At 39.2% G+C, this 111822-nt stretch overlaps 2 protein-coding genes across 5 annotated transcripts; one reads left to right on the top strand and one right to left on the bottom strand.

Moving 5' to 3' along the window:
• Positions 1-6354: 6354 nt before the first annotated feature.
• Positions 6355-85296, bottom strand: abcc1.L (ATP binding cassette subfamily C member 1 L homeolog). Of its 3 annotated transcripts, XM_018236333.2 has the most exons (32): positions 84883-85296; positions 56326-56502; positions 54136-54261; positions 52473-52610; positions 50870-50995; positions 47859-47920; positions 46292-46423; positions 45627-45851; positions 41979-42156; positions 41733-41894; positions 41190-41282; positions 40082-40285; positions 36864-37010; positions 35814-35901; positions 35420-35489; positions 33441-33567; positions 31933-32109; positions 31588-31755; positions 28214-28391; positions 25691-25720; positions 24544-24619; positions 24310-24412; positions 23162-23369; positions 22406-22716; positions 19832-20031; positions 18089-18215; positions 15830-15931; positions 14436-14582; positions 13758-13916; positions 12823-12989; positions 12534-12728; positions 6355-9404 (listed from the first exon to the last, which is right to left on the bottom strand). In XM_018236333.2, the coding sequence occupies exons 1-32, from the start codon at positions 84922-84924 to the stop codon at positions 9296-9298; spliced, it is 4554 nt and encodes a 1517-aa protein (XP_018091822.1). In that variant the 5' UTR covers positions 84925-85296; the 3' UTR covers positions 6355-9295. The 3 variants fall into 3 exon arrangements, with proteins under 3 accessions (XP_018091822.1, XP_018091823.1, XP_018091824.1); XM_018236334.2 differs by lacking the exon at positions 25691-25720 and having other exon boundaries at positions 28205-28391; XM_018236335.2 differs by lacking the exon at positions 25691-25720.
• Positions 85297-92832: 7536 nt separating this feature from the next.
• On the top strand, positions 92833-102792 carry cep20.L (centrosomal protein 20 L homeolog). Of its 2 annotated transcripts, XM_018234622.2 has the most exons (6): positions 92833-93008; positions 96049-96246; positions 97871-97955; positions 98342-98469; positions 101381-101421; positions 102502-102792. In XM_018234622.2, exons 1-6 carry the CDS (start codon positions 92981-92983, stop codon positions 102526-102528), a joined length of 507 nt encoding a protein of 168 aa, XP_018090111.1. In that variant the 5' UTR covers positions 92833-92980; the 3' UTR covers positions 102529-102792.
• The last annotated feature ends 9030 nt before the right edge of the window (positions 102793-111822 follow it).

Raw genomic sequence — 111822 nt, 5'->3', positions numbered from 1 at the left:
GAATCCGTTATCCAGAAACCTTCACATTACGGAAAGGCCATCACTCATAGGGGGATATTAATCAGTTAGAGGTCGCCACAGTCCTCTGGAGTTAAATTCTGCCACTCTCCATTCATTTCTACGGGATTTTGATAGGCGTATTTATCAAAGGATGAACTTTCACCCATTGATAATTACTCTTTTAAAAATCCCATAGAAATGAATAGAGTGGCGGAATTTCACTCTAGAGGACTGTCTCGACCTCTAACTTCACCCCATACCCCATAGACTCAATTATATCCAATTATTTTTCCTTTTCTCTGTAATAATAAAACAATACCTTGTTCTTGATCCACTATAAATGCCAAAGGTTCATTTTCAAGGAGAGTTGTCCTCTTAAGAGCACTTACTCTTTTGTCCATGTAAATTCTCTGCACCCCTTTGTGACGTTATTCATGCACGGTAATTCTTATAATTGCATTACATGTATGGGATCTGTTATCCGGAAACCCATTATCCAAAAAGCACAGAATGACAGGAAGGCTGTCTTCCATAGAATTGATTTTATCCAAATTATTCTACTTTTAAAAATGTATTTCCATTTTCTCTGTAATAATAAAACATAACTTTGTAATTGATCAAAACTAAGATACAATTTATCGTTATTGGAAGCAAAACCAGCCTAATGGTTTTATTTAATGTTTTCTAATAAGACTTAAGGTATGAAGTTATCCTGAAGCATTCTGGATAACATTTCTATACCTGTAATTGAAAAAACTATAAAAAAAAAAAGAAAAAATGAAGGCCAATTAAAGTTCTATAAAACATAATACAAAGTTAAGTTAAGGGTGAACCAACCCTTTAAATAGCCGAGAGTGCTCTACAATACCTTGACTGAGACGACTAAAACTAGCTTTACCGGAATGACTCCATTGATAGATTGTTTAAAGGCTGAGTGAAAGTCATATGGCATGTGAATATTTAACCATTTCATAGCAACTTCAGATAATGAGACTAATGTTAGGGACTCCTGTAGATCATTAGAAACAACCATTTGTTAGTGTCCAAGCTAAAGAAATCTCTGCCACAGCAATGCCTTGTAAGATACATTTTTTATAAGAGAAAATAAATGGCAGAAGAGTAATATCCTCCACACCCCACAGGTAGCACATCGGCTGTTTGGATGAGAGTAAATTAAAAAAAAAACAAACATGGCTTTATACACATGAAAACAAAAGCTTCATAGGGTAGTAAAGGGGGATCCACCATTAAATGATCTTTTAGCATGACCTAGTAAACTAGAGGCAATTGATTTTCATTCTTTTTGGTCTTTGAATCATTTAGCTTTTTGTTCAGCAACTTTCCAGTTTAAAATTGCAGCAGATATCTAGTAGCGAGGGTCCAGTTTGTCCTAGCAACCAGACAGTGGTTTGAATGAGACTGGAAGAGAGAGCGAACTTGAATAGAAAGTAAAATAATAAAAAAGTAATAATAAAATTATAGCCTTTACGGAGCACCAGTGCTTTGGCCGCTGGAGTCAGTGGGGCTCATTTATAAACACTGGGCAAATTTGCACCTAGGCAGTAACCCATAGCAATCTGTGATTAGCTTTTTTTAGTCAGCTGCAGGTTAAATGAGAAACAAACCGCTACCCACATAGACCGCCCTCCCATCTCACCCCAGCCTAGCTGCTACCCCGGGCAAATGCCCCTAACTTTTTACTTACCCCTCGGTGCAGATTCAGGGATCGGAGTTCATGGCAGCCATCTTCCGGGTCTCCGTGTCTTCTTCTGGCACTTTTGCAATTTCCGTCCATTTTGGCTCATGCGCAGTTGTTACAAACAGTTGCTCCAACTGTGCATGCGCCGATCCGCCGGTCTCAGATTACCAAAGACCCGGAAGATGGCTGCTGTGAACTCCGATCCCTGAATCTGCACCGAGGTGTAAGTAAAAAGTTAGGGGCATTTGCCCGGGGTAGCAGCTAGGCTGGGGGAGGAGGGAGGGGGGTCTATGTGGGGTGGGGGGTAGAGTTTTTTTTAATAAGGGGTTTGTTTCTCCTTTAGGGTCTGGCCACACAGGCAGATTCGGGGAGATTAGTCGCCAGGCGACAAATCTCCTCCTCGCGGCGACTAATCTCCCTGATCTGCCTTCCCCTGGCTAAAATGTAAATCGTCTGGGGGCAGGCACACGAAGCGATTCATTTTCCAAATTCGCTTCCAAAGACTATTTTCATTTTTCCCGGTGGAAGGCAGATCGGGGAGATTAGTCGCCTCGAAAAAGAGGAGATTTGTCGCCTGGTGCCCGTGTGGCACTGAAAGCAATCATCCGATTGGTTGCCATGGATTACAGCCCTGGAGCAGTGACTACTATTTGACATCTGGAAAAAAGCAGAAGGAAAAGACAATTAAAAAAACACGACAGATTTAAAATGAATAGCAAATAAAAAGTTGCTAAGTATAACATACTAAAAGTTAACTTAAAGGTGAACAACCCCTTTCAGTGAGACCTTGAAAAGGTTGTCTGTAAATTTACAGCCACCCAGATTTTTTACAAGAAGTTTTACATTGAACGCTCCGTTCAATAACCTCTTCGCTCTTCCATTCAATGTGGAAATTCAATGCGGAGCGGCACTGAGCACTACCATTACGTAGAGCAGAAATGCGGCTATCAGCACTAAGGTTATACATTAAACACTACACTGTTTGAAAGTTGAAGTGTCAAACTGTAAATGTGTCTGTTCTCTAATAGTTGCTGTATAACCACACTGTTCCAGCAAGTGAAGAGCATGAGTCAAATGCCATACAAAATACAAGAAACTCAATTTTCTGACACATTTTTACATACCTTACAACTGTCCCGTTTTTAGGACAGTCCCTCTTTTGACAGCTCAACCCGCAGTCCCTCATTTGTACAGGAAAGTCCAGTTTTTCTCTGCACTGAACAGCCAGAAAAAGAAACGCAGTTTCTAACTTAATTGGCTTTTAGCAGAACAGCCAAGCTTCAGATAAGATACTTTTGTAACAATTTCGAGATAAGCAAATAAGTTATTGTAACAATGTAAGATAACAGGTTCCTTCGGAGAAGTTAGACTCACATCTTTAAGGGCAATTCACCTTCATGAGCAAAACTGTAATAACTGAAAAAAAAAACACAGAGTTATGTTCAAACTTTCATAACCTGCCAAATTTTGTAAAATGAACATGGTAATTAGGGGTGTGGCCAAAAAAATTGTCGCACTATGCGCTGCAACTTTTTTGTCCCTCTTTTAATTTTCAATGTTGGGAGGTATGTTTTTATTGTGGGCATAATAGTGGGATGTAGTGCACCTATCCAGATGCTTGCTAATATTTGAGAGTCTTAATTCCTTTTATAAATAAGGATATTTTTTATATAAGGATATGCTCGTGACCTAATGGATCTTTCTGTGATTTGGATCTTCATCATTTAAGTCTACTAGAAAATCACGTAAACATTAAATAAACCCAATAGGCTGGTTTTGTCTATTAATTATATCTTGGTTTGGATCAAGAACAAGGTACTGTTTTATTATTACAGAGAAAAATGAAATCAGTTTTGAAAATTTGGATTAATTGGAATAAACAGAGTCTATGGGAGACAGCCTTTCCATAATTCTGAGCTTTCTGGATAATAGGTTTCCGAATAGTGGACCCCGTACATACAGTAATAGATATGCTAAGCAGACAGGCTTTATAGCTATAACAGATGATACACTGGAAAGCTCAGGGGCTAGGCTTTAAAGGAACAGTAACACCAAAAAATTTAATTGTTTTAAAGTAATGAAAATATCATGTACTGTTGCCCTGCACTGGTAAACTGATCTGTTTGCTTCAGAAACACTACTATTGTTTATATAAACAAGCTGCTGTGGAGCAATGGTGGAAATTGAAAAACGCCTATGTGGCACAGGTTAACGAATGGATAACCGATAACACCATTAGACAGACAGAGCTTATCTGCTATCTGCTGTGAAACTTGATCTTTTTCTCCTTTGAATGGCTGCCGCCATTGCTACACAGCAGCTTATTTATATAAACAATAGTAGTGTTTCTGAAGCAAACACAGCAGTTTTACCAGTGCAGGGCAACACTGCATTATATTTTCATTACTTTAAAACATTTTTATTTTTTTACGTTACTGTTCCCTTTAAGGACAGACTTTATGCACTCCTTGTTATATAACCAGTGAAGATAGGAAACCATTGGCGTGCATATGTCACAAATGCTAGCCGCTACTGCATAAAACACGTAGGGATTATGGACAGGTCATTTGTTTTACTGTAGCTTTGAATAAAGATTTTTTTTTTTACTTATTCACGACCCTTGTGGAAATCTTAAGAGTCCCGAACAATCGTACTTTTTTCTGATTTCGGTTTGCTGCACCCTATGCAGAGGGTCTGGGGCTGATGCACCTGAATCCCTATTTCAGTTGGGTGAGTTTTTCTACACTTAGGTCTGTTTGTGCTCTTTTTTCCTTTCCTTTAATTTTTTCCTGTTACAGTGAGTAGATGGTGAGGCAGAACTGCAATGTTAATCTTAGTTTGTTTGTTAGAAATGAAGACTGAGATGATATGACTGCAGTGTGCTGGCACCACCTTCTGGGGATATAAGTATATAGGAGTTTGAATGGAAAGTATATTGTGAGCCCACTATCAGAACAGAAAGGTACTAAAGAAGTTTGGGGCTGCACTTTGGTTACGTGTGATGGGGAAAAACATATCAGCTATCTTTGATGAGGGGTAGAATTGTTATTGTATAAAGGGATACCAGTAATTATTGCACAAGTATAAAAAAATTTGAAAAAAAAAAAACAACATGGAAATCCATGTGCTCAAGCCCCAGACCTCTCAGGTAGGGAGGTATAAAATGCATCCGTTTTGCAACACAGGAGGCGGACACCCCCAAAATGAGCAAAGTACAGATTAAACATTACAGAAAAAATAGCCCTCTAGCGGAACCCTGCACGTTTTGTTCCTAAGGGGCACATAGTCATAGGCTCCAATACAGGTATGTGGTCCGTTATCCGGAAATCCATTATCCAGAAAGCTCCGAATTATGGAATGCCCATCTCCCATAGACTCGATATTATCCACATAATACAAATTTTCCAAAAATTATTTCATTTTTCTCTGTAATAATAAAACAGTTCCTTGTACTTGATCCAAACTAAGATATAATTCATCCTAATTGTGAGCAAAACCAGCCTATTGAGTTTATGTAATGTTTACATGATTTTCTAGTAGACTTAAGGTATGAAGATCCAAATTACAGAAAGGTCTGTTCAGGAATTAAATTTTATATTGTAGAGTGAATTATTTGTAGTGTAAACAGTGTCATTTAGAAATAAAAACTACATAATAGAAAGCAGCCTTCATTTCTATCTAAAGAAAACACAAAACAAAAAAATTTATGATTTTATCTTAACTTTTATTTTTAAAGTTCTTTACAAATACCATTATTATATTCAATATAGTTACATAAAAAAAACAAATTACCAAAGAAAATAGCATTCTGTAAGAGATTAAAGAATAATATAACTTACCAAAAAAATAAATAGTTTCAACCTAAGAATAAATCTGTCTAACCGAGGTAAAACATCACCATATTCTCATAACCAGCAACGCAATGGCATGTTTGATTCATTCTGCCGCATGTGACCTTCTTGAGAAAAGACAAAGAAAAAATATGAATCTGTTTAGAAGAGACCTGAAGAAATAAGCCTTGTTTCATATAAATAGTTATCTGTTAAAGATGTACAAAAGTTATCTAGCACCTTAAGACCAAACTTCTAGTTTAAAGCATGAACCTGTTTTGCAGGCAGCAGGAGACTCTGCAACATTAAATTCAAAATGTCGTTTTTTTGGCCTTCACCATTTTGAGAAGAAATTGGCCAGATGAGAAATGTATCTCCTTCCATGCCCCTCTCACTGAAAAGGATAACGGCTGTGGTGTTCTGAGGCAAAAGTGAATAAAGCGGAAGCCAAGCAGACTTTAGCACCTTCTGTGCGCCTTTTTTACAGCAAAATATAGGCAGCCTGATGTAGCACCACCGCATTCCTGAAACCTGGAGAACACCTGGTTCCTGAGATTGTTATATTTTGATGGAGCCTTCATTGAAAGTCAAAGCCTTTACTGGAGAAATCTGGGGGTGTTGTACTTGTTGCATGCTCTGGGTGAAGGCACAATCCAATGGCCTACTAATAACTGCAAATTTTTTAACTCACGGTTCAACAAGTCAAGAATAAATCGATCAAATATAATTTGGGGGAGTTTTAAGTTTGTTTTAAAGGGGTAGTTCACGCTTGAACTTTATATGATAAAGATGGCAGTATCATAAGGCAATTTGCAATTAGTCTGCATTTTAATTTTTAAATTATTTAGTTTCTTTTTTTTATTTTGAAGCCTGGGTTTGGTCTGTCAACAAGTGAGGTTTTAGGGTCAGGACACACAGGCAGTTTCAGGGAGATTAGTTGCCCGGCGACAAATATCCTCTTCTTCGGGGTGACTAATCTCCCCAAACTGCCTCCCCTGCCAGCTAAAATGTAAATCTCCGGCGGGATGGCACTCGGCGCGATTCGTTTTACAAAGTCGCCCGTAGCTGCCTCACGAGGTAAATTCGGATGACTTCGGAAAACAAATTGCGCTGAGTACCAGAGGAGACAGTTCGGGGAGATTAGTCGCCCCGAAGAAGAGGATATTTGTCGCTGGTCGACTAATCTCCCTGAATCTGCCCTAAACCCTTACAGATGCAGAAACAGAAATAGATTCTGGAGACCAATTGAAAAGTTGTTTTATAACATACTAAAGTTAATGAAAGGCGAACTTCCCCATAGTTTGTCGGGCCAGATTTGGATTTTCTTTTCTCAGTTTTGAGTAAGAACTGGTTTAGAACTGCACACGGTTTACGTCTCAGTGGCTAAACGATGTTTCTAAATGTGCCTTAGTGTCTGAGGAAACCGCATACAGATGTTAAGCTCCACACACAGAAACACAAGCTTGCTGCATATCTCTAGATAACTTTTGTTGCATAGAGTAGATTAAAGCTGCAACGGCAAGTTGCAATATTTTCCCTTTTTGCAGGTTACCATAAAAAATATTGTATAACGCTTTGATCCGTGCTCTACAGTAAAAGTATGCTGGTGTTATGAAGGATTTTGGAAAATATATTTCTATATATATTTTGCAGTACAAAAAGTGTAATGCTACTTGGTAGCCAAGGCTCGGAGGAGAAATTGACCTATGCTGTTAACTATGCAGTGGGGGAAAACCCACACTATTGCCGAGAGGATAGCAAATTCAGACTCTAAACATATTCATTCCGCATAAATATACTAGCATAAATATATAACCTAGCATGGCACATTAGCACTAGAATTAACATATTGTACATGGAAGAAATCAGACCTTAAAAGAAATAAATCGGTTTCCAGGGAAGCGATTCTAAGTTGGGGGATTCTGGCAAAAATGTAAATTCTATGTCCTTTAACTGGGGAAATACATAGCAGCCCATGGAAGCGCTGGCCTCTGCCCAAAGTGTAAAACCAGCTCAGTTTTAAATACAGAGTACAGTGGTGCTGTTGAGTAGGGAGCAATAATCGGCAGGCATGGGATATTAATGGGGTAGTGCACCATTATTAAAAATATGGTTTCCATACAGTAGCACAAATCAAAACTTTTACAATTTAAAAAAATGTACTTTTTATGCCCATTTTATTGTTGTCGTAGCAGCTCTGTAAGCCAAGTTGCATCAAACTAATAACATATATTAGTGGCTGGTATTTCCCCGCTGTAGCCGCTACTGAGCACGCTCACTAAAATGATTGTAACTGAGCAACTGTTTTCCAGTAGTTGCTGGCATTTCTCAGTAGCGCTAAGAAATGCCAGCAACTAATGTATGGAAAGTTTACCAAGTTCAGAGAGTTGGTGCATCCTCTACCCCTTTAACATATGACAGTAATAAATGACTATTGTCATCCTATGGTAAAAAAAATCATAGATTGGACATTTTAAAGATGTTAGGGAAGCCCTCCAATGAAAAAATAATTATATATTTTTCTCTTAAATTAGTTAAATAAATGGAACGCAACTAGAGTAGTAGTGGCCCTTTACTATACACGAATAACAGCTATCTAGTAAAATAGCATTTGTGTGGAAAAATATAGCGTTTTTGAACTCCATACCAAGAATGGTGTTTTTATTTTCCTGAGGCTTTACGAGAAGAACTTTGCATATGTTATTCCACAGCAAAAATAAATGAACTACTCTTTAAGGGCCACATATAATACCTATTCCTTGACCAGGTCTGCCATTATACTACAAAACATCCGTGAGAATAATAATAATAATAATAGTGTTCTGACTCAATCTATGTGATACATTTAAGAGCAGTGAAGAAGACCTGCAGAATGATCTTCCTGCCTTTGGCTTGGTTCTCTTATCTTAATGGCTTTTGCCAACTGCGACCAAATATGAAAACAGGTTAGGATCCTCATGACTTGGTATCCAGGCCTCTTCAGTGTGTGACCAGGCTCTGAACACAAACGTTACTATCAGATTTCTATAATGACCACCTTCATCCTCAGGGGTCTTTTATAAAGCCAAAAGAAAAAAAAGCTTATTGTGGCACCAAGCATAACATTTTGTATTGCTTGGGAAAGGGAAAGGAAAGATTCATAATTGCATTGCCCATTAGAGTAAGAAACATTAATCATAATTTAAGTCAACAATAATAGAACATGCCCGTGTATATGTAAGGGCATGGAAACTGTCCAGACATGCGCCGCTCAACTACTACTCAAGTGATCTTCAAACACCATAACAGCTATAGCTTAGCAATGTGGCTTTAGCACAAAACTGTACACTTACGTTTGTCATTCCAACCTTTCCATATCTACATCAAGAAACAGCAGGAGAAATGAAAAAGGAACAAATTGTAGCATCTGATGGCTCACCAACCCAAACCAGAAACCGATGCTCAGTTTTACATTCAGTGGGCAGGTGATACCAACTTAACAGAATCTATACAGAAACAGAAATTGGGACTTGGCATGACTGTGTGATTTGCAGAGGGTTCTATGGTGGCTCAAGGAATTTAGGACATCTGGAACATCAAGTTGTCGCTCGGCAAAAAGATCAAAACACAGTAAAGTAAATGCACGTGGGTGCTTACAATCATCTCTGTACAAATCCGGTGGAAAGTCTTGTTTCAGGACAAAAGTTCAGCAACACTTGGTCAGCGAGTCCTCTTTTTGTCAGAAAGTGCATTTCATCCCAGAAATGAGAGAACAATACCTTAGAAATTACACTAAGCCAGCATCTTTGGCCATATTATAGAAAATGCCTTGTTGTTGAAGAAGGTTACTTGGGGAATCAAACTCCACCATTTGACCCTTGTCCAATACGATAACCCTAAAAGACAAAAGAAAATTAAACATCAAATTCACTGTACTTCATTTCCCATGAAACAATTTAGAAAAATAGGAAAAGACTAATAAGTCCAGGGTGAATGGAAATAAAAACTTTAAAATAATGATGGTTCCAGTTAAGATTTATGCAAGTCTAACTAGAATGAAAGCGAGAAGGGATTTTTTTTCTTTTTAAATGTAGACCAAAAATAAGTATTTTTAACGGCCGGCAAAGATTTTTCCACAGTCAAAAAAAAAAACACAACTTCAATGGAGCAGGCAATTGTAGTTTGCCTTGTATTTAAACATGGCTTCTATTTACTGCAATGTTTATATACTTCCCGTGTCTGGAAACAATATATTACACCTTAGATAAGGGCACATTAATATTTACCACTATAATTTATAAAAATGATGGTACCAATTTACCACTTTTAGCAGCAAGATAGTAGGAGGAGAATCCCAGACCTACAGTTCTAGGTCTATTGTTTAAAACATAAGTAAATGCTAAACCCAAACCAAAATCTAAATAATGACTTGAGAGTGATCAAGTTTGAGTTTCCTGTATGAAACCAGTAGGCAATTTAGCAAAAGCACTTTTCAACCAATGAATTATATGAAAATGCTTTTTTTAGTTACTGAAAGGATACTGTAAATTCATACGCAAGCTAAGCAATTAACTGTGGCATTCCTATCTAAACCATACTGCACTGTGCTCAATATTTACCATAATTGATATAATTAGGTACCAATTTACCACTGCTAGCAGCATGACAGTAAAAGGAGAATCCCTGACCTTTAGCTGCATATCTGTTGTTTAAAACATAAGGATATGCTGAACTCACACCAAAATCTAAACGATGACTTGAGGGTTATCAAGTTTTACTTTCCTGTATGAAAACAGTAGGCATTTTAGCAACTTTTCAACCAGTGCTGTCCACCAATGCAATATTATGAATTATAGTAAAATATTTTAGTTATTAAAAGGCTAAGCAAGCTAAGCAATTAGCCGTGGCATCTAAACCATACTTGATAACCCTGCTAGACTGCACTGTGCTCAATAACAATTTTAGGAAACTACTGTCTGTTGAGCACAATTTACTTCCAGAACACAAAAATCAGTCGCATACAGTGGTGTGAAAAACTATTTGCCCCCTTCCTGATTTCTTATTCTTTTGCATGTTTGTCACACAAAATGTTTCTGATCATCAAACACATTTAACTATTAGTCAAAGATAACACAAGTAAACACAAAATGCAGTTATTAAATGAGGGTTTTTATTATTTAGGGAGAAAAGAAATCCAAACCTGTGTGAAAAAGTAATTGCCCCCTGAACTTATAACTGGTTGGGCCACCCTTAGCAGCAATAACTGCAATCAAGCGTTTGCGATAACTTGCAACGAGTCTTTTACAGCGCTCTGGAGGAATTTTGGCCCACTCATCTTTGCAGAATTGTTGTAATTCAGCTTTATTTGAGGGTTTTCTAGCATGAACCGCCTTTTTAAGGTCATGCCACACCATCTCAATAGGATTCAGGTCAGGACTTTGACTAGGCCACTCCAAAGTCTTCATTTTGTTTTTCTTCAGCCATTCAGAGGTGGATTTGCTGGTGTGTTTTGGGTCATTGTCCTGCTGCAGCACCCAAGATCGCTTCAGCTTGAGTTGACGAACAGATGGCCGGACATTCTCCTTCAGGATTTTTTGGTAGACAGTAGAATTCATGGTTCCATCTATCACAGCAAGTCTTCCAGGTCCTGAAGCAGCAAAACAACCCCAGACCATCACACTACCACCACCATATTTTACTGTTGGTATGATGTTCTTTTTCTGAAATGCTGTGTTACTTTTACGCCAGATGTAACGGGACGCGCACCTTCCAAAAAGTTCAACTTTTGTCTCGTCGGTCCACAAGGTATTTTCCCAAAAGTCTTGGCAATCATTGAGATGTTTTTTAGCAAAATTGAGACGAGCCTTAATGTTCTTTTTGCTTAAAAGTGGTTTGCGCCTTGGAAATCTGCCATGCAGGCCGTTTTTGCCCAGTCTCTTTCTTATGGTGGAGTCGCGAACACTGACCTTAATTGAGGCAAGTGAGGCCTGCAGTTCTTTAGATGTTGTCCTGGGGTCTTTTGTGGCCTCTCGGATGAGTTGTCTCTGCGCTCTTGGGGTAATTTTGGTCGGCCGGCCACTCCTGGGAAGGTTCACCGCTGTTCCATGTTTTTGCCATTTGTGGATAATGGCTCTCACTGTGGTTCGCTGGAGTCCCAAAGCTTTAGAAATGGCTTTATAACCTTTGAAATTGAACTCAGGTGTGATAAACCACAGTTAAGTTATTTTTTAACAAGGGGGGCAATCACTTTTTCACACAGGCCCATGTAGATTTGGAGTTTTTTTTCTCCCTTAATAACGTAAACCTTCATTTAAAAACTGCATTTTATGTTCAATTATGTTATCTTTGACTAATAGTTAACGGTTTTTGATGAGCAGAAACATTTAAGTGTGACATGCAAAAGAATAAGAAATCAGGAAGGGGGCAAATAGTTTTTCACACCACTGTATATAATCAAAGTTTGCCCAGGTACAGTAACCCATAGCAACCAATAAGAGGTTTCCTTTTTAACAGATGACCAGTAAATTATACCTGTTGATTAGTTGATATAGGTGATTAGACCTGTAGAAAACTTGGCACCTTTTATTAGCTAACCTTATTAGATAACTATGCCACATGAAAGTGTAGTAGCTACTTATAAGGGTTACCCATGTGTTGTTTGTACTGCATGTGTTCTAGTCCAGCCAATTGACTAAATTTCTTAGAGGCATATGTTACATAACATAAAAATAATAACCAGTCTACAGCAACTGAGTATTCTGGAAAATGTTTCACTGCTCATCTAAGTGGATTCTTCAGTTTAGCCGAGTGGTATTTAAACCCTTAGACCCAATCTAAATGGTTCCATTGAATTCCCTACCGCTAAGCTGAACGGAAGAAACTGCTTGGATGAGCGGTGAAACATTTTCAAAAACGCTCAGAGAAAGTCCAGTTGCTTTAGTCTAATGTCTACTAGATATTGTACTGTATATCATGACCTGGATGAGTGAACATCTTCATACGCATATAACATAAAAACAAATTACTTTGTATAATCCATGATGGTGTTGAGTCGATGTGCAATGGTTATAACTGTGGAATCTTTAAACTCTTTTCTTATAGTAGACTGGATTAGGCCATCCGTTTCCAAGTCCACTGCCGCAGTGGCTTCATCCAGCACCAAGATTTTGGTCTTTCGGAGAAGAGCTCGCGACAAGCACACCAGCTGCCGTTGGCCAACGCTGAAAAATAGCGAGTCACAATACATTTTTTTTTAAAAGTTCAAAATGTATGAAGATTCATTTTAATGAAATGTGTAAAGAAAAGAAATCTAACCTGAGATTTTCCCCTCCTTCTGCACAGTCATGATTGAGTTGGAGAGGGAGATTAGAGACAAATTTCTTCAGGTGCGCAAGCTCCAGAGATGTCCAGATGTCATCATCTGTGTACTTGTCAAATGGATCCAGGTTCATCCTCAGGGACCCAGAAAACAAGACCGGATCCTATAGAAAGACACATGCACTATACCATTTAATTTCCAATTTAAAGTTATTGATATGCCCAAAGTGCACAGAATTTGCAGTGTGCAATGTGGCATTTTAGATGCATTTCATTACCCAAAATGCAGTGATCTTCCCAAGATTCCAGTGAAATTGCAGCCTCAAGGGTAATAATTGAAGCTGATGCAACAAAGTTCACACTAAGTAAGGATGTTGCGGTTTCCAACTCTCTATGTTAACATGACCCTGGAGGTGGTGGAAGCTCCGGGATCCACCTGCTTCAATAGATGCACTTGCACAAAATGTGGGACAAACCCAGTTTGAATAACGTAGTGAACATGTTTTTGCATCTGCAGAGGTATGTGGTCATACTGTATATAAGTTGCCACACATCTGAAAATGCTAGCTCAGTGAGAGAAGGAATGTCTTGTGAACAGAGTTAAATATTGTACACATATTTATGCTCTAATGAAAAGAAATATAAGATAACACTTGCTAATAAACAAAGTATATAGGCTGATTACTATTGGGTGTTTTTTAAATGCCTTGATGTGCAGTCTGGCTCCATAAAGCTTTGGAAGGAAAGAGATGCTCCAAATTATACATCTCTGTCCATTTATGCAATGCACGTCAAGTTCCCATAAACTGGACTACCAATCAAATTATGCGCCCTTTCACTGTAAACCCAGATTTCATTAGATTCTGTAGCAAATCAAAAAGTGTCCATGCTGCCACATACATGCTTTTTATATAAACATTAAGCATTTCTACCTGTGGGATAATAGTGATTCGGAAACGGAGGTCATGAAGGCCAATTTTGGCTAGGTTGCATCCATCTACGACTATCTCCCCAGCAGCAGCCTCATTAATGCGAAACAGACCCAGTGTCAGAGAGGATTTTCCAGCTCCTGTTCTGCCAACTATTCCAACCTGCACAAAATACACACAAACCATATTTAATGTTTTAGAGCTGCAGAGACTCCTAAGTGGGATTCCTAAGCTTGGATACAATAGTGCCATACATATTACTCTTGGCCTCATGCACATTTTTTTTGCCTTTATTTACAGTCACTGCTGTCTGGTTGCAGCTTGCAGTGGCACTGCCTCAATTTGTTTTGTAGGCTCCAATAAATTCTATTTTAAAGGCTCTACACTTCTGATTACATTGAAAACAAAAGTAAATATAATAGGTAAAAAATGTTCCATCTATTTTCCATTTTCAATTACAGGGTACTGTGGTGGATTCACAAAAATGTTTACAAAATGTTGTAAAGTTATTTTGCCAGGCACTAAAGCAATTTTAAGTGAGTGGCCCAGGTATAAAGCCTTACTCCTTGTAATATAGCCTTATAGAAGTGCATGTTTTTTGCCTAGTTAGAGGTGGTGTATATTTTTGGTGTAACTTAAATGTCCATACATTTTTAATTGCCATTTAAACCTGAAATGTACCTTTTCTCCTCCCTGTATAGTAACATTTATATTTCTAAGAGCCAGGTCCAAATCATCACGGTAGCGCAAGCCATAGCCACGAAACTCAATTTTCCCTTCCTGTGGCCAGGTGGGCTCTGGTGCAGTCTCTTCAATAGTCCATGCAGCCTGTGTAAGTAAACAAATATACAGCAATAAATCGTTGGCCTACATTTGATAGATTAACCAATATAGTTTAATCACAATATAACTAATCATAAAGACTTGGTCTCTTTACCAGGTTCAAATGAGCACATCCTACATCTAACAAGCCATGATTCACTTCATTCCCCCTTGCCTCCTGTCTGCCAGTCCCTTAACAGGCCATGATCGTAACCATTTACAAACCTGCTAAGTATTTGTAAAGTTGACTATCTTATCTCTAGTGTCAGCTTTGCTAGATCATGGTGTTGCCCCAAAATTGAGGGACATTGATCAGTTTTTAAGTTAGTAAGTGTTGATGGACAGGGGAAAAACTATGTGGGCGTTAAGCTGGCCATAGACGCAAAGAACCGATCTTACGAACCTCCGATTCGTATGATTTTCGGACCGTGTGTGGAGAGTTCTGCCATTTTTCGTCCCATGGAGATTGGTCGTTTGGTCGATCGGACAGGTTAAAAGATTTCTGTCGGCTGCAGATAATATCTCTGCATGTATTGCCGATTTTCAGTGGGAGACTGTCACCAGCTTTTGTCGGATATAAACTTTCGTACAATTGCTGCCTGGGGAAGAACAACGGCTGTTCTTTTGTACTTTATTTGATCTGAAAGTTTAATGGCAGGTTGGGAGATTGGGACGTCAATCGTTCGTCCCTTATAGCAGGTAAATCTTCACGTCTATGGCCAGCTTAAGTTTTGAAGAATATGGTCTTTGCCCCTTATATGCACAAATAAAAATACTAATTATAGACTTTTACTGAAAATATGTTATTTTATAGGGATGCACCAAATCCAGGATTCAGTTCGGGACTCGGCCAAGATTCAGCCTCTCAGCAGGATTCGGATTTGGCCGAATCCAAGTGCCTGGCAGAATTTAATCCAAAAAATCATGTGACTTTTCATGTCACAAACATGGTAATCAAAATTCTTTTAACCCTGTGCATGCTTCTCTTTCCCGCTCTTCTCCCTAATTTACATATGCAAATTAGGGGTTGGATTCGGTTCAGTATTCGGCCGAATCCTAAAATAGTGGATTCGGTGCATCCCTACTATTTTATCATCGATAAACAAGCCAATCGCCCAGTCACCCATTACTTCTCAGGCTGTGAACAAAATAAAGAACCGACACATAACACTGAACGATAACTGTCACTTTGTTAAGTCCTTTAGGTTAGTTACATATAGGTTCTGTATTCCAGGGTGTAAACAGTCATTTACCTCCTGCTTAAGGTCAGCATATTCTTTCACTCTCTCCACCGCAACTATATTTGTTTCCACTTCAGAAGACATTCGTACCAGCCAGTTCAGATAAGTAGTGACCTGAAAGAGTCAAAGAATAAACCAGCACTGACATTTATCCTTCACAATATATACATACATAACATAATATACACATGATGGCCGTTTCATAATAATAATAATAGTAGCACCAAACTGGGCCTTCATAGCTTATTCTTTCAGAAAGAGTTGTATTTTAGGTTCTCATATCCTTTGAGTGATATTGCTAGGCAGGTTTGCAAGGAAGACATTGATAGGAAGCTTGCAGAGCAGTAAAGTTGGTTACCTGACTACAAGTGTAGCATGTGTACAAGAGCACAAACTACATGGTAAGTGCTCCTTGTCCAAGTCAGAGGACATGCCCACATTTGCTTGGTACAAAAAAAGAGGTAATTGCTAATATTGAAAATAATGTGCTTTACCTAGGAGTCCCACAAATATTATGTAGAAATATTATGTTGAATGCAGCTGGTAATCTATTCATTGTGTATGGGATTCACTCTAATAAGAGAAGTGGCCACAGACTCAGGCATTCCTGTTTTCTTCTTAAGGATAAGCAAACCTTTTAAAATAAGTGAATGTAAAATTGATGAGAGTGCTATTCTAAGCACTTTTAAAATGTACTTTATTTTCTTTTTATTCCAAGATATTAAGGGATACATGTGCTGTTAATATGAAAGAATTATTTTCCAACATCGACACCTGCTGGTCCGTCTGACCTCCAAGTAGTCAAGGAAGTTGTCAGGAGAAAGAGGCTGTTCTGCTGTTCTTCTGCTTAGAAAAAAATTAGAAACCTTTTTAAAATCTTTCCTAAGAATATCAGAGCAGTCTCTTTCTTTCTCCTGACAACTTCCTTGACTACTTGGAGGTCAGACGGACCAGCAGGTGTCGCTGTTGGAACAAAATTCACTCATGTTAACAGCATATGTATCCCTTAATATCTTGGAATAAGAAGAAAATAAATAATGAATGTAAATTACAAAAGTGCTTAGAATAGCACTTTTTAAATTTTAAATTCACTTATTTTAAAGGTTTACTTATCCTTTAAGGATGCATAGTTATTTGGAACTCAAAAGGGAACTAGACTCACTTTAGCCCTATCAAGACTGGCCCCCCCCCCTTTGTAGACAGGTTTAGCAAGAAACAGAGTAAAGCTGGCCATAGACGCAAAGATCCGATTGTATGAATCATCATATAGTCGGACTTCCCCATCTCCTGACCTGCCACTAACCATTCCAATCAAATAAAGTACAAATGAACAGATCAGGCGATATTCTGCCCCTGACAGCAATTGTACGAAAGTTATGTCCGACAAAAGCTAAATGACAGTCTCCCACTGATCGGCAATACATGCAGAGATATGATCAGCAGCTGGCAGAAATCTTTTAACCTGGCTGATCGACCAAACGACCAATCTCCGCCGGACAAAAATGTCACCCACGGTCCAAAAATCGTACGAATCAAGGAATCAGATCTTTGCGTCTATGGCCAGCTTAAGGCGAGTAAAACATTGCCTACTACTGCAACTGGCTCCTTTTACCTACTAAGGTTCTCCAGAGGAATTATTGAACATAAATTAATAACCAAACTCAATGTTAGCATTCCCGGTAAAACAACAAACTGAGAAAATTCATAAACGTTATTTCTCTGCAAATGTCCTTTCTTCCAGACTGTTTGGACGATTTATTTTAACCATGCAAAGCATGACTTTATAAGGAACTTTGCAAGCAATATTCAAAGAGCTAAATGGAGAGAGAGACAGAGAGGATTATGACTTTATAAAGCAGATGCTGCCAAGGCAGCCACTGAGTCAATACTTTGCTGCAGCTAAAAATGTCACAGTGTATGTATATATATATATATATATATATATATATATATATATATATATATATATATATATATATATATATATATATATATATATATATATATATATATATATATATATATACATATATATACATATATACAGTATACACACACACAATGGATTATATCAGGGTTGGAGGAAGGCTCAATTTACATGACAAGCCTGCAGTATTTCACAAACACAAGGACTAATGTGTATATTAGTAGTAATTACATAAGGTTTCTGGTATATACTTTTTTTATGTTGCTGGGTCAATAATTAGGCCTGCTTATTTTATGGATATATTTCTAGAATTAAACCTGAGCACAGATGTTCACATCAGTTACCTGTAAAGCATAAGAGACAGAAAGTCCAACAAGTCCAGGGCTAAGGGTTGATCTAGAAATCACAGCAAAGAGAGAGGCAAAGAGGACGATGCAGTTGCCAACAAACTCCAGCCTGATTGCCAACCACCTACAGAAAGAAACACATCCAGATCAAGGTCAGTATTTAGCAGTGATGGAGTGATGGGCGGGGGGGGGGATTCCATATTATTTCTTGAATAGCTTTTATGCAAATCAGCAATAAGGTTTTCTAATATATTGAACATACAAGGGGAAGAAAATGTAATGAACATTCCTGCTCTGGTGTTTTCATTAAGGAAGTCCATTTGGCTTTAATTGTTCTAGGAATAACGTTTATATATAATGTATTGTTAATATATTGTTGCCCTGCACTGGTAAAACGTGTGTATTTGCTTCAGAAACACTACTATAGTTTATATAAACAAACTGCCGTGTAGCCATGGGGGCAGCCATTCAAACACAGGATGCACAGTAGATAACAGATACCTACTGAAGAATCCCATTGTATACTACAGAAGTTATCTGTCATCTGCTGTGTGTCCTGTGCCTTTTCTCCATTCTCAGCTTTGAATGGCTGCCCCAATGGCTACACAGGAGCTTGTTTATATAACTATAGTAGAGTTTATGAAACAAGCACACCAGATGTACCAGTGGAGTGCAATCTGTACATTATATTTTCATTACTGTAATTTACTTTCTTTACTAGTAATACTAGTAATTTACTATTCCTTTAAGCTGAGCATACTTGGGCAGATTTAAGATGCCAATTCGGCCTCTTCAGACCAAGTTATATCTTATCTGCCTGTCTAGGGGTCCTCTCCAATGTTACCCCCGCCAGATGAACAGATCTTAATGTGCATGTCCTGGTGTCTTCAGGGGAAAAATACTCTTTATGAAAAGAAGTAACTCCTGTATATTACTTTAAAAAAATTTAATAATTTGACCTGTCATTTAATTTATAAGAATTATTACTACAGTATCTATATTCTCTTTCTTTTGGCGGTGGTGCTTCTCCTGCCTCTTGAAACAATATGAATATATAAATGACAAGCCCTGATGTTACACAAGGGCTTTCAAATCCCCACACACTATGGAGACATTAAATTAGAGCAGGGGTCCCCAACCTTTTTTACTCGGGAGCCACATTTAAATGTAAAAAAAGAGTTAGGGAGCAACACAAACATGAAAAAGTCCATGGGGATGTCAAATAAGGTCTGTAACTGGCTGTTTGGTAGACACTATATGAACTGGTAGCCTACAGGAGACTCTGTTTGGCAGTACACATGGTTTTTATGAAACCAAAACTTGCCTGGAATTTAAAAATAAGCACCTGCTTTGAGGCCACTGGGAGTAAGATGCAAGGGGTTGGTGAGTAACATGTTGCTCGCGAGCTACTGGTTGGGGATCACTGGATTAGATGCTGAGCTGCTCCAAAAAAACAGATACCTGCTTCACATCATTATCTCTCAATTTCTAAAACCTAAAAAAAATGTGTTTCCATGCCTCTATGCAGTTACCATATTATGGTATAAAATCAAGGGCTGTGTATTTATTCTAACCAGCAGTAAGATCTATCCAAGGAAGAGCTAACTTTAAGAATAACAGTTCTGTGGGTTGCACAGAAACATTTTCTATCCTTACAATATACTGCATTCTAGCACAGTGCTTTTTATTATGCATTTTTTCAAACATATGAAGTTCAGCAAATGGAAGAGGAGAGGATACCTGTTAGAGACAATGCTTGGGTAGTAAGCCCTTTGATTTTCATCAACTTTAAAGTCACTGATCTGTATAAAGCGCTTCTGTTCCCCAAATGCTCGGATGACACTTGATCCTAAAAGAGTCTCATTGAAATGTGAATATACAGGAGATCGGCTGACGGACTCCAGTCTTTTCAACTGCCGTGAGGTGGCGACATAAAACCTCTGGAAAAAGTTTAAAAAAATGGTTAAAAGCTAGAGAACACCAAAGACTTCAGTACATGTAGCGTCAACGCTGGTACATCATGGGGCTTCAAATGACACTGTTGGGATTATTTAATAAAAGGCACTAAGTGTGCCCAGGAGTAGTAATCCATAGCAACCAATCAGCAGGTAGCATTTACTTGGTCGCTGTTTAAAAGCAAACATCTAATTGGTTCCTAGGGGTTACTGCTCCTGGGCAAACATAGTGCCTTTTATTACATATAGGGGTGTGTGTCTTCTTCAGCACAAACACTTTCAATAAAGTGTGAACAAAAGTAAAGTCTTCTGATACATTTCAACTTGTTTTCTGCAATATTTAAAAAATTGTTGGTCTTTGCAAAGTTATTATGAATCCTACTACCTACCTAGTATCTTCTATGTATTCCTTGTAACCAACTAACAGTCTATCATATTTTATGTTTAGACATGATGCTTTGAACTCAGAAGTATTCTTTGTTGTCTATGCACGCGCCGCTTGTTTGGGATCACCCCATAATATTCAGGTTTGGGGAGCAAAGGCTTTTTCCTAAACCTCATGTTCTTTTCCTGGAAATCCATGATGGCTAAAAAATGCTGCAGACTGATGACAGGGGCCCTTCCCTCTAAGCTCCAACTATATAATATTTCCAGTGTCACACATCACCGTTTTTATACGATCCATGGTTTCCATATTGCTGTACACGATTCACAGTATATTTTATGTAATGTTATACTACATTATGTGGAAAATATGCAAAAGAATATTACACCCTTTAAAGTAGTTTATGCAATTAATGTAAACTTACCCTTTTATTGCCGTGTCAGTTGAAAAATACATGCATTTATAAAAATGTCATCAAAATAAACATAGAGCCTCACAGGTAAATCATTTTGATATTCACTGCACTAAGAGCCTATTCAAAAGAATAGGAAATGTTCTGCTTAAGAAACAGTGCTGGCTATATAGTGCGCCAATTCCAGCATTTCTGGCTGGTCTCCAAATCAGAAACATCTGCCATGGGCTGGGAGTGTGAGTCAGAAGAACCTCTGAGGCAAATTGGAAAGGCTTTAGATGGGGTTTTTTTGCCTTCCTTTGGATCAACTAGCAGTTAGGCAGGTTTTATATAGACATACAACAGTTTATATAAACAAGCTGCTGTGTAGTCATGGGGGTAGGCATTCCAAGCTGAAAAAGGAGAAAAGGCACAGGATATACTGCAGATAGCCGATAGGCTCTGAATATACAATAGGATTCTACAGAGCTTATTTGTTATCTACAGTGTATCCTGTGTTTGAATAGCTGTCCCCATGGCTGCACAGCAGCTTGTTTATATACACAATAGCAGCGTTTCTGAAGCACACACCAGTTTTTCCAGTGCAGGGCAACAGTACAATATATTGTCATTCCTTTAAAAGCCTTTCATTTTTAGAAGTCATTGTTGCTTAAACTTACTATGTTACTATGTTTTGACCACACTGCAGTTCTCAAAGAGCACTGTGACGATGAAGTAAATTGTATATCTACATTGTCACACAGGCCTAAAACACACCAAGCTACTTAAATGTGCAGTATAAAAACATTACTACAAATGAGCACAATAAACAGAACCGGAGTTGAAAATGCATTCAGCCTGTTCTTTTTGACTCCCCCATACCCCTTTTACAAAGAGGTGATCCCATAAAAGGTATATAAAGAAAGGAGATTAATCAAACCCAGTCTTCACTAGGCCAAGGACATACAATGCAGATGTGCACAGCTGGAGAAAAGCCCATCTGCTCCTTTGTGTAGCTCCACTGACATATTATTGGTATGTGCAGGTAGACTGAGCAGATTTTGGGACAAAAATTGAAGTTTAAACTTTGGCCTGAAATCTGATCAGTAAAGTTGCACACAGGCCAACAATGTGCCTGTCAGTGGAGCTACACAAAGGACTCTGGTCAGTAAGTACTAACGGGTAGAGACACATACACTCTATTATATATGGATTAGTAATTATCTTTACCAAATTCTCCTCTGCTCAGCAGAACAGGACGTGACAGGAAGAGTTAAAGTAAAAGTAGCTGCATTTTCTTGTTTAGTTAATAAACAACAACAAACACAAAAATGATGCTCCACACAAGCTATATTCACTGAACTGAATATCTTCGGGGGGGGGGATAGGTCCCTTTTAAAATGAACTAATAAATATGTTAACACTCAATTTCTTGCCAAGTTTTCTGACTTGATGTTAAGACAAATGAAGACAGGATGCTTAATCCATATTATGAATTATTGTTATTATTTTCTTATGTAGCATGCGGAGCTCTGCTCTGTGCAATGTTCTATGCAAGGAACTAGTTTTATATGTATATTTACCTGTACAAAGAAGTAAATCAGGCCAAGCGGTGGAATGATAACAGCAACTATGGGCGTTGCAAGTAGAATGATAACACATGCACCAATGACATTAAACAGGGACCCCATGAACATCTTAATGATCTGGGGGATGGTATTGTCAATAGTGTCGATTTCCTTTGAAAAACGGTTAACAAGATTCCCGCTCGGGGTCCGTTCAAAGAAGCTCATTGGAAACCGCAGGACATTGTGCAGCAAATTTGTGTGAAGAAACCGGGATGCAAGCACCCCTCCTAGAGAGACAGCTGTAGAATAGCCAAACACTGCAATGCCTAGAATGGGAAGAAAGTAACACACATCAACTTTTGCACCATTAGCCTCAAAATGATCAAGATTGTATATATACCTGGTTAAAACCTGGCTATTATTCTTTATTTTGCCTTTACCAGACATATTGACATGGAAAAGCTTGTTCTGTATTTGTGTCAGTTCAACAGCAATAAATTAATACTGTTCTTAATTGTCCTATGGAAGTGCCCAGAAACGACATCTATTTTGCAGCAACCAGACAAAAAAAAAAAATCTGTGGAGGCTGTTTTCACTCAAAAGAGCTAGAGAGATGCCATGAAACTAAAATGTTCATCCCCAGGGAACACCCATAGTACACTGCACTGTGACCAAGAGCTCTGCTTCTTATCTCCATGAATATATTTGTATTTAATTATAAAAGAACACAATATAAATCCATAGTACTGATCAGGAGTGACTTCAGCATACCTTGTGATAATCCCAAAGCTCCATAAACACTCAGCCTCATTGTAGTATTTTGCTGTGTTCCATTAACAACTTTGTCATCTGTCCAAAGACTAAGCCAATAGTTAGAGGCCAAAGATGAAACATGGTTGCACATAAAAAGGAATATGCTGAGAAAGCAAAGGAGCAGTCCGATGGCTTTCATATACTCCCAGAACACTGCCAGCTTCACCTACAAAAAAGAAAGGACAACATTTACTTGGGGACATACCGATATTTAATGACTTTACACCTATCCAAAAAAAGGCATCTTTAATAAAGTCCACATCTGTTACATGAAAGGGAAACGTCTTCAAATATACTAAAAATCAAGCTAAAGCCAGGCCTTCGTTTCTAGAGGATTTTCTTTTATTTTGTGGCCCTTTAAAACTTTAAACATCTTGTCCCTTTTAATTTCCTTGGACATGACGATAGGTTACACCTCTAGCAGCTGTGAATTTAACCCTAGGGTAGAGAAATTCTATTGCACCCACCTTTCATCGCATGACAATAGAGCTGCAGTTAATACTTTGGAGAGATGAAAATGACACATTGAACAATGCACCTTGAGCATGGGGGCCAATAAGGAAACATCTTCATATTTCAATGCGGTACCCTCCTATAAACAAAACTGTTCATTTGCTAGAAGGAAGGTGACCAAGCAATTTTTTAAGTGGTTGAGCTGCATAATCGCCAAGTTGCAATGGCAAACGGATAACATGAACCATGCTCAGCGCATCCAGAACTGCCTAAGATTGTCCACATCAACAGCTTTGGGTTCTGTTGTGGCATTACACTTTTTCTTGCCTTCTAGGGTGATGCTAAGAAAGATAATGTGCAGTGTATACCTGTGGCTACAACGTTCTGGAGTCTGGAGTTCTAGCAATACTTTTTGTATGTTATCCCCATGCTCCTGTGGACTTCTTCCATGTACTCCAGTTTCCAAAAATACACAGGTAGATTAATCGTTTCCTGATAAAATTGACCATAACGTTTCTATGACCTTAGATTGCAAGCTCCACTGATGTGAAATCTCTGTTAAGTGCAGCAAACAGGTTTACTCTATGTATTAAGGTTTATAATAATAAAGGTTTATCATTAAAAAATCTAAAGGTTAAGGATCAGTGATTTACCCTTCCTGTTTTGGCTTTGTCTGCTTCAGTCAGTTTCCAATCTTCTTTTTCGTCTGTCTTGTTCTGATTCAAAGACTTGGTTTCAGAGGATGCACTTAATTGTCTGCAATTAGAGAGAGAGAATTAAAATGAACATGCTACAGAGCTAACATTTTGTCTCTGTTGTCAGCTATGTTGCAGCACTGATAACATGCTAACATATCCCACTGTTATCCCATGATATCCGATACAAACCTTTGTAAATTCTTTTCACTTCTCAAAATTCCATTCTCCAAATGTTTCTCATCAGAATGGACTGGGCTTGGTGCTTCTATAGGAGTGGAGAAGAATGCTGGCATTTTAGAGAAACGTCTTCATTATATGATATGTTTTTTAAAAATGTCATTTTATATTTGGCACACACCAACAGCACACTCTGTTTTACTAGCACTTTACCAACAACAAAGAAGCAGAAGACAAATAGATGGAATAGTAACATTGCTGGTGTCCTTATGAATGAAATGTTACCCAGAATTATCCATTAAAGACATTTTTTAAGTCACAGTGCCCCCTAAAAACCACCAGATGATGGGAGAGGATTTTTTATACATTACTTTGACCAGTCAGGCTAGTTAGATGGAAAATCATGCCACAAAAGGCAAACATTCACCCCTCTGAAAGGGGCTGTCCATTGTAGCTAATATAGTTCAATTGTTTCATTGCCTTTGTGGGTCATGCAGATATCCTTTTGGACAGTGCATTCAGGAAAATGTTTTGCTTTGGAACCTAGATACAGTAGTAGTAGTAAGTATAAACTATATTCTAGACCAGGGATGTTCAACTGGAAGCCTGCAGGTCAGATGTTATCCTTCTAAATATTTTTATGGCTCCAAGTCTATTTAAGGGCTCCGTAGACTTCATTGTATGACATTTTGATTCAATGTGGACCTCAAACATGCTATCTGAGAGATAATGTACTACATGTAATAAGTTGGACCACACTGTTCTAGTGAGACAATAGGTGGCAATACATTGCTTATCGGTCATTGGCTGTGCAACCAAATATCACTTGTGTTTGACGGCCAGCACAGCCACTGACTGCCAAGAGACATTAGTACAGTACTGGACGAGTATCGGAGAGTCTTTATTTGTAATTTACTTCTAAGGTTCATGTCTATTTTGCTCAAAACCAGAGACATTCCACCCTTCTACTCTCAAAGTAAAATAATAATTGCTATTTCCTTCTCAGTTGTAAGATGTACCTACAACCTCCATTCAATCTGTGAGCATCTGAAAAAAACAACAAAAAAAATCCTGATTTCTACCGACACATATTCGAGGAGTAGGACCACGTCAGTACACATGCATTCACACATCAAACACAGCATGCTGTAAGACAAACCTTCCTCCTCTTCCACCTCTGTTGTGTTTGCTGGAATCATTGCAGCACAGAAAGGAAGACAATGTAAAGGTTAGGTTTGTAGGGCAACAAGGAACTATCCAGTAAAGCAAAGATGCCCATACACCATGGTAACCAAACCTACCATGTGCCAGACTTTTACGTTAAGAATGAAAGGCTAACCTTGCTGCTGTTTCTACCCAATAGGATGTCATAGACACTGCTCATAGAAGTTAGAAAGGTTCCATAAAGTGAATCACCGTACCAGAGGCCTCCCCTTTAGACTAGAAGAAAAGAACTTTCATTTGAAACAACGTAGGGGGTTCTTCACAGTCAGGACAGTGAGGTTGTGGAATGCACTGCCGGGTGATGTTGTGATGGCTGATTCAGTTAATGCCTTTAAGAATGGCTTGGATGATTTTTTGGACAGACATAATATCAAAGGCTATTGTGATACTAAGCTCTATAGTTAGTATAGGTATGGGTATATAGAATTTAATTTAAAGTAGGGAGGGGTGTGTGTATGGATGCTGGGTTTTCATTTGGAGGGGTTGGACTTGATGGACTTTAACTATGTAACTATGTAAGTTTTGTATTCTCCTCTGAATGCTAGAGTGGAGCCATGCAAAATTTGTTGGCGCTATATAAATACATGTTAATAATGTTCCATGCACTGTTTGTTCCCAATAAATCAAAGTCTATACCATGGACTCTCTACTTTACAATTTTCCCTTTACAATAGCCTCTTTGAAAAATCAACCAAAGAGATAGTAAATCAACATTGATTTCTAATGATGTTACAGGATAGCTCTGTTTGCAGATTCTTGTGCAGCTAAAACGATCTAAACTATGGATGTGACCTAGCTGTTGAGCAGTAGTAAAAATGAATGACAAATACAGGTACAGGATCTGTTATCCGGAAATCCGTTATCCAGAAAGCTCTGAATTACAGAAACACCATCTCCCATAGACTCCTTTTTATCCAAATAATCAAACATTTTTAAAAATGCTTTCTCTGTAATAATAAAACAGTAGCTTGTACTTGATCCCAACTAATATATAATTAATCATTATTGGAGGCAAAACCATATCTGGTTTATTTAATGTTTAAATGATTTTCTAGTAGACTTAAGTAATGAAGATCCAAATTATGGAAAGATCTGTTATCCAGAAAACCCCAGGTCCTGAGCATTCTGGATAACAGGTCCTATACCTGTACTTCTAATTTTGTCATAAGGTTTATGATTGATAGTATTATTTGTCAATCAAATGAATCAAACCCTCTGACCCTGAAAATCATCTACTAAAACATATCACATATCAGCCATTTTTAAGATTTTAAGGTGGCCATACACGGGCCAATAAAAGCTGTCGACAGACCGAAAGTCGGCCATATCTCGATCGGATGGGACTAAAAATCCGTCGGATCGCGGCCGCATCTGTTCGTTGATGTGGTCCCGTGATCCGACCACCCGTTACCATTTGTTAGGAACCGATCGTTGGGCCCTAGGGCCCACGTCGGATCAGCCCGATATTGCCCACCTCAAGGTGGGCATTTCGGGGAGAGATCCGCTCGTTTGCCGACATTGCCAAACTAGCGGATCTCTCCCCGACATGCCCACCTTTAATCTCTGGTAACAAAATTTGCCAATTTACAGCACAATGCTTCACATCAATCAATTGGAATAGTCTAGGAGTATGGTAAACAAGCAAGAACAATGTCTCAGCTCATTAGAAATTTGGGTCAGTCCCCAAGGGTTTTTTGTCTTTTTCAGTGGCTTGAGAGAAACCTGTTGCTCACCAATCCCGATGTTGCCCCCAGTGGCCTCAAAGCAGTTGCTTATTTTTGAATTCCTGGCTTGGAGACACGTTTTGGTTGCATAAAAACCAGATGTACTGCCAAACAGAGCCTCCTGTAGGCTGACAGTCCACATAGGTGCTACCAAATGGCCAATCGCAGCACTTATTTTGCACCACCCAGGAACATTTTAAATGCTTTTGTTGCTCCCCAACTCTTTCTACTGAATGTTGGTCACGGGGAAAAAAGGTTGGAGAACCCTGCTCTAACATGGTATATCCCAGCACTATTCTTCAAAGACTGTCCAAATCTCTAACTTGGGGCCCCACATATAGATTGATGATCATTAAATATAGATAGAATTGGCCGATTTGTTAGATCCGGTTGCTGCTTCGCCAAATGTGGTATATAGAATCACATGTGTACTATACTTCTGTATCTTTTATTCAAAGTTTACATTTAACAGTTATTATTTCTACTTTACAACCAATGTATTAAGTCATTGGTGACCTTAAACACATTATCCCTGTATATTGCATAAACTGGAATCCCTTGCATCACTTTGCATTATGTTATTCACTGGCCTACTGAATGTTATTGGTACGTACCCCTAGGCTTTTTACCTTGACCCAGTGTTGTAAGCTTGAGGGAGATAAACATAATAAACAGTGACACACAGCAAAATACAGAACGTTCAGATATAGTCTCATTTTGGTTACTTGGCTTACTGTATTGTTGTTTATTTTGTTCAGCATTGGCGTAGGTACGAAGGAATTCAGCAAATGCTCCATCTTGCTTCAAGAGGTCCTGGTAAGATCCAACTTCTGTGATTTTCCCGTCAACCATTACTATGATGGAGTCCATTTGAGGCAGGTAACTTACACCATGAGTAACAAGAATACGAGTCTATTCACAAGGGACAGAAATTGGCACGGAGAAGTTACAATGGTCAAGTCAATATTAACAGCAGTCATTGACAACATTGGTTACCTATGGAGATTTAAAGGAATAATAACCCCTAAAAAGTGTCAGTTTTAATATATTTGATTTAATGTATTTGATTATCCAGCCCCTTCAAACAATTTATTTCTTAGCAACAGATGTTCGATTTTATGCTGTGCATCAAGCTATCTTTCTGTGTAAAAACAAAGGCTACTCAAAGAGACAGCTAAGAGTGCAACCCAAATGATACAGAGCCCCTTATTCACCCACAGGGGCACCGATAAGGAGATTTATTACAGAATATATTGTCTTCAATAAATCTTTTTTGCGCATAATCCTACTGATGGTGCTTTGGTATGTATTAAATGAGTTATAATGACTTTAGCTAACACAGTTTCTTCAGAGTCTTGACGCATTTAACACAAAAATCCAAGTGGCTTCATCCGTATGTAAAACGGATGCGGAAGGGTCGGCAGACTATGGTACAATCTTTAATAATAGTGGCATAGCAAGTAACATTGCTGTTGGTTTTGGAAGTTTAGGGTACACAGCTGGCAAACACAAGGATTAGCTGGAGCTGACACATGGGGGTAATACAGTGTAGAAGCTTGGGAATATATTGTAGATGACCGGTATATATCCCAATTCTTTAGGTTTTGAAATTACCTCTTTAAGAGACACCATGGGGTTAACCAGCCAGAGGTAGGCTGGACATCCAAGGAGTGTTTAATGGAGGTGAGCAGCAGGTGAGAGGTGTGGAAGTTTTTCACAAGTGGTAACTCACTGCTGAGTTAAACAGAAAATGCTGTCTCGCTAAAAGACTGGAGAGTTCATTCCCTAAAGACTGCATGTTATATGGTTGGTAGTAAGTAAGCTATTCTTATGTTTGGACTTATATACTGCTGAAGTGAAGCTGTTTTGTTTTCTGTTTGCTGCTGAAAGCCTAAACCTGAATTGAGAAAAAATAAACAGACTGTTTTACCTTCAATCTGGAGTGGCCTGCATGTCTGGTGGAAAACCCCGCTGTGATCCCCCAAACTTCACAACCTTACATACGATTCCCCCCATAATAAGAATCTGGAGTCAGGTTGTTTTTTGAGCCATACATGTGCAGATCTACTCGCTTGGAGAGGTCGCCAAACGAGCGATCTTGCCCCTATATGCCCATCTTAAGTGGGCCATATCAGGCTGATCCAATCATGGGCCTATCACAACATGGGATGCAGGTGGTCGGTAATTGGGATTTAAGGCCGTTGTCTACTATGTCCTAATAAACATTTTTGTACTTTTAACTGCCTTTGACTGATTTTTGAAGGGACTGAACTATTTTTTTTTTTTCATGGATATGCACCTGTGGACTGGGATGAACTGTATGTATATCCTCCTCCTCATGCAAATTTTTGCTTTATTGCAACTCCATTTACTGTGGAAATGCCCACATTGGCACCTGCTCTTTTTGCTTTTGGGATTTAAACCTGCCCGATCGTCCAGATAATGGTCGGAGAAGCCTGTGGAGAGCCCCATACACTGGCCAATAAGCTGCCAACATAATCTGCTGGTAGCTTTTATCAGCCTGTGTATGGCCACATTAAAAGTAGGACATTTGGATCAATGCAGAGCATATTCCTGGTAAATAAATAATGCAGCTGATGCAGCTTTGTCAAAAGTCCAATTCAATAGGTTTTAGGAGGCCACCAACAAATGGACTAAGTCGTGGGTTGCCCATCATACCTGTGGAATCTTGTACTGCCCGAGTGTGTTCATCGCCAGATAAACCACGGCAGACATACTGGAGTAACTAGAGGGAATGGCTGGCCTTTGGAGACATTAACTTACAAGAACAAAACATTAATGACAGGGATGGCATTGTTCTGTTTGTACTGGAGCAGATTCAAGCTCAGCAGAAATACAAAAGAAGCTGGCAGGGATTTTGCTCTGCTGAAAGTTATTAAACCAGGAAAATGTAAAAAAAAAAAAATTTAGTTAAATCAGCTAGCACTAGGAAGCCCATCACTGTGATACTAGAACACTAGTTTTACTATTACCTAATGTTTTTTTTTTTTAAAAATTACAAACAAGATTTGTTTCCTTAATTATTTACAATTTATTTATCATTTACTTTTTCACAGTTGTGTGTATTGGAGAAGCTTTGTCCAGGACCAAAAGGTCATCGAGAGGGTTTAAGTTCAGTGATGTGTCACTTGTTAATGGCAGGCTCCTCTTGGGTCTTAGGAGGTCCAAGATGGGAAGGGTACGACCATATGGCTAGTCAGTATCCCCAGTATATGGCCTATGAGGTCTTTCTTTCTTACACTATCATTTGTTGGGCAGTTAATAGACCATTTTTTGTAGATGGTACCTACCTCACTAAATGCCAGTTCTCCCAAGTCCCGAAGACATGTCTTATCCTTATCAATGGCTTATCCCTAGCCAATTACAAAATGAATTCCCTTCCTATGGGGAAGACTAGGCAAGCCTAATTATTAGAATTTGGGGACAAAGAAACTAGGGATTGGGAACAGGCACAGTGTAGTTATGTAAGCCATGCAGTATGGTGGGCAGTGGGAGAGATGTTAACCTTTCTTACCAATACAGTGGTTATCAAGCTGTAATGTGTGGGCAATTTAATAGCAGTTATTCTATAAAAGAGGGGCACTCATGGCGATATACTTATCAATGTCAATATAGTGGGATACATCTTTTAGTAACTTGATCACAAAGACTCTGACTCTTTCCAGTCACTGACCCCATCTAAAAACAAATGCTACAAATGTATTGTTATTGCTACATTTTATTACTTCTCTTTCTATTCAGACCCTCTTCTATTCATATTCCAGTCTCTTATTCATATCATTTCATGGTTGCTAGGGTAATTTGGACCCTAGCAACCAGATTGCCGAGATTGCAAACTGGAGAGCTGCTAAATAAAAAGCTAATTAACTCAAAAAACTACAAATAATAAAAATTTAAAACCATTTGCAAATTGACTCTGAATATCCCTCTCTACATCATACTAAAAGTTAACTCAAAGCTGAACAACCCCTTTAAGGAACAGACCATGCTAGTAATGGGATGGGGGAAAAGAACATTTGTGGCAAGATCCATACAGCAAAGTAGAAATTTAACACAGTATACACCAGGCAACAAATAACATACTCACTTTATTTTTAAGCATTCCTTTAGGCCCAATGACTTTATCAAATATGTGCTTCCCCACGTGAGCATCCACTGCAGATAAAGGGTCATCAAGTAAATAGATATCCGTGTTACAATAAACTGCACGGGCAAGGCTTACTCTCTGTTTTTGCCCTCCAGATAAATTCACCCCCTTGGCATAAGAAAAATAAAAGAAGGGGAAATATAAAAAAAAGAAAGCGTTAATATTAGCAGTTCTCTTTGGGAACTTGTACATGCACAAAGGCTCATGGAAGATATCAGAGCATCTGTGATTATATCCAAATGACAATAAAGGCAAACTAAGCATTAATCATAGGGTAAGTCTAACCTTTTCTCCAATTTCTGTCCTGTCCCCAGTAGGTAGGATCTCCAAGTCAGGTATCAGGGCACAAGCTTCTACCACTTTTTTGTACATAGATTCATTGCATTCTCTTCCGAACAGGATGTTGTCTTTAAGAGATGCATTCTGTATCCAGGCTTGTTGAGGAACATAAGCCAAAGATCCCTGAAGGGAACATCATAAACAGCAGTAAATTAAATGGTTTGGGTTCTCAGATCCTATCCTATCACAGGTATGGGACCTGTTATCCAGAATGCTCCAGATAATGGATCTTACTGTAATTTAGATCTTCATACCTTAAGTCTACTAGAAAATCATGTAAAAAAACCCAATAGGCTGATTTTGCTTCCAATAAGGATTAATTATATCTTAGCTGGGATCAAGTACAAGATACTGTTTTATTACTACAGGGGAAAAGGAAATCATTTATAAAAATTTGGATTCTTTGGATAAAATGGGAGAGTGCCTTTCCGTGATTCGGAGCTTTCTGGATAACCGGTTTCTGGATAACGTATCCCATACCTGTACAACGTATTGATGCCCAGGACCTCAATTATTTTTTAAGGTATTATATGAACAAAATGTTCCCTTTTCTTACATATTTTTAGTAAAATATATTACCCTAGATTGGTAGTGCGGTAGATTATTCTGCACACGTAGGGGCAGATTTACTAAGCTCGAGTCAATTTTCGAAGTTAAAAAAGTTTGAATTTCGAAGTAATTTTTTGGGTACTTCGACCATCGAATAGGCTACTACGACCTTCGACTCGAACGATTCGAAGTAAAAATCGTTTGACTACTGACTCTTTAAAAAAACTTCGACTTCATACTTCGCCAAATTAAAGCTACAGAAGTGCACTTTTCTAAGTTTTTTTTGGTTGAATAGAAATCCTTCGATCGATCGCTAAAAATCGTTCGAAACAAATGATTTAATCGTTGGAACTATTTCTATTCGATTTTTCGAATACGCTAAAAATATTGAATATCGAAGTCGAAGGATTTCAATTCGAGGGTCGAATTTCGACATGTTGGAGAGACGGGATGTCTAACATAAAATAAAAGAACACAACTTCCTGCTTTTCAGCTCTCTAACTCTGAGTCAGTCAGAGACTTGAAGGGGGGCCACATGAGACATAACTGTTCAGTGAGTTTGCAATTGTTCCTCAGCATTCAGCTCAGATTCAAAAGCAACAGTTATGACCCATGTGGCCCCCCTCAAGTCACTGATTGGTTACTGCCTGGTAACCAATCAGTGGAAATCATGAGAGCTGAAAAGCAGGAAGTAGTGTTCTGGCTATTATGTTAGACATCAAGTCACTCCAGCCTTTATACATTACATCTTTTTGCACATTTTATCTATTTACCCAGTTTTTATTTTTATACTGAACAATTCCTTTAAGAGTATACCTTATTTATACACATGGCTCTTCTCATTTGATAGGATGAATGTTTTTGGTTTTTTTTAAAAAGAAAAAACAGGAAGCTGCTTGACCTACCTTCATAGCCACATAGCCATCTTGCTTTTCCATCTCCCCCAACAGCGCAGACAGCAAGGAAGATTTTCCACACCCCACTTGCCCAACAACAGCAACCAAGGAGCCCTCTGGGATAGAAAGATCAATGCTGAAAAATAAATAGATATGTTTGATAATACCACCGCTGGCCATAATTAACATACAAAAAATAAAAAACAATGCTAGAGCATTTAGAGCATAGAGTTCATGCTGTGTAATGGCATCCACTCTTCTACTAAAAATCCTTCTTTTTGGGTAAATAAATGGTCTATTGGTGTTTCTCAGCATTACATTTTTTATACTGTAAAGAGTCAGTTGTGACTCAAGTCAGTTAGAGCAGGAGAAACCTAGCAGAAACTTAGTATTTGCGTCATCTAAAGGTTAAAAACATTAGGTTGAGGCACTGGCAAAACAGATTTACTACAGTGATTTTTTTCTATGTACTCCCATAGACACCTTTTTATCTGAATAATCCAAATTATTCCCTTTTTTTGTAATAAAACAACAGTACATTTTATCCTTATTGGTGGCAAAACCAGCCTACTGGGTTTATTCTTAATGTTTAAATTATGTTCCAATAGACTTGGTATGAAGACGACTATCCCATTTATTTACACAAACTGGACCAACAAAAAAAGTGGTGCAATTAATAAAACATTTATTTAAAGAAAAAGCATCGCACAAAAAAAAAAAAAACAGCCTTATGCGTTTCATGCCAAAATGGGCACTTAATCATAGGCTAAAGGGTTTCTTTTGGCACGCATCGCCAAATAAACTGATCAAGGAATCAGCTGTCAATTCAACAGAAACTCTAACTATCCTGTAAATTAAATGGTACTAAACGGTACTTAGTGATATCATCTGTTATAATCGGAGCTTAGTGATGTCATTTCCGTCACATGACTCGCTGAAACTTGTGTATTATAATAAATAAAGTACCCCCTGTTGCGACATATGAGGATCTTAGAAGTCACCTCGATGTTCCATGACCTGATTCGGTCTTCAGCCTCATGCTTTTTATATGGTCATGGAATTCTTCATTAACTTATAATATCCTTTTATTTTACAAGCGGGGGTAATTTTTCACAATAGAATTTTACAGAAAGACCAAAATAACGAGTTTATGATTACCAGAACAGTTATGGAATCTCCATTATACATCCCTGAAATTTGATTCTCTGGATGAGGGAGAAGTAGAGGCAACTTGCACTTGCCCTTAGAGCTTACCAGCCTCTGCTATCATCTAAACAGGCAGGGAAGCCCTTGGTTATTGTTCTGCATGCATATAATTCTCCACACTCTGTTTTAGAGAAATCATGCTTAATTATAAATACAAGCAGAATGAACAGTGCCATGACAGAAAGCTTCTGCATATCATAATCTAAAATGTTGTTATGCCTAAATTCTAATACACTAAGGGGCCCATTCACTAAGTTCGAGTGAAGGAATAGAGGAAAAATAGCACGATTTTCGAATGTTTTTTTTGGCTACTTTGACCATCAAATTGGCTACTTCGACCACGACCTTTGAATCAAATGATTCGAACTAAAAATCGTTCGACTATTCGACCATTCGATAGTCTCGAAAGTCTTTTTAAGAAAAAACTTTGACCCCCTAGTTCGCCACCTAAAAGCTACCGAAGTCAATGTTAGCCTATGGGGAAGGTCCCCATAGGCTTTCCAAGTTTTTTCTGATCGAAGGATAATCCTTCGATCAATGGATTAAAATCCTTCGATTCGAAGGATTTAATTGTTCGATCGAACGAATTGTGCAAACTACTTCGACTTCGATATTTGAAGGATTTTAATTCGCCAGTCAAATATCGAGGGTTAATAAACCCTCGATATTCGACCCTTAATACATTTGCCCCGAAATATACATCAGCCATGCATCCTCCAATAAATAAAAGATATACAGTAGAATAAAGTCCAATTTGGGTAACTAATAAAAAAAAATCTTACTCTTCAAGTGAGGGAGGATCATTCCTAGACCAGGAAAACGTAGCATCCTTCATGTTAATACAGCCATCAGCTAAGGAAAAAAGAGGAAAAGGCTATACTTACATTGTCTTTATTAATGTATATGTATAACTAAAAAAATTAAGATTTCACTGTATGCAAGAACAAATGCATTTTGCATCCAGCATCAGTCTGATGTTGAATATGTGGTTTGCCTATTGTTTCAGCTGCCCAGAAAAGAATACTACATTTTTTAGCCCTGCTCTTCAATGTTTTAGCTTTATGGGTGGTAAGAAAGAGATCCACCCGCAACCCGAAGATTTTGTGCAGAAGCCACACATCACTAATCCAAACTATAAATATTCCCAAATGCAAAAAATGTAAAAATGGAATTTACAGCTCTTTTGTGGCTCTCGGATGATGCTCTCTGGTTCCAGTTCTTCGTGTGACAGGAATACCCTTAGGCGCTTCAGTGAGACGCTCGCCTAGATTAAAATACATTCAGGCATTTAGGCTGGTTTAAAGGACAAGGAAAGTTAAAATAAAGAAGTAGCTAGAAATGTTGTACATTATGTTCTGGGCTTCTGTACCAGCCCAAGGCAACCAAAGTCCTTTAGCAGTAAAGATCTGTGTCTCCAAAGATGCCCCAGTAGCTCCCCATCTTCTTTTCTGCTGATTCACTGCACATGCTCTGTGCTGCTGTCACTTACTGAGCTTAGGGATCCACTCACAATATACAGTACACATAGAATATAAATGTCACAATATAAGGCTGATTAGTAATTAAAACTAGGGATGCACTGAATCCACTTTTTTGGATTCGGCCGAACCCCCGAATACTTCGTGAAAGATTCGGCCGAATACCGAACCGAATCCGAACCCTAATTTGCATATGCAAATTAGGGGCGGGAAGGGGAAAACATTTTTTACTTCCTTTACTCTCTAACAAAAAGTCACGCAATTTCCCTCCCCGCTCCTAATTTGCATATGCAAATTAGGATTCGGATTCGGTTCGGCCGGGTAGAAGGATTCGGCCGAATCCGAATCCTGCTGAAAAAGGCCGAATCCTGGCCGAATACCGAACCGAATCCTGGATTCGGTGCATCCCTAATTAATACAGATAATTACTACATGGCAGCACATAAACCAGTGCAATTAGCATCAGAATTTAATAATCAGCCCTGTAGCATCAGCTTATATTACAGGACATTCTCAATTTCTGCCGGATAATTTACAACAAACCCTAAGCTTAGCTTTTCATCAGCTGCTCAGAGCCCACTGAGCATGTTAATGTCACAGACACTATCCAAGATGGTGACCCCCTGTGATAAGTTTGAAGCTGAAACTTTAGGCTGGTGCAATAAGTTCAGTATCAAAAATATGGCATTTTTAGCCACATTCTTTTTTAATTGATATGTAGAAAAGAGTAAAGGTTCTGGAATCTTACCTGCACCATGCTGCTGATAACCATGGGCAACATGTTCAAGGGGAACCTGAGAATATTAAATAAGGCCAAAGAAACAAAGGCCTTCTCTGCATCCAGGACATTTTGTTCATCGCTCAGAACATAAACTGCAAACGTAGACAAAGCTACCTGGAAAGAGGAGGGAACAAGAGATTGTAAGAGACAGAAAGAAAATAATAAACGGATACAGGCCTATTGCACACAACATGCTTTAATCACTTCAAAACCCAAACTATGACATTCTCCAACACTACAGATAACAGTAAAGAGCTGAATGCACATTTTGACTGCCGCAACACTCCATGATTGGACAACAACAAGCCAAACACCTTGGGGCATACTTATAAAGGAATGAAAAGGCAGCTGTCCAAGAATATACACCAAATGCCTATACAAGTTTATAGGTGCAAGGTGTATTTTCAGAGAAAACAATGTGGCACAAAATGATAGCATATTCTTAAAGGGATGGTTCACTACAAGTTAACTTTTAGAGTGTTATAGAGTTGCCAAATCTAAGCAATTTTTCAATTGGTCTTCATTATTTATTTCATATCGTTTTTTTAATTATTTGTCTTTTTCGTGAGACTCTTTCCAGCTTTCAAATGCTCACTGACCCCATCTAAAAACAAATGCTCTGTAAGGCTCACATGTATTGTTATTGCTACTTTGTATTACTCATCTGTCTATTCAGACCCTCTCCAATTCCTATTCCTGTATCTTATTCAAATCGTTGCATGGTTGCTAATGTATTTGGACACTAGCAACCAGATAGCTTTTTATTCAAATCTGCAATTTTAGCAAACTAACGCAATATAATAAAAAATGAAGACCAATTGCAAATTGTCTCAGAATATCACTCTCTGCATCATACTAAAAATGAACTCAAAGGTGAATGACCCGGTCTGGCCAGAGTTACACTTAAGGTGGACATACTCGGGCCGATAAAAGCTGCTGACAGACCGAGTCGGCAGCTTATTGGCCCGTGTATGGGGCCCTACGACGGGCTTCCTCGATCAATATCTTGATGTCGATCGGATAGGACTAAAAATCCTGTCGGATCGTGGCCGCATCTTTTCGTTGATGCAGTCCCACGATCTGACCGCCCGTTAGCCATTGTTAGGATCCGATCGTTGGACCCTAGGGCCCACGATCGGATCAGCCCGATATTGCCCATCTCAAGGTGGGCATATCAGGGAGAGATCGGCTCGTTTGGCGACATTGCCAAACAAGCGGATCTCTCCGTGTATGGCCACCTTTACTTTCATCTCATTTATTAAGAATTCTACTAGTCCTTTTAAGTATTTTTAAAGGGACTAATTTTACACACACACAAACGTCTGTATTGTACTTCAAATTTTCAGCAAAAAAAAAAAAAAAAGTAAAGCAGCCTTCCCTACACCATGTACAGTGTATATGGCCCAGAGCAGCAAGTTCTACTTTACTTTATCTTCTGTCTTCTCTCATCCTTATACTAATGTAAGCATGAACCTAGACCAGAGCATTTTCCATGTACAATATTCTCCTTATAAACAATACATAGTTTATCCTAATGTGGGTGTAATATATTTTCCCTGGCACATCATGAAATAAAAGACAGCGTTCAGTGCAATATTGGAACACATACACAGCTAGAGTCCATGTTCCAGTTGTTATATTGAGAAAACCCTGAAACAGAATCTTTATTTTGATCCTAGACTATGTCTAGAACTAAGCACAAAAGGGAACAGAAAAAGAGGACTTGCATGTGATGTGGATACCGTAACATGTTACTCAGCAAAGTGAAAATACATCTGCTTCACTCTCAGCAAAACAAGATGCAATGGTTATCCCTTGACACCTCCAAAAACACAGGACAAGTGAGTAACCCACTACTGAAAAGGGAACTGTCACTCAAAGTAATAATTTCTAATTCTTTTCTAATCATGTTAGTTGCACCAAATAAACTTTATTTACACTATATTTTTTGCATTTTGTTTCCTTCAGTCTTGGAATTACACAATAACAGCAAGCAGGCATGAGCCTTAGTTATTAAGACAAATTGCGTATCACCCCAAAATCTTGTGTATGCACCGGAATGGGGGACCTAATACCCATGTGCAATGGATTACACAATTCTAGATAGGGTTGCCTGGTTTTGACCTGGACAGCCGGTAATTTTGAAGGTCTGCCCGGGTCAAAACTATGATTGACACGCCTATCAGCCAATCAATGTGTCATAGTGCAGCCCCCAACATCACGATCCACCCTCCTCCGCGGCCCGCCCCGCCCCCTCTGCATCACAGCCCCGCCCCTGCCCGGTCTCCACTGCGATAAAAGGTGGCAATGTTAATTATAGAGCCTGATTCAGATCAAATAAAGTAGTAAAAGAACAGATCAGCCGATGTTCAGCCCTTGACAGCAATCGTATGAAAGTTATGTCCAACAAAAGCTAGCGACACTCTCCCACTAATATCGTAAGAACAGCAAAACATGCAGAGATATTATCAGTAGCTGACAGAAATGTTCTAACCTGTCCGAACGACCGATCGCCATGGCACGAAAAATGTTGGGACACTCCACACGCGGCCCAAAAACCATACGAATCTGAGATTCGTACGATTAAATCTTTGCGCCTATAGCCAGCTTTAGGCATAGAAGCGGGCCAGATAATATTTGATTGACAGCTCAGATATTTAAACACCTTTATAACATGGATGGATGTTTTAATGAATATAATGATTTGTGTTGCATGTTTAAATTTGCAAAGGACTTTCATTATGCAGCTTTTATGTGGAGGTGACAGGTCCGCTTGAAGGGCAGATATTCCACTGCCCAAATTAGAGGTTCACTCCATTCTGTGATATGCTACACTCTGCAGATATTCCCAGGTTTTCAATGTTATTTAGTACACAGACCATCATTTTTTGGGTCGAAATGACATGACTGAGCATAATTTTGATGGAAAAGATGCACAGATACAGTTTATTTGGTGGGTGCCCTAAACAGCTCTGACAGTAATACTTAGGTAAATGGTGTCTTTGTTATTTCCTGCCATGATGAAAATAGCAATAGAGGTGCAGGCAGAACTGTAATTTACTCTATGATTGTGTGTCTACATTCAATCAGAAACTATAAACGTCTATTTTTTTAGCGCTAATACAGACTTAAATGTACCATATTCGAGGTTTACCGATTCCATCGCTTCGTTCACAGTTACTTACCAGGAAAGGTGCACAGACCCAGGTGAAGGTTCCCACGGCAGACAGGTATGCAGATTTCTTCAGAACATTCAATTCGTCCTTTCGGATCCCAAGGACTTTTTCCTTAAAGGCTAATTCCCAGGCATAAAGCTTAAGCACTTTGATGCCATTTAGAATTTCGTTCATGAGTTTTATTCTGTTGTCTTTGCACTTCATCTGGACAACCTAAAAGTAATGAAGAAAACAAAAACAAAATAACATTTAACAAGGAAGTCCTTCATTCTTTCAATCTGCCATGCCAGTCACAAAAGTCCAAACTTGAGACATCTGTCATGAAATTCAAAATCACCGATATCAGGAAGGCAGAAAATATTTTCTCTAATGTGACAACTGTATAGAACACAAAATACGCAATTGGCTTTATCCCTTTATTAGGCACCCCCAAGTGATTGTATTGACTTACCTGAAACCCCGGGCCGGTGCTCCTATCAGCAGAAAACTGCACTGGCCCCTGGTTATACCAGTGAGCACCATGGAGCAACCCTCTTCAGTCTTCCTCTTTCTTTGCGCGGCTGTGAATGTGAAGTAGAACGAAATGCCGAACTTTAACTAAAAATTTGGCTATTTCGTTCAGCTGCGCATGCGTTTTCCCCGGGAAATTTGAAGCAAGAAGAAGCCGGAAGAGGAGCCTCTTCTTCGGGGCGGCAATCTCCCTGAACTGCCTTCCGCCTGCTATAATGAGAGAACACCAGCGCAATGGCACTCGCGGTGCTTCAACTTCCGAAGTTAACCGAAGTTGCCTCACAAGGATACTTCGGAAATCGAAGCACCGAGAGTGCATTGCCGCAGGCGACTTATCATTTAACAAGCGGAAGACAGTTCGGGAGATTGCCGCCCCGAAGAAGAGGCGATAAGTCGCCAGGCGACTAAATCTGCTTGAATCTGCCTGCGTGCCCCTGCCCTTAGATGCTGATGACTACGCTAGGCTAATCCTGTAGTTGACTGCTTTTATGTAATATATCTGTAGTGATGTATCTGTAGTGCACATTGGAACCACAGCCTGACCTCCACGTTCTGAGTTGCCATAAGCAGGACTCGGGTCACATCTCCTCATTGAACCATTACCTACCTGATACTTTTTGGTTTTCATTGCAATCACTGCGTTCACAGGAACCAACAGGACCATGACTGCTATACCTGCTAGCACAGATGGGCCCAGGTTCTAAAATGAGAAAAATAATATGTATTTATAAAAATATCAATAATAATAACAACAAGTCGCTTGGGTACCCACTAATTTATTCTTTATTATGATAAAAAGGTTATTTTATACTGGCTCTTTGGACCTGCTAAATAACCAGTTTATAATACTCAAGAGCCATGAATATCTAATAAAATATATCCTTGTAACCAACATCATTGCTTATAATCAATGCTTTATGATATCATTTGTGTCACACGACTCCCTGAACTGTATACAAATACTTCTCTATTATGCAAATAAATGGAGGAAGGTGCAATGAGAAAAGATGTTTTAAAGCTAATATTCAAGTGCTATACAAGCACTAAGGGCAGATGATGAAGGATGTAATTCAGCTTCAAATGAAAGGCCACAGGTAGCCCATCTATGAAATAATTGATAGTGAAAAGGTATGGAAGAATCCAGACTCACCTGCCACAACAAGTAAAATGCCAATATAACCTGAAGAGGAGCAGACCAAATCATGTTTATGTAAGTTGCCAAATCCATAAACCTCTGCGCGTCCACAGACATTAGGTTTACAATTTCGCCAATTGTGGAAGTACGACGGGCAGAGTTGTTGATGACCAGAGCCTGAGGAATAAGAAGATGCATGTAAGTAAACAGCCATGAAGACGACTGAAGGGGACTGATTCACTAACAATGCATCTTTTGTACCTTACGGTAGACAAGTCCGACAACAGCAGTTTTCAGTCTCATGCCGGTGACGAAGCAGATATGAAAGTATTTGTGAAGGATGAGGGTCTGAAGACAGGCGCAGAAGAACAACAGAAATGTGTATAGGTACCCGTGCCAATCTGGGGCATCCTTATCACCAACAAACCTTATGAGCAACCTGAAAGAAATCAAAATAAGGACAGTTACCTTACTAGTAGGGCCCTAATTTGACACATTTATGCCAGAATATATATATATATATATATATATATATATATATATATATATATATATATATATATATATATATATATATATATATATATATATATATATATATATATATATATATATATATATATAGCAGGGAATGAAGATCGCACTCACAGGTCTTAGAAGTGATAAATTTCTCTTTATTCAGTGGACAATCGCTGATTTTTCGGCTGACACGACAGCCTTTCTCAAAGTGCAAAAATGGTTCAAATAAACAAAATAAATACCAAGTGTGGCGGGAAACACAAAGGAGCAACCGAAGGCAGGGGAAGTGACGTGTAAAAGACCTCATCAGTGACTGGTCTTTTACACGTCACTTCCCCTGCCTTCGGTTGCTCCTTTGTGTTTCCCGCCACACTTGGTATTTATTTCGTTTATTTGAACCATTTTTGCACTTTGAGAAAGGCTGTCGTGTCAGCCGAAACGTCAGCGATTGTCCACTGAATAAAGAGAAATTTATCACTTCTAAGACCTGTGAGTGCGATCTTCATTCCCTGCTCTACATTTGATCCTCTAACAAGGACTGCACCCAGGCACGGTTGATGTCATTTTCGTGAGTGCCGGTTTTCTTCCTTCACTATATATCTATATCTATATATATATATATATATATATATATATATATATATATATATATATATCCCCCCAGGCAAATTAAAATGTCACTAGCCCTTACTGACAATTGCAGAAATAGAAGTATAGACATTAGAGAACTGATATTTAGCTCACACATCATCAGGTTTTTTGAGTTGAGAGGTTTAGATACCATTCTAGAAATTTTTGTCATGTGCATTAACTGGGTGACATAAGTAAATATATGACTAAAAAGCACGAGTCAGTGACTGCAACTCGATTTCCCCTTTTCTACAGGCGGTCTTTCAATCTGCATATAAAGCAGTATGTGTAGTAAAAGCTTCATGGAAGTGATTAAAATGCTGGTGGCAAAAGTGACAAGTGTGCTCATTGCCAATTTCTCCATTTATACTTATTGAGGTATCTAGTTCTGTAGCCTCTACAGATAATGTACAATTATAAGATACCGTTATCACTTGGCTATTTTAATACAAAAGGCAATTATATTATTTAGAACATTCTGATGGCAACAGTCTTTATTTTTTTACATACATGTCCATGAGTATAGTACAACTGTCCCTTACAAATGGATTGCAAGTGTGGGAGGCAAGGCCGCCATCAGGGGGGGACAGGGGGGACAAGCGTACCGGGCCCGGGCATGAAGGGGGGCCCGGCAGCGCTGCATTTTTTTGAAGATCCGGGCCCCCCTTACGAGCACCCGAGCCGTACGTCTTGCCTCTTCAGTGCCGAATGCGGAAGTGCCGAAAAGCCGAAGCCGATGCGACGAAAAGACCCGAAGTCACGGAAAAAGCCGAAGTCCCGAAGCGCCGAAAAGACCCGAAGTCACGAAAACAGCCGAAGCCGAAGTCCTGAAGCAGCGCAAAGACCCGAAGTCACGAAAACAGCCGAAGCCGAAGTCCTGAAGCGGTGAAAAGACCCGAAGTCACGAAAGGAGGCGAAGTTGAAGTACTGAAGCCATGAGTTCAATTCTACTGAACACCAGTTTGTGTTTTTTTTTTTTTTAATCCCCTGGCCACCAATGTATTATTTTAATATTCTATAGGCCCCTGCCACCAATCTTTTTTTTTAAAACTTTTGTTTTTGGGGCCCCAATTTTTTTTTTAACTCGTAAGGGGCCCCTTGCCACCATTGTTTTTTTTTGGGTTTTTTTTTTAAAAAAAAAATTAATTTTCTTTTTGGTGGCCCCAAATTTTTTTAACTTGTAAGGGGGCCCCTGCCACCAGTTTTTTTTTTTTTCAAAAAAAAATTATTTTTTTAAATTTTTTTTGGGGCCCCAATTTGTTTTTAACTTGTAAGGGGGCCGGCCCCTGTCACCATTTTTTTTTTTTTCAAAAAAAAATTTTTTTCTCCAAATTTTTTTTTTGGGGCCCCAATTTGTTTTTAACTTATAAGGGGGCCCCTGCCGCCAATGTTTTTTTTTTTTTTTCAAAAAAAAATTAATTTTTTCTCCAAATTTTTTTTTTGGGGCCCCAATTTGTTTTTAACTTATAAGGGGGCCCCTGCCGCCAATGTTTTTTTTTTTTTTTCAAAAAAAAATTAATTTTTTTTCAAATTTTTTTTTGGGGCCCCAATTTGTTTTTAACTTATAAGGGGGCCCCTGCCGCCAATGTTTTTTTTTTTTTTTCAAAAAAAAATTAATTTTTTTTCAAATTTTTTTTTGGGGCCCCAATTTGTTTTTAACTTAGAAGGGGGCCCCTGCCACCAATGTTTGTTTATTTTTTAGTTTTTTTTACATTTTTTTTTGTTGGGGCCCCAAGTTTTTTTTAACAGGGGGCCCCTGCCACCAATGTTTTTTAAAAAAAAAATTTTAATTTTTTTTTTTTGGGGCCCCAATTTTTTTTATAAGGGGGCCCTGACCATCAATAGCTTTTTACAACTTGTGTGGGGGGGGGGGGTTACTTTTTTAGCGCTGATGTCTGTGTGGTCTTTTAACTGCGATGTGGGCGGGATATGGGGCGGAGCTTGGTCGTCAGTGTGGGCGGGGCCCAGGGGGCCCCAAAAATTTTGTTGTACGGGGCCCCGTGATTTCTAATGGCGGCCCTGGTGGGAGGTTATCAGCTGACCAAAGTGACAGAAGTTGCATTTCTGTTAAAGGAACAGTAACATAAAAACTGTTTTCAAGTAATAAAACAAGTAAATGCAGTGGTGTCCTCCATTGGTAAAAACAAAAAAGCTGTGTTTGCTTCAGAAACTCTACTACTGCTTATATAAATAAGCTGCTGTGTAGCAATGGGGGCAGCCATACAAAGGACAAAAGGCTCAGGTTACACAGCAGATAGCAAATAAGCTCTGCAGAACATAATGGTGTTAACTGATTTAACCTGTGTCATATAGCCTTTTTTCAATTTCCACTATTGCTACACAACGGCTTGTTTATATGAACTATAGTAGTGTTGCTGGTCAGTTTTACCAGTGCAGGGCAACAGTACATGACATTTTCATTACTTTAAAACACTTTCATTTTTTGGTGTTACTGCTCTTTTAAGGAACGTCTGTCAGTCTGGTGTGGCTCATGAGATCAGGATCCACAAATACTCGTCCACCAGTCTGGCTAGGAAACCATGTAAAAAAACCCGGACTTCCTTCCATTTCCTCTCTATTATTGCCCAGTATCTGTATATTAATCTCTAAAAGTTATCTCTAAAGGTTCCTTGAACAAAGAGAACCCAGAGTGCTTTGTCATCTATTTGTGCTTGATTTCAATAAATTGCATTTTTTTTTTTTTAATGTTTTTAGTATTTTCAGATGAAGCAGAGTTACTGTTATGCACAGTGGACTTACTGTAAGATCTGTGGTCCAGAAAACATCAAAACATCATGAAAGATTTTAAAGAAACAGCTAATGAAAAAGTAAGGGCCAAAGGTTTTGTAAAGTGATTTAAGCAAGGATGGCTCCACTTCCTTAGGGGCTGGTTTCACAATGAGAGCCTCTGCTTCCTCTCTGACGTCTTCCTTTGAGTTTACACTGGCTTGCTTTTTGGGAGAGTACACCATTTTCAAAGGGACCCTGTAAAAAAAAAAAAAATGTAAAAATCACATAGTATATGTCAACAGATTTTCTGCAGAGACATATGCCGTGTAGGGAATCAAGAGGGGATCAGTTTAAAGGGTTTTTTTTTTGTACAACAATAAATAGTCAGAAATCACAACTTGGTTTTGGTGGCAAAAGAGAAATATAGAGGGTGCACCCTAACTTTCAAATGATAAAGTCAGGAGGTGGAAATGAGGTGGAATTTTCTAAATGAAACAGAATGAGAAAATTGTAGCTCATTAACAGCATCAAACGACCCATGCACTATTAGCTTGGCTGCATCTTGATATCTTTTGAAAAGCAGAACAGCATAAGCATCAATTGCATTTAATTCAGCTGTTTATAGATCTAGCAAAAGGACTTCATCTCCAAAAATGTTTGGTTTTTTATTTTTTTGAAAAGCACCAAAATCTTACTTTTTGGCTTTGTTGTATTCCTTTTCCCAGTTCTTGGATAGGACAGGTACAACTTCCATTGATGTGTCTTCTTTATTTAAGGACCATAAATCTTTAGCTTCCAATGGTCTTTTATATCCCTGAACCATCATCCTACAGAAGAAAGGCAGCAACAGTATTAAGGACAAACACATTGACAAAATATCCATGTTACGCTGCCAACAGCTTATTTGCCCCTGTGTGGGGCCCTCAGACAGGCTTCCCCGATCGATATCTGGTTGAAAGTAGTCCAGATCTCGATCGGGCAGGTTAAAGAAACCCGTTGATGCGGTCCTGCAATCCGACCACCCGTATAGCCTCCATTCTGATCCGATCGTTGGCCGGCAATCAGATCAGCCCGATATCGCACACCTCAATGTGGGCATATATGGGGCGAGAGATCCGCTCGTTTGGCAACATCGCCAAACGAGCAGATCTCCCTGTATATGGCCACCTTAAAGGAGAAGGAAACCCCCAGGGCGCTAAACCCCTCCCCCTCCCCTGTGCTGCCCCCCCTCCCTCCTCCCCCCTGGCCTACCTGTCCCCCTGGGCAAATGCCCCTAACTTTTTACTCACCCCTCTGCGCAGGTCCTGTCCACGGAGTTTGCAGTCGCCATCTTCTCCCACGCGCGTCTTCTTCCTGCTCTGATCGGCGTTTTCTGGCGCATGCGCAGTAGGAACAGGTACCGGTACGGCTCTACTGCGCATGCGCCGAATGTCACGAAGTTTTCCGATTTCACTTCGTGACATTCGGCGCATGCGCAGTAGAGCCGTACCGGTACCTGTTCCTACTGTGCATGCGCCAGAAAACGCCGATCAGAGCAGGAAGAAGACACGCGTGGGAGAAGATGGCGACTGCGAACTCCGTGGACAGGACCTGCGCAGAGGGGTGAGTAAAAAGTTAGGGGCATTTGCCCAGGGGGACAGGTAGGCCAGGGGGGAGGAGGGAGGGGGGCAGCACAGGGGAGGGGGGAGGGGTTTAGCGCCCTGGGGGTTTCCTTCTCCTTTAAGACTCACGCCATAGTAGAGTTGCCAGAAACATACATAGCGAGAAGTTGAATAAATAAAGCCTTATGGCTTCTTTGGCATTCTGCTCTCATGCTTTTGTCTGCTGCAGAGAAAAGGATGAATAATGATTCATCTGATACGTGACTATTTCCCAATTCTCAGAAAATCAAAAGAAAATGTTTATCTCTGTTGTACTTGAGAAGATGTATTGATGATGGTACTTGTTCACAATACGTCAGCAGACTGAGATTTGAAGTGCAACCATTGTGTGCAAATCCCATTTATTTTATCAAGGCTTTCAAATCAATAGGAAAATACCTGGCCTTGGACAAGACCAACTATATTGTTGTGTTTATAAATACTTATATTTCGTGTTTATAAAGATTTTGTTTATAAACAAGAGAGATATGGGATCTATTATCCAAAAACCCAGGGATTCTAAATGCTCATACATATGTTATTATCAAGGCTGAATGCTAAAGGGTGGAATGTTGGCTGAATGAGTATATATCCAAGTGTATGTTTAATAAATGTAGCTTACCCACTTATCCACCAGAAAGAGATCTGGGAAAGGAAGGATGCACTTGACTCTGGACAAGGATTCTAAGGGGAAAAATGATATGGGTTGGAAAGCAAATAAATAGTGAAGCTTGGACAAGGGTTCATCTTTCAGCAGAATGAGGATCACAAAGTCAAAGTAATATTCATTTTGAGATAATTATAGCATTAAAGGGGGGTTCACCTTTAAGTTAACTTTAGTTAAAGGAACAGTAACATCAGAAAATAAAAGTGTTTTAAAGTAATACAAATATAATGCAGTGTTGCTCTGCACTGGTAAAACTGCTGTGTTTGCTTCAGAAACACTACTATTGTTTATATAAATAAGCTGCTGTGTAGCAATGGGGGCAGACATTCAACAGAGAAAAGGCTCAGGTTACACAGCAGATAAGCTCTGTAGAACATAATGGCGTTATCTGGTATCCACTATTTAACCTGTGCCATATAGCCTTTTTTCAATTTCCGCCATTGTAACACAGCAGCTTATTTATATGAACTATAGTAGTGTTTCTGAAGCAAACACATCAGTTTTACCAGTGCAGGGTAACACTACATGATATTTTCATTTCTTTAAAACACTTGGATTTTTTTTCAGGCCATCTCCTATTCATATTCCAATCTCTTGTTCAAATCAATGCATGGTTGCTAGGGTAATTTGGACCCTAGCAACCAGATTGCTGAAAGTGCAAACTGGAGAGCTGCTGAATAAAAAGTTAACTCAATACTATCAATACAATTGAAAAAAAATTGCAAATAGTCTCAGAATATGATTCTCTAAATCACACTAGGGGCCTATTTATTATGCTTCACTGTGTAAAAAATGGCATAAAAAACAGTGTATATATACACTGAAGCAATGTAAAATAAGGGTGGCAAATCTAGTGTTTGAATGGTGTAAAATTACCCACAGCTTTTTGCACCATTTTTTTCATTGAATTTCGTTTTACACAGCATAATAAATAGGCCCCAAAAATTAACTCAAAGGTGAACATCCCCTTTAACAAAAATGAATTGCGTTATACTGTGTTACAATAACATTGTGGAAAACAAAGTTTCAGTTCAGATGGTCAAAAATTGGTCAAAGATCTAAAGGCACTGTATATGGGCTGAAAACCTTTACTTTGCCCTACATTATTATAAAAAACAGGTCTTCCATTTAAAGGGATACTGTTAAGGGCAAACTTTTTTTTTTTTTTAAATACATCACTTAATAGTGCTGCTCCAGCAGACTTCTGTACTGAAATCTGTTTTTCAAAAGAGCAAACTGAGTTTTTTATATTTAACTTTGAAATCTGACATGGGGCTAGACATATTGTCATATTTCCAGGAGCCCCAGTCATGTGACTTGTGCTCTGATAAACTTCAGTCACTCTTTATTGATGTACCGTACTGCAAGTTTGAGTGATATCACCCCCCCAGCAGCCTAACAATAGAACAATGGTAAGGTAAACAGATAGCAGCTCCCTAACACAAGATAACAGCTGCCTGGTAGATATAAGAACAACACTCAATAGTAAAAAATCCAAGTCCCACTGCGACACATTCAGTTACATTGAGTAGGAGAAACAACAGCCTGTCAGAAAGCAGTTCCATCCTAAAGTGCTGGCTCTTTCTGAAAGCACATGACCAGGCAAAATGACCTGAGATGGCGCCTACACACCAATATTACAACTAAACAAATATACTTATTGGTTAAGGAATGACATTTTACATGGTAGAGTGAATTATTTGCAATTTAAACAGTGGAATTTTAAGATAAAAATGACACCAAAAAAATCATGACAGAATCCCTTTAAACCATAAAGTTCTCTTAAACATGCACAATAATTAAAATAGTCAAACATGGGCATTGCTAGAAAGGCACCTCACTATGATTATATGAGACAAATCCAAATGATTGCCTAATAATCACATTTTTCTCAGATTTCACTAATCCCCCAAAAGCCTTGAGGACTATCCCTCCCACACACATTCCACTTGTGCAACTCCTCATTTTCCAGGTTTCTAACAAAGCAGCAATAGAAGAAAAATCCATCAGTAAAGCAATGTGGTGAATGCTCACTAACCTATATACGTCACCAATTATAAAAATGTAAGGAAATGTCATAAGAAGCTAAATGTAACACTGTCAAAGAACAACTCAGGGATTATACATGTAACACAAATTCTAAAATGTGAATGACAACGACTAAGTGGCAAATTCATCAAGGGTCGAATTTCGAGGGGTTAAATCCCTCGAAATTCGACTGGGGAATAGATTCGAATAGAATCGAATAGGCAATTCGGGCGAATTTACGCGCTGGTGAATATTCGCCAGGCGAATAGGCGCTCGATCGAATATTCGCTCGAAGGATTTTCATTCGATCTAATGCCTTTTTATTCTATCAAAAACTTGGAAAACAAGCCTATGGGACTTTCCCATAGGCTTTTAAAGCAATTCGGTAGGTTTTAGGTGGCGAAGTAGGCAGTCAAAGTATTTTTAAGAGAGACAGTACTTCGACTATCGAATGGGCGAATAGTCGCAGCGTTTTTGCGCTCGATCCAGTACTTCGACTATCGAATGGCGAATAGTCGCAGCGTTTTTGCGCTCGATCTATTCGAATCATTCTACTCAGGCGAATTTACTCCAATTCGATAGTCAAGGAGCACAAAAATTCGAAGTTTTTTTTACTTCGAATCCTTCACTCGAAGTTAGTGAATCGGCCCCTTAATGTGCTTACAAACAACCAAAGCAAACTTTGCCATCTCTTTTAACATTATTCAGGTTTTGAAGCTCATGGGGTAATAACAAGAACAAACCATCTTCAGATCTAGTAACCAGCCACATAGTGAAAATCCTTTTTGCTGATTGGTTGCTATTACTAAGCAAAGAGCGAACTTCACTGTTTAATTAAATGATCCCATATCTAGCTGGGGATCAAACTGTATCTAGCGTATGGTTTGCACAACTGGCCACAGAAAATTGGGTTACATTAGGGAAACACTGTCACTTACAGGGACGTTGACTCTTTCAGAAAACAGAGGCGGTTGGTCTGGGAAGGCAGAAAGTATAAGCTCCACCAACACCAGCAAAAAGTATATAAAGAACGTGGTATCCCGAAACACATCTATCCGAGCATCCTGCGAAAAGAAGATGGGAAAAAAATCCATACATTAAGGAGGTTTTTACATTTCTTGTCATTCAAGTAAATTTCTAGTAGGTACACGAAGGCTAATAAGAACGAGTATTCCATTCTCTGCAGCAGCAAAAAGAGTTTCCTCTTAAAAAGGTATGTACTTCCAACATTTGAACCCTACGGCTTATGGTAAACAAGATGTAATCTTCATTGGTGTCAATCGGAGGCCAAAGGTGACCGCGCAGCCTTTCTTGATTTAAACCACTCTTTTACAGGCATAACATTTTTTCCCATAGATGAAAATAAAACTTGAGCTTCAGCTTCCTTTCTCCACAACAGTCTACTGGAAGACATTTTTTACCCTCCGCTGTGCTTTCTGGCTACTGAACCAGGCAAATTTGGTCCAGATGAAACACTTCACAGATCCCATCCTTTGGTTTCTATTCATTTGAATTGTATTTTTATTATTTGTGGCTTTTGAGTTATTCAGCTTTATATTTTGCAACTCTTCAATTTGCAATTTCAGTAATCTAGTTGCTAGGGTCCAAATAATCCTAGCACTGATTTCAATAAGGGACTGGAATATGAACAGAAGAGAGCCTGAATAGAAAGCGGAGTAATAAAAGGTAGCAATAACAATAAATGTGTAGCTTTACAGAGCATTTGTTTTTTTAGATGGGGTCGGTGAACGTCAGAAATAATTAAAAAACTATTAAAAAAAAGACCAACTGAAAAGTTGCTTAGAATTAGTCATTCTATAACATACTAAGGAGCATATTTATTATGCTGTGTAAAATGAAATTCGTAGAAAAAAAGAAAAAAAAGGTGTAAAATATTGCATGGTGTGTTTAATTTTACGCCATGCGGACGCCAGATTTGCCGCCAATATTTTACATTGCTTCCGGCGGAAGTTACAAAAGAAATGGTAAATATTTTGCTTTTTTTTTATGCCGTTTTTTACAAAGCGAAGCCTGACGATGGCGTTGCATGGTGTATTATCCCAACGTTATATTTACACAGCATAATAAATATGCCCCTGAAAGTTAACTTAAAGGTGAACCACCCCTTTAAATCTCTTATATTCAAATATTCACTCCTGTGTGCACTCATACTGAACTATAAGAACAAAATTATTTGTACAATTCCATACACCAACTGAACACATGGTCTACATGTTAAATTCATATTTAGCAGATGCTGAAATCGCATGGCCTTTTCCGAAACCGTGAACACATTTATAGGCAGCAGTGATTTGTAAAACCTCCTTGTGGCTAAATTCTCATATAGTTGCCAGTTATGGAGCTGCAACATGTACCTTGATAAAAAATGAATTATAGTCACTAGATATCACTGGTGTTGGGTGTCTCATTTACTCTGCTTTCCATTTAAATTAGCAGGCAGAGCTTCAGACCATACAGACCGTGACCTGAATACAGTTGAAATCTACACAATACTCTTTTGTAGGCAATAAGCTCACTTACCGGTTTTAAGGCATGTAGAACTTTGGACCTGAAGATTATTATGGCACACAACAACGTAATGATCCAGAAATTCAACATTACGCCTGAAGACTGCTTTCCTTTAATTCTCTCATACTGAATTAAAAAAGTAGCTAGCAGCTGTAAAAGCAAATTAAGAATATATTATTATAGTGCTTTTAAAATCCAGCAAAATTCTAGACTGAAATAAGCAGCACAACAAGGATACAAAAACCCTAAAACCCCCTATATTATGATAGCTAAACTGAAGGAAGATATAGGGGTAAATTTATCAAAAAGTGAAGTTTCGCCACTAGAGTGAAATTCCGCAGCTCTCAATTCATTTCTACGGGATTTTGAAAGGCGTATTTATCAATGGGTGAAAGTGAAATTTCACCCTTTGATAAATACGCCTATAAAAATCCCATAGAAATGAATGGAGAGTGGTGGAATTTCACTCTAGTTGCGGAACTTCACTATTAACTTCACTCTTTGATAAATATACCCCATAAAGTGTTAAGGGTTCAGTATAATTCCTGGACATCATGCTATGGATATGGGTTATACAGAAAGCTCCAAATTATGGAAAGGCCATAGAGTCCCATAAAGTCCATTTTATCCAAATTTTTTAAAATGTTCTCTGTAATAATAAAACAGTAGGAATCAGATGGAAGCCGAGTGTAGGACTATCCATACCAGGGATCACTTTGACATAGTTGGCCAGCTTAAATGTATTGCAATATATGGACAAATACGTTTTGTTTAAAGGGTAAGGCATTTTTTTTAGTAGTTTAAGGCACAAAATGTCTCCGTGTCCTAAATATATTGAAAATGGGTTGAGTGCAGATTTTGTGGTCACAGCATCATTGCACCCCCACTTAATGGTTTTTAAAATTTAGTGGTGAGCACAACTTTCTCTTGTTTGTTATATCTAGATCTATCTATCTATCTATCTATCTAGGTAGGTATGGGACCAGTTATCTGGAATCCCATTATCCAGAAAGCTCCGAATTACAGAAAGACTGTCTCCTATAGACTCCGTTATAATCATACAATCCAAATTTTTTAAAATGATTTCCTTTTTCTCTGTTATAATAAAACAGTTCCTTGTTCTTGATCCAAACTAAGATATAATTAATCCTTTTTTTTATATTTTTTCGTTTTTTTCATAGTTAATCCGTTTTTCAGTATGGATATTGAAAAAAACAAAAATCACTTAAATGTTACCACATTAGTGGTATTAGTTTCCTAGAACTACCCCATCTGCCTTCAAAGGACAGGGCAGAGCTGTATAAGATGGAGCTGAGGCCCGGACTGACAATCTGTGGGTTCTGGTAAAAGCCAAAGGGGCTGCTATAAGGTGCCATAGAAAGTCAGTATTTAGTGGGCTGCTGGGGGCTGTTTGGGCCTCTGTGTACCTGAAATGCCAGGGCCTATTTTGACTCTCAGTCCGGACCTCACTGGAGCAGGAAGCTTTGAGAATAGACCGATATCTGCAGTGCATGTGGTTAATATACAAAAATAAGTGCTGCAGGTGTGATATACGCCTCTCTAGATGTTCCTCAGCAAAGACACAGTGAAACATAGTAGTACCACTAAATAATGTCATGCGTTAAAGCTTAATTAAAAAAATAGCATCAACAATCCTGAACAGATATTAACTTACCATTGTTATACCAAGCACAGTTGGACTCACAACATACACTGGAGCACGATAAATACTCTGGCTCCTTTCCCAGAATGAGTAAAAGAGATCTGCCCAGCAGGCTAGCCATAAGATGAAACCTATAGCCTGCAAAGGAAATACAGCAAGTTAATAAAGCTATGCTCAGTGTCAGCACTAATCAATTACAATTTTATAAGAAAATGTACAACCAGAAAGGCAGGTTATGTACACGATACGGTCTGTAGGTTTGTGCTTAAGGGCTTCAGCACACGGCAGATTCGCAGCGCTTCGATTTCCAAAGTCATCCGAAGTTTTCTCATGAGGCAACTTCGGGCAACTTCGGAAATCGAAGCACCGCGAGTGCATTGCTGCATGCGATTTTTCATTTTAGCAGAGGGAAGGCAGTTGTCGCCCCGAAGAAGAGGCGATTAGTCACCAGGGGACTAAATCTCCCCAAATCTGCCCGTGTGCTAAAGCCCTAAGTTGAATTAGTATGTAAGCTGGAACAGGTACATTTACCTAATAATGCACAGATGTTTGTCTTAAGATAGTATTTATTTTTACATTTCTGTGCATATTTATTTTTACATTTCTGTGCTCCGCAGTAGACAACACAAGCCAGAGAGGGTGGTTTATTAAAGCTAAATGCTAATAATGGCCAAGCAAACCTACGTTTGTAAGTATGAGTTGTATGTAAGTCGGATGTTTGTAATCTGGGGACTGCCTGTAAATACATCTTCTTTGACATTATCATTAGGGGCTGCTCACCTTTAAGTTAACCTTTAGTATGTTATACAATGTCTTATTCTTAGCAGCTTTTTAATTGCCATTCATTTTGTATATCTTTTTCTTCTGCCTCCATCAGATGGGTGGATCACTGACCCCAACAGCCCGGAAAAAAATTGCTCTGTGAGGTTACAATTTTATTGTTATGGTTTCTCTTTATTGCATAACCTTCCATTCCGGCCCTCTCCTATTCAAATGCTAGTCTCTCATTTAAATGACTGTCTGGTTACTAGGGGAAACTGGAACCTATCAACCAGCTGCTGAAATTCCAAACTGAACAACTGCTGAACAAAAAGCTAAATAATTAAAAAACCATACACATTAAAAAAAACAATTGCAAATAGTCTCAGAATATGAATGTGGACATCATAATAAAAGTTAATTTAAAAGTGAACCACCCCTTTTAAAAGCAGTGTGTTAATACTTTAGAAGAGACAGTCTCCATTACTCTACTTAAGGTGTTCATGCTTGCAGCTCTTAATGTACAAAATAAACTAAAAATAAATGAAGAGTTATGCTGCAAAGTACTGAACAAACATCACTCTGTGTTCTACAAATGACAGCATCATCCATAATTCAGTCCCTGAAGACAGAGTCTAGTCCAGCGAGGAGCAAAAGAGATCCTCCCAAGCACAAGCAGTGATCCAAGGACTTTAGAGGAGCATATCCAGATGCACTTAAATTGACTCCTCATTTCTATCATGTAGATACATTATTTAAAATAATAAATTACATTAAACAAATTGTAAATGTTTTCCTTTTCTGTTGATCTAGTATAATATACTAGAACATTGCATTCTAATGTAATCCTATTGGGCTGGTCCATAGCTTAGATGTTTGAAGATGTGAATTTCAGGAAACTATTTTTTATTTTATGTATAAACCCCATCTAAATGACTTTAGAAAAGAGTTGCCTTTCCTTTATAATAAAGCTAGAAAAAAATAATTTCCCCTGTTGTGTCAGAAAATTCCCCATTCCTGGTATCCTGCCCTATTATATTTTGAACGAGCATGAAAAATGTTTTATTTGGGTTTTTCCATTCATAGTTTCCTTTCAGCTGGCAGAGTTTTGTGTATAGCAACAAATAAAAACACAAATTAAATGCACTGGGACTTTATTACTGCATATGCCAACCAATGACATTCACTTTTTAGCAAAGAGATTTCATATAAGGGGCGTTATATCTGTCTAGAAAATGCAAAGGTGACATTTTATTTTTTCCAAAGGGGAAAAGAACGAAGTTGGCAATTGCATCGAGTATAGTACAATTATGAGTTTAAGGAACAATTTTATTGGCAGTAAGAGGAACACTGATTGGAACAGACTGATAAGCAACTGCTGGGTTTGTGTGAAATACAGGCCTGATATCAGGCTGTATTGCTGGCAGTAAAATAGTAACTTACTGTTTTGGCCTTGTTGAGGTGTGACATTTGGATGTAGCCTTGGTCATTTTGCCGGAGGTATACAAAGTAGAATGGTAAGCATAACCAGAGGTAGATGCATGGAATCCATATCAGGACTGTATTTTGGAAGCACTTGGTGAAATCTGGATTTTCTGTATACCAGGTGAGATTAGAATCCTGAAACACAAGAATACATTTGTAACATTATTTATAATGTAGTCTAAACTGTATAAAATTAACGTACACTAAGATACTGCAAGTATGTGATATTTTTCACGGGTCTGTATACACAGAAAAGGAAATTTACGTTGAAAATGTAATAAAAGTGAAACTGTACTGAAAACTTAAGCAAAACTGTAGTTCTCAGGGTAATCTTTATTAGTTTATTGCAGATGTTAACCGTTTATTGTGAGGCAACTTTGAGCGCCATCTGAAAACCGAAGCAACGCCTATGCCATCCAGCTGGTGATTTACATTCTTGCTGGTGGAAAGGCATTTCAGGGAGATTAGTCGCCTGCAGTAGTGAAGATTTATCGCCGGCGACGAAATCTCCCCGTTTGATTGTCACCCCCCTTATTACATTAAATGCTTGTGGAAGGGAATGAGAAGCATGATCACCTTGCAGATACAATTTACGAACGAAAAAGTATTACATTACCCAGCACAAACAAACAATTGACGGTTTTAAGTCCAGTTTTAAGTTTCATATACAATGGTGTTTGGCCCAGGGGCGTACCCCCTCCAGGGGGGCCCAGGAGGTATAGGGGACCAGATGAAGTCTTAATTAATTAGCAATTTCAACATACATTTGTAAAAAAAAAAAAAAAGGACAACCTCTGGATATGTTGGGGCCCTAAAATTATTTTGCTGTGGGGCCCAGTAACATCTAGTTACGCCACTGGTTTGGCCTTCTACTGAGCTTCGTAGAGAAACGGTTTCTGTATAACAGAACCCACAAATAAATAAAGCGCCCAAAGGTTTGCAATTAGCTTAGCCATAACTAAATATCTGGTCTGAAGTAACAAAGTGCATGAGGGATGAATGTAACAACATGAATGAAAGAAAATAGTTTTAAATATAAATGGCTGGTCTCCAGATGTGTGTGCCGGTTTAATTGAAGCATTTAAGCTGCCTGAACAAACACGTGCTGTATATAGCAAGGTCACTCAGAATACAGCTCTTTCAGTCCATCTTTGCTTAGTCATGCTGTGTCAGGCACACACTCTCCTTTCTAACTGTGCAGCTCTGAAGCCAATTGAAAGTGAAATTTGGCAGGTTTGGAAATAAAGCAATAAAGTTGTTTATAGTATAAAACTAGCTTCGCTCTTAGGGCAGGGGCACATGGGCAGATTCGGGGAGATTCCGCAGTAAACCAAAGTGAAATAAATGCCACTGTCCACGGATCTCGCCGCCAAAACTCTTGCTTTTTATCAGGATCTTATCAGGAGCACTGTCTGGTGGACAGGAACATTTTGACCACAGTTCTTCACTGGACGGCAGTGGTGGTCAAAATAACCCATAAAGGGCAGGGGCACAAGGGCAGATTTAGTCGCCTGGCGACTAATCTCCTCTTCTGTGGGGCGACAATCTCCCAGAACTGCCTTCTGCCAGCTATAATGAGAAAACGCCAGCGCAATATCACTCGCGTCGATTTGATTTCCAAAGTTGGCCGAAGTTGCCTCATGAGGAAACCGGCCGACTTCGGAAATTGAAGCGCCGTGAGTAGGGTTGCCACCTTTTGTGGAAAAAAATACCGGCCTTTCTATTTATTTTTTTTTTTTTCCCTATTAATAACATTGGGACCAGCCATCATTTTTACCGGCCAGGCCGGTAAAATACCGGCCAGGTGGTAACCCAAGCCATGAGTGCATTGGCGTAGGCGTTTTCTCATTATGGCAGGCGGAAGGCAGTTCGGGGAGATTGTCGACCCGCAGAAGAGGCGATTAGTCAACAGGCGACAAATCTCCCAGAATCTGCCCGTGCCCTTTATGGGTTATTTTGACCACCACTGCCCTCCAGTGAAGAACAACTGTGATCAAAATGTTCCTGTCCACCAGTTTAGGCGGCGATATCCGTGGACAGGGGGTTTATTCCCCTGCGGTTTACTGTAGATAAAAGACCCTGTGTGCCATAACCCTTACAATAAACGAAGCAGCCAGTTTATATGTTGCCAGAGGCTTAGCTAGATTTAGGCCACAGGTCAAACATGAATCCTCAGAGATTCATAGTTCTGACACAATGTAAAAAGAATTAAACACAGGCATGGGCTCCGTTATCCATAAACCGGTTTTCCAAAAAGCTCCAAACAATGCATAGGCTCTTTTTTAATCAAATAATTTAAGTTTTTAAAAATGATTTCCTTTTTCTTTGTACAGGTATGGGACTTGTTATCCTGAATGCTTGGTACCTGGGGTTTTCTTTCCGTAATTTGGATCTTCATGCCTTAAGTCTACTAGAAAATCATGTAAACATTTAATAAGCCAACAGGCTGGTTTTGCCTCCAGTAAGGATTCATTATATCTTAGTTTGGAACAAGTACAAGGCACCATTTTATTATTACAGAGAAAAATGGAGTCTATGGGAGATGGCCATTCCATAATTCGGAGCTTTCTGGATAACGGGTTTCCAGATACAGATCCTATAGTAATAATAAAAAAGTACGTTGTACTTGAACCACCTAAGATATAATTAAAGGGGACCTGTCACTCAGATATAAAAAGCTGTATAATAAAAGTCCTTTTTTTAAATTAAACATGGAACCAAAAAATATATATATTTTTTAATTAAAACATCTATACCTCAGCTGTCAATCAGGCATAGAGGTGGAGCAGGTAATTACTTTCACTTTCTATTCTGCACTTGCAAGATTTAACTGCACTCCTCACAGTTTTCCTCCCTCCTCATTGTCTAGAATTGTGTAGCCAGTGCATGGGTCCCTGGTTCTGGCATATACACAAGACACTAAGCTTGCCTTAAACAGTATCAGTGTTAACAAAACGACTGCTGCCTGCTTCCTGTGATTGTGAATTCCTAGACTGAAGGAAACAACATTTAAATAATTTATCTAGTGTGACCAAAGTTTATTTCGGTTGATAAACAGAGTAGAACGGAGTTTGGATTTTTTCGTAAGGTAACAGGTCCCCTTTCATCTTTATTGGAAGCCAAACCATCCTATTGGGTCTCATTAATGTCTAAATAAATATTTAACAGACTTAAAGCATGGAGATCCAAATTACGGAAAGATCCCTTATCTGGAAAACCCAAGGTCCCGAGCATTCTGGATTCCGGCAAGTGAATCAGATACTAATGTCAGGACAGCTACCACATAGTAGGGATGCACTGAATCCATTATTTTGTATTCGACCGAAACCCCGAATCCTTCGTGAAAGATTCGGCCAAATACTGAACCAAATCCGTATCTGCATATGCAAATTAGTGGTGGGAAGGGGAAAACATTTTTTAGTTCCTTGTTTTGTGACAAAGACATGCCATTGCCCTCCCAGACCCTAATTAGCATATGCAGTTCGGCCTGGCAGAAGGATTCGGCCAAATTCGAATCCTGCTGAAAAAGGCCGAATCCCGAACCAAATCCTGGATACGGTGCATCCCTACCACATAGTGACTTTATTCCAAGACGAAATGGCATGACACAACTGAATGGCATATATGAAAGTGGATGCTTATTTGCATCTGTAATGGTGCATCGCACGCACATTGTGATGATCCAACATGCACCCACAATTATGCTAGAAATTTCGGTTAAACACAAGGCGATTTGGGTCTGAAATTTGCACTGCACTACTTTCATAAATGAGACTTATAAATTAAAAAAAAAAAATGTGACATGACAGACTCTTTAATACAGGGGTGTCCAAACTTTTAACAACGAGGGCCAGATTTGATGAGGTGAAAATGTGTGGGGGCCGACCAGTTTAGCCTGACATTCTTTGACTCGAACCATTAAGTTTATTTTCATGAAGCTGCTGGATCCAGGCAAAATTAAATGTGAAGCTACTATGATATGTTAGTGCCCTACTGCACTGATCTCCTTCTTTCCCCATAGCCAGCAGGCCCGGACTGGCAATCTATGGGTTCTGCAAATACCAGAGGGGCTATATGGTTCCATAGAAAGTTACCAAATAGTGGGCTGGTAGGGGGCTATTTGGGCTGGTAGGGGGATGTTTGGGCCTCTGTATACTTGGAATGGCATGGCCTATTTTGACTCCCAGTCCAGGCCTGATAGCCAGCCCCCACCCACTCTCTGTAATCTTGTAATTTTTTATTCAACTGTTCATTCTCTCTCCGTTACACACTCACCTTCTGTAACTCCCCCTCCCTCTCAGAAACCAGGCATGAAAAAAAAGCTACACTACTAAAAAACCCTTTCTATCCCCTGGCTCAAACCCCCCCCCCTCGATAGTTTTACAACTCTAGTCTCTGTTACTCACAAGCTCCTCTCCTTCTGGAGCTGCCAGCTCCCCCCTCCCTCTCAGAAACTAAAGGTGGACTGGACTCCTTGACTGTGACTTACTTCCCTGCTGCCGCACATTCATTTCTATGTGATCAGAGACACTTGTTAGATAAGCAGGATCAAGCTGCAGCAGCACATTTTCAACACTTCTCACGTGTCTCAGTGATCACATAGAAATGAATGTGCAGCAGCAGCAGGGAAGTAAGTCACAGTCAAGGAGTCCACCTTTAGTTTCTGAGAGGGAGGGGGGAGTGACAGAAGTTTAGCGTGTAACGGAGAGAGAACGGAGAGCTTTAAAAACTCACGGAGGCTGGCTGCTGCAGTGGGAATGGGGAGAAGGTGGAATCCCAGTCGGCAGCAGTATTCTCAAGTGCAGCAGGTGCGCGTGTGACCTGCTGCGACGTTCTGCTCCTCTTCCGGCTCCCTCTCTGGTACTGCAGCCGACTTCCTCTTCACCGCTGGCCACTTCCACTGCACCGACTGGGGAGGGGGGTGGTGTGAAATGCTGCGGCCTGCGGGCCAATTAAAAATGAGTCGCGGGCCGCAGTTGGCCCGCGGGCCGTAGTTTGGACACCCCTGCTTTAATATATACCATTACAGATAATTTAGGTAATACAAAGGCATATACAAAGGCATCTGCACATCTATTCGCTTCATTTTTAATTGCCACATATTTTGTATGGAACTACTGCAATAAAATGGCTTGAATGTTCTAGTCCTGTTGCTCATTAGCAGCTGCTATAATGTGGAGACCTCTGATGTCTGCGTGTTACACGAGAATGCAAAATAAGCATGTTAGAGGATAACGGATACCCTATAACAGGGGTGTCCAAACTACGGCCCGCGGGCCAACTGCGGCCCGCGACTCATTTTTAATTGGCCCGCAGGCCGCAGCATTTCACACCACCCCCCTCCCCAGTCGGTGCAGTGGAAGTGGCCAGCGGTGAAGAGGAAGTCGGCTGCAGTACCAGAGAGGGAGCCGGAAGAGGAGCAGAACGTCGCAGCAGGTCACACGCGCACCTGCTGCACTTGAGAATACTGCTGCCGACTGGGATTCCACCTTCTCCCCATTCCCACTGCAGCAGCCAGCCTCCGTGAGTTTTTAAAGCTCTCCGTTCTCTCTCCGTTACACGCTAAACTTCTGTCACTCCCCCCTCCCTCTCAGAAACTAAAGGTGGACTCCTTGACTGTGACTTACTTCCCTGCTGCTGCTGCACATTCATTTCTATGTGATCACTGAGACACGTGAGAAGTGTTGAAAATGTGCTGCTGCAGCTTGATCCTGCTTATCTAACAAGTGTCTCTGATCACATAGAAATGAATGTGCGGCAGCAGGGAAGTAAGTCACAGTCAAGGAGTCCAGTCCACCTTTAGTTTCTGAGAGGGAGGGGGGAGCTGGCAGCTCCAGAAGGAGAGGAGCTTGTGAGTAACAGAGACTAGAGTTGTAAAACTATCGAGGGGGGGGGGTTTGAGCCAGGGGATAGAAAGGGTTTTTTAGTAGTGTAGCTTTTTTTTCATGCCTGGTTTCTGAGAGGGAGGGGGAGTTACAGAAGGTGAGTGTGTAACGGAGAGAGAATGAACAGTTGAATAAAAAATTACAAGATTACAGAGAGTGGGTGGGGGCTGGCTATCAGGCCTGGACTGGGAGTCAAAATAGGCCATGCCATTCCAAGTATACAGAGGCCCAAACATCCCCCTACCAGCCCAAATAGCCCCCTACCAGCCCACTATTTGGTAACTTTCTATGGAACCATATAGCCCCTCTGGTATTTGCAGAACCCATAGATTGCCAGTCCGGGCCTGCTGGCTATGGGGAAAGAAGGAGATCAGTGCAGTAGGGCACTAACATATCATAGTAGCTTCACATTTAATTTTGCCTGGATCCAGCAGCTTCATGAAAATAAACTTAATGGTTCGAGTCAAAGAATGTCAGGCTAAACTGGTCGGCCCCCACACATTTTCACCTCATCAAATCTGGCCCTCGTTGTTAAAAGTTTGGACACCCCTGCCCTATAATTATCTTGTTTCTTAAACATCTCCGAATTTACACTGTGGACATTCTTGCAGCACATGCAACAGCACTGGAGAGATCTGACAGTCAGGACCAACAGACTGCCAGTCTGACAGAGATGCAAACAACTTACTGGATACAATATCTAATTAAATGAAAACAAGCATACAGGCATGGGATTTATTATCTCGTAAATTTGAGACTAGGGACTAAAGATAGGGATTTTTAAGCACCATTTCTTAACAGTTTGGCACAGTACAACAGAACAATAACCTTAATACAACTGTTTTATCTGCATGGATTTTTGAAGAGGTAGTTAACTTCAATTAGAAGGCACAGCATGTTCAATATATTTATGTAAAATGTGTATAGCTAAAAAAAATGAAAACACCTTATAAATAAAAATGAATATCCCCTAAAAATCAACAGAATAAGAATAACTGCTACATAAGAGTGGAACTAGAGAGATGATCATTAGCTAAAAAACCACAAATAAAAAATGAAAACCATTTGCAAATTGTCTCAGAATATCACTCTCTACATCATACTAAACGTTAATGTAAAGGTGAACAACCCCTTCAAAGGTTTAAACTGTAAAAATACAGTTGTATGGACCTTTCAATCAAAGAAATGCTGAAGCAGAGGGCCCCTTTCTGAACCGAGTAACCTCTAGGCATCGCCTAAAAAATACCGCCCTCAAAAGAGGCCCTTTCCTTGAGCAACGGATCCCAATTTCATTGCTTTGCAGGAAAGGGCAAGAATAACAGCAAAGAATGAAAACAATATTTAAAGTTATCTTACCAGAAGGCCACAAAGTTTACATATCTAATATACAGAATGTTTGGGACCTTTGCTTTAGGCTACGAAAAATATCATTGAAAAAGGGAAAAAACAAAGGACTGTTTTTAAATCAGAAAAGATTATGATAGCTTAGCTAAAATCAAGTACAGGTATGGGATCCCTTAGAATGTTTTCGACTATAAAGTCAATTTTAAGCAAATAATTCTAAATTTTAAAAATGATGTCCTTATTTCTCCATAATAATAAAACATGATGGCGACTAAGCTGCATGAATCCATATTGGCCTCAAAACAATCCTTTTAAGTTTATTTAATGTTTAAATGATTTCAGTAGACGTAAGTAGACGTAAAGCCTAAGATCCCTTTATCTGAGCATTCTGGATAATAGATCCTCTACATGTATATGGTATTGCCTTATTATTTCTGGATAAAGGGGTTTGAAAAAAAGATCCCATACATGTCCTGTCCAATCACCCCTTTTAAAATGTGTTTAAATATGTAAAGAAATTGCTGCAGTCACTGGAGATATTCTCTAGACTGCAGGTTGCCAATTTATGGGCTGATACCATTCGGTTTGGGTGGATCACTATAATCCTCTCAATATACAGTGCAGAAAAGGGTAATTAAAAGGTGATTCATGTTTAACTCTAAGCCAAATCTTGGATCATGAATCTGACTCAGTCTCGAACTGGATCCTTTGCAAAAAATAAAAATAAAAAAGAATAAACACTGCTCTAGGCTGTTAGGTTAATAACACACCAGGAGATTAATCTCCAACGATAAATCTCTGCTTTGCGGGCGACTAATCTCCTGTACAAGTTTTCCCACCGGCAATAATGTGAGTCATGGTGGTACAACCCATGTGTCACTTCAGTCTCCCAAAATCGCATCAAGAGGAAACTCCCATTATTTTTAATTTGCCTTTTTCTTCTGGCTCTTTGCAGCTTTCAAATAGGGATCACTGATCCCATCGAAACAAGCAAATACTCTGTAATGCAATACTTTTATTGTTATTGCTACTTTTTATGAAACATCTTTCAATTCAGGCCCTCTCCTATTCATATTCCACTCCTTTTCAGAAAAGGTGATCGACGTTCCATCGTGCGGCGCTCCATTTCTCCTCCGTGCTTTCCTTATAGGAGATAGTCAGGGAGGAGAAATTAAGCGCCGCACGATGGATCGTCGCCCTGTCGCCGTTTCTGAAGAGGAGCGCAAGCGGAGTTTCGGTAAGTTATTTCTTAATAAAGACTTAGTGATTTTTTAAGTTTAATATGTGTTGGTGTCTTTTTTTCATAGCATACTAACAAATTTATTTTAGAAAATTTTTGCTGTTACTGGTCCTTTAACTGCTATTTAATGAATTTAGTAGCAAAATCCCCCTGCTGGGGAGAGGTAAATTCAGAAGGAAAACAGAGAACTGTTCTGACGGTGACGGTCATGTCTGTTGTACAGTGCTGCAGAGTGAGCTAAGTAGATATACATGTAAATATCCATTTGAGGTCACCAAATAAGCATATCTTTGCCTGGCGGTAATGCTTGCTTGATGGGATTTTCTACTTCTAAAAACTATCCTCCTACTCACTGAATCTTTGCCAAACAATTTGCTTGCTGTGTGCCCGGCTGTATTACTTTGCTAAACTAATTCTTAGGAATTCGCAGTAATCCCATATGCTTTTCACATTCCCACAAACCTTGTAAGATGATCTCGGTAAAGTCCCAGCCCCACATAATTTTACTCATAACTGCGCAATTTTTCCAATGCCTTTCATTTACCTGGAAAACTCCCCAGGGCAGATGTGCATTGCCTGCACTCACTTTTATTATAATTTACCACTATGGTTCTTATAGACCAGGGGTGTCCAACCTTTTGGCTTTCCTGGGCCACATTGGAAAAAGACAAATTGTCTGGGGACACACATGAAATACATAAACACTTTAGATATGTAACAGTAAAGAAAATACACAGAAAAGAACTAGATACTAGATATCAAAGGGATCCTGTCATTGGAAAACATGTTTTTTCCAAACGCATCAGTTAAAGGGCATGTAAAGGCAAAAATATAAAATGCCATTTTTACTTTCTTTAATGAAAAATAAATCTATCTCCAATATACTTTAATTAAAAGATGTCTACAGTTTTTATCATAAACCTGACTGTATGCAGTGCAATTCCCCCTTCTTTTACTGCTGTTGATAGGAATTGTCAGATGGTCCCCAACTGCTGTGCAGGTAAACGATCATACTTTCAAATGGCAGGGGGAGCCCCCCCCCACCTTACTTCCCAGAACTTGAGCAGCATTGTTGGATTCCCTGTAGAGATTTGTATCCAGAGACGCAGTGCAGTCTCTATATTATGATTATTAATCAGTCTTGCTGTATTGGCTTCTATGGCAGATATTATTTGACTTGTGCTGTTTTGATAATTTATGACGATCCCTAAGCTTAACCTCCCAACTGAAGCCCAGACCACACTGAGCATGTGCGAGTCTTGATATTGCAGAAATGTCTAACAAAGTTACAAGATGACAGCCCCCTGCGCCAACTTTGAAAGCATAAATCATTTGTCTTATTAGGCTGCTGGTGCAGTAAGTTCATGTTTATATTTAGTATACATAATACAGCATTTCTAAAATTATTCTATTTTAGACTTTAGTTGCCCTTTAATAGTGCTACTCCAGCAGAATTCTGCACTGAAATTCATTTTCTCAAAAAAGCAAACAGATTTTTTTATACTCAATTTTGAAATCTGACATGGGGCTAGACATTTTGTCAATTTCCCAGCTGCCCCTGGTCATGTGACTTGTGCCTGCACTTTAGGAGAGAAATGCTTTCTGGCAGGCTGCTGTTTATCCTTCTCAATGTAATGGAAGGCGTCTCAGTGGGACATGGGTTTTTACTATTGAGTGTTGTTCTTAGATCTACCAGGCAGCTGTTATCTTGTGTTAGGGAGCTGCTATCTGGTTACCTTCCCATTGTTCTTTTGTTTGGCTGCTGGGGGGGGAAAAAGAGAGGGGGGTGATATCACTCTAACTTGCAGTACAGCATTAAAAAGTGATTGAAGTTTATCATAGCACAAGTCACATGACTTGGGGCAGCTGGAAAAATTGACAACATGTCTAGCCCCATGTCAGATTTCAAAATTGAATATAAAAAAATCTGTTTGCTCTTTTGAGAAACGGATTTAAGTGCAGAATTCTGCTGGAGCAGCACTATTAACTGATTCATTTTGAAAAAATGTTTTTCCCCATGACAGTATCCCTTTAAATAGACTTATTATTATATTATTACTAACTGGGCAATGGGAAGAGTCCCCCCCCCCTCCTATAGCCTTTGCGACATGACGTTTCCTCGGGAACCAAGTGTTTCAAGCTGGGCCGCATTCATATTCATCCTGGGCCGAATGCGGCTCTCGGGCCACAGGTTGGACACCCCTGTTATAGACCATGACAGGAGAAAAGCATTTAACAAGGCAACTGTGGTCTGGAAACTTAGGTACCCTTGAAAACTAAACAAAATTAGTAATGAGCGCCGTCCTCAAGCAACCAGTCTGTAATAAAAGGCAATAATGTATTCTGCCCAGAATGGATGACAATGAGCAACATTAGGCAATATAAACGCCTGCATCAGGATAAATCTCTACAAAATACAGCTTTAATAGTACAAGTATGAGACCGGTTATCCAGAATACGATGGACCTGGGATTTTCAGGATAATAGATCTTTCTATAATTTGGATCTTCATACCATAAGTGTAATAGAAAATCATGTAAACATTAAATAAGCCCAATTGGCTGCTTTTGCATCCAATAAGGATTAATTATATCTTAGTTTGGACCAAGTACAAGGTGCTGTTTTATTATTACAGAGAAAGAAAAAGAAATACTTTTTTAAAAAATTGGATTATTTGTAGTCTAAGGGTCAAATTTACTTACCTTCGAAATTGCACCAGCGTTGGCTTCGCCGCACTTTGCCAGGCGAAGTTTCGCCAGGGCGCCGCTAATTCACTAAAATCCGAAGTTGAGCTCAGGGAGGCGAAAGGTAGCGAAGTTGCGCTAGCGTTAATTCGTCAAGCAAAGCGAAGTTACGCTAGTGATGCCTAATTTGCATACAGCGCCAAGTTAAAGTGCAATGGACGTATATGTAGCAGCAAATACATTACACTACACAAGCCTGGGAAAGCTTTATAAAATAAAATAGAGTTGTTATTTTGCCCTATACATGTTCCCAGTGTATAGTTTAGGTGCCATATGTTAGGAAATGTAGGGGGGAAGGAGGGTACCCCCAAAAAATGTACAATCTTTTTCAGCCTATCACCCTTAAAAAAGTAAAAGACGCCAGCGTTTTTTGGGACTTTTTTTTTTAAGCAAGTCCTATCTACTCTATTGCACTTCGCCTGGTCTGAGGTGGCGAAGGCAAGTCTGGCGCAAGAGGTAACGTTCAGTAAAATGAGCAAGTTAGTGAATTAGCGTAGTTATGTCCCTTTGCCATATCGCAACTTCGCCTGGTGAAAGGATGCGAAGTTTGCTAGCAAATTTATGCCAGCACCCGTAAATCAGCAAAGTAACGAAATGACTTCACACTGTCGAATTTGAGCTAGCGTTAGCCGCTTTGCGCTTTCGTGAATCTGCCCCTATATGAGATGGCCTTTCCATAGTTCGGAGCTTTCTGGATAATGGGTTTTCTGGATAATGGATCCCATTCCTTATTTTATTTATTACAAGGAATAACTATTCCTTTTTAAAAAATACAATAATCTCATTTTGGTTTTTTTTTTAAAGAATTTGATAGCATGCATAAATGTATATATGCCTAAAGGGAGCATGATTGCTGCAAGTGAATACATTTATCTAGCAGGATATAGTCCCTCAAAAATGCTGTAGTTAGTTGACATATGTAGGGGGTTTACGGCCTGCCCACTGCACTGGAAATTCCTCGGGTGACAAACAGACCAAATCATCCCATCTGCTCTATGTTTTAGGCTTCTGCAGCAGCCCAATCTGTACCTACCTACACAAACAGTAGATGCACCCAGGAGAACAGGGATTGACTCACAACATATAGTATATGCAGTATACGACTCCCAATAAAAGACTAAATAATTTGTTCAGATTCACATTACATGGCAGCATAGAATCCGTTGCAGTCTGCATTAGAAATGACTAATACTTAGTAGTGACTCAACCTGAACCTGCCTCTATATAAACATCTACGCCAAAAGAAAGCAGGAAGTCGGCAAGCCCGCAACCTGCAAACGGTGTGCCAAGGTCAGCCTGACCCCTCCTGACCCACGAGTCCTGTGGGTATCGGATGGCCTGCACATCACTACTTCTCAGCAGCAGCCCACAGCTAACAGAGTATGTATGGTGTGCAGTTACTAAAGACTAAATAAAGGGAAAAAATGCAGTTATGTTGGGAATCCGGTACATCTTGTGTTTAAAACATCAGTATTTTTAGGTGATTAGTGTTTATTTAAGCAGTTAGATTGTGTTTAAAGAAAAGGGATGAACTTGTAGGGTGTGTGTGTGCCCTAAATTGAAATTACTATGTTCCTACTGCAACAAAACAGGAATCTCATTCATTAGATGTTTTAAAGCCTTTATTATTATGTTTTTGTTTTGTTTTTAAAACACCAACATATTCCGCAGTGCTGAACAAAAAATCTGAGTATATATTTAACATCCAGGAAACCACAAAACACCACCAATAACCAATACAAGTGGTAAAGAGGCTTCCACTATATGTTCCCGATTTTAAAACTCACAAGTCAAAATATTTTAAATTTTATGTACAGCCCATTGGCTAGAGCAGTGATCCCCAACCAGTAGCTCGCGAGCAACATGTTGCTCTCCATCCCCTTGGATGTTGCTCTCTGTGTCCTCAAAGCAGAAGCTTATTTTTGAATTCCAGGCTTGGAAGCAAGTTTTAATTGCATAAAAACTAAGTATAGTACCAAGTAGAGCCTCTTGTAGGCTGCCAGTCCACATAGGGGCAACCAAAGAGCCAATCACATCCCTTATTTGGCACCCCAAGGGACTATTTTATGCTTGTGTTGCTCTCCAACTCTTTTTACATTTGAATGTGGCTCACGGGTAAAAAAGGTTGGGGACCCCTGGGCTAGAGAGAAGTAGGATAGATAACTAGTGGGCATGAGTGTTTTAACAGAAAGGACAGGGGTTCCAACATCTACCACCAGATTCCTTGAGCCACTAGCTATGGAACTGGAGCTACAAAATGCTGTAATGGAAAGTAGTTTTACAATACAGATAGAACAAGTTCTCATAGATTCCCAAAACACAATTTTACAACACCAGCCAATCTACATAAGAACGAATTAACCCAAAACTGGTCACCAACGACAAAAGAATGCACCATTTAGCCAATAACATTTTGTTTGACATTTCAACAGAATTCTGTTTATCCAACAAGCAGAAGAGGTTCCATAAGTCTATAGGTGAGTTCTATCACATGATGCACTCAGAAAGAATGATAAATGCAAACAATCAGAACCTGAGGAGCGGTAGGAGGAATAGTTGGAATGCATTATGAGGTTTACGCCCTTAGAAAAACTCACAAGAGGATTAAAAAGAACAAGTTTACCCTCAAGTAATCCATGACATCTTCACAGCATATGGGGCAGATCCCAGCCACAACAACGTAGGATAAAAATAGCTAGTGGAAACTGTTAATAGAGTTAGCAGCTAAGAGTGCACACAGGTCATTTGCAACTTTCTTTGGAAGGCTTTAAGCATTTTGTAAACAAAAATGCAATGGCAGTTTCCACTCAACTTCAAGCCAACAATCTATTTCTAGCTTGTCAATCACATTACAGCGCTGCAGGTAACATGCTGCCCCTGCCTAACCCCTGCTACCCTGGCCAACCCCTGCTGCTCACTAGCAGCAGTTTTGGAGTTTGGGAACCCATGGAAGGGAGGGAATGGTGGGAGTCAAACTCAGCACCCCAAAACTGCCAGCCAGCATTTCTAATCAGTGAGTCCTGGGTGTGGAGATCTCCCCAACTTCGCAGGACAGTTGTTGGCGAAATGGGTTTTACTGCCACAGTATAGGCACAGTCCCGCCAGCCGTCTTCGGAGTTTCTCTTGTTCGGAGAGGTGCATCCGACCAATCTGCATAGGTTCCTCTAAAGAGGCGACAGGCAAGGAAGAAACAGGAGCAGGAAGGAGAGGTCTCTGGAAGCGTGGTGCCAACACAGGCAGGAGTTTTCTACTACGCTCCTTATCGAGGGCAATCAAGTCTTCCAATTGCTCAGGGAGATAGAACACTGCTGCATAAGCCTCATTGTTCCAGTTAGTTTCAGCCATCAAAGTTCTGAAATCAATGGCGTACTCACTGGCATTGCAATTTAACTGGTGGATCTGTAGAAGACTGGATGAGGCATTAGCGACCCGGAGCATCAAACACAGTTCGGAAAGCCTGGAGAAAAGGTCAAAGGAGAATTCTTCACCCAGAGAGGTGTTGCCCCCCACTCTAGCGGTTTACCCTCCAAATGTACCCCACCTTGGCGCGTTCACTAGAGTACTGCAAGGGTTGAAACTCAAACTGGATCAGGCACGAGTAGCAAAACCACTGCAGGCTTGAGGATCTCTATTATAGCGAGGAGGAGGAGGGATGCGTGGCACCCCTGCTTATGAGACCGCTGCAGGGAGAAAAACTGCCTCAGGAGGATTCCCGGCGACCAAAGAGGCGGATGGCATCCGCGAAAGAAGTGTATCTAGTACTTGCCCTATGAGGACCTGATGAGCATCATAAGTTTCCATGCGGGATGCCAGCCCCCCCAGGGCTTTTCCGACATCAGGCGTATCTTCCTCAGTAGGGTCCATGGACAGATTATAATGTCAGGGGGCCTATCGGCTCCCAGGGGGAGAAGTGCCGACCAAGGAGGAAGCTTCTGGTAAAAGTCCAAGTTTGCGGTACAGATAGGGATCAGGAGTAATCGAAGTCAATATCCAGGCAGAAGTTCAATAGGAAGGCAGATCTTAGCAAGGTCAAGGTTCAAGCAGGGTCAGGAAGCAATATCAGACAAACTATAAAGCAACCAGGAATACAGAACAAATTGGGCTTTGAAACCGTGACCTGAAAGGACTTTAATCTTCAAATTTCGCGCTCAGTGCATGATGTCATTGCGCCAGGTCATGGGCACCGCCATTTTGGATCTGATGCCGCCAGAGACGAGATCACCATCTGGGCGTACCTGACAAATTTTCAGTATTTAACAGTCATTTAAACCATATAAACACCCCCATGAACTCCGGCTAGTTTAAACCCCACTTGGGGCTACCTAAATCCTTACCCTAACCACCTTCAGGCTTTCCACTGCTCTTGATCCTGCCCCAGTCTGGGAACCACTGGTTTAACACCAAACTTATATGGCTTCCAGCTTGTCAAATAGCTTTGAATACTCAATGCTTAATCGATGGAAACATATGGTGCATCAGTTATCTGGCATAATGCAATGTTCAGAACGGGATAGAAAACATCTAGGTCTAAATCTCAGGTACAGCTACAGTATAACAGATGAATTTAGTCCCTGTGTAAAATGTATAATGAAGCAATAGAATTCTTAACGAATCAGATGCAAGTTGACTGCAGGACTGGCCATACCGGGAATGACTTTGATGTAGTTGGCCTGCTTGAATATATTGCAATATATGGACAAACAATCCCTGTTTTGTTTAAAGGGTAAGGCATTTTTATAGTAGCTTAAGGTAAAAAATGTCTCAATGTCCTAAATATATTGATAATGGGTTAAGTGCATTGTATTTGTCTATAAGCATAACAGATGCTAGGGTAAAGCACTACAAAATAAAGTAGCAGAAAATACTGGATAAAGAAGAGCATAACTGCTTATAAGTACACTTATAGGTTGCAAAAATCAAATCCACATCTTGATTTGTGTTCCCTAAAAAACACTGTCCTAATTCCCTAAAACACCCATACAAACCGATACGATATTTCCTATAGCCATAAATGGTCAACGTATTTTATTGTAAGCTGGCCTTTCGCTGTCAGAGTTCAAAGAAGTTCCCTGTACAAATGCTGCTTATGCACACACTGTTATCAGTGAGTAAATTTGTCATAGGCTGTTTTCACCACTTCATTGCATGTTTCAAGGCAAAATACACTCTATGGATGAAAGGAGAAGGGTAGTTACTACAGCAAAACGAGAAATCAGACCCCACACAATGAGCAGAGAAATAGAAATCATCACTTTGGGTTTTGGGGGTATGTGTTACCTCTTCCCCTTTATTTCCTCACCCGTTATCTGTCTTTCCATCTGTTTTACTTTAAAATGCTTTCACTTTCTCACGTCTTCATATTTTGCACTGCTCTCCTACTTTTTGTCTGCTCTTAGTTATTTAATGTGTTCATTTGTTGAATTTCATTTTTGTTTACCTGTCTCTACTGCTCCTACCTTGTGTTGTATTACATTTTCGTGTAATTCTCAACCTGAAGTATGAGTTTAATGCAAAAATTTAGACTGTGAGCCCTACGGGGTAGGGTCCTCCGGCCTTTTGTCTCCATGACACTGAGCACTTAATCTGTATTGTAATTATTTTATATTTATGTGAATTGTATTTCTAATAATGCACTTGTTGTTACTTTTTATTTGAATGACACCTTATTTGTTACTACAGGTATGGGACCCGTTATCCAGAATGCTCGGGACCTGGGGCTTTCCGGATAATGGATCTTACCGTAATTTGGATCTTCATACATTATCTACTAGAAAATCATGTAAACATTAAATAAACCCACATAGGCTGGTTATGCTTCCAATAAGGATTACTGATATTTTAGTTTGGGTCATGTACAAAGTACTGTTTTATTATAACACAGAAAAAGGAAAATTTGGATTATTTGGATAAAATGGAGTCAATGGGAGACGGCCATTTCGTAATTCGGAGGTTTCTGGATAACGGGTTTCCGGATAACGGATCCCATACCTGTACTAATTTATTGTTTTGCTGTGCAGTGCTTTGCCCTCAAGGAGCACTATACAAATAAAAATATACATACGTACAAAATCTGCTCAGCTGGTTGTCGGATTCTTGACTTGCATCATGAATCTGGCAGTAGTCTATAGCTGAGTCACACAAGACTGGATCTCAAACCATGTTTTCCGTTTTCTCAACAATATCCTCCTCAGAAACTGAGGCTCAAACTCATGTGATATTAGCCTAAAAGTAAATTTGCAGAAGGACTTGGGTCCATAGCCAAACAAGTAGTATCACAAAACTAATTACTGCTGGCATGTATCTGACTCTTTCCAAGGCTGAAGAGCCCAGCTAGTCCCCAGTTTTCACCAATGCCCTTTTGAGGCCCCGGAACTTTCCGCTGTGATTTTGGCTGGGAACCTAACAACCTCCGAGTTCAGAGGTTCTAGACAGTGTCTGTCTGGCCCACCAGGATACCAGGAAAACTCCCAGTGGGCCCAGGAGTCAGCGGGCCTCTTGCTTCAAACCATTTGGCCTATTTCAAGGTCATTCCCCATTTATGGGAACAAAGAGGCTTAATAATGAAAAACTAGAGTATAGTATGTAGAGAAAAGTGACTAGGATAATAAAGTGGTTGAGTGAGGAGATAGTGGGCCCTCAGCCTAAGGTCTTCTGGTGGGCCCCTGGCATCCCAGTCCGACACTGGTTCTAGACGAGGTACTATCAAGGATCAGGCAGGTCAGTTTGAGCAGGATCTGAGACAACCAGAAGTCAGCTTGGGCAAAGAAGAGATAATGGAAGGGGTTGAAATAGGGAGTTTTTGGTGCCAAAACTGCAGGAGGAAGAAGAATTAGCAAAATGGCCCCTACAGCTTCAAAATGCTCCACTGCGCAGGACATGACATCACCGCATGCATCTGGAGCGCAATGAAGGTAGGAGAGAGTACCTGACTGAGAGCTCGCTTTACACATTCTTATTTGGTTTCAAAAAACTTTAAGGTATGGGGCTCCAAATACCAGAAAACCTGGAAAACAGCAGGCCCTTGGCATTCCTGATAACATATCCCAAACCTGTAACTGCATGCCAACACAATGTAGTAACTGTAGTAAGTAGTAATTTCCTGCCATCTGAAGGGGAATATGTTTATGAACAGGAAATGAGAGCAGTGAATTTGCTTTCTGCAAGAACGGCAAATATTTAGAGCTGAAAGGGAAAAGGTTCCCAGAAGCTAAGCAGGTCAGAGATTATGTGGAGCAAAGAGGATCAAATGTATTAGCTCATAATAAAAAGCCTTTTATCCACTGAGGTCAGTGGGCATCAATGGAGCGTTGTAATGCAGTGGACATACTAACACTAACTGATTCATGGCACTTTTCTATCTTGCAGTTCATGTTCAGGTGGTCAGGGAGGTTTTAAAGGGGAACTATGTGCTACATCTTTTTTCAGCATGTGAAATAAAATTTAAAACAAAAATACTGTATTTTTTTGTATCTTTTTTTAAGTATAAAGCAGAAACAAAGAATTGCTTTGATTTCACACTTACTACGTAAGCAATTACCTGAGCATAATGAGCTCTGTATAACATTCAGTCCTTTTCTGTGACTGTTCTTGGTTTGCAGAAATTCATTATGAAGAGGAAGTTGAACAAATGTATTAGCTTCAGTTTCTATCAAGTAGCCAATAATACATGACTGGCTCTGATTGGCCCAACAAGAGGAATCAGTATGCCTATGCCTCTGTCCATTTTTGTGCTACCAGTCCTCAGAGCTCAGTTTAATCATGGACAGAAATGCAATGATAAAATAGGGGGAATTTTAAGATGATTATGTTCACAGACTTATGCAAGACATTACATAAGAAATAATGGTACATCATAGAAAACAGCACTGCATGTCATTTTCAGTAAAGGTGGCCATAGACACACAGATAATATCGTATAAAAAAAATTTTTGTACGATATTCAGTGCGTGTATGGTGGAAAAAGAGCCGACCGATATCGGCACAAGACTTGGATATCGGTCGGCTTGTCGGCTGGATGGAAAACTTTGATTGGGTGCCTTTGAAGGCACCCAAATATCGCTCATTGTAAGTGCTTAATCATCGGATACAGGTAGAATTCTATTGTTTATATCTGTATATCTGACGATTAAGCTCTACACGTGTGTATTGAAACAAACGATCTTTCTTGAAAAGATAGTTTCCCAGAAAGATCGTAATTGTTACGTCTATAGCCACCTTAACTCCCAGGTACTTCCAATAGCTATGGGACTGTGGGTCCACTCTAAATTGGTGCCAGCATTTTCTTAGCCTGACACTTTCACTTTATTGTGCAGATCATACCTGCTGCTTTCCTGTGTATAAGCATTATTGTGGTAGGGCTTGAGCCGGACATAGTCACATATATAAAATGTTTTGCAGTGTAGCATTTAAGAGATTTGCTTAAAAATCCATTTTGTGGCTTTTTGTGATTAACAGATTTTTCATAAATATTTGCAATATTGTTGCATTGTTGTGATTTTTGATAAATATGACATGAATACAGTTTCTTTGGAGCCAAATGAAACCTGTGTGTGGATCCCTGCAGAGACCCAAAATATCCTGGGGGATCAGAGTGCGTCAGGCCTCTCTGAAGATTTTTTTGGTGGGGGGCCCGGTGCACTCTGGTGATATAGCAACATTTGAAACTCAAGTACTACATTTGCAAAGCTGAATGTGCCCTAGAATTCTATTTTCAACAGAGGGTAACAGGAAACTGAAAAGTCAGCAGTAGAATATACCTGATCTAAGAAAGTAGCTTTTAACTTCCCCTCTCACATGTCACTCCCAAACATAACTAAAGATCTCACACCCCCATAAACTCAATGCTATGGCCAAGGGCACGTGAATAAAGCAGCAGCATTGTTGAACAATGGTATCTTGTTCTGTATAGAAAGAATGGAACTTCCAGTAACTTCTCTGGATTAATTGACATGAGCAGTTATAAAACTTTTCCAGAAAATAACATTGACATTATAGGCCATATAGGAATAGAAAGCATACACAAGCACAAACTGCCAACATTTATAATCAAGAAGTCTTGTTTACTAGAGGATCTATGGTTTGTACTCCATTCAGTTTAGTCTAAAAGCATTATAGCATACTATTGTTTTAATACAGTATCAACAGATTTATGCTGAGCGTTACAGAGAATATACATAATTCACGAGTCCCTGCCCAATGGAGCTAACAATCTAAGGAGTATGTTTTAAAAGGGTTGTTTATCTTCCAAACAACTTTTTCAGATTGTTCACCAGAGATAAAATTTATTTCAATTGCTTGCCATTTTTTAGCCGTTTTACCAACATTTATGGGCAGATCAAAGGTCAAATTTCGAATTTGTGAATTTTTTTTTTACTCTTATAAATTTGAATTTACTCATAACTCAAATGGGAGGTTATTTAAGAAAAACTACAAACGTCTTATATTCGATCAAACAGTCCCAACACGAAAATTGGAATCTAATTTGAATGGAGTTTTCCCTCGAATGTCAGGAAGGCAATTAACATATTCAAACAGATCTCTGGCACTGACTTGTAAATGAACTCGGCAGGTTTTAGGTGACGTATATTCTAATTAGAATGGTTTCCATGGTCAAGCTATGATAAATCTCACATTCAAATCAGAGAAAGAGTCAGAAAAAAAGGGAAATAATGCAAAAACTATAAGAAAAGAAAAAAATGAAGGCCATTCTATAAGTTACTAATGGGCAGATTTATCAAGGGTCGAACAGTAGATTCAAATTCAAATTTTCAGTTTACAGAATTCACAAATTCAAATTTTAATCCCCCTATTCGAATGTAAATTTGAATGTGAGATTTATCACACTACGATCATGGAAACAGTCCTAATTCGAATATTCGCCACCTAAAACCTGCCGAGTTCATGTACAAGTCAATGGCGGAGGTCAGTTGAGCCATTTGGAGATGTTAATAGCCTTCCTGACATTCAAGCTTTTTTAAATGGGAGAAAAACTTGATTCGTACAAATCTAATATGATTCGAATTTTCAGGTCGGAACCATTTGATGGAATTTTTGACATTCAAATTTTTTTCTTAAATAACCTCCCAGTTGAATTGTGAGTATACTCAAATTAAAAAAATTCACATGAATTCGAAATTCGACCTTTGATAAATGGACCTCTAAAAGTTATCTTAAAGGAGAAGGAAAGGTTAAAAGTAAGTAAGCCTTATCAGAAAGGTCCATCTAAATACACCAGTAAACCTCCAAAGTAATGTTGCTCTGAGTCCCCTGTCAAATGAAACACTGCATTTCTTTCCTTCTATTGTGTACTCATGGACTTCTGTTTCAGACTTCCTGCCTTCAGCTTAAACCTCATTGCCCTGGGCAAGAGCATGCTCAGTTTGCTCCTCTTCCCCCACCTCCCTCCCTTCTCTACTGTAATCTGAGCCCAGAGCAGGGAGAGACTCAGGAAGTGATGTCACACCACATTAATACTGCAGCTCCTATCCTAAACAAACAGAGAGTTTCTAGAGCTTTTTACTCAGGTATGGTAAAACATTCTACAGAATAAATATAGCATTCTAGCTTGCACTATTGCAGCTAATCTATTGGCAATTAAATGCCTCCGTAGCTTTCCTTCTCCTTTAAAGGAGAACTAAACCCTAAAAATGAATATGGCTAAAATTGCAATGTTTTATATACTGAACTTATTGCACCAGCCTAAAGTTTCAGCTTCTCAATAGCAGCAATGATCCAGGACTTCAAAATTGTCACAGGGGGTCACCATCTTGCAAAGTGTCTGCGACACTCACATGCTCAGTGGGCTCTGAGTAGCTGTTAAGAAGCTAAGCTTAGGGGTCGTCTCAAATTATCAGGCGGAACGAGGTTGGTCTAGAATATAAGATGATGCTACAGAGCTGATTATTAAATTCTGATGCTAATTGCACTGGTTTCTGTGCAGTCATGTAATAATCTCTATTAATTACTAATCAGCCTTATATTGTGACATTTATATTCTATGTGTACTGTATATTTTGAGTCGGTCCCTAAGCTCAGTAAGTGACAGCAGCACAGAGCATGTGCAGTGAATCAGCAGAAAAGAAGATGGGGAGCTACTGGGGCATCTCTAGAGGCACAGATCTTCCCTGCTAAATGGCTTTGGTTGCCTTGGGCTGGTACAGAAGCCCAAAACATAATCTACAACATTTCAAGCCTACTTCTTTTAACGTTCCTTGTCCTTTAAAGATGAACCACACTTTAAAGAATTACCATGAAAAGATCTTACTCGGGATTCACATATTACTGCATTTGTTATTGGATGTGAACAAAACCAAGAGTGTGAGCGCCATACTACATCCCTAAGTATGGCTGGTTTTTAAACCTACTATAGAAAGAAAGACGAGGAAGCTGCCGGTCTTAAGAACTGTGACATACTAAAACATCAAAAGCAAGTGATTAAAATTTTCATGAAAGGCCTCACCCGGTTCAAAATTTCATCCCAATTATTACAATTACTGTAGTTCTAAGGCGTTTTCCAAACATTACTTCACAGTTTAAAGAGGCAGCCACTGCCCTAAAGGATTCCCCCTTTGGCCTCTGCAGAACTCCACAGATGTGGTGATACTGCAATCACAGCAAGAACAGAAACAAGAAAGTTTCATCAGAACAATTACAGGATGATATAATATAAACAATGCTTTGGGTATGGCATGATAAAGAACACAAACCGTAATTACGTAAGGGTTCTCTCTCCATGATAATTTCCTATTGTACAAAAGGGCCTACAATTTAATGATTAGCATCATTTATTTTTTTAATGTATGGCTCTGTATTTATTTGACCTCCTACGTACATAGGATGGGTCAAACAAGACCAACCAATCAGGGGCCTTATGGCTCAGTGTGATGGGCAGAGGCATCATATCAACAGTTTACAATTCCCAAATATGTTTTACAATTGACAGTATTAAAAATAAGATCTGTAAAGTGAATTATAAAACATTGTACTGAGAAATATTTTATTACTTAGGCTTAAAGAACCCTCTTTCCTTAAACTTCCATAAGCAGCCAATCAGCTGGAGTTGAACTAGAAGATGAGCCCCTAAGATGTCCCTACTAATGATCCTGGCAGCTATATTGTGACTGGCTGCTTGCATTTGGTCACCAAAAATAAAGACTTTTTTCAACAGTTTTCCAAATTTTATTTTGTACTGTTGTCCCAAAATGGAAGTTTGAAGTTTAAAGTTTAATGCTCCTGTCTCTGGTGTTTCAATCTGGAAGCGCAGTGATCCAGGTGCAGATTCTGAACGGATACATTAGTTGATACATTTCTCAGCAGCATCTGTGGAATTTTAGCAACTATTGTATCAATTCTAACAGCTGCCTGTAATGAAACTCATGGATTCTACTCATCTGGGCCAAAGATAAGAAATTTCGGTGACCCTCTCCCAAAGTTGCTTCAGAAAGACATAAGAAGGTGAAAAACTTAATTTTAAACATCAATATTAAAAAACAGTCACAAACAGGAAAAAGGAAAGTAATTGAATTCCTGGAAAACTACCTTAAAATAACTGAACCGAAAAGTTAAACAACCCCTTTAAAAATGTGTGCAACTACCCAATGATTCTGAGACAGCACTCCCATACAATAAGCACACCATACACCTTCACTCATTGCAGTGATTCTAAAGTAAAAATATTCCCTGTTTTTGGTTTACCGTTAACTTTGTTTTGTTTTTTTAAATATGTACAGAAAAACATTAACAGCATCAATCAATCAACTAACAGGAGCTGCTGTACTATTACAAATCAGAGCGACCTAAAAATTGGCCACCTTTAGGTTAACTTTGAGCATGTTATAGAATGGCCAATTCTAAGCATCTTTTCAATTGGTCTTCATTATCCATTATAGTTTTTTTTTTTTATCATTATTCACCTTCTTCTTCTGGCTCCTTTCAGTTTTCAAGTGGGTGGTCACTAATTCCACCTAAAAAGCAAATGCTCTGTAAAGCTACAAATTTATTGCTATTTTTATTGCTCATCTTTCTATTCAGGCCTCTCCTATTCATATTTCAGTCTCTTATTCAAATCAATGCATGGTTGCTAGGGTAACTCAAAGGTGAACAACCCATTTGTAAAATAGTGGCCCCCAGTAGCCAAATAGCCATGGAGACCATAGAATGCTTGCTCAGCATGACCAAGCACTAAAGCTGGCATAAAATCCTCCAGTCATGGGACGTCCCTAGTGTTACTCAGCAAAAAAAAAAAGATATATGCATTCATTTATTGAGTTAAAAACTCATAACTGATTGATTTTATATGTGACAAACTTGTAAAACAGCATTATCCCCTCTCTATGTGAAACAAGAAACACTTACTACTGCCCCTCATCAAACAGCTGTGATGGGTCTGCCAACTCCCAGCAACCTTGAGGATACTGTGGTACTAAAACTGCTGGACAACTTTCATCAAGTAATAACAGACGCACAGATAATATCACACAAAACGAATTTTCGGACGATATTCGGTGCGTGTATGGTGCGAAATGAGCCGACTGAAATCGGCAGAAGGCTTGGATATCTGTCAGCTCGTCGATCCGGCTGGATGGAAAACATCACCCATTGTTAGTGCTGAATCGTCAGATACAGGTAGAATTCTATTGTTTCTACTTGTATATCTGACGATTCAGCTCTACACGTGTGTATCAAAACAAACGATCTTTCTTGGAAAGATCCTTTCCAAGAAAGATCGTAGTTGTTACGTCTACAGCCACCTTAAGGGGCAGATTTATTATGTGGTGTAAAAAAAGTCAGAATAAAATAGTCAGAGTAAAAAAACAGTGCAAAATTTTTTTTACTTGCTTTTTCTATGAGCAACTTCCGCCGGAACTAAAGGTCTGAAGCAAATCTGGCATTTGCATGACGTGAAATAAAACAAATCTTGGTAAATTTGCATTTATTTTGCACAGCTTTGTATGCCATTTTTTCGGCGTATTTTGTTTTACACAGAATAATTAATAGGCCCCTAAATATTTATACAACAAAGACTTCTGTCCAGTTTCAATAAGTAGCAGAAAATAAATCTGAGTGGCGTGGCATCCACTATAATAGCTGACCTGCCCTGCCTACTGTCAAGTGTACAATCCAATGAGACCCAATACAGACCCATGATGCCATCCTATTTCATTATCTTATTGTTAGCCAACAAGACCTCTTCCCTTGCTTGATCAGTGAAAGGGAAACTGTAGAACAAACCACATCTTATTGTGAAGGTCACATAGTGAATATCTTATTGTGAGTGTCTCAGGAAAAAAAAATTATCTGAAGGTTGCATCCTATTCATATTACACATTTCAAAAGACCTGTTACCACTTTCTCTGGGCCTGAAAGTCTGAATAAACTGTTTGATCTCTGGGAAAGTTGAACTGGTTGTGATAAATGGTGAAATATAATATACACAACAAAGTACTGCCCAGGGATCTCTGTGTCACCAGACCATGGAAATGAATAATCAGATTTAACAGACTTTGAGTCACCACATTGACCACAGTCTGGTCGGTCACTATACAGATCATCATGGCACACACATATAAATAATCAGTACAGTTATAGGATCTATTATCCAGAATGCTTGGGAGCTGGGGTATTCCGGATAAGGAATCTTTCCGTAATTTGGATCTCCACACTAAAGTCTGATAAAAGATCATTTAAACATTGAATAAATCTAAAAGGATTGTTTTGATACCAACGTGGACTCCTGCAGCTTAGTTTGGATCAAGCAGAAGGTACTGTATTTGAAGAATTTGCTTAAAATTGAGTCTATGGGAGATGGCATTCCTGTAATTCGGAGGTTTCTGGGCAACGGGTTTCCAGATAACAGATCCTTTATCTGTATTATGAAATAGCCCAAATTATACAATATGATTAGATTTAACAAATACATTTACATGGAGGAGAAAAGCAGATAATCTACACTGTAAGCCCTTACCTTTAGTCTGTGATTATCATAGCACAAAGGGAAAACCACAATGCAAACATATCCAACCTGCTACCTTCTCTTTTGGCTGTCACTGCTGGAAGCTATAGGATATGGTTCTCAGCATTTGGAGAACACTGGGACATATACTTACAACAAAAGTTGGAAGAGGACATTTTTATGGTAAGGTACATTGTCAATTTGCCCTAAGCCCACAGCATCGTAAGAGGCACTTGGGGGAGGTGTTAAAGTATACAACTACAAAAGAAATCTTCCAACGGTTTTTAGATATTTTACATCTTAAGGTGGCCATAGACGCAAAGATCAGCTCGATTGGTGACATCGCCAAACGAGCGGATCTTTCCCCGATATGCCATTAACGAGCGTGGCTATATCGGGGGTAATCTGAACGTTCGGCCGTATGGCCGAACAATCCGATTACGATGCTCAATGGGCTCTGGCAGGATCGGTCAGGTCAAAATCAAACCTGTCCGATCGACCAAACGACCGATCTCCACCAGACGAACGATGTCGGCACTCTCCACACACAATCCGAAAATCGCACTAATCCTCAATTCGTACGATATGATCTGTGCGTTTATGGCCAGCTTTAAGCATCAGGAATATCAAACCAATGAAGCAATGGCTGAATTAGAACCCAAAAGATATAAAAGCAGAACACTTCTGCTTAATATGTTCCCTGTAATTCCTTCTTGGCAAGAAAATACTTTTGTGCACACATTTTAAACTTGTTTCTGTAGACTTTAAAAACAGGGTGCAGATTTTAAAAACTCTGTGCTCAGGTCAGAATTAACACAAAATGTGTTTTCACACCGAATTCTTTGTGAGCATCACAATTGTGCGCTGAGTTCAACATTTGTGTGTGTGTGTTTGTGGATGAGCGCACACCTTACAGGGAACATTGCTCCTGCACTAAAACATTTAAATAAGATCAGATTGAAGACACCCCCAAGTTGAGTATCCCAGATTTGTGTAAATAGCTTCATCCACACATTGGGCCCTCCCTCTTCTTTAAAAGGCAACATGTTGGACATTGCTACTCTCGTAGAATTCCATGGCATCCAGGAGTATATATTTCTAATTACAAAACAGCAGTATAGAAAATCTCATCTTAAAAAATGAATATGGCTAAAAATGCCTTGTTTTATATACTGAACTTATTGCACCAGCCTAAAGTTTCAGCTTGTCAATAGCAGCAATGATCCAGGACTTCAAACTTGTCACAGGGGGTCACCATCTTGGAAAGTGTTTGTGACACTCACATGCTCAGTGGGCTCTGAGCAGCTGTTGAGCAGTTAAGGGGTCATTGCATATTATTAAGCAGAAAATGAGGGTTGTCTGTAATATAAGTTGAGGCTACAGGATTGATTATTAAATTCTGATGCTAATTGCACTGGTTTCTGTGCTGCCATGTAGTAATTATCTGTATTAATTACTAATCAGCCTTATATTGTGACATTTATATTCAATGTGTACTGTATATTGTGAGTGGGTCCCTAAGCTCAGTAAGTGACAGCAGCACAGAGCATGTGCAATGAATCAGCAGAAAAGAAGATGGGGAGCTACTGGGGCATCTTTGAAGACACAGATCTTTACTGCTAAAGGGATGTGATTGCCTTGGGCAAAACATAACATACAACATTTCTAGCTGTTTCTTTAGTTAAGCTTTAGTTCTCCTTTAACCATCTTTGAGGCAATCCCCCATCTCAGTTCATAAGAAATGTGCAAACAAATGAAAACATGGCTGAAACATATATATATATCCAAGGATATGAAAGAAGTGAGTTCCCCAATACTGTAAGTAGTCTGCACCAAGATCAGGGGTACGAGAGAGCATGACAGGCAGACGCACCCCCTAACAAAGGCCCCTTAGGGAGCCAGGCTGACAGTTTGGGAAGCACAGAGCGAACTTGTACACTTATGTAACACAACACCAGGAAACCCTGGGGCTACTAATCAGTTAGGGGAAATGGCAAGGCGGCCACAGGTCCCTTTAACATGACGAGCATAAAGCTGAGCTGTGTACACACAATAGAGTTTTCCTTTCCATTGTGTAACGATAGCATCAGCGTCTCAGCGTTGCATCAAGTGCCCGCGAATCCCTGCCTAGGACGGTACCAATAACACAGCATAATACGAGAAGTGCCTAGGAACCCCCCCCATAGTACTCCCCATAGTACAGCCCATAGTACTGCCACAGCGGAGTTGGGTTACAGAGCACAGACGGTGCGAGGCGGTACATGCGGCCACAGCAGGGTGAAGGGATTAGCGCCTGCCAAGGGCAGGGCCATGTCAGATGATGGTGGAGAGTCACAGGAAGGTCTGCCTTACCCAAAAGCGCTCGCTGCCGTCATGGCTGCAGAAGGATTCCATACTGGGTCAGCACAAGAGACAGTGGTGATGGCAGCCGGGGGCACCTCCGGGAGACCAAACAGAACCACAAACTACATAACAGCTTAGCAGCCACGTCTGCCTCACAGTGCGCTGATTGGTCTGTCCCCTGCTCCGAGCTAGCGATGATTGGATAATAGGTTGCCGGTTCACAGCGTACTGATTGGCTTACGTCCGGTCGGAGACCTTGTGTTGATTGGCTAAAGATCCCTCTGAGGGCTTGTTGACGCGGGCAGGATCTAAGCTGGAAAAACCTGTGGCTATGTACGCCTAATTGTAGTGCATCGCACAAGGCTAGTCTCTCGGTGCACTTCAGCTCTTAGATCAGTTAGCACTTCACTCGTGGCCCGTCACTAATATTAGAGGTGAACAACACGCACCCGCAAGCCTAACATGCACAAATATTTGCCCGGGGAGACAAGCAGAACAGTTGTATGAAGAACTGCTGGCTATGTGCTAAACCCCTGGCTTTTGTTCTGCTATATTTGAGGCAGGTACAATAAAGAATAATTTAAAGCAATATACTCATATATATATATATATTATATATAATCTATGTTTTGGTGGGAAAAAGTCTTATTATTCCTAACGTATAAGGGACCCTGAAAGGCTGAAATAATTTTTCTGTGGAGTCCAATAACTGCAGGGCCGGATTTACACAGCAGGCACCCCTAGGCCCACTGTCAGTGTCGGACTGGGCCAGCGGGACACTGGGAAAAAAACGGTGGTCCCAGATCCACTTCTTGGTGTTGCGCAACCCCTCTTTGTCGGGGTTCATGGCAAAATAAACATCATGCGTATAAACGCTGCGCTGCACACATGCATACTGAAGTGGTGCTGTGCACACACGCAGAGGAACGGCGACGCGGTGCACTAGAGCGGCAGCGGGGGCCCTGGGGCAGTAGCCCCGGTGGGCCCCAAGTCCCCCAGTCCGACCCTGCCCGCTGTCATTCGTCACTTGTCCCTCTCTTTTATTCTCTTAAATTTTCATCAGTTGGACTGGAGCAATGGGGATTGAGGAGATTTAAAAATATTTTATCTCCTGCTCATCTCCAATGTTTCTGAACCAATGTGGGTGTGGTTGGGCACCATGCCGCCCCTAAAATCCTGCCGCCCTAGGCCCGGGCCTTGGTGGCCTCTCCACAAATCTGGGACTGACTGCTGGTACTATGGAACAACCACATAAGTCTGCCAGACACAATTTAAAGTGTTAATTAAAACATTTTAAAACTCGGGCCCAGACTGGCAATCTGTGAGGGGCTGCTGTAAGATGCCATAGACAGTCACTGTGAAGTGGGCTGGTGGGGGACTGATTGGGCCTCTGTGTACTGTGCCAGGGCCTATTATGACTCCCAGTCTAGACCTGGTGATACTGACACTAAAAACTACTTTTCAAAATATGACTGTACTTTAAAAGTTACCTATAGGTCATGTTGACCTTTTATCACAGATTTTGTAAGTAATTGTTACTTGAAGTACCTAAACCTGACTGTTTTGCCAACCTGACTGTCCCTTCTCAGCCTGTCATTCAGAGATTCTATTGTTAACAGACTAAAGCTGCAAAAATATGACAGCCCCCTCATAGGGGAACATGGGGATCAGATGGGTAATGTAAAAGCATTAGGCAAAAACTTTTATGGCAAATTATAAATATTATGCAAAGACAATGTTATGATAACTGTAAAAAAAGAAAGGTTTCATTTTTGATGTCACTCTTTAAGGTCAACGTACATGGGCCTACCAACAGATACCACACAAGCGCATGGCCTGGACGGCCACTATTGGATTGTTTTTTACACCATGGCTCCTCTTTACTTACTTTTGCCCAACCAACAGAAATGTTTTAAAATCAAATTATTCTCAGTCCACCAGGATCCTAGAATTATATTTAAAGAGCTATTTGGGCTTAGAATTTTTTTGGCATTAGCAACACTCTGCTTGCATTAATAATGTCAGATTTAGAAAGATGATTTTAAAATGGAGAAACTATCTTACTCCGACTTTTTGATATTTGTCTGGTTAACAATATTTTGGTGTAAACAAACATTGTACTCAATTTAAATGCCAATTTTGTCTCAACACCACATTTGTAAATCCCTCCAATATCAATCAGCCTCAATAAATCCCTGCCTTAAGGTGGCCATACGCTATAAGATCCGCTCATTTGGCGACATCGCCAAACAAGTGGATCTTTTCCCCGATATACCACTAACGGCAGGGCTATATCGGGGGTAAACGGAACATTCGGCCCTATGGCCGAATGATCAGATTACAATGAGAGCAATGAGCTCCGACGGGTTGGTCGGGTGAAAAATCAAACCTTCCCAATTGATATCGTGTCCAGATATCGATCGGAAAGACCCTTAGGAAGCCTCCATACACGGGCAGATTAGCTGTCAAATTGGTCTAAACGACCTATATCGGCAGCATTATCTGCCCGTGTATGGCCACCTTTAGTTCATAGTTTAATTTTGGCCAAAAGGCACCTATGAGAAAGAGCCTAACAGCACCTGTCAAGGTGGGATTTAAAACCTGGGTGACCTAGGCCACTCACCCGCTTGCACAGCCTCTCACAATAAATATGGACTGTCTGTGGCTTCTTATAGCAGCCCCTCTGGAATTTGCCAAAATCTACAAATTGAGAGCCTGGGACTGGTGCCAATATGTTATTAGACATCCAAGTGAATCCAAATGCTATGTTTTTTTTCCATGGACTGGTGCTTTATTTAGCAAAAAATTCACCTTCTGGAAATAAGTAACATGCCATCTTATTTACCTTATGCAGGTATCCCTAATGCTCATAGACTTACCTATGCCCAGCAGAGAAAAATCGGAGGAGTTTATCACACATATATTATTCCCAGCACTGCGAGGATCAGTGATCATACCTGTTTTATAAAAAAAAATGTTTGCAATGCATGTATATTTTCCTGTGTGATTTTTGGTCCAATAAGACCCAAAAAGTCCATACAGCACCTAATAAGACTAAGTATAACTACATACATTACTGGGCCCTAAAGCAAAACCTATATAGAGCTCCTAGACCATAAGGAAACTGCACATTAGTCAAGACCTTCACCAGGCACTTTATAGTCTGGGCGCAGCATATTTGTTGTTATTGCTGTTTGTTGTAGAGCTTGTATGTAAAGATATATTTCTTCTTTTATTGCATTAAAGACAAGTGCAACTTTTTAAAATGGTCTTTAAAGAGATGCTGACACCAGAAATTAAACTCTTACATCTTTACATCTATCATAATATTGCCTTTGAAAGCTAATTTGCCATAAAGTATTTGCACAATGCTTTTACATTACCTGTCTGACGCCCAATGTTTCTGTATGAGGGGGCTGCAATATTTGTGCAGCAGGAGTCCGTTACTATTAGAATCTTTAACTGACAGGCTGAGATCGGACAGTCAGGTTGGCAAAACAGTCATATTTAGGAACAATTACTTACAAAAACAAACCTCTCAACAAAAAACAATCAATATGATAAAGGTAACTTTTAATATATTCTATTTTAAAAAGTCTTTTTTTAGGGTCAGTACCACTTTAAGGGTGGTGGCAAACGTGGCTACCGGGGGATATTTTTCGCCCAGCGACAAATCGCCTCTTCTTCGGGCGACTAATCTAACCTAAATGCCTTCCCACTGGTTAGAATGTAAATCGAATGCAGGATGGAACTCGGAACGCTTCGCTTTCCCAAGTCGCCCGAAGTTGCCTCACGAGGAAACTTCGGGCGACTTCGGAAAGCCGAAGCAATCCGAGTGCCATCCTGTCAGCGATTTACATTATAGCCAGTGGGAAGGCATTTAGGGGAGATTAGTCGCACGAAGAAGAGGCAATTTGTCGCTGGGCGACTAATCTCCCCCAGTAGTCACTGGGCCATCACCCTTATGGTTGTTCACCTTCCAACACTTTTTTTAGTTCAGTTGGTTTCAGGTAGTTCACCAGAAATAAAGATATTTTCAATTACATTCTATTTTCTAAAATAGCTCTGGGTGGGTTGGTCACCAACCGGGTAAACTGTTCTTAATTAATACATTTAGTCGATACATTTCCTATCTTTTTCACTGCTGAGCAGAATCCCTGAGTTTCATTACAGGCAGCTGTTATAATTGATACAATAGTTGCTAATACCCCAAAGATGCTGCTGAGAAATTATCAACTACATTTTGCAAAATTGTAACAGTTTAGAGTCTGCACCTGAATTACTGAGCTGTCAGATTGAAACACCAGGGGCAGGAATATTATACTTTAGGGATGGACTCCACAAGTGTTTTTGGTCGGATCGACGTCCGCCAACAAAATGCACGCAACAAGTCGGATGGAGTTGCATGCGTGAAGATATAATTGGACTGAATGAAAAATCGGAGTGAACAACTACAGGGTCCGACTGTCGGATATAGACGCTGCTTTCTGTGTCCACATCCGACAGTCGTGTCGCGTCGGTTGTAATGTAGTTCTTACCTCTGACTTTTCATTCAGTCCAATTATATCTCCATGCGTGACTCCATCCGACTTGTCACGTGCATTTTGTTGGCGGGCATCGATCCGACCAAAATCACTCGTGGCGTCCAGCCCTTAAACTAAGATTTTGGAAAAACGGTAAAAAATGGAAAGTGACTGAAATAAGTCTTAATTTATGGTAAACAATCTGAAAAAGTGTTTGGAAAGTGAACAACCCCTTTAAAGTACAAAGAAAAGTTAAAAACACTGAGGTGTCAATTTTTTATGCACATCTATAGACCTAAATCTTTAATTTATGCCCATGGGCCAGTGTGCTGCTATAGAAACATAAATAGCCTTGGAAATGATGCTGGGGTGGGTAGTACGTACATTATTCTTCCAAGAGGTTATCGACATGTGCTTGGGCAGGGCTCAATATATTTATTCTTGGGTGTTGGAGTGTACTCTGCATATGTACAACCCAAGCACAGAACACTTGAGCAGAAGAAAACTTGCAAAGTATACTGGACTGGTAAAAATGTATCAGAATTGTTTTAAGGAATACAAGCCTGGGGCAAAAGGTTAGCAATTTTTTCAGAATTGGGGGTTCCTAACAAATTGGCAACCCTGGTTTACCAAATAGTATTCTCGTTTGTCACAGTTTACTGACATGACAAATTAACCCATAGTCATTATACATGTTCTGCCAAACCTACATGGCTAACATCTAAAATAACAGGATGCTATAAATGTGGAAATTGTATAGCATGCCCACTAGTGGAAAGAACGTCCACAATAATTCTAACAAGGGATAATATTGAGTACAAACTTAAAAACTACATGAATTGTAAAAGCACATGTATAGTGTATATTATGCAATGTATATGTGTAAAACACTATGTGGGCAAAACGTTACGTGAATTTCGTAGGAGAATTCAAGAACATGTAGGGGATGTTAAACATAAACGTAACACTTCAGTGGCAGTCCGTATTAATGAATATCATAATGGCAATATAAGTGCAATGCCACCTATGCCCCTGAAGAAGCCGCTGAGTCGGTGAAACGCGTAGGGCAGCATAGGTGGACGGTGGTGAGAGTAGATCTGACCGCTCCCTATGTAGATAGGCAGGTACTCCTGGAAAAATGGAAGGGAGGGGGTTACAGTCCTGAATGGGGTAGACTTTCCTTTTAGGAACACTTTGGTGTATCTGGTCACGCTGCAAGTTGGCACGAGACCATCCACTCGTCCACCTGGGCAATTTTATTGAATGTTTTTTAAGGACACTGTCCAGCACTGACGTAGTTAACGCAGTGGGTTTTGTTTGGTCGTGGGAAGCTTGGCACACTAAGGGTGTGTGTGGTTTTTAACTAATAAGTTATTAAAAGTTATGTTTTAAGCTATGGGGAACTGGTGTTAAGCTATCACTAGCACTGTTGATGGCGGTCTGAACTGGGTTGCTGGGAGTTGTAGGACAGGTATTCTGGCTATCAGGACACCTGATTCACACTTCAGTTGTTTTTTGATTGTGATATATTGTATTCAACCTTGCAGACCAGCCATCAAGCAAACATTGGTGCGTAGTGGATGCTGAATTGAACAATTGACACAGTTTACTGTTGTAAAGTCCTTCGTTCTATTGGTCTGTGTTCCCTACGCTTAAGGATAAATGAACACAAGCACATTTCATGTGGATTAAATGTTAAGTATCTAATAAACATTTTAAAATAAGGTTGTCTGTAGAGATTGATTAATCTGTGCAATTAAGATACCATATTTCATAAATATTGCCTTTCAGCAATGCTTTATTTTTTCTTCTTCATTGATTTAATATTCTTGTGTCATCAGCTTCTGGGAAATATAGTTACAGGTACATCCGGTTCCTGAGTCACAGGTCTGGCTTGGGAAATTAGACTCACTTAAGTTCTCCTCCACCTTCCAGTCAGCTTGTGTTCTGTGTGGCAATACTCTCTTGCCATAGGGAGTAATATCAGGAAATGTTTGATGACCATATCACATAAGCTTTAAAAGGAAAAGGTGATGCAAACAAAACATTCAAATATCAAGGAAATTAAAAGAGAAATTAGATAAACTCAGTAAAGTTTTCCTCCACCTACCAGCCAGGTGTAATATCAGGAAATGTTTGATGATCATTTATGCTTTAAAAAGAAAAGGTGATGCAACAGAAACATTCAAATATCAAGGAAATTAAAAGAGCCTGGGGAAGGTATCATACCTCCCAACATTTTGAAGTAAAAAGAGGGACAAAAATTTTTTTTCCGCACGTAGCGCAGCAATTTTTGACCACACCCCTTTCTGCAGCCACACCCCCTAATTACCATGTTTGTTTTACAAAATTTGGCAGGTTATGAAAGTTTGAAAATATTTCTCCTTATCTAAACTGTGTTTTTGTGTCTCATAATTGTTACAAAGAATCTTATTTGCACCTGTTAGCTGTTCTGGGCTCTCTGCTAAAAGCCAATAAAGTGAGAAACTTTGATTCTTTTTCTGGTTGTTCAGTGCTGAGAAAAGAGGGACTTTCCAGTACAAATGAGGGACTGCGGGTTGAGCTGTCAAAAGAGGGACTGTCCCTCCGAAAAGGGACAGTTGGGAGGTATGAGGTATTTCTGGCAGTGAAACATGACTGGAACTATGGGACATAGTTGACATATTCCGCAATTGCTAGTAGTAAACAATCAGCAATTGGGTTTAACAAATAGAAACGAAAATCAAATATATGATTGGTTGCTATGCATACCTCCCAACTGTCCCTTTTTCGGAGGGACAGTCCCTCTTTTGACAGCTCAACCTGCAGTCCCTCATTTGTACTGGAAAGTCCCTCTTTTTTCTGCACTGAACAGCCAGAAAAAGAAACAAAGTTTCTCACTTAATTGGCTTTTAGCAGAGAGTCCAGAACAGCTAACAGGTGCAAATAAGATACTTTGTAACAATTTTGAGACACAAAAGCACAGTTTAGATAAGGAGAAATATTTTCAAACTTTCATAACCTGCCAAATTTTGTAAAACAAACATGGTAATTAGGGGGTGTGGCTGCAGAAAGGGGTGTGGCCAAAAAATGCTGCGCTACATGCGGAAAAAAAAATTTGTCCCTCTTTTTACTTCCAAAATGTTGGGAGGTATGTTATGGTTAGTTGAATTTAGGTACAATATATCACCCAGAGCTGTCAACTCTCCTTATTTTTCCTAATTTTAGCCCCGTTTTGAATGTTGGGAAGTATGGATTAACCCTTGAGCGCTAGGGCAGTGATCTGTTACAGAAAAATAGATAATATTCTGCAAGGAAGTAAACAGAGGGTTTTAAATAAAATCTCTAAGAGCGATGGTCTCTTTCAGCACTCGTTACAATTTCACCCACATAGCATGACAAGTCCATATTTTATGTATGTAATACCACTTTAAGGCATATTCCGTTTCCGGTTTACCCAGTCTCTACGCGTTGGACAGCTCTATCGAGTCACTATCAAGCGCCGTTTCCACAACAAAGCAAGTCGAACTTTGACAGAAGCCAAAGGGAACTGCGCATGCGCCCGGGGGTTCAGCAGGGGGAGTTTCATACAGCCGTTGGGAAGGATGGCTACCGTAGGAGATCTCAAAGCCGGTGAGTTTGCGCTTTATAACTCTGCTTGGGGCTCTAGTTATCGAGCTGGTCATGCAGAAATGTGTTTTTATCTATCAGTAATCGACTGCGTGTATTACTCCTTACTCTAGCTGGGCTGCTGGGAGTTGTAGTTATATAATAGTTTCTGATTTGATGGTAGTTGCCTGTGTGTATATGCCTACATACTGGGTCATTGTGCTGCCCAAGGAACAAAGTGATAATACAGTATATATCATTTTTTTCCTGTTCCTCTACCTGTTTCCCTTAGGCTCTCAATAACTCCCTTTCACATTAGGGATACATAGATACTTAAAGGGCAAGTCAACCCCAAAATAAAAATTTGCCTAAGAAAAGAAAACATTCTAAGCAGCTGTCCAATATACATTTATAATAGACAAAAGCCATGAATATCTTGTAAATTATATCCTTATAAACAGTGAGTTCTGATGTCATCAGTTATAAACGTGAGTTCTGATGTAATTTCTGTCACATGACTCATTGAAATTTGTGTATTATAATAAATAAAGTACCCCCAGTTGTAAAATATGTATAAAAACACTCTGAATCACCAGCGGTATGGCATTCAGAGTACTTTGTTTGCCAAAGTCGCCTCACGAGGAAACTTCAGACGACTTCGGAAAATGAAGCGCTCAGATTTCTATTCTAGCCGGCGGGGAGGCAGTTTGGGGAGATTAGTTGCCTGAAGAAGAGGCGATTTGTCGACTGGCGACTAATCTCCCCAAATCTTCTCATCTGTTCCTAGATGTCACTGCTCTCCTTACATTCCCCCTTCGTCTTCAACGTTTGATTTGGTAGCCAGTGCAACGGCATCAGGTTCCCCATTATGGTGCATAAACAAGATTATGGCATGATTTGGCAGAATTTTAACTTGCCTTAATAAGTGTCCACAAAATGGCTGCTGCCTGTTTGATTGGGATTTACAAGACTAAAATCATGTATATAGTGTTAGTGAAGTTCATTTTGCTTGACTACCATCATAAAACAGGATTTGGAATTGTTTTTTTAGGGTGACAGGTCCTCTTTAAAGTTATTTGTAAAAATAATTGCTACTGAAAAGATCAGTAGCCTGGTTGTTATTTTTTTTGCAAAAGTTCGCCAGCAAAGACAAATCTTACTTTGTATCAATAGTCTGAGGCACAAGGGCAGAGAATAGAAAGGGAACAAACACTGCTTTCAATAGCAATACAAATAACGTAAAAACTATAGAAAAATTGTAATGAATGTATATTGCAACATTGCTTAGAATTATCTTCATTTCCTTTAATTCTCCACAAATAATGGGGCCAAATAGTCCACGCAACCCTTCATTTATATATTTGAATTTATGTAAAATGCAAAAATTGCATTGTTCAAAAAAATAGTCACCTTCAGTTATCTAGTACTCTATAGTCACAGGTCACTAAGGTTTTTAATTTGGTTTGGTAAGTCTTTCCCTCCAGTTGCTAGGTTATCTGTACTCTTAGCCTTTTCTGGAGGCATTGATGTGTAGGACTATATATATATATATATATATATATATATATATATATATATATATCTTTCACAACTCCAATCTATTATAAACGCGGCCGCTAGACTTATTCATCTAGCTCGCCGCTCAACATCAGCTGCTTCCATATGTATGTCCCTCTACTGGCTCCCAATCTCTTCTAGAATCAAATTCAAATTACTTACACTCACATTCAAGGCCCTTAATAATGAAACCCCTCCCTATATTTCATCTCTAATCTCCAAATACACTCCTTCACGAAACCTACGCTCTGCTTCTGATCTTCGCCTCACTTCTCCTCTGGTCACTTCTGCCCATTCTCGTCTACAAGACTTCTCTCGGGCTTCTGCTTTTTCTCTGGAACTCTCTGCCACAAGCTGTCAGACTTTCTCCTTCCTTCCAAACTTTCAAGCGCTCCTTAAAGACCCATCTGTTTAAAGAGGCCTATTCGATGCACCTTAATTAATCATTGCTGTATCAAAAATGACAAAGTGTTTATATAATCCTAATGTCTCAATTGTACCCTAACCTTTTAGTTTGTAAACCCTATTGTACTCTGTAATCCTTGTCTGTTATCCACCATTTATTCCCTGTTTGCTATATCTGCAGTAAAGCACTGCGTATCTTGACTGCGCTATATAAATAAATGATGATGATGATGATGATATATTAGGGATGCACCGAATCCACTATTTTGTATTCGGCCGAACCCCCGAATCCTTCACGAAAGATTCGGTCGAATACCTAACGGAATCCTAATGTGCATATGCAAATTAGGGGTGTGAAGGGAAAACATTTTTTACTTCCTTGTATTGTGAAAAAAGTCACGTGAATTCCCTCCCTGCCCCTAATTTGCATATGCAAATTAGAATTCGGTTCGGCCAGGCAGAAGGATTCAGCTGAATCCGAATCCTGCTCAAAAAGGCCGAATCCCAAACCGTGCATCCCTAATAAATATGCGGATATTAGAAGTAAACTCGGAGTTCCATGACCTGCCTTCGGTCTCGTGCTTTTACATGGTCATGGAACTCCTCGTGACATATAATATCCTTATATTTTACAATAAGGGGTATTTTATTCACTATATATATTATATAGTGAATGAAGTACCACCTCTTGTAAAATATAAGGATATTATAAGTTACCGAGAAGTTCCATGACCATATAAAAGCACGAGGCTGAAGATAGAGTGTTTTTATACAGGTCATGGAACTCCTCATGTTTTGCAACAGAGAGAACGTTATTTATTATAATACACAAGTTTCAGTGAGAAACTGTGTGACAGAAATTACATCACTAAGCTCCAATTATAACCAATGACCTCACTAAGCATTTATAAAGGAAATAATTTACAGGATATTCATGGCTCTTGTGTATTATTGGGCTATAATATATATATTTTTTATTATTGTCTGTCACTGATTGATCACCCTGGAATTGTTTTTAAGGTAAGCATGCTGCTGTAGACCTGTCGCTCAGGTCTAGATGCTGTTTAATAGAAATAATCCATATGCCATTGTTTGTTTGCAGTTGTGAAGGACACTCTGGAGAAGAGAGGAGTTATGGGGCAGCTAAAGGCAAGAGTTCGAGCAGAGGTGTTTGAAGCATTGGATGATCGTAGTGAACCCAAACCAGTTCTGTCCCCTGAAAATCTCCTCATCAATGAATTGATTAGAGAATATCTGGCATTCAACAAGTATAGCTACACCTCATCTGTCCTTACTGCAGGTAATGTTCTTCTAGGGTGTCCAACACTGCTAGCTGGCTGATTGATACACTGAAAGAAATGTGCGGCATTTCAGTGCCTGTGGTATTAGTAGAAAAGATGTAACCCATAGTCTTTACAGCAGACATGTCAGAAGGGCTGATGGCAACCTGCTGTTTCTACCTTCTTGTCATCAGTTGTGCTGAGCTTTTATTACAACACAGAGAGCTATACCTCTGTATTAACCATTTTCACTTGTTAAACCCAAAACTTTTAAAGGACAGGGAAAGCCCTGTTTATTGAGGGGGTGCCAACATGTTAGGTACCCCAGTAAATAGAATTGCTAGAATAACCTCTCAGGTTAGTGCTCCTGTACAGTAACATAACTCCGCTGAGCTAAATCTTGCTCGTGTGGCTGGGAAGTAGTTAAGCAACAAACCTAGCAATTCTATTCACAAGGAGGTTCCTAATATTTTGGCATCCATCTTTTAGTATGAGCTCTCTTTGATTTTGGTACACCATGTATTGCAATTAGACACAAGGTATAGGTTAAGGAAAAACAAGAAACCATAGAGTCTGTGGCACCGGCATAACCAAACCATAGTGCCATTCGTTTCATAAACTTTCATTGATCTCTGGCTGGACTGCATGATCACATGCTGTTTTGGTAACTTTTTTACCGATTTGATGTAAAGCTCTTTCAGCTGATTAAAAAACAGCACTCGGTTTAAAAAATAAGTATTTTATCTACAGCACCAGATTCTGACACTTCCTTTTTAGCAGAAGGCTCAGCAGGCACTCACAGATCGCACAAACGAGTATATATAATTTACATTTTTAATTTAATACATAAAACATTAGGTACAGAGTAGCCTTACATGTCCCATGTACATATTTACTTAATCATAGGCTTAGTGTAGGTCAGGAAGTGAAAAGGAATTGAAAGCCCACGCAAGGGTCACCAGCAACTGTGCAATCACATAAAAGGGAGGAAAACAAAATAGTATGCAGTCCAGAAGTATACAATCAAAAGACAACAAAAATGGAGTGAACACATCACATTATTCATAAAAGCCAGACACATCAAAGATTGGTTGTCTAGTATATAGATGAAATATTAATTTCACATTTATTGCAAGTAATTCGATTAATCACATTTCTTGTTTACAATTAATATATTGTTGAATAGGGTTGGAATTATTGGTCACAGAAGAGATAAATGTTTTAATGGCAGCCAGTAACAAATAAGTCATTGTGCAACCACACTTACCTACCAGTATGAGTAAGTGGGGGTAGAATATTACAAACTTGCAACTTACTGCCAAAATAGTACCTATCCATTTGTAGGAGGCTGTAAATTAGGATACATCTGAGCATTGTGATAAAGCAGTGCATGGGCCAGTGAGTCACATGAAAACAATTTGCCATTCACCTGTTTAGGAACTTGCACTGAAATCCATGTAGTTATCCTTTGCCTTCCCATTCCCCTTTTATCTGCTCTTTTCTTTCATTTTTTTCTTGCCTTTGTGCCATCCTTGCCCCTTTTATTTGTCCTGTCTTGCACTGTTAGCTCCCCAACCTCTTTTCCCTTTTGTTTTCACATTTCACTTCTAGACTCACTGATATTTTTTGTATGTTATTTTACAGAAACTGGCCTTTCCGAGGTTCCACTCGATCGTTCATTTCTCACTAAAGAGCTTAACGTTGTTGAAGATTTGAACTCCCAGTCAGTGTAAGGCAAAGCTTGGAAACAAAAAACATGGGTGATAGATTCTCCTGGCCGGCCATCTTTTTAATGTGATTTATTGTTTTATAAGGGGTAATAATTTCAATATATATATATATTAATTCAGTTTTTTTAATTACACCTTTAACAATTGATATTATTTAACTGGTATCCTCAAAAGGATATTGGGGATTGAAGGTATATTGAGGACTGATTAGAAAAGGGTTCTTTCCCTATAATGCCACATTATTTTATTTTTTTTATGATAAATTCTCTATCTTTATTTCTATTTTCTTGTAACAGTCATTGTGCCTGCAAATCACATCAACTTAATAGTATCGCTTTCATTTTTGATCATTTTTGATCAATCCAACCTCATTTTGTTTCACCAGACCAATTCTATATGGAATCGTTGCTCACTTTTTAAAAGAACATGAAGATGGGCCATGCCAGAAAGTAGAGAAGGTGTCAACTGAGAACCACACCTTTAGAAACATTCCACGAGGTAGAAATACAAAAGGTAAAATGACAATATTAGTGTTTTTGTCTTCTATATATTGTTGATACTAGTAGCCTATTACAGGTGTAGGATTTGTTATCCAGAATGCTTGGAAACCTGGGGTTTTACAGATAAGGGATCCTTCTGTAATTTGGAACCCCATACATTAAGTCTTCTAGAAAGTCGGCCAAACAAAAAAAAAAAATGGTTTTGTTTACCACCAATAAGGATTATTTAAATCTAAGTTAGGATCAAGTACAAGGTGCAGTTTTATTATTACAGAGACAAAGGGGAATCATTTTTAAAAATGTGAATTATTTGATTAAAATGGAATCTATGGGAGATAGCCATTCTGTGATTCAGAGCTTTCTGCATAACAGATTCCCGGGGTAACGGATCCCATACCTTCAACACTTAAAAGGTATTTTTTCATTTATATTGCTTGTACCTCTTGGTATTCCTCAGCCTATATACACTATTTTGTTCATGTCTTTTTAGTTCAGGCATAAGATTAGGTTAATTTGTTTATTGTTTGGGCTTTATGCCATTATGGCTCATAACAGGGTTAGACTTATCAGTATTATCATGCCACTCACTGTGTTATAACACTCCCTGAGTATACCAAAAGCGAATTTGCATTCTACAGTTAAATGTTGCAAATTACAAACATGATAATTTTACTTTTTTTCTCCAAGCAGTAGTGTTATAAATTTCTTATAGCTATTGAATCAGATTAGGGCTGCTTATCATTTCATAACAAGAGAGATGACCGGCCAACATAAGGCAACTTTGCTCATGTAGTATTGGGTTGTCCAGCTCAACATGTTTCAGATCTCACAGAATCCCTCCTCAGGTGCTCCTTATCTTGACTATCTTTCTGCTACAGATTGTTAGCTAGAATCCTATTTCAGGGAGGATGTGGATAGGCTCACAGTGTCGGACTGGGATGCCAGGGGCCCAACAGAAAACCTTAGACCATGGCCCACTTTCCAAGCTATTATATATCTTCTCCTCACTAAACTCCTTCATTCTAGTCTTTTTTCTCTACATACTGTACTCTATTCTTCCATTATTAAGCTCCGTAAAGGAAGTCTAAACCCCCCCTACTAAAAGCCCCCCTAAACTTGCAGGCATTGCCCCTCCCCTCTCCCGCCCTACGATGTGTTTGGTGTAAAAAAAAATCTTTAAAAAATGATGACCCTTAAATGCAGAGAAGCTCTTCATACAGTCTTCGGGTCTCAACATCGATTTGCACATGCACAGTTGAAGTCGATTCCTGACTTGGCCCTACTGCGCGTGTGTTGGCAGACTTCATGATGGCGAAGAGACCCGAAGACTATATGAAGACCTAGAAGATGGCGACCGGGAGCTCCGCTGCGCTTCTCTGCATTTAAGGTCAGATTTTTTTTAAAGGTTTTTTTTACACTAAAGTACATCGAGGCAAAAGGGGAGGGAGAGGGGGCGCAATGCAAGTTTAGGGTGGGCATTTGGTAAGGGGTTTAGTTCTCTTTTTAGAAATATGGATTAACCATAAAATAGGCTAAATAGTTAAAAGCAAGAGGCCCCCTGACATCTGGGCCCATCCGGGAGTTTTCCTGGTATCCCGGTGGGCCAGTCCAACACTGTAGGCTCATACATTGCACAGAATATACTCTATACACTATAACAATATGAATCAGTAAAATTTTGAATACATTTTTTCTCCATAGTTGGCAGTTAGATAAATTATGGTTGCACTCTATTTTTACAAAGCGTGTGCCATTCTCAAGGGTAAAGCCACATGGGGCATTTATGTGGTGTTTTTGTGGCTCAATGGGTGTGGGACAAAAAGTTTAATATGAATGGAGAGGTGACTTTGACCAGCCAACAAGATATAAGGCACACGATTTAAATTGCACACATGCCATTGCCTTCAATCAACCTGTTCCACAAGCAGAATCTTTCTGCACACTTAGAGCATATTTATTTAATATTGGAGACAAATATAACTGGTGATTTGAATTAGATTTGAACAGTCACCTGCAAGTTAGAAAACAAAAGTAAAAATCACATTAATTGCTTTTGGCAACATCACCCTTAGGGGTATATTTATCAAAAAGTGAAGTTAAAGATGCTAGAATGAAATACCACCTCTCTCCATTCATTTATATGGGATTCTTAAAGGCGTATTTATCAAAGGGTGAACTTTCACTTTCACCCTTTGATAAATACGCCTTTATAAATCCCATTAATGGAGGGTGGTGTTATTTCACTCTAGTGGACTGTGGTTATCTCTAAATTCACTCTTTGATAAATATACCACTTGGGAGTCTGCCATATTTTCACTGTGACTGATTAATATGATTTCTAAATTGCCACTGGTGCAGTTTAGCATTTCTTATTAAATAAGTCTGTCTCTTGCTAATAACTTTTCATTATAGCCAGTAGGGGGAGCCCTTATTTTAAATTTGAAGGCTATTAACATATATTTGTCCACTGCTTTCTATAGCCTTAATACGTGCTGATTAGTTCTGATCTAGAGATTTTGACTGTGCTTCAAGGACTGAAATGTCTCAAGTCGATAAGGCAGGAGGCAAATGTATAATTTTATCACGCTATAGTTGTAGATACTGTTTCAAAAGGGATGTTCACCTTCAGACACTAGTTCAATTGTTTTCAGATAGTTCACCAGAAATATTTCCAATTACTTTCTATTCTCTATTTGTGATCGTTTTTCTAATACTGAAGTAATAAAAAGTAACAATAACATTGTAGACTCAAAGAGCAATATTTTGCCAGAGTTAGTGACCCCCATTTGAAAGCTGGAAAGAGTCAGAAGAGCAAAGCAAATCCTGCAAAAACTATTAAAAAATTAGGCATAGATGCTAAGAACTGGCTATTCCATAACATACTAAAACGCAGTAATAAAAGGTGAACCTCCTCTTTTATATAGATCAACTCCTGGCAATGTTGTTTTCCATTGCAAAGCAGAAGGTAAGTAGATCCATTTAATAAGCAGTGTGCGGGGCTGAATAGATTTTAGCCCATTTCCACACTAGGCAAGTGTCTCATCAATATAACTTGCAGAACTGAGGATCCTTTCTGACCTTTGCCTCGCTTCTCCTCTCATCACTTCTGCCCATTCTCATCTACAAGACTTCTCTGAGGCTTCTGCTTTTCTCTGGAACTCTCTGCCTTGAGCTGTCAGACTTTCTCCTTTTTTTTCCAAACTTTCAAACGCTCCTTAAAGACCCACCTGTTAAAAGAAGCTTATTCAATGTACCTTAATTAATCAATCATTGCTGTATTATAAATCACAAAATTGTGTCCAAACTCCTAGGGGCACATTTACGAAGCTCGAGTGAAGGAATGAATGAAAAAAACTTCGAATTTCAAAGGTTTTTTTTTTTGGCTACTTCGACCATCGAATTGGCTACTTCGACCTTCGACTACGACTTTGAATCGAACGTTTCGAAGTAAAAATCGTTTGACTATTCGACCATTCGATAGTCGAAGTACTGTCTCTTTTAAAAAAAACTTCGACTACCTACTTCGCCACTTAAAACCCACAGAGCACCAATGTTAGCCTATGGGGACCTTCCCCATAAGCTTTTTAAGCTATTTCTGATCGAAAGAAAATCGTTAATTAACCATCGATGTTCGACCCTTAGTAAATGTGCCCCCTAATGTCTTAATTATACCCTGAACTTTAGTTTGTAAACTCTCGTGTGCAGGGCCTTCTACTCCTATTTTACTCTATAAACCCTTGTTTGTTATTCACCATGTATTCCGTCTGTTATAAACTAAGGTAAAGCACTGCGTAACTTGTCAGAGCTGTATAAATAAATGATGATGATGAAAGGTGATCTTATTAAATAAGCGACTGGGTAAAATGAATTCCAACTATCCATTTTAATAAAATGACTACAATTATTCCCATCAAAGCTAAATCGCACCATTATTCCATTAAAGGGCATTAGCGAAAGGGATTTATAGCAATGCATTGTAATGTAATGGAAACATTTTGAATAATCCTTACCTCTCTGCATTAACTACCATATTCCTCTTTTCCAGATACTCATTCAGGACCCGTGCAGCTAACACAAACAAGCACTGAAGATTGGCATCAGCGAAGGCACAGATAATTGCTTGTGAAGTATTCCAGAGGAATGACCGTTTGTTTACTCTATAAGATTTTCTGGGTTATAGATATCATGAGCTCTGCTCTCCTAAATGACTGGTTTTATCCACTGTAAGGAGAGGTTTTTTGTTTGTTTTTTTTAAAGTTGCTATATTTATTAAATTGTAACTATATTGTTCAAGTTCATTTTGTAACAATGCAAATAAAAGTACATATATTTTTCACGCTGCAAATGTTTTATTACTGATATTTTCATACTGTATGTTGCATCACAATTAATCATCTATTGAAGAAGACCATACTCCTTTGTTCTGGGCCACATCCCAAGCTATTTTGTTGTCAGAATGTTATAATTCAAGCAAAAGATGAGAGGAGGGTTATGAAATATTGTAAGGACAACTGAGAGCTCAAGCAGGCTTGAACATATCCCAATTGTTGTGGGTCAAATACTGTGATAATAATATAATAATAATAAAACCTATTTCTAGGTACAGTATCTACAAGCAGCAGTTACTAATCTCTATGTTTAGCACACTCCCTAAAAATTCACATATATATATATAACAGTCCAAAAGATGGCCATGCACTCACAGGTCTTATTGAAGAAAACATGGTGTTTATTCAGCAAAGAAATGACTGATGTTTCGGATAGCTATCTAGCCTTTCACAAAGTGAGAAAGACTAGATAGCTAGCTGAAACGTCAGTCACTTCTTTGCTTAATAAACACCATGTTTTCTTCAATAAGACCTGTGAGTGCATGGCCATCTTTTGGACTGTTATCTACTTGTTTGCACCCAGCAACCTTTACTTTATAATATATATATTATATTTCATTTTCAATTTGAAGTTTAACAAATGGGCCCCTCAATGTGAGATGCTTGAAATTTAAGTTTAGTAATAGTGAGCTCAATACAGCTACCACATTGTCACAATTCTGTCTTCCCCGGTTATATTTGTAAGTGCTCAGAATCTTTGCTTTATATTTGCAAGGTACTCCTTTTTTATTTATGTGTTTTGAGTTTCCAGTTTCATGTCTGCGTGTTAGGGTCCACATTACCCTAGCAACCATGCAATGATTTGATTAAAGGGGTGGTTCACCTTCAAACAACTAGTTGTTTTCTGATAGATCACCAGAAATAATGACTTTTTCCAATGACTTTCTTTTTTCTGTGTGACCGTTTTTTTAATATTGTAGTGTCAAGTGTCTTTTTTCAACTTCTAAAGCAGCTCTGGGAGGAGTGGGTCGCCGACCCTGTAAACTGTTCTAAATGGATACATTTAGCTGATACATTTCTTATCTTTGTCCCTGCTGAGCAGAATCTCTGGGTTTCATTAAAGGCAGCTGTTAGAATTGATACTATAGTTACTAATACTCCAGAGATGTTGCTGAGAAATGGATCAACTCAATGTTGCAAAATTGTAACAGTTCAGAGTCTGCACCTGAATTACTGAGCTGTCAGACTCAAACACCAGAGACACGAACATTCAACTTTAAACTTAGATTTTGGAAAAACAGTAAAATATAAATAATGGAAAGTAATTGGAAAAAGTCTTTATTTCTGGGGAACAATCTAAAAACCACTGAAATGGAGAAAGTGTTTGGAAGGTGAACAACCCCCTTAAGAGACTGGAATATGAACAGGAGAGGCCTGAATATAAAGATAAGTAATAAAAAGCAATAACAATACACTTGTAGCCTTACAAAACATTTGTGTTTGAAAGAGTGAGAGGAAGAAGGCAAACTCAAAAAAACTATATAAAAAAAAAAAAATACTGAAAGCCAATTGAAAAGTTGCTTAGAATTAACCATTATATAACTTCAAGGTGAACCACCCCTTTACGACTTCAGTGTGCCATAGAAAAAAATGATCATAGCATTCCACAAGTGGATTTTTACATAAGGAATCGCAACACCGTCTAACTAGTGGGTCAGTTGTTCATACACAGTGTTTGCAGGAAAAAAACAAAAAAAAAAGTGTCTGCCACAGTTGTTATGATACTGTATTCGTTGTTAAGAGAAGGAAAAAAATGGGAAATAAATTGCAAAATGTCTGTAGTTTAGGTCTGATTGTTTCCTTAGAACTGGCATCTGCACACTTGCTCCCACTTGCCTTTAAATATTTATTTTACTGAGTGAGAGCATCAAAGTAACGCAGGTACATTATGTTTAAACACTCATTGTAATGGACTTTATGCCACGACCGTGTGTATCCTGCAGGCTCCGAAGGGTTATTAGCTTTGCACACCCTGTGGCAATGAAAGTGTTACCACTCAGATCCAAGTCAGCAACCTGCCCCCTGAGAGGAAGCCAGCTCTCTAAAAGTAACCATGTATGGGGAAAATACAACAATAATTTATACCTTGTAGTATATGCTTCTATCCAGCAGTATTCTCCCTTCTATCAAGTCTGTCTAGCCACATTCCTCTGCAGTCCTTCAAACGTCTTTCCATTGATTTAGCACCGAAGGATTGTTACACACAAGAAAAGGATGCTCCCTGGGATTTCTACATTAGTCGCTGCAATATTATTAGCATATATAATATGTATCTATTTATGTACAGGTTTGGGATCCATTATCCGGAAACCTGTTATCCCAAAAGCTCTGAATTACAGAAAGGCCATCTCCTATAGACTCCATTTTAATCAACTAATTACAATTTCTAAAATCGATTTCCTTTTTCTCTGTAATAATAAAACAGTATATTTTACTTGATCCCAACTAAGATATAATTAATCCTCATCTGAGGCAAAACCAGCCTATTGGGTTTAATTAATGCATCTGATCTGAAGCAAAGAGCACTCATTCTATCTTCACAAGGTGGAAGAATTTTGATAGAGATACAGGGTCTATTATATAGAATATTTGGGGCAGGGGCGTAATTACAGAGGAAGTTGACCCTGCAGGGGGGGGGCAGGTGGTATAGGGGCCCCATGACGTCTTAATTCATATACTGTACAATTTTAAAAAATATTGGTAAAACTGGTCAACCTCTAAACATTTTAGGGCCTGAAAAATAATTTGCTTTGGATCCTAGTAATATCTAGCTATGCCAATGAGCAAGGGTTTTTTCCAGATAGGGGAATGATATGTAATATGAAGCATCATGACTTTGGTTACTGAATAACCTTTAAACATTAAAAACATTAAAAAAAACACAAGAAATTTTTAGGGATTTTTGTTTAGTTACCTTCAAATACAAGGTACGGCATGGGGTTTTCTGGATAATGGATCTTTCCATAATTTGAACCTTCCTACCTTACTTCTACTAGAAAATCATGTAAACATTTAGTAAACCCAATAGACTGGTTTTGTTTCCAATAAGGATTCATTATATCTTAGTTGGGATTAAGTTAATGGCAATCTTTTATTATTACATATAAAAAGATTATATTTCAAATTATTATTATTTCAAAAATGCTGATTATTTGGATAAAATGGAGCCTATGGGAGACGGCCTTTCTGTAATTCAGAGCTTTCTGGATAACACATCCCATACCTGGAATAGGTTTTCAGGTTAAAAATAGCGGTGTCTTATACTTAGAAAAAATATTTAAACTGAGAAAATTGCAAAAGTGCAAAATAGGAAACCAATTGTTTTGTAAGAGTGTCATTATAACAGCTGCAATGTTACTTTTAATGTGTACAAAAGAGTAGTTTCTAATAACATCATACACAGAGGAGACAAATACTAAACAATAACACACTGGGGAGAATTTGTATGGGAAGGTCTCTTAATGAGACCTGAGAGGTCATTTGCAAGCATCATAGAATATTGTTTTTCATCAGACTGGCATGTCTCTAAGGACAGATTAAATCTGAACACTTTTTGGATCGGGGTCTCTAAACTGAGCAGAAAGTATTAAATTCAAGCAGTGTATGGGAAAAGTAGACCTAAGCTATGCATGGCAAAATCATTTTGGCATACAGAGCCCTGTTATGTGCCAGATTAGCTAATTATTTCCCCGAAGGGATGAAATTTATCCACTGGAATTTAAAGGAGCCTTCTAATGTCAGTTGCAAAAATAGCAAAAATAAAATGCCTAAAAGCAAAATATAGTAATGATTACAGCTAAAATATGATTGCAATGATGCAATTTAACAGGTGCAAGTGAATAACCATTTCATTTGGGACTTTCCATGCTCCCACATTTCTTGCTTAGATATGGTTCTATAGACCTTCTATTCTATATTTTCCTGTTAGGCCACCCGAGGCTGCTCATATGATCCTAAATCTGAAAGCTATAACTGCACCTAATAAACTATACATTAGTAGTATGGAAAATTAGTAACCTAGTAAACCAGAGTTTTCAAGTAGATAATCTTGTAACCACTGAATTTTCTTGTTTTTTGGGTTGTTCCCAGGATTGCGTCATTCCTAGACCTGCCATATGCATAAAGCAATGGTAAGTGAAAAGATGTATAGTATTGTGCTAAATGAATCTGGATGCACCTAATCAGTAAAAAGACTCACGGACCTGTAATGAGACGTATTCACTTGGGGCACATGGGTAAGAAAGGGCCAAATACCTTTGGACCCTTCATGGAAAGGAAAATAGCTGTTAATGGAGCAACAAAACAGTACTCCATCTAGCTTAGCCATTCCTCTACCAGCAAATCTTCAGTGCACCCATTTTTGGAGAAGGCAATGTGAATTTAGCTAATATCAAGCAAATGTCACTTGGAAACACACCATTTGCTAGTGACTATAATCCAACCTGGCAATGGTGAGCAATACCAATCATTTTGTTGTCCACCTGCAGATCTATACACCCATGTGCAATCGCCTTAACTGTACATTATTTTGAAATGCAGACAAAAACCTTTAACTTTTTGATATAAAGACTGTGTAATATGAGTTTAATAAACAGAAAAGAGAAAAGACCTATGTGTTAAGTCTTGTCCTAAAGGCCATGGGGCTAATTCACTAAGTGGCGAAAATACGCTAGCGGTGCCTTCGACGCACTTCGCCAGGGCGCCGATAATTCACTAAAATCCGAAGTTGCGCTCAGGGAGGTGAAAGGTAGTGAAGTTGCGCTAGCGTTAATTCACCAAGCAAAGTGAAGTGAAGCGATGCCTAATTTGCATACGGCGCCAAGTTAAAGTACAATGGACGTATATGTAGCAGCAAATACATTACACTACACAAGCCTGGGAAAGCTTTATAATATGAAATAGATTTGTTATTTGGCCCTATACATGTGCCCACTGTATAGTTTAGGTGCCATATGTTAGGAAATGTAGGGGGGAAGGAGGGTGCCTCCAAAATTTTTTTTGATCTTTTTCAGCCTATCACCCTTAAAAAAGTAAAAGATGCCAGCATTTTTTGGGACTTAGAAAAAATGTCAACTTTTTTTGAAGCAATCCCTATCTACTCTATTGCACTTCGCCTGGTCTGATGTGGTGAAGGCAAGTCTGGAGCAAGAAGTAACGTTCAGTAAAATGCGCAAGTTAGTGAATTAGCGTAGTTACGTCCATTCTCCATAGCGCAGCTTCGCTAGCGAATTGACGCCAGAGCCCGTTAGTAAATCGGCAAAGTAACAAAATGACATCACGCTGGCGAATTTGCGCTAGCGTTAGCCGCTTCGCACTTTAGTGAATTTGCCCCCATGTGTCCTACTAGAGGAGGGAGTACAAAGCACTGCGTATCTTGTCGGCGCTATATAAATGAATAAATGATGATGATGATATTCAGTGGTTCCCAGCCTATCCTTTGCCAGGAATATCACAACTGCCAGGTACTGGTCCATAGTTTTCTAGATTGTTTGAATGTCCATGTTCCTGATTTTTGCTTTCCTAGCCTGCTTTTTGTGCCTGTATTTACCATCTTCAGACTTTGCCCATCATGTTTCTATTTCATTGCCCATCTCCTCTATATACAGTACCTGACGAAGCGCCTATGTTTGAAAAATGTGTCTGATCAATTGCCACTTCCAGCTGTACAATGATGATGTAGCTACTGTTTCACTACTGTCACCTTACCCCTCTTAGTATGATATAACATTGCACAAACAGCTAAGTTCATTCCAATGCCAAAAGTGGCTGTAATCCTTGACATTTGGTCCCCATGTCTGACAAATTCATGCTTTCTAGTAATATACATTAAAAATAATCTGCACCAACAAGAAAAGCAAAGCAACTACTTGGGGTTCGTCTAGTGTATTTTTTTTTTAATTTCTAAACCCATTAAAAATCTCTTTATATTTCTCATCCCCTTAACAGCTGAAACCAGTGACACCCAAGAACCTTACCCTCCTTTATAATACTATGGGAGTTACCTAATCTTGTTTTGCAAATGGGTCAGAGTGGTTCCTATCCCTCCTTAAAGGAACAGTTCAGTGTGAAAATAAAAACTGGATAAATAGGCTGTGCAAAATAAAAAAATGTTTCTAATAAAGTTAGTTAGCCAAAAATGTAATGTATAAAGGCTGGAGTGACTGGATGTCTAACAAAACAGAACATTACTTCCTGCTTTTCAGCTCTCTAACTCTGAGTTAGTCAGCGACTTGAAGGGGGCCCACATGGGACATATCTGTTCAGTGAGTTTGCAATTGATCCTTAGCATGTGCCCCCCTCAAGTCTCTGATTGGTTACTGCCTGGTAACCAATCAGTGGAAACCAAGAGAGCTGAAAAGCAGGAAGTAGTGTTCTGGTTATTATGTTACACATCCAGTCACTCCAGCCTTTATACATTACAATTTGCCTAACTATATTAGAAACATTTTTTATTTTGCACAGCCTATCTATTTACACAGTTTTTATTTTTACACTGAACAATTCCTTTAAATGGGTTGTTCACCTTTAAATTAACATTTAGTATGATATAGGGGTGATATTCTGAGAGAATTTTCAGTTTTTATTATTTGTGGTTTTGAGTCATTTACCATTTTATTCAGCAGCTCTCCAGTTTGCAATTTCAGCAATCCAGTTGTTAGGGTTCAAATTACCCTAGCAACCATGCATTGATATAAATAAGAGACTTGAATATAAATAGGAGAGGCCTGAAAAGAAAGTAATAAGTAATAAAAAGTAGCAATAACTATAAATTTGAAGCCTTACAGAGCATTTTTTTTAGATGGGTCAATGACAACCACAGGAATGCTGGAAAGAGTCAGAAGAAGGCGGCAAATAAATCAAAAACTATAAAAAAAGAAAAAATGAAGGTCAATTGAAAAATTGCTTAGAATGAGAAATTCTATAACATACTAAAAGTTAACTTAAAGGTGAACCACCCCTTTAATCTTAAGGGGGGTCACTAAACCAAAGGGTAAATACTTCATAAGTATATATTACTTACTTCCATCTGTACACCATTAATCAGAAAGTTATGGGATTTCCCACTCTCTGTAAACTGTGGAAACAAAATTATTTTGGTGTTTTATTTTTGGCAAAATGTGTTTTGCAGCATATACGTTGCAAGATGTGATTCTACACAAGTTGTATTTGCACCTTTGTCTCTGTAATATCGCCACACAACATGTTGGTGCTTTTTAAATGTAGGCCAGCAAAAAACGCCAATTGCACTGTCATTAGAATAGGGTGAAAACAGCAGTATCCAGAATGCCTCTATCAGATTTATAGAAAACATTCTCCCAGTGGCACGACTAATGGTGACTACTGCTCAGAAACATATGCATGGGAATTGGTGGAAGGTGGGCAGAGGCATTTGGTCCTCCACTGTTTTCACTGTCTCCTGCTACAATTTTGCTTTAGTGCCCAGCATTTTATTATACTGCCCATGATTCCTAGGAGTTGTAGTTCAGCTGTGTCTGGAATAAGACAGGTTATATATTCATTTGAACTAGGGATGCACCGAATCCAGGATTCGGTTCGGGATTCGGACAGGATTCGGGCTTTTTTAGCAGGATTCGAATTTGGCCAAATCCTTCTGCCCGGCCGAACCGAATCCTAATCCTAATTTGCATATGCAAATTAGGGACAGGGAGGTAAATTGTGTGACTTTTTGTCACAAAACCAGGAACTAAAAAAGGTTTTGCCTTCCCACCCCTAATTTGCATATCCAAATTAGGATTTGGATTCGGTTCGGTATTCGGCCGAATCTTTAACAAACGATTCAGGGGTTTGGCCGAATCCAAAATAGTGGATTTGGTGCATCCCAAATTTGAACCCTAAAGAAAATACAATGGATGCTGAATTATGGTAACCCAAATGTGCTAAATAGTGTTTTAAGTATCACGTGAGCAATTTATTGATGCCTTTTACCAATGAGAGCTTGGAGTGCACTGAAATAGGCCCTGCAGCTTTCTTAAAGGATTCACGATTAAGCCCTATTTATTAGCCTATTTTAGTCAACCATGGCCATCCGCAGGAGTATTCTGCCACAACTCTCTGAGTTTGAACTTGACACCATATTTAGTATGTTACAATGTGGCTGGCCTCTGTACTTCATATCCGGTATGCTGATGGGATTCCTGGAGGATCCTTAATTCCTTTTTGGGATGTCTGAGAGTCCCGTTGTCAGAGGTTGTTGTACAGAAAAACTCAGGGAAGCTGCACAACGAAGTTTCTCTCTAAATTCAGTTGGCATTGACAAGGACCAGAGACCCTGTGTAGTTTTTTTTTTTCATTTCTTAAATATAAGTGCATTTCTGCTAAAGAGACTTGCTTAACACAGCTCAGTCTACTGAGTCTTGCACTATATTTCATTAAGCCAAAACTTGCAGATAAAACAGAATTTTTAAATCGTATTTTTACTACTGAGGTTGGATTAGGCATTTGTTTCTGGTCAAAAGTCATGAAACAAGAATCAGCTTCAAAACTATTACAACTTAATTGGGTTGTTCACCTTTGAGTTAACTATTAGTATGATGTAGAGATTAATAATTTGAGTCGATTGGTTTTCATTTTTTATTATTTATATGTTTTGAGCTATTTAACATTCTATTCAGGAGCTCTCCAGTTTGTAGTTTTTAGCGATCTGGTTGCTAGGGTCCAAATTACCCTAGCAACCATGCATTGATTGGAACATGAATAGGAGTGTTCCTGAATAGAAAGTATTAAAAAGTCAACAATAAACAATAAATTTGTGCTTTTTCAGAGCATTTGTTTTTTTAGATGGGGCCAGTGACCCCTGTATGAAAGCTGAAAAGAATCAGAAGTAAAAAGCAACTAATTAAAAAACTATAAAATAAAATAATGTAGACACATTGAAAAGTTGGTGGTTTTTGCATGTGGCCTATAGTGAAGAGGGTTATGTAATAAAAGCACTACGTTTGCCCATGGGCAATAACCCA

The sequence above is a fragment of the Xenopus laevis genome, chromosome 9_10L (genome assembly GCF_017654675.1).
Source record: "Xenopus laevis strain J_2021 chromosome 9_10L, Xenopus_laevis_v10.1, whole genome shotgun sequence".
In the NCBI taxonomy this organism is placed as follows: Eukaryota; Metazoa; Chordata; class Amphibia; order Anura; family Pipidae; genus Xenopus; species Xenopus laevis.
This window is presented reverse-complemented; position numbering and strand designations above follow the sequence as displayed.

What these genes read in the sequence shown, in the direction of transcription:
- abcc1.L (XM_018236333.2), bottom strand. Translation starts at nt 84,924, where the DNA reads ATGGAATCCTTCTGCAGCCATGACGGCAGCGAGCGCTTTTGG. An exon ending in CTGAAAGAGTCAACGTCCCT is followed by an intron (nt 47,921 to 50,869) that starts GTAAGTGACAGT and finishes TTTTCCCCTTAG; the next exon opens with AATCCTTGTCCAGAGTCAAG. An exon ending in TTATCAGCAGCATGGTGCAG is followed by an intron (nt 35,902 to 36,863) that starts GTAAGATTCCAG and finishes ATTTTAATCTAG; the next exon opens with GCGAGCGTCTCACTGAAGCG.
- cep20.L (XM_018234622.2), top strand. Translation starts at nt 92,981, where the DNA reads ATGGCTACCGTAGGAGATCTCAAAGCCG. An exon ending in CTCATCTGTCCTTACTGCAG is followed by an intron (nt 96,247 to 97,870) that starts GTAATGTTCTTC and finishes GTTATTTTACAG; the next exon opens with AAACTGGCCTTTCCGAGGTT. An exon ending in ACGAGGTAGAAATACAAAAG is followed by an intron (nt 98,470 to 101,380) that starts GTAAAATGACAA and finishes TCTTTTATATAG; the next exon opens with ATCAACTCCTGGCAATGTTG.